General features: G+C 44.1%; 2 protein-coding genes, 1 non-coding gene and 1 pseudogene across 3 annotated transcripts; 1 reads left to right on the top strand and 3 right to left on the bottom strand.

Annotated features, from left to right (window-relative positions):
- Positions 1-23,890: 23,890 nt before the first annotated feature.
- Positions 23,891-85,822, bottom strand: LOC102998773 (multidrug and toxin extrusion protein 2-like). The gene is given in 18 exon segments (XM_057536165.1): positions 23,891-24,018; positions 25,087-25,141; positions 26,236-26,330; positions 39,791-39,923; positions 41,097-41,166; positions 49,977-50,052; positions 50,624-50,707; positions 50,710-50,728; positions 56,693-56,760; positions 57,656-57,769; positions 63,702-63,799; positions 65,943-66,040; positions 68,853-68,897; positions 69,917-69,959; positions 70,709-70,857; positions 80,305-80,373; positions 85,302-85,403; positions 85,625-85,822. Coding segments are annotated over 18 exon segments (1,575 nt in total). The 3' UTR covers positions 23,891-23,959.
- A 1,912-nt stretch (positions 85,823-87,734) lies between these two features.
- LOC102999065 (multidrug and toxin extrusion protein 1) lies at positions 87,735-92,749 on the bottom strand. The gene is given in 4 exon segments (XM_057536164.1): positions 87,735-88,247; positions 89,325-89,403; positions 90,259-90,353; positions 92,695-92,749. Coding segments are annotated over 4 exon segments (456 nt in total). The 3' UTR covers positions 87,735-88,020.
- A 6,216-nt stretch (positions 92,750-98,965) lies between these two features.
- On the top strand, positions 98,966-99,580 carry LOC103002080 (receptor-binding cancer antigen expressed on SiSo cells-like; annotated as a pseudogene).
- Positions 99,581-102,060: 2,480 nt separating this feature from the next.
- TRNAW-CCA (transfer RNA tryptophan (anticodon CCA)) lies at positions 102,061-102,132 on the bottom strand. The gene has a single exon. It is a non-coding gene; the product is annotated as a tRNA-Trp (tRNA).
- Between the last annotated feature and the right edge of the window lie 21,403 nt (positions 102,133-123,535).

The following is a 123,535-nucleotide window of genomic DNA, read 5'->3' as shown; positions in this document are numbered from 1 at the left end:
GGACTACTCTTTGTTGCAGTGCGGGGACTACTCTTTGTTGCAGTGCGCGGACTTCTCATTGTCATGGCTTCTCTTGTTGCAAAGCACAGGCTCTAGGCGCATGGGCTTCAGTAGTTGTGGCATGCTGACTCAGTAGTTGTGGCTCACGGGCTCTAGAGCGCAGGCTCAGTAGTTGTGGCGCATGGGCTTAGTTGCTCCGCGGCATGTGGGATCTTCCCAGAACAGGGCTTGAACCTGTGTCCCCTGCATTGGCAGGAGGATTCTTAACCACTGTGCCACCAGGGAAGCCCTCATTCAAGTTTTTTTGCACATTTTTTAATCAGGTTGGTTTTGTTTTTTTTTGTTGTTGTTGAGTTTTTGGAGTTCTTCATATATTCTGGACGTTAGTACCTTATCAGATAAATGATTTATAAATATTTTCTCCCATTCTGTGAGTTGCCTTTTTATTCTTTGATATTGTCTTTTAATTTTTTAATATATATATTTATTTTATTTATTTATTTTTGGCTGCGTTGGGTCTTTGTTGCTGCACGCAGGCTTTCTCTAGTTGTGGCGAGCGGGGGCTACTCTTCATTGCAGTGTGCGGGCTTCTCATTGTGGTAGCTTCTCTTGTTGTGGAGCACGAGCTCTAGGCGCGTGGGCTTCAGTGGTTGTGGCACACGGGCTCAGTTGTTGTGGTGCATAGGCTTAGTTGCTCCATGGCATGTGAGATCTTCCCGTACCAGGATCCGAACCTGTGTCCCTGCACTGGCAGGCGGATTCTTAACCACTGCGCCACCCGGGAAGCCCTGATATTGTCTTTTGATAAACAAATTTTTAATTTTCATGGTCTAATTTGTCTATTTCTTCTTTTATTGCGTGTACCTTTGGTGTCATATCCAAGCAATCATTCCCAAATCCAGTGCTGTGGAGATTTTGCCTTATGTTTTTTTCTGAGAGTTTTATAGTTTTAGGTCTTACATTTAAGCTTAATCCACTTTGAGTTAGTTTTTTTGTTTTTTGTTTTTTTAAAATATTTATTTATTTGGTTGCACCGGGTCTTAGTTGCGGCAAGCGGGCTCCTTAGTTGCAGCTCACAGGCTCCTTAGTTGCAGCAGGTGGGCTTCTTAGTTGCAGCTCCAGGGCTCCTTAGTTGTGGCATGCAAACTCTTAGTTGCGGCATGCATGTAGGATCTAGTTTCCTGACCAGGGATCGAACCCAGGCCCCCAGCATTGGGAGCACAGAGTCTTAGCCACTGCGCCACCAGGGGAGTCCCTGAGTTAATTTTTGTATGTGGTGTTAGGTAAGGATCTGACTTCATTCTTTTGCATGTGGATATCCAGTTTTCCCAGAAACATTTGTTAGAAAGACTGTCCTTTCCCCACTGAATGATCTTAGCATCCTTATCAAAAATCATTTGACCATATATGCAAGGGTTTATTTATTCAAGGGCCCTCTGTTCTATTCCATTGGTCTACATGTCTGTCTTTATGCCAGTACCACACCATTTTGATTACTGTAGCTTTGCAGTAAGTTTTAAGCCCAGAAAGTGTGGTTCTCCTGCTTTTTTCTTCTTTCTCAAGATTTTTTTGGCTATTCCCGGTCCCTTGAGATTCCATGTGAATTGTAAGATGGATTTTTCTATTTCTGCAAATAATGGCATTAAGATTTTTATAGGGATTGGCATTGAATCTGTGGACTGGTTTAGGTAATATTGCCATCTTAACAATAAAAAGGCATCCAATCCTTGAACATGAGCTGTAATTCCATTTATTTATGTCTTCTTTAATTTATTTCTGCAATATTTTGAAATTTCCATTGTACTAGTTTTTTACCTCCTTGGTTAAGTTAATTTTTAAGTTATTTTATTCCTTTTGATGCTGTTGTAAATGGGATTGTTTCATAATTTCCTTTTCAGATTGTTCATTGTTAGTGTGTAGAACAGAAATACAACTGTGTCTTGTCTGTGTTGACATTGTATTCTGTGACAGTACTGAATTCATTTATTAGCTCTAACAGTTTCTTTGTGGAATTGTTAGGGTTTTCTATACATAAGATCATATTATCTTTGAACAGAGATAATTCTTCCTTTCCAATTTGTATACCTTTCATTCCTTTTTCTTCCCTAATTGCTCTGGCTAGAATTTCCAGTACTTATGTTGAATAGAAGTGGCAAAAGTGGGCATCCTTGCCTTGTTCCTGAACTTAGAGGAAAAGCTTTCAGTCTTTCACCGTTGAGTATTATGTTTGCTGTGGGTTTTTCATATATGGCTTTCATTACATTGAGGTACTTTCCTTCTATTCCTATTTTGTTAAGTGTTTTTATCATGAAAGGGTGTTGCGTTTTTGTCAAATGCTGTTTTTGCATCAATTGAGATGATCCTGAGGTTTTTTCCCTTCATTTTGTAATGTGTTTTATATTAATCCATTTTCCTATGTTGAATCATCCAGCAATAAATCCCACTTGGTCATGATATATAAGCCTTTTATATGCTGCTGAATTTGATTTGCTAGTATATTGGAGATTTTGTCATCAGTGTTCACAGGGGATATTGGTCTGTAGTTTTCTTCTCTATAGTGTCTTTGTTTGGCTTTGGTATCAGGGTAATGCTGGTTTCATAGAATGAATTAGGAAATCTTCCTTCCTCACTTTTGGGGAAAAGTCTGTAAATATTGGTTCCTCTTTAAATGTTTGGTAGAATTCACCAGTGAAGCCATTAAGTTCAGGACTGTTCTTTGTCAGGAGATTTTTTATTACAGATTCAGTCTTCTTACTAGTTATAGATCTATTCAGAATTTCTGTTTCTTCATGATTTAGTCTTGATAGGTTTTGTGTTTCTAGGAATTTGTCCATTTCTAATAGGTTATAGACTTTATTACCATACAGTTGTTCATAGTATTCTCTTATAATCTGTTTTAGTTCTGTAAAATTGGTAGTAATGCCCCCATTTTCATTTCTGCTTTCAGTTATGTGAGTCTCTGTTTTTTCTTAGTCCATCTGACTAAAAATTTGTCAATTTTGTGGCTCTTTGCAAAGAACCAATTTTGGTTTTATTAATTTTCTCTGTTTTATTTTATTATATTTTTACTTATTTAATTCTTTTAGTTTATTTAATTCATTGTTTTACTATATTTTATTATAGCCATTCTAGTGGGTGTGAAATGTGGTTTTAATTTGTACCTTTACTTCATGTAAATTAATCTTGAGCATATTTTCATAAGTTTGTTGGCTATCTGTATACCTTTTTTTGTCTGTTCAAGTCCTTTATCCATTTTGTAATTGAGTCGTTTCTCTTTTTGCTGTTGAGTTGTGAAAGTTTTTAATATATTCTGGACTCTTATTAGATGTATGGTTTGCAAATATTTTCTTCCATCCTGTAGATTGTCTTTTCACTTTTTGATAGTGCCCTCTGTTGCACAAACTTCTAAAAAATTTAGATAAAACTGACATGTAAAATTATATTAGTTTCAGGTGTACAACATGATGATTCGATGTTTGTATATGTTGTGAAATGATCACCACAATGTCTAGTAACATACATCACCATACATAGTTACAAGAATTTTTTTCTTGTGATGAAAACTTTTTAAGATTTTCTCTCTTAGCACGTTTCCAATAGACGGCACAGTGTTCTTAACTCTAGTTTCCATGCTGTGCATCACATCCCCATGACTTGTTTATTTCTTTGCTATTGAGTTGTTGCACAAAAGTTTTTAATTTTGATGAAATCCACCTTATCTATTTTTGTTGTTGCTGTTGTGCTTTTGGTCCATTTCCAAACTGTCAAAAAAATTTAAGTGGTGTTGGAATATAGAAATATTATGGAAGAAATAAAAAACAAAGTAGAAGACTTTGTTTTCAGTCTGACATGTAAATAGCCCAGAAATCATCATACATGTAGGTGAGGCAAAATTTTACCTTTCCCCTCTTAGGGTTTTTCAGCTGGACCTGAGAATTAAACTGACATTAAGACAGATTCCCAGGAGAAAAGCATACACATTTATGTAAGTTTTATGTGACACAGGAGCCCTTGTAAGGAAGTGAAGATGCAAAAATGTGGCAGAATCTACACGCTTTTATAGTGGCCTGTAGCATGTAAAGAGTGGCAGCTGTGGGAGAGTAACTGAGCCATGTGCAGAGGCTAAAGGAAGGTAAGAATTATTTTAACAAGGTCTGTTTGTGTAGAATTCTCTCAGCTCTGACTCCCCAGCAAAGAATGTTTCTCTTCTCCTGATACAGGGATGATGGCACCTTTCACATGGGAGTTTTTATGTTCTCTTTTCAAAAAGAGAAGCAGAGATTAAAATGCTCTTCTAACCGCCTTTCTAACAACAACAACAAAAATCTGCCGTTTTTTCAAGTGCCTTTAGTTCAAAATAATTCTTACGCTAAAGTGGCATATTTGGGGGTGGCATATTCTGCCACCCTTCATTCCTCTCCACTCCCACTTAGAAAATTCCACAAGAAGTCTCACAGCCCAGAAGCTAAAGTACCTTGTTTCATAGCTCACCGAACTAGTGTCTTAGTCTTGAGAATAAGTCAGTGCAGTTAAACTCTTCTGTCTGTTTCGAGAGGCAGTGGTGCGGGGGGGGGGGGCTGTCCGTGTCCATCTAAGTTAGGTCTCTATGTGGTGTGAGCAGTCAGGCATTTATGAGAGGAGTTTCTGAGGAAACAAAAGAAAAACAAAGATTCATAGTTGGAAACCTAGTTTCTGAGTCCAGAGGGCATCCAGTCAAGAAGATTTCTGGATTTGAGCTCAAAGTATCTTCAGATGGTGGAATGAGGATGGCAGTTGTAATTTGGTGAATTTCCTGGTTTGCAGTTTGAATGTCTCTGTTTATGGAATTGAGTGTTCCCATGAATTCTCTTAGTGGCCTGCAGAACAGCAGGCATGAAGGTTGTCCATACGTGATCTGTTGTGGTGGTTTCTCTGAAGTTTATATCGTGTCATCCAGCTTTAGCTTATAGTGTTTCAGGAAAAGGATAGTTTTAATTCTTAGTGATTCCAAGTTAGAACGGTGGGACAAAACTTGCTATTGTTAGTTTGAGCAGTTGTAACTAGATATTGGAGGAAAGTAGAATAATTCAGGATCCAGTCCAGCTTACAGGTAGATAACAAAACCTCAAAGAAAACGAATAGGGCCATATCTAATAACCACAGGGGTGTGTGATAGTTTTCCATTGAAACATAATTTTCTCTTTATTGTTACCCTATTTTTCTCAAATGCCATTATAGTAAGACGATTTGTTTGTAAAATAAGTTTAGTCTTATCCTGGCCTGATTATTTGTATAAACACAGCAACAACAGTGGTTTATCATATAGGTCCTTTTCAAGTCACCTTTGTTGGAACTTTTAATAAGGAATTCTAGAGTGGACCTTTAAAAGTCTTTCAAGTCTAGGAAGCCAAGCCAAGAATTTGCCATCAGACTTCCCCTGCGGTACCTATAGATTTGGGTGAATTCCACTCTTCTTGAGGTCCCCAGTGTATCTTAAGGTTCCCGGACCAGCTGGAAAATGACCATCCTTACTCAAGTGTAAGTAAGGTACCAGGCCAGTGTTTCAAGGGACTTCATAAGCATTGGCTCCATAAAGTCAACATCAGTTCCTTAAATCTGTCTGATCACATCTGATTCTATGTACGTGTAGGTCAAATAGGATGATCCAGACAAAGCCTCAATAATAAACCAGTGTTTCCAATTTTGTGCTGTTGTAGGGAGAACAGATTCTGATCGAACCTATGCAAATAAGTATTTTGCCATGAAAATGAGAAACTAAGAGTATCTGAATTCTGCAAGGATCAGGTAGAGAGAAAAGATACATGTTTTAATTTTTATTTTAAAAAGTATAATCTATTAAATTGTGGTAAGTTATAGATAGCTTAAGAGAAAGGGAAAAGGTTTCCTTAAATCTGGAAAACAAAACATTAAAGAACCAAGAATGCTTCAAACAAAAAGTGCAAAAATTATAATCATCTGCATCAGTTCATTTCAGTCACATGTAATTAAGTCTTGTTTTGCTATATCTTGGGTTAGCAGTTTTATGAATCAATTTCTTCATTAGAGTTCTAAAAATTCTTACCCAGTTCAGTAGTATGATCTTAAAGTTGTCAAAAACCTGTATTCTGGAGTACTTGTCAGGGTCCTTTCCATGAATCTCCTTGAAGATGAAGCATTTTTTCCCTGTAATTGATTGTAAATGCTTTCAGAGAAGAATCAAAGGTAAAATAATAACTGTGAAGGATAAAAGACGTAAAAATAGCCACGGTGAAAGATTTGGTGAGATTTGATGATTAAAAGAAAAGATGCAGTTGACAAGGAAATTTGATTATTTCTGTGACATAGAGAATTTTAAAATAATAATTGGAATTATGACTGATTATATGGACAGTAAGGACATTGTCAAATTGATAGTTGAACTTCATTAAAGTTTTAAATTTCTGCTCTGCAAAAAACACCGTTAATAGAATGAAAAGATAAGATAGGGACTAGGAAAAAATCTCTAAAAAACATATCTGAAAACGGACTGGTATCCAAAATGTACAATAGAAAGAACACTTTATTTTTTTTTCCTGTATTAAATCTTCTTTTTTTTTTTTAATAGATCTTCATTGGAGTATAATTACTTCACAGTACTGTGTTAGTTTCTGTTGCACAACAAAGCGAATCAGCCATATGCATACACATGTCCCCATGTCCCCTCCCTCTTGAGCCTCCCTCCCACCCTCCCTATCCCACCCCTCTAGGTCATCGCAAAGCACAGAGCTGATCTCCCTGTGCTGTGCTGCTGCTTCTCACCAGCTATCTGTTTTACATTCGGTAGCGTATGTATATCGATGCTACTCTCACTTTGCCCCAGCTTCACCCTCCTACCCCATGACCTCAAGTCTATTTTCTATGTCTGTCTCTTTATTCCTGCCCTGCTACTAGGTCCATCAGTACCTTTTTTTTTTTTTCTTAGATTCCATATGTATGTGCTAGCATTTGTTTTTCTCTTTCTGACTTACTTCACTCTGTATGACATACTCCAGGTCCCTCCACCTCACTACAAATAACTCAATTTCATTTCTTTTTATGGCTGAGTAATATTCCATTCTATATATGTGCCACGTCTTCTTTATCCATTCATCTGTCGATGGACATTTAGGTTGGTTCCATGTCCTAGCTATTGTAAATAGTGCTGCAGTGAACATTGTGGTACGTGACTCTTTTTGAATTACAGTTTTCTCAGGGTATATGCCCAGTAGTGGGATTGCTGGGTCATATGGTAGTTCTATTTTTAGTTTTTTAAGGAACCTCCATACTGTTTTCCATAGTGGTTTTATCAATTTACATCCCACCAACAGTGCAGGAGGGTTCCCTTTTCACCACACCCTAGAATTCCAGCTCTTATTGTTTCTATATTTTTTGATAATGGCCATTCTGACTGGTGTGAGGTGATACCTCATTGTAGTTTTGATTTGCATTTCTCTAATAATTAGTGATGTTGAGCATCTTTTCATGTGCCTCTTGGCCATCTGTATGTCTTCCTTGGTGAAATGTCTATTTAGGTCTTCCACCCATTTTTTAACTGGATTGTTTGGTTTTTTTGATATTGAGCTCCATAAGCTGTTTGTATATTTTAGAGATTAATCCTTTGTTATTTCATTTGCAAATATTTTCACCCATTCTGAGGGTTGTCTTTTTGTATTGTTTATGGTTTCCTTTGCTGTGCAAAAGCTTTGAAGTTTAAGTCCCATTTGTTTATTTTTTTTTATTTTATTTTTTAAAAATTAATTTATTTATTTATTTTTAGCTATGTTGGGTCTTTGCTTCTCTGCGAGGGCTTTCTCTAGTTGTGGCAAGTGGGGGCCACTCTTCATCACGGTGCGCGGGCCTCTCACTATCATGGCCTCTCTTGTTGCGGAGCACAGGCTCCAGACGCGCAGGCTCAGTAGTTGTGGCTCACGGGCCCAGTCGCTCCACGGCATGTGGGATCTTCCCAGACCAGGGCTTGAACCTGTGTCCCCTGCATTGGCAGGCAGACTCTCAACCACTGCGCCACCAAGGAAGCCCCCATTTGTTTATTTTTGTTTTTATTTCTGTTACTCTAGGAGGTGGGTCAAAAAAGATCTTGCTGTGGTTTATGTCAAAGAGTGTTTTTCCTATGTTTTCCTCTAAGAGTTTTATAGTGTCTGGTCTTACATTTAAGTCTTTAATCCATTTGGAGTTTATTTTTGTGTATGGTGTTAGGGAGTGTTCTAATTTCATTCTTTTACATGTAGCTGTCCAGTTTTCCCAGCACCACTTATTGAAGAGGCTGTCTTTTCTCCATTGTATGTTCTTGCCTCCTTTGTCGTAAATTAGGTGCCCATATGTGCGTGGTTTTATCTCTGGGCACTGTATCTTGTACCATTGATCTATATTTCTGATTTTGTGCCAGTACCATACTGTCTTGATTACTGTAGCTTTGTGGTATAGTTTGAAGTCGGGGAGCCTGATTCCTCCAACTCCGTTTTTCTTTCTCAAGATTGCCTTGGCTATTCGTGGTGTTTTGTGTTTCCATACGAATTGTAAAATTTTTTGTTCTAAATCTCTGAAGAATGCCATTGGTAGTTTGATAGGGATTGCGTTGAATCTGTAGATTGCTTTGGGTAGTATAGTCATTTTCACAATATTGATTCTTCCAATCCAAGAACATGGTATATTTCTCCATCTGTTTATGTCATCTTTTATTTCTATCATCAGTGTTTTATAGTTTTCTGAGTACAAGTCTTTCACCTCCTTAAGCAGGTTTATTCCTAGGTATTTTATTCTTTTTGTTGCAGTGGTAAGTGGGAGTGTTCCCTTAATTTCTCTTTCTGATTTTTCGTTGTTGGTGTATAGAAATGCCAGAGATTTCTGTGAATTAATTTTGTATCCTGAAACCTTACCAAATTCATTGATTAGTTCTAGTAGTTTTCTTGTGGCATCTTTAGGATTTTCTATATATAGTATCATGTCATCAGCAAACAGTGACAGTTATACTTCTTCTTTTCCAATTTGTATTCCTTTTATTTCTTTTTCTTCCCTGATTGCCGTGGCTAGGACTTCCAAAACTATGTTGAATAAGAGTGGCGAGAGTGGACATCCTTGTCTTGTTCCTGATCTTAGTGGAAATGCTTTCAGTTTTTCACCATTGAGTGTGATCCTTGCTGTAGGTTTGTCATATATGGCCTTTATTATGTTGAGGTAGGTTCCCTCCATGCCCATTTTCTAGAGAGTTTTTATCATAAATGGGTGTTGAATTTGGCAAAAGCTTTTTCTGCATCTATTGAGATGATCATATGGTTTTTATTCCTTAATTTGTTAATGTGTATCACATTGATTGATTTGCATATATTGAAGATTTCTTGCATCCCTGGGATAAATCCCACTTGATCATGGTGTATGATCCTTTTAATGTGCTGTTGGATTCTGTTTGCTAGTATTTTGTTCAGGATTTTTGCATCTGTGTTCATCAGTGATATTGGTCTGTAATTTTCTTTTTTTGTGATATCTTTTTCTGGTTTTGGTATCAGGGTGATGGTGGCTTCGTAGAATGAGTTTGGGAATGTTTCTCCCTCTGCAATGTTTTGGAAGAGTTTGAGAAGGATAGGTGTTAGCTCTTCTCTAAATGTTTGCTAGAATTCGCCTGTGAAGCCATCTGGTTCTGGACTTTTGGTTGTTGGAAGATTTTTAATTACAGTTTCAATTTCATTATTTGTGATAGGTCTGTTTATATTTTCTAGTTCTTCCTGGTTCAATCTTGGAAAATTGTACCTTTCCAAGAATTTGTCCATTTCTTCGTGGTTGTCTATTTTATTGGCATATAGTTGTTTGTAGTAGTCTCTTATAATCCTTTGTATTTCTGCAGTGTCAGTTGTGATATCTCCTTTTGCATTTCTAATTTTATTGATTTGCATCCTCTCCCTTTTTTTCTTGATGAGTCTGGCTAAGGGTTTATCAATTTTGTTTATCTTCTCAAAGAACCAGCTTTTAGTTTTATTGATCTTTGCTATTGTTTTCTTAGTTTCTACTTCATTTATTTCTGCTCTGATCTTTATGATTTCTTTCCTTCTACTGACTTTGGGTTTTCTTTGTTCTTGTTTCTTTAGTTGTTTTAAGTGTAGGGTTAGACTGTTTATTTGAGATTGTTCTTGTTTCTTTTTTTTTTTTTTAAAGAATTATTTATTTATTTATTTATTTATGGCGTGTTGGGTCTTCGTTTCTGTGCGAGGGCTTTCTCTAGTTGTGGCAAGCGGGGGCCACTCTTCATCGCGGTGCGCGGGCCTCTCATTCTCGCGGCCTCTCTTGTTGCGGAGCACAGGCTCCAGACGCGCAGGCTCAGTAGTTGTGGCTCACGGGCCCAGTTGCTCCGCAGCATGTGGGATCTTCCCAGACCAGGGCTCGAACCCGTGTCCCCTGCATTGGCAGGCAGATTCTCAACCACTGCGCCGCCAGGAAAGCCCTGTTCTTGTTTCTTGACGTGAGATTGTATTGCTATAAACTTCCCTCTTAGAACTGTTTTTGCTGCGTCCCATAGGGTTTGGGTCGTCGTGTTTTCGTTGTTTCTATGTATTTTTTTATTTCTTCTTTGATTTCTTCAGTGATCTCTTGGTTATTTAGTAGCGCACTGTTTAACCTCCATGTATTTGTGTTTTTTACAGTTTTTTTCCTCTAATTGATTTCCAGTCTCATAGCATCGTGGTCAGAAAAGATACTTGATACGATTTCAATTTTCTTAAATTTTCTGAGGCTTGATTTGTGACTCAAGATGTGATCTATCCTGGAGAATGTTCCATGTGCACTTGAGAAGAAAGTGTATTCTGCCACTTTTGGGTGGAATGTTCTATAAATATCAATTAGGTCTATCTGGTCTATTGTATCATTTAAAGCTTGTGTTTCCTTATTTATTTTCTGTTTGGATGATCTGTCCATTGGTGTAAGTGGGGTGTTAAAGTCCCCTACTTTTTTGTGTTACTGTCAATTTCTCCTTTCATGGTTGTTAGCACTTGCCTTATGTATTGAGGTGCTCCTATGTTGGGTGCATAAACATTTGCAACTGTTATATCTTCTTCTTGGATTGATCCTTTGATCATTCTGTAGTGTCCCTCCTTATCTTTTGTAACAGTCTTTATTTTAAAGTCTATTTTTTCTGATCCGAGTATTGCTACTTCAGCTTTCTTTTGATTTCCATTTGCATGGAATATCTTTTTCCATCCCTTCACTTTCAGTCTGTATGTGTCCCTAGGTCTGAAGTGAGTCTCTTGTAGACAGCATATATATGGGTCTTGTTTTTGTATCCATTCAGCCAGTCTGTGTCTTTTGGTTGGGGCATTTAATCCATGTACATTCAAAGTTATTAATGATATGTATGTTCCTATTACCATTTTCTTAATTGTTTTGGGTTTGTTTTTGTGGGTCTTTTTCTTGTCTTGTTTCCTGCTTAGAGAAGTTTCTTTAGCATTTGTTGTAAAGCTGGTTTGGTGGTGCTGAATTCTCTTAGCCTTTGCTTGTCTGAAAAGCTTTTGACTTCTCCATCGAATCTGAATGAGATCCTTGCAGGGTAGAGTAATCTTGGTTGTAGGTTTTTCTCTTTCATCACTTTAAGTATGTCCTGCCATTCCCTTCTGGCCTGCAGAGTTTCCGCTGAAAAATCAGCTGATAACCTTATGGGGATTCCTTTGTATGTTATTTTTTGTTTTTCCCTCGCTGCTTTTAATATTTTTTCTTTGAATTTCATTTTTGTTAGTTTGATTAATATGTGTCTTGGTGTGTTTTTCCTAGGGTTTATCCTGTATGGGACTCTCTGTGCTTCCTGGAGTTGAGTGACTGTTTCCTTTCCCATGTTAGGGAAGTTTTCAACTATAATCTCTTCAAATATTTTTTCAGACCCTTTCTTTTTCTCTTCTTCTTCTGAGACCCCTGTACTTCGAACGTTGGTGCATTTATTGTCGTCCCAGAGGTCTCTGAGATTGTCTTCAATTCTTTTCATTCTTTTTTCTTTATTCTGTTCCTTGGCAGGTATTTCCACCATTTTGTCTTCCAGCTCACTTATTCATTCTTCTGCCTCATTCTGTTATTGATTCCTTCTAGTGTATTTTTCATTTTGAGTTATTATGTTGTTCATCTCTGTTTGTTTGTTCTTTAGTTCTTCTAGATCTTTGTTAAACATTTCTTGTATTTTCTCAATCCATGCCTCCATTCTATTTCCGAGATACTGGATCATCTTTACTATCATTACTCTGAATTCTTTTTCAGGGAGATTGCCTATTTCCTCTTCATTTATTTGGTTTTGTAGGTTTTTACTTTGCTCCTTCATCTATGACATACTTTTTTGCCACCTCATTTTTTCCTTTTTTTTAAGAGTGGAATTGTTTTCCTGTCTTACTGATTGTTTGGCCTGAGGTTTCCAACTCTGGGGTTTGTAGTCTAGTGGGTAGAGCTGGGTCTTGGTGCTGAGATGAGGAACTCCATGAGACCTCACTCCGAAGAATATTCCCTGGGGTCTGAGGTTCTCTGTTAGTCCAGTGGTTTGGACTCGGAGCTCCTGCCGCAGGAGCTTCGGCCCCACCCCAGGCTTGTGAACCAAAATCCTGCAAGCCGCCTGGGGCGGCAAAAAAAAAAAAACAATAACAAAGTAAAAAATAAAATTAGGGGCTTCCCTGGTGGCGCAGTGGTTGAGAGTCTGCCTGCCAATGCAGGGGACACGGGTTCGAGCCCTGGTCTGGGAAGATCCCACATGCCACGGAGCGGCTGGGCCCGTGAGCCACAACTACTGAGCCTGTGAGTCTGGAGCCTGTGCTCCGCAACAGGAAAGGCCACGATAGTGAGAGGCCCGCGCACCGCGATGAGGAGTGGCCCCCGCTTGCCGCAACTAGAGAAAGCCCTCGCACAGAAACGAAGACCCAACACAGCCATAAATAAATAAATAAATAAATAAATAAATAAATTTATTTTTAAAAAAATTAAAAAAAAATAAAATAAAATTAGACTAGGAAACTAACAGATATGTTAGGGAGAATATAAAAGTAAAAATATAGATGAGTCAACAACCAGGAGGTACAACAGTACCGCAATAGTAAAAAAAAAAGAGGAGAAGGGAAAAAAAAGAGGGGGGGGAAAGGCCTTGGCTATGGAGAGCGGGGCCTAAGCAAGGGTGTAGTTTGGGCAGTGGGCGGGGCCAATGCTCAGGACCCACAGGGCTGGAAAAGGCCCTGGGGGCTGTGGGGAGTGGGGCTCAGGCTCAAGGAACAGAAGAGGCCCAGGCGTTCCCTGCACCCCTGGTCTCAGAGGTCAGGGGACCTCACCTGGGAGCCCAGCAGGCTTCCTGGGCTCGAGTGGGTGGGGCAGACGCCCTTCTTTCCTCTCCTGCTCCTCCGGTCTGGGAGGGCCCCTCCCGCCTGCCTCTCCTGATCTCACTGGCCTCAGGGGCACCGATCCTGTCTGGCCTCCGCTTCTCCTCCCCCCTCAGTCCCGCTACGTCCTACCAGCTCACCTTGGGGTTCCTCTGTCTCCTTGGCGGTCAGAGTCCCCCACCAGCAGCTGGCAGGTGCCCTAGATGTGGGGAGACGCTAACTCTGCATCTTCCCACACCGCTATCTTGACTCCGCCCAGAAAGAACACTTTAGATTCAATAATATGAAAACAACCCAATTAAAAAATGGGCAAAAGATCAGACTAGTCACCTTATCAAAGAGTATAGATGGCAAATAAGCATATGAAAAGATGCTCAACACTGTAAGTCATCAGGGAATTGCAGATTAAAACAACGAGATACCACTCTATACCTAGTAGAATCTAATCTACCTGTTGCCAAAATCTGGAACGCTGACAACACCCAATGCTTGCAGAGATGTGGAACAACAGGAACGCTCATACATTGTTGTTAGGAGCCCAGAATGGTACAGCCACTTCGGGAGAGTTTGACAGTGTCTTACAAAGCTAAGCATAGGCTTACAATATTGTCCAGTGTTCATGGTGCACTTATTTACCCAAATGAGTTGAAAACTTACATTTACACGTAAACCTTGGACACAAATGTTAATAGCAGCTTTATTATTTCTTTTTTTGTTTTTTTAATTTATTTTTGGCTGTGCTCAGTCCCAGTTGCGGCACACGGGATCTTAGTTGCAGCATGTGGACTTCTTGGTTGTAGCATGCAGACTTCCTAGTTGCAGCACGCGAACTCTTAGTTATGGCGTGCATGCGGGATCTAGTTCCCTGACCAGGGATTGAACCTGGGCCCCCTGCACTGGGAGTGCGGAGTCTTACCCACTGGACCACCAGGGAAGTCCCTAGCAACTTTATTCTTTTTTTTTTTTTTTTTTTTAAGTATTACTGGACAGTTCTCCAGCTGAGGCAACGTATTTTATTTATTTATTTATTTATTTTTATGGCTGTGTTGGGTCTTCATTTCTGTGCGAGGGCTTTCTCTAGTTGTGGCAAGCAGGGGCCACTCTTCATCGTGGTGCGCGGGCCTCTCATCATCGCGGCGTCTCTCGTTGCGGAGCACAGGCTCCAGATTTATTCTTTTTTAAAAATATTTATTTTTGGCTGCATTGGGTTTTCGTTGCTGCGCACGGGCTTTCTCTAGCTGCAGCGAGTGGGGGCTACTCTTCGTTGCAGTGCACAGGCTTCTCATTACAGTGTCTTCTCTTATGCAGAGCACGGGCTCTAGGCACACGGGCTCAGTAGTTGTGGCTCGCGGGCTCTAGAGCACAGGCTCAGTAGTTGTGGCGCACGGGCTTAGTTGCTCCACGGCACGTGGGATCTTCCCAGACCAGGGCTCGAACCCATGTGCCCTGCATTGGCAGGCAGATTCTCAACCACTGCGCCACCAGGGAAGCCCAGCAGCTTTATCCTTAATTGCCCAAACTTGGAAGCAACCAGATGTGCTTCAATCAGTGACTAGATAATCAAACTGTACTACATCCATACAAAGGAATTTTACTCAGTGGTCAAAAGAAAAGAGCTCTCAAGCCGTGAAAAGACCTGAAGGATCCCTAAGTGAGAGCAGCCAGTCTGAAGAGGCCCCATATCCTGTGATTCCAGCTGTATGACATGCTGGGGTTGGCAAAACCATAATAAAGATCGGTGGCTGCCAGGGGGTTGGGTGTGGGGAGAGAGTAGTCCATGAGCAAAAGGCATTTTCAGGGCACTGAAGCTAACTCTGTATGATACTGTCATGGTAGGTACATGAAATACACTTGTCTAAAGAACCCATGGAACTAGATGATACCAAGAGTCAACCCCAGTGTAAACTATGGACTTTAGTTAATAATAATGTAGCAAAGTTCATTCATCAATTGTAACAAATTTATTACTCTAATGCACAATGTTAATAAGAGAATCTGTGCATGGGTCTGTGAGGGGCAGCATTTGTGGGAACTACGTACTTCTGTGAAATTTTTCTGTAAACCCGAAACTGCTTTAAAAATTAAGTCTGTTTTTAAAATGGGCAAAGGGTCTGCATTGGCATTTCTCCAAGGGTAATATAAAAATGGACAATACAAAGTGGATAATATAAAAATGGACAGTAAGCACCTGAGAATGCTCAATATATTAGCCATTAGACTCATACAAATGAACACACAAGGAGACACCACATACACTTGGTGGCAGTAATGACCACAAGTGTTGGCCTAGATTTGGAGAAATAGCGCAGCCACTGTGGAAAACAATTTCACAGTTCCTCAAAAAGTGAAACATAGAGTTACCGTATGACCCAGCAGTTGTACTCCTGGGTATATACCCAAGAGAATGGAAAACGCATGTCCACACAGAAACTTCTACATGAATGTTCCCAGAAGCACTATTCAGAATAGCCAAAAACTCTTTAAGGAAATTTCTGTGAAATCACTAGGTGACCACTAAGGTAATGGAACAGAGACTCAGTGGCCATACACAATAAAGAATACTGTTCTAACAAAAATAGTTTTAAAAAGTAAAAAAAAAAAAAAAAAAGTAATCTTTATCAAGCAGTGGGAGTGGAAAGTATCTGACTCCAGAATTGCCAGATTGTAATAGTCAAAATTCCCAATTTTTAATATAAAATTACTAGGCATGCAAAAAATCAGAAATGTATGGCCGCTTCACAGGAAGAAAAGATTAATAGACATTGTACCTGAAGAAGCCAGACAGTGAACTTTTCTGAGAAATAGTTTGTCTTTTTTTTTTTTTTTTAATATTTATCTATTTATTTAGTTGGTTGCACCGGGTCTTAGTTGTGCCTCCTTTAGTTGTGCCTCACAGGCTCCTTAGTTGCAGCACGCAGGCTCCTTTGTTGTGGCATGTGACCTCTTAGTTGCAGCATGCATGTGGGATCTAGTTCCCTGGCCAGGGATTGAACCCGGGCCCCCTGCATTGGGAGTGCGGAGTCTTAACCACTGCGCCACCAGGGAAGTCCCTAAATTAACAGTCTTAAAATGCTCAAAGAGCTAAAGGAAACCAAGAGCATGATGTCTCAACAAATAGAGAATTCCAACAAAGAAACAGGAAGTATAGGAACCAAATAGAAATCCTGAATAATACTGTATCTGAAATGAAAATCTTACTTGGTGGTTTTAGGAGCAAATTGGAATAGGTAGAAGAAAGAATCAATGAACTTGAATATAGGACTCTGCTGACACCAGCTGTGTGTCTACAACTCAGTTCAATTCAGTTCTGAACTCAAGTTAGTAGCATCAGATGCCACAAGCTGAAGGGCAGTGTCCTCAGCAGACTGCACTCCCTTCAGGTACCAGCCACAAGTGGGATGCCAGGATACCCACACTTCTGCCTGGCTGACTAGACTATAAATTCAGCATTTCCCACAGCTTCTTCCATTCTGTACTTGGCTAGAGTGTGTCACAGAACACACTGAAAATGCTATACTTATGATTATGAATTTTATAAAAGAAACAACCGAGGAACACCAGATGTAGTAAGTAAGGCAAGGTCTGGGGGCCAGAGATGATGCAGAGCTTCCAGGCCCTCTCCTCTCGGGGTCTGAGCCCATCACCCTCCCAGTATATCAAGTGTTCACCAAGCAGGAAGCTCCCCTGGGTTTTATAGCCCAGAATTTTTATATGGAGTTTTATTACTGATACATAGATATGATTGATTACACCATTGGTGTGATTGAACTCACTCTCTAGCCTTTCGGGGAGATCAGGGAGGTGAGGCTGAAATTTCCAACCCTCTACATGTGTGGTTGGTTTTTTAGTGACCAGCCCCCATCCTGCAGCTATCTAAGGGCCCCTGCATGTGTCACCTCATGCTACAAACACTCCTATCACTCAGGAAAGTCCAAGCATTTTTTTTTTTTTTAATTATTTATTTATTTATGGCTGTGTTGGGTCTTCGTTTCTGTGTGAGGGCTTTCTCTAGTTGTGGCAAGCGGGGGCCACTCTTCATTGCGGTGCGCGGGCCTCTCACTATCGCGGCCTCTCTTGTGTGGAGCACAGGCTCCAGACGCGCAGGCTCAGTAGTTGTGGCTCACGGGCCTAGTTGCTCCGCGGCATGTGGGATCTTCCCAGACCAGGGCACGAACCCGTGTCCCCTGCATTGGCAGGCAGATTCTCAACCACTGCGCCACCAGGGAAGCCCTGTCCAAGCATTTTTAAAGCTTTGTGCCAGGAACTGGGGGTCAGAATCCAGATATACTCATTATATCAGAATAGGTCACTTGAGATTATCCAGCATGAGGAGCAGAAAGGAATAAAAAGGATTGAAGAAAAATAAGCAGAGCCTAAAGACCTATAAGACACCATCCAGTGTAGCAACATATTCATAATGGGAGTGCCAGAAGAGGATAAAAGGAGCAGAAGGAATATTTGAAGAAAGGTCAGAAACTTCCCCAAGTCGATGAAATACATGGATCTACAAATCCAGTGACCTCAATTAGCTCAAAGCAAGATAAATTCAAAGAGACCCACACTGAGACGTATTATAATCACGTTGTACAAAGACAAAGGGAGAATTTTGAAAGCAGGAAAGAAGTGACTTATCATGCAGAAGGGAATCCTCAGTAAGACTGACAGCCACTTTCCCATCAAATACCATGTAGGCCAGAAGATGGGGGGATGACAGATTTAAAGTGCTGGGAGAAAAAACTGTCAACCAGGAATCCTTTATTTGGCAGAACTATCCAGAGGACAGGAATATTAAAACACTCTCAGATAAACAAGAGCTGAGAAAATGTGTCACTAGTAGGCCTGCACTATAAGAAATGCAAAGGGGAGTCTTTTAGGTTGAAATGAAGGGGCCTTAGGTAATAATACAAAGCAATGTGAAGAAATGAAAATCACTGATAAAAGTAACTACATAGTCAAATATAGAAGCCAATATTATTATTATTTTATTTTTATAAACTTATTTATTTTTGGCTGTGTTGGGTCTTTGTTGCTGCGCGTGGGCTTTCTCTAGTTGCGGCGAGCAGGGGCTACTTTCGTTGCGGTGCGCGGCCTTCTCGTTGAGGTGGCTTCTTTTGTTGCGGAGCATGGGCTCTAGGTGTGCGGTCTTCAGTAGTTGTGACACGTGGGCTCAGTAGTTGTGTCTCGTGAGCTCTAGAGTGCAGGCTCAGTAGTTGTGGTGCATGGGCTTAGTTGCTCCGAGGCACGTGGGATCTTCCCAGACCAGGGCTCAAACCCGTGTCCCCTGCATTGGCAGGCAGATTCTTAACCACTGCGCCACCAGGGAAGCCCTAAAAAAATTTTTTTTTAATTTTTTAAAAACCAGAGTGGTTCTACAAGTTAACAGTCTCGCTAGTAGTGTATACGAGTTCCTGTTATTTCACATCCTTGATGACACTTGATATGGCCTTTTTTTTTTTGAGTACAGTTGATTTACAGTGTTGTGTTAGTTTCAGATGTATAGCGAAGTGATTCAGTTTTATATATACATATGTATATTATAACTGATAATTTTCATTATAGGTCATTACAATATATTGAGTATAGGTCCCTGTGCTATACAGTAGGTCCTTGTTGATTATCTACTTTATGTATAGTAGTGTGTATCTGTTAATCCCAAATTCGTAATTTATCCCTGCCCCCCTTTCCCCTTTGGTAACCGTTTGTTTTCTATGTCTGTGAGTCTATTTGTTTTGTAAATAAGTTCATTTGTTATCATTTTTTTTAGATTCCACATATGAGTGATATCACATGGTATTTGTCTTTCTCTTTCTAACATCACTTAGTATGATAATCTCTAGGTCCATCCACGTTGCTGCAAATGGCATTATTTCATTCTTTTTTATGGCTGATATTCCATTGTATATACGTACCACATTCTCTTTATCCATTCATCTGTCGATGGACATTTAGGTTGCTTCCATGTCTTGGCTATTGTGAATAGTGCCATTATGAACATTGGGGTGCATGTGTCTTTTCAAATTAGTGTTTTCGTCTTTTCCGGATATATGCCCAGGAGTGGGATTGCTGGGTCATAAGGAACTCTTGATATTGCTTTAATTTTTAATGTTTGGGAATCTGGTGGCTGCCTAATTGTCTGCTTTTCCTGATTGTAGAAGTAATGCATAATTTTTTTCCAGTAAATACAGAGCAGTATAGACAAGTAAAAACTATGTGTAATACCATCACTCCGAAGTATCCTCTGCTAATGTGCTGTATACTTTCAGACTTTTTTCTTATATGTACTCAGGGTTTGGTTCCCAAACTCTGGGCCAAAGTGCTATGGGGATAGCAGTGAATCCACAGGCACATTTCAGAGTATTTTAAAATTTGAAGGGAAACAGAATGCCTGTTATACACCACGCAAGCTATCAGCTGAAGGCATTTTACAGCTCTAACGTTAGAACGCATCATGTATTTTTTTTAATGATGTCGTTGTATCTTTGCAAAACTTATCTCAGCAGTTGCTGTGATAAAACGTTGTGTGAAAGTCAGTGTGAAAAAGGCAATGAGGGTAGCAGCGTCCAACCTGACCTCAGGGCCTGAGAAGTTGTTCAGTGCCCAGCAGGTGCAGGCGTCCACTTAAGAATGAGACAAAAAAAGACTATTATTTTTTTCCATTTATGTGTATTATTTTTTAAATAGCTACTAAATTGTTAGGCTATGAGTAATTATCAACTTAACTAATTAACGAACAGGTACTTCTTTTGGCCCCAGGGTGCCATGAAGAACGTGCTGCTAAGGCACTAACGAACGCTGCCATTAACCAGGGAAGTTTGGGGACCTCTCTGTCATGCACACTTTTAGAAAAAGGAATCTGAGATCACACTGTGACAGTCTGGCTTTCAGGGTGTCCAGGGACCTTCTCCAGGCTGCGGGCCCCTGCTGGGGGTCAGCGGAGGTAGAGGTGTCTGGTGGGGTCCTTGTCTCTGCTGCCCTGACAAGTTCTTGAATACTTCATGGCCTTAGTGCGTGAAGGGGCCAGTTCTTTGTAAAGAAATAACTTACTGTTGTTTTGTAAAAATGACATTAGGCATTAGTTTTAAAAATTTAAGTAATATGGAATTATACAAAGCGAAGAGGAATAAAATAATTCCAGATTCCTCCTCTCAGAAATAACACTACTTACTGGGGACATTTGGTGGATGTCATTCCAGATCTCTCTCATACATACACGTGAGGATAGAAAGTAAATAAGCTGATAACAATGGGATTATCTGTAGTAATATTTTTTAATGCAATTAAATTTACTCTTAAATTCAATGAAAGACTAAAGTGAAACTGAATTGCTGAATTTCAAGTGAGGTTTAATAATGAGACAGTATTTAATTAAAATAGCTCTTAGTGTAAAAAAGAGTTATTTAAAAAAAGAAGTTAAAGCTTGTTTAGACCCCAGCTTTCAACCTTCCATAGGATTTACTGATATGAAAACATAAAAATTAGAGAATTTATGCTTTATCCCACCTCCGCATTCCCTACCTCCTGATTTTTAAAAAACATTATTTTTACATTTACGTTCTGTTCTATGATCACAACTCACATTGTTCTTAAGCCTTACTTTCTTATTTCCATATTGCCGGTCCTTCTACCAGAGTCCAATTCCTGAATTATTTTGATTGCAAGCAGTATTTTGTTTTTTTTTAATAGCCAGGGGTGCTATAGCTGCTGAGTTGTTACATGCTTGAGGATATTTATGTGTTTGTTGGCTTTATTCAGCATCTGAGGGACACATGGTCCTGGGTCACATTTTCCTTGCTTCTAGCGGACATTGCTGTAGTGTCCGCTAGAAATTAATGCAGCTATATAGAAGAAATTGCGAAACCACCTGATTTTTTTTTCTGCTTTGTAGGTGATTTGCTCTTTCTTCCTAAAGATCTAGACATTACTTGTCATCAGAGAACAGAATTGTCATCAGGCTCTATCTTAGTATTGATTTTTGTTTGTTTTTTAGGTACAGAGTACCCATTAAAGTGTCAGAGTTCATGCTATTACTTGTTTGAATACTTCTTCTATTCTGTTCCTTTTTCCAAGAACAGCAGTACATATTGATATAGTAGCATTAATTTTTCTGCCTTTCATCCTTTCTGTTGTACTACAATATATATAGCATAAAAGTTGTCATTTTCTTAATTTTTAAGTGTAGATTTCATTGGCATTAAGTACATTCAAAATGCTGTTGTCACCACTGTCCATTTCCAGATCTTTTTCATCATCCCAAACAGAAACCCTGTACCCATTAAATAATAACTCCCCATTTCCCCCTCCCCCAATCCCTGGTAACTCTTATTCTGTCTCTCTGAATTTCCCTACTCTAGGTACCTCATGTAAGTGGAATCCTACTATTTCTGTCCTCTTGTATCTGGCTTATTTCACTTAGCATAATGTTCTCAAGATTCATCCATGTTGTAACATGTGTCAGAAATTCATTCTTTTTATGGCTGAATAATATTCCTTTGTATACACATAAATCCATTCATTTGTGAGGGACACGTGGGTTGTTTCCGTCACCTATCGTGAGTAATGCCGTGGTGAATACTGGTGTACAAGTATCTGTTCGAGTCCCTGCTTTTAATTCTTTTGGGTATAACCTAGTAGTGGAACTGCTGGATAATACGGTATTTCTATGTTTAAGTTTTTGAGGAACCGCCAAACTTTTTCACAGTAGCTTGCATCACTTTACATTGTTACCAGCAATGCACAAGAGTTCCAGATTTCTCCACATCCTTACCAACACTTATTTAAAAATATTTTACTTTGTGATTATAGGCATCATAATAGGGGTGAGGTGCTATCTCATTGTGGTTTTAATGTGCATTTCCTAAATGGCTAATGATGTTGGGCATCTTTTCTTGTGCTTATTGGCTATTTGTGGCTGGCCTGGGGACCCCACTTGTGGCTGGCATCTGAAGGGCAGTCGTTTTGGAGATGTGGTCCTTTAACTTGTGGGATCTGGTGTTGACCCCAGTTAGTGTCAGATTTGAGCTGAGCTGTAAACACCCAGTTGGTGTCAGATCAGTCCTTCCTTCAAGTTCCCCGGCTTCCTTCTGCCTGCTCCAATCTGCCGCAGAACCCCTGCAGTGACATTTTCATTTCAGGTTTCGTATTATTCAGCTCCAGGATTTATGTTTGGTTCCTGTACTTTATTTCTTTGTTGGCATTCTCTCTTTGTTGAGAGATCATGCTCCTAGTTCCCTTTACTTCTTTGTCCCTTGTCTGGGCATATTTATTTGGGGATAGTCTCTATTAATCTTTTCTTCCTGGTAAATGGCCATACATTCTTGATTCTTTGCATGCATAGTAATTTTGTATTGAAAACTGGGCATTTTGAATATTATAATTTCATTGAACAGTTTTTGGCTGTCTTGAATAATGCTGCTAGGAACACTCATGTAGAAGTTTCTCTGTGGACATGTTTTCAGTTCTTTGGCTATATACCCAGGAGTACAGTTGCTGAGTCACATGGTAACTCTGTTTCACTTTTTGCGGAGCTGTGAAATTGTTTTCCATAGTGGCAGCACCATCTTACATTCCTACCAGTAATGTATGAGGGTTCCAGTTTCTCCCCATCTACGCCAGTGCTGTATCTGTGTTTATTACAGCCACTTAGTGCATGTGTAGTGGTATCTCCTTGGGGTTTTCTTTTGCATTTGTCTAATGGCTAAGATGTTAAGCATCTTTTCATGTGTTTATTGGCAATTTGTACATCATCTTTGGAGAAATGTCAATGCAGATCATGTGCCCATTTTAAGAACAGACTGTTTTGTAGAGAAGTTTCAGGTTTAGGGTTTAACGCTAATAACGTGACTCATGGGGGGCACCTGCGTAACTTCAGGAGGGCAGTTGGTCATCAGAAAGACCACCTGAGCACCCGTCACCTCTGTACTTTACTCTGTGCATCTCTTCCATGTGGCTCTTCCTGAGTTGTATCCTTTATAACAAATCAGTAATCCTATGTGACATGTTTTCCTGAGTCCCTGTAAGCTGTTATTTAGTTTTAAATTTCTTCTATTTTCATATTCCAACAGTACTTAATTTTTTTTCTGACAATGAATGTGGCAGTGGATTTTTAGATATGACAACAAAAATGAAAGCAACAGGAAAAAATAGATAAATTTGGCTTCATCAAAATTAATAACTTTTTGTTCAAAGAGCAGACACTATTGAGAAAGTGAAAATATGGGCTACAGAATTGGGGGTGGAGAATACTGCAAACCACACCCATCTGATAAGGACCCAGCATCCAGAGTGTATTAAAAACTCGTACAACTAACTCAGCAACAAACAACTCAATGTAAACATGGGCACATTTCTCCAGAAAAGATAGATACACAGATGGCCAGTAAACCTATGCAATGATGATCGACGTCATTAGTAATGTGCATTAGAACTGCAAACTAAAATGACAGGGAGACACTTCACACCAAGATGGTATAATAGTTTTTAAAAAAATTAAATTATTTTAATTTAATAATTAAATTATTAATTTAATAGTGTTCCAGGGGAACACTGCTCTCCAGGTCATCGGGTGGGCTTTGTGTTGGGGAAGCTCCAATGTCCGTCAGTCATTTTTTTTGGTCAAATTCCCTTTAAAAGGCTCTAAAAATCTCCATCGAGAGGTGCAGCCATACCTGCTGGCATCTGGGAGCTGAGCAGCAGGAGAGAACACAGGTTTATTTTTTAATTAATACAAAAGTTTAACAAAAACTTCTTAAAAGGCAATGAGCTACAAGTTATGATTTAGGTAGAAACAGTCCGAGCACACATTTTAAAGTGTTTATTTTATAAAAGCTCACACGGCACTACCTGGGACCGGACTAGACAGCACTTCGTACAAACCCACCGACAAGACTGAACACGTAACAGAGAAACACAAAGACAGCGTGACCAGCGGTTAATGTTAGAGGACCTGCTTTCCTGGAAGACGAAAGATATTAACTATACGACGGCATAAAGAACACTTACAGCCGGGAAAACCAGATTTGCAGATTTAAAAACCATGACAGAGTTAATGTTTGGGAGAAAAGTTCACTTAAAATTATAACTCTTTTCTTGATCTTCAGTAAGCAGTAAGATCGTGCAAACTCTCAGAATAACTAAGCACACATCTCAACTAAGTGGTATCCTTTCCATATTTAGTTGAGAGTGTAACCACTGTCCCGGTGACCAGGTCACTTCCCACGCTTCCCATGTGGCATGTCGTTGTCACTGCTAGTTTGTGGGCTGGGGTGATTCTGTTTCAGCCACGGTCAGTGAAAACTCTTACTACAATTCCTGCTACCAGGACAGCGAAAGCTAAAACTACAGCCGCCCCGCGATACAAAATCAGCTGGGTCCCCGTCAAGACCTCCCCGATGGTGGCCACCCCACATGAGCTGTTCTCCTCTACCAGCTGCATGGCCTGGCTTGGATGACATCAGGTAGAATCACCCCATCGGCTACCTCTTTCTCTAGCATGGACAGATCTGTTTGCAGAACAGTGAGGTGCTAGTCTGAGTAAAGGGCATTCCTGAAGGTGACACGAGCCTGTGTTGTAAATGGTTCGTTACATGTGGGGTTATTAAGCACGTTCCAGAGGGGAACCCAGAGTTGGCCTCCCAGTGAGAAAGGCAGAGACAAGCTACTGCGCAAGGGAGCAGGAGCTCATGCACCGAGTTCCAGGCGTGAGAACCAGAAATAAAGGACATTGGAGAATGTCCCCCGTAAACTCACTTACCTATTGCAGTGGGCACGGCCTCTTTCACCCCTCTCAGCCCGGCTCGAACCTGTGCCTAAACAAAGCGTCACAGAGGTAAAGCAAGTGCAGTCAAGCGAGGCCAGTTCACTGCTGTTAAACTGTGGTTAAGCTCCCTCGGAAACTGCGCTAGAGGTGACAGCATCGAGCGCGGTCTTGCTTGGTCCTGAAAATGCCAGTGACAGTAGAACACGACACTAGAAACCACTATTCTTCGCCCCAGTATCAGCTCACAAAAATGAGCTGATAAGTGCAACTTATTAATATTGGGAGCTGATAAGTGCAACTGTTTGCACTTGTTGCCATAGTTGCAAACATAACATATTTTTTGCACTGTGGCCTTTACTGCTCCTAAATCCCGATAAAAGGAATAAAGTCTAAAGATAAATGGTACAGTCACCTAAGGGATAGTTTACGGTCCAACTGAACGTCCTGTACACTTCATTCCCTCCAGCAATCACACTGAAGGGAGGAAGGACATGATACGTCACCGTAAGGAAAGGCAGAAGGGCTGCGAACCCTCGAGGGTGGTCCAGACGCAGACAGTGGCGGTCTGCACACCTCAGCTCCTCCTCACGGCTCTTTGTCCAGGACACCTCCCCTCAGCCGGCCTCCCACCCATCTCCTCTCAAACCCTGACGCAGTCAGCAGGGCTCACACTTCAACACAGAGATGCCCAGAGGGTCAGGATCCCGGTCCTCAACCCGCAGGACAGGTTCTGCCCCCAAGAACTTCCCTGATCACAGGCACTTAGCATTTTGCATTTCTTAGGAAACCATGGACCAAAAGATCCTTTTTAAGACACCGAAAACGAGACAACAGATCAGGAAAAACAGGAAACACTACTGCTTTTCTAAGACTACCACACCAAAACAGCAAATTAGTTTCTAAGGTAATTCTCTTTTCTTCTGGCTGAGCCCTGCTTAGTAGATACTACATTAACTCCACATTAAGAGGAAAACGTGCTGACACAGGATTTCCTTTTGCCCCCAGCTCTCACGTTGGATGCATTTCACTAATCAAAGTGCATCATGCTGCCAATGGATTTCTTACCATTTTCACCTTGAAAGATTCCTTACCTGCCCTGGGATCAACAGGGCCCCATCTCTAAGAGGACCCGCCATCTGTTACCTGCTCTGCCACTCTGTTCCAGTTTATCCTCCAGATGTACACCAAGTAGAAGAGGGTTTGAAAGAAGACACAGACCATCAATCCGGACCAGAGACCTGTGGGTGGGAAACAAGTATCCCATTCAGATTTTCTGCAATGCCCCCTCCCGGCATCATTAACATTCTCCCGTAACTACCGTATCCACAGCGTAAACTGCAGCTTACGCTAAAATTTTAGATAATTATGGACCAGGATCAGACTCAAGCTTACCACTGACCAGGTTTGATGCCAACTCTAGTGGGAGCGCACTGGAAGGCTTTAGGTGGGTGTGTGCATGTACCTGTGAGGCCTGATGTTTCTAGAAGCCCACTTTGAGAACCATCTCTCCAATTGCTGTGTACAAGAGATGACTGAGAAATATTATAAACAATGCCTATCTCCTTATGAGAAGAAACTATTTAAACCACTTAAATATCATTGCATAACAAAGTGGATATAAAATACCCATTCACATATGAATAACTGCACTACAAAGCCAGCTGTCTAGGCTTGAGTTGGAACCCAGTATAAACTGGGAATTAGTCTGCTAACCTGTTCACATGTCTGGGGCCCCACGTTGGCAAGGGGTCACTGAGGCTGGGCCTCCCGTGGACTCCTGGCCATTTCACCGGAATAACCTCTCGAGTTGAGAAGCAGATGGATGGACACTTTATACCCTTTGATGGACTGATTCCATTCCTAGGAATCCATCCTAAGGAGACTCAGGAATGTCGTTAATAATTCATATACCTGGGATGCTCGTCACAGTGTTATTTAAAAGAGGAGCAACTTACAACATCGCTAATGATTAGAGAAATGCAAATCAAAACTACAATGAGGTACCACCTCACACTGGTAAGAATGGCCATCATTAAAACATCTACAAATAACAAATGCTGGAGAAGGTGTGGAGAAAAGGGAACCCTCCTATGCTGTTTGTGGGAATGTAAGTTGGTGCAGCTACTATGGAAAACAGTAAGGAGATGCCTCAAAAAACTAAAAATAGAGTTGCTACATGATGCAGCAATCCCACTCCTGGGCATATACCCAGACAAAACTATAATTCAAAAAGATCCATGCACCCCAATGTTCATAGCAGCATATTCACAACAGCCAAGACATGGAAACAACCTAAATGTCCATCAGCAGAGGAACGGATAAAGATGGGGTACATATACACAACAGAATACTACTCAGCCATAAGAAAGAATGAAATAATGCCATTTGCAGCTACATAGGTGGACCTAGAGATTATCATACTAAGTGAAGTCAGTCAGAAAGAGAAAGACAAATACCACGTGACATCACTTATATGTGGAATCTAAAATATGACACAAATGAACTTATCTATGAAATAGAAATAGACTCATAGACACAGAGAACAGATTTGTGGTTGCCGGGGCAGGGGAGGGACGGACTGGGAGTTTGGGGTTAGTAGATGCAAACTATTACACATAGAATGGATAAACAACAAGGTCCTACTGTAGAGCACAGGGAACTGTATTCAATATCCTAGAATAAACCATAATGGAAGAGAACATAAAAAAGAATGTATATATGTATGTAACTGAGTCACTTTGCTCTACAGCAGAAATTAACACAACATTGTAAATCAGCAATACTTCAATTTAAAAAATAAAAGGGGAGCAATTCAAATGTCCACTATTAGGGAAGCATTAAATAAACGATACAAGGAAATACTAGAGAATTAATAAAAACCATGTCTTTAACATGGGACCAGGGAAAATTACATATTCAGTATAACCCCACTTTTGTGAATAACAGAATAAATACTGGGAGAAAAATAATTTTAAAAGGCTGGGATAAAATACATTGAAATACCTCAGGTTTTATATTTGAGGAGTGAACTAGAGGTAATTTTAATTTTTATCATTATATTTTGTTACATATTTTCACAAGATTTCCATATTGTTAATGTATAATTAATAGTTTAAAAGTATTATTTAACAAATCTGAGCACCTGCTAAATAAGTCCAATAGCAAGAAGCACTTTTATGGACAAAGAGGGAAATCGGACGTGTTCTTATTCTAAAGAGCTTAGCGTCTACTAGAGTAGAGGTGTTTATGTTTTTTGCTTTTTTAAAGTAAAGCTGAATTGTGAAACCCCAGCAGCTCATAAGGCAGAGGCTCTGGCTATTTGGTTAAATGGTATTTCCCTGGTGTCGACGACAGTGCTTGGTAGGGATGAGACCGTAATAAATACTTGGCAGTTCTGTGTCCCAAACAGAAGGACAAAATCCTGCTTGACCCTGATCAAATACCCCCCAGGCTCCCAGCCTGAACTGGTCATCAAAAGAGACATGACCTTGAGGACAGTTACTCATTAAGCCATCACATGACAACATTTCCAAAAAGTCAGGATAAGAAACTAAGCACCTCTGTTTGTGTGGACACAGAAGGCTCTCACGACAGCTGCAGGATTAAAATTTCACAGAGCAATGGGAACAGATTCAAAATTGTTTACACGGTCAAAATGTACTGGTTGACACAGAACAAAAGGAGCTACTTGAATACATACTACAGCATTCGGTCAGTCCTCGAATCAGACTATTTTCTGCAGAAAATACAACTCATCGTTACTGAGGAAATCCAGAGAAACTGCAGATGTGGATATAGATGCAGAACACACATACAACAACTTACCCCAAAAGCACATGACAGGTTGTTTTGCACAATTCTATACATTTAGAATCATGATAAAATGGATAGATTTCTGAAAATATGTATAATTTGCCAAAGTTGACCCCCCTCCAAAAAGATATAAAGTCTAAACAAACTGATTTTCAGAGAAGAAATTGTGAAAGCTGTAACAAAGTCCTCCAAAATGCCCGGCATGACAGTTTCATAGAATTTAGCCAAACCTTTATAATAATAATATTCCTATACTATGTAAATTGTTCCAAGGAATACAAAAAGGGAACATTTTACATTTTCCTTATGTAGTAAGTGTATATTAATACTGTTAATGTCATAACTTTACAAAGATTACACAAAGAAATGAAACTACTGACCAATCTTATAACTATCATTGCAAAATTCTTAAATACAATATTAGTAGAATCCAGCAGCTCACTAAAAGAGTAGCACATACTAATCAGGACTGTTCAATATGAAGAAAGCAAATAATATGATTTATCATCATAAGAGATCTAAGGAGAAAATTTATAGGATCATCTCCCCAGGCACTAAAAACTTAATTTTTAATTAAAAGTATTAATGGGATTGTTTCTGTATACTAACAACTGTATTGCACTTCTGTATACTAACAATGAACTATCAGCAAGAGAAATTAAGGCAACAATCCCATTTACCATTGCATCAAAGAGAATAAAATACCTAGGAATAAACCTACAGGTAAAAGACCTGTACTCGGAAAACTGTAAGACACTGATGAAAGAAGCTGAAGACAACACAAATAGATGGAAAGATATACTGTGTTCTTGGACTGGAATAATTAATATTGTTAAATGACCATCTTACCCAACACAATATATAGATTCAATGCAATCCCTGTCAAAATACCAGTGGTATTTTTCACAGAACTAGAACAAATAACTTTAAAATATGTATGGAAACACAAAAGAATAGCCAAAACGATCTTGAGAAAGAAGAACAGAGCTGGAGGAATCATATTCCCTGACTTCAAACTATACTGCAAAGCTACAGTAATCAAAACAGTGCCATACTGGCACAAAAACAGACACATAGATCAGTGGAAGAGAACAGAGAGCCCAGAAGTAAACCCACACACTTACTGTCAATTCATCTACGACAAAGAGGCAAGAATATACAATGGAGAAGAGACAGTCTCTTCAATAAATGGTGCTGGGAGAACTGGACAGCTACATGTAAAAGAATGAAATTAGAACATTGTCTAACGTCATATACAAAAATAAACTCAAGGGGCTTCCTTGGTGGCGCAGTGGTTGAGAATCTGCCTGCCAATGCAGGGGACACGGGTTTGAGCCCTGGTCTGGGAAGATCCCACATGACGCGGAGCAACTAGGCCCGTGAGCCACAACTACTGAGCCTGCGCGTCTGGAGCCTGTGCTCCGCAACAAGACAGGCCACAACAGTGAGAGGCCCGTGCACCGCGATGAAGAGTGGCCCCCGCTTGCCGCAACTAGAGAAAGCCCTCACAGAAACGAAGACCCAACACAGCCAAAAATAAATAAATTTAAAAAAAATAAAAAATAAAAAAAATAAACTCAAAATGGATTAAAGACCTAAATGTAAGACCAGATATCATGAAACTCCTAGAGGAAAACATAGGCAGAACACTGACATAAATCGTAGCAATGTTTTTTGATCCATCTCCTAAAACAAAGGAAATAAAAGCAAAAATAAACAAATGGCGCCTAATAAAACAAAATCTTTTGCACAGCAAAGGAAAATCTTTTGCACATCAACAAAAAGTAAAGAAAACCTACTGAATGGGAGAAAATATTTGTATATGATCAATACAGGGTTAACATCCAACATATATAAATAGCTCATACAACTCAACATCAAAAACACAACCTGATTAAAAAATGGGCAGAACTGAATAGAAATTTTTCCAAAGAGGACATGCAGATGGCCAATAGGCACATGAAAATATGCTCAATATCACTAATAATCAGTGAAATAGAAATCAAAACCACAACGGATATCATCTCACACCTGTCAGAATAGCCATCACCAAAAAGAAGACAAATAACAAGTGTTGGCGAGGATGTGGAGAAAAGGGAACACTTGTACACTGTTGGTGGGAATGTAAATCAGTGCAGCCACTATGGAGAACAGTATGGAGGTTCCTCAGAAAACTAAAAATAGAACTATCATATGATCCAGTAGTTCCACTCATGGGTATATATTCAAAAAAAAAGAAACACATTATTTCGATAAGATACATGCACCCCCAATGTTCATAGCAGCATTATTTACAGTTGCCAAGATATGGAAGCACCTAAGTGTTTATCAACAGATGAATGGATAAAGAAGATTATGGTACATAAGTATTCCATCAGAGATCAGCCATAAAAAAGAATGAAACTTTTGCAGCTTCCCTGGTGGCGCAGTGGTTGAGAATCTGCCTGCTAATGCAGGGGACACGGGTTCGAGCCCTGGTCTGGGAAGATCCCACACGCCACGGAGCAACTAGGCCCGTGAGCCACAACTACTGAGCCTGCGCGTCTGGAGCCTGTGCTCCGCAACAAGAGAGGCCGTGATAGTGAGAGGCCCGCGCACTGCGATGAAGAGTGGCCCCCGCTTGCCGCAACTGGAGAAAGCCCTTGCACAGAAACGAAGACCCAACACAACCAAAAATAAATAAATAAATAAATAAATAAATTATTAAAAAAAAAATTTTTCCATCTGCAGCAACATGGATAGACTTGCGTATTATGCTAAGTGAAATAAGTCAGAGAAAGACAAATACTGTATGATCTCACTTATATGTGGAATCTAAAAAAAATACAACTAGTGAATACAACAAAAAAGAAGCAGACTCACAGATACAGAGAACAAACTAGTGGTTACCAGTGGGGAGAGAGAAGTAGGGAGGGGCAAGATAGAGGTACAAACTATTTTGTATAAATTAAGCCACAAGGATATATTGTACAACACAGGCAATATAGCAAATATTTTATAATAACTATAAATGGAGTATAATCTTTAAAAATTGTGAATCACTATATTGTACACCTGTAACATATAATATTATACATCAACTATACCTCAGGTAAAAAATTTTAAATTAAAAAATAAAAATTTAGGACTTCCCTGGTGGCACAGTGGTTAAGAATCCACCTGCCAATGCAGGGGACACGGGTTCAAGCCCTGGTCCAGGAAGATCCCACATGCCACAGAACAACTAAGCCCGTGCACCACAACTACTGAGCCTGCGCTCTAGAGCCTGTGAGCCACAACTACTGAGCCCATGTGCTGCAGCTACTGAAGCCCGTGCAGCCTAGAGCCCGTGCTCTGCAACAAGAGTAGCCCCCGCTCTCCGCAACTAGAGAAAGCCCGCGTGCAGCAACGAAGAGCCAACACAGCCAAAAATTTAAAAATAAGTTTAAAAAAAAAGAAAAATTTAAAAAGTACTAGAGAAGAATAAAGAAAAAATGTTAAAATCTTATTGTAGCAGTTCTTGCCATAACAACAAGAAAAAGGCAAAAACACTAGAAAGGAAGGAGTAGAACTATTTCTATTTACATGACATGCAATTACATTTGACAAAATGCTCAACCATTTTTGTTGGGAACTTCCAGTAAAGCAGACTCCATGGATACTTCCTGAACGTGATTTAAGAAGAAATGCACAGGGGCTTCCCTGGTGGCGCAGTGGTTAAGAATCCGCCTCCCAATGCAGGGGACGTGAGTTCGAGCCCTGGTCCGGGAAGAGCCCACATGCCGTGGAGCAACTAAGCCCATGCACCACAACTACTGAGCCTGTGCTCTACAGCCCGCCTGCCGTAACTACTGAGCCTGCGTGCCACAACTACTGAAGCCCACGCACCTAGAGCCCGTGCTCTGCAATGAGAGACACCAAAATGAGAAGCCCGCGCACTGCAATGAGAGTAGCCCCCGCTCGCCACAACTAGAGAAAGCCTGCACACAGCAACAAAGACCCAACTCAGCCAAAAATAATTTTTTTAAAAAGACATGCACACACGTTTGTTAATGTATGTGTGTTTTTGTGATTAAAAATCTTCTAACAAACAAAAGTCCAGGACCCGATGCCTTCACAGGTGAATTCTATCAAACATTTAGAGAAGAGCTAACACCTATCCTTCTCAAAGTCTTCCAAAAAATTGCAGAGGAAGGAACACTCCCAAACTCATTCTATGAGGCCACCATCACCCGGATACCAAAACCAGACAAAGACACTACAAAAAAAGAAAATTACAGACCAATATCACTAATGAATATAGATGCAAACATCCTCAACAAAATACTAGCAAACAGAATCCAACAACACATTAAAAGGATCATACACCACGATCAAGTGGGATTTATCCCAAGGATGCAAGGATTGTTCAATATACGCAAATCAGTGTGATACACCATATTAACAAATTGAAGAATAAAAACCATATGATCATCTCAATAGATGCAGAAAAAGCTTTTGACAAAATTCAACACCCATTTGTGATAAAAACTCTCCAGAAAGTGGGCATAGAGGGAACCTACCTCAACATAATCAAGGCCATATATGACAAACCCACAGCAAACATCATTCTCAATGGTGAAAAACTGAAAGCATTTCTTCTAAGATCAGGAATGAGACAAGGATGTCCACTGTCACCACTATTATTAAACATAGTTCTGGAAGTCCTAGCCACAGCAATCAGAGAAGAAAAAGAAATAAAAGGAATACAAATTGGAAAAGAAGAAGTAAAACTGTCACTGTTTGCAGGTGACATGATACTATACATAGAGAATCCTAAAACTGCCACCAGAAAACTGCTAGAGCTAATTAATGAAGTTGGTAAAGTTGCAGGATACAAAATTAATGCACAGAAATCTCTTGCATTCCTATACACTAATGATGAAAAATCTGAAAGAGAAATTATGGAAACACTCCCATTTAACACTGCAACAAAAAGAATAAAATACCTAGGAATAAACCTACCTAGGGAGACAAAAGACCTGAATGCAGAAAACTATAAGACACTGATGAAAGAAATTAAAGATGATACCAACAGATGGAGAGATATACCATGTTCTTGGATTGGAAGAATCAACATTGTGAAAATGACTATACTACCCAAAGCAATCTACAGATTCAATGCAATCCCTACCAAATTACCAATGGCATTTTTTACGGAACTAGAACAAATCATCTTAAAATTTGTATGGAGACACAAAAGACCCCGAATAGCCAAAGCAATCTTGAGGGAAAAAAACAGAGCTGGAGGAATCAGACTCCCTGACTTCAGACTATACTAACAAAGCTACAGTAATCAAGACAATATGGTACTGGCACAAAAACAGAAACATAGATCAATGGAACAAGATAGAAAGCCCAGAGATAAACCCACGCACCTATGGTCAACTAATCTATGACAAAGGAGACAAAGATATACAATGGGGAAAAGACAGTCTCTTCAATAAGTGGTGCTGGGAAAACTGGGCAGCTACATGTAAAAGAATGAAATTAGAACACTCCCTAACACCATACACAAAAATAAACTCCAAATGGATTAGAGACCTAAATGTAAGACTGGACACTATAAAACTCTTAGAGGAAAACATAGGAAGAACACTCTTTGACATAAATCACAGCAAGATCTTTTTTGATCCACCTCCTAGAGTAATGGAAATAAAAACAAAAATAAACAAATGGGACCTAATGAAACTTCAAAGCTTTTGCACAGCAAAGGAAACCATAAACAAGACGAAAAGACAACCCTCAGAATGGGAGAAAATATTTGCAAACCAATCAACGGACAAAGGATTAATCTCCAAAATATATAAACAGCTCATTCAGCTCAATATTAAAGAAACAAACACCCCAATCCAAAAATGGGCAGAAGACCTAAATAGACATTTCTCCAAAGAAGACATACAGACGGCCACGAAGCACATGAAAAGATGCTCAACATCACTAATTATTAGAGAAATGCAAATCAAAACTACAATGAGGTAGCACCTCACACCAGTTAGAATGGGCATCATCAGAAAATCTACAAACAACAAATGCTGGAGAGGGTGTGGAGAAAAGGGAACCCTCTTGCACTGTTGGTGGGAATGTAAATTGATACAGCCACTATGGAGAACAATATGGAGGTTCCTTAAAAAACTAAAAATAGAATTACCATATGACCCAGCAATCCCACTACTGGGCATATACCCAGAGAAAACCGTAATTCAAAAAGACACATGCACCCCAATGTTCATTGCAGCCCTATTTACAATAGCCAGGTCATGGAAGCAACCTAAATGCCCATTGACAGACGAATGGATAAAGAAGTTGTGGTACATATATACAATGGAATATTACTCAGCCATAAAAAGGAACGAAATTGAGTCATTTGTTGAGACGTGGATGGATCTAGAGACTGTCATACAGAGTGAAGTAAGTCAGAAAGAGAAAAACAAATATCGTATATTAACGCATGTATGTGGAACCTAGAAAAATGGTACACATGAACCGGGTTGCAGGGCAGAAGTTGAGACACAGATGTAGAGAACAAACGTATGGACACCAAGGGGGGAAAACTGCAGTGGGGTGGGGATGGTGGTGTGCTGAATTGGGCGATTGGGATTGACATGTATAAAGTGATGTGTATAAAATTGATGACTGATTAAAAAAAATGTATGTGTGTTTACATTGTGTGTATATGTGTATGTCAGCCCCAAATCCAGCAGGCTATTTAGTAGAGAAACATCAGAAGCACAATCTCTGAAGTCCTGAACAAGACAAGCATTTCCACTATCACCACAACAATTTATTATTCTATTAGAGGCTTTAGGCAGGAAAAAGAAATCAGTGGTGTAACATCTGATAAGGAGAATATAAAACTATTTGTACACGATATGATTGTATGCCTAGAAATCCTGTGAGAATCAACTGAATACTACTCAAATAAGAGGAATTCAGAATTTTAACAAGCTACAAAATTCACAGACAGTAATTAACAGCCCTCAAATATACAAGCAACAACCACTTAGATTACAGGATGGAAGGGAAGGCCTTGTCTACAATGGCCACAAAAGGATAAAATGGGGATAACCTTAACAAGAAATGGGCAAAAGCTTTACAAGGGGGGCTTCCCTGGTGGCGCAGTGGTTAAGAATCCGCCTGCCAATGCAGGGGACACGGGTTCATGCCCCGGTCCGGGAAAATCCCACATGCCACGGAGCAACTGGGCCCGTGAGCCACAACTACTGAGCCTGCGCGTCTAGAGCCTGTGCTCCACAACTAGAGAGGCTGCAACAGTGAGAGGCCCGCGCACCGCGATGAAGAGTGGCCGCCGCTCGCCGCAACTGGAGAAAGCCCTTGCACAGAAACGAAGACCCAACACAACCAAAAATAAATTAATTAATTAAAAAAAAAGTTTTACAAGGAAATTGATAAAAACTATACTGAGCAGAGGCTAACATTTCCAAAATGTTCGTCCAGTATTTGAACATAAAAGCTGAGGGTGGGACTCCCCTGGTGGTCCAGGGGTTAAGACTCCACGCTCCCAATGTAGGGGGCCTGGGTTCGATCCCTGGTCAGGGAACTAGATCCCACACGCCACAGCTAAGGAGCCCGCATGCCGCCAAGAAGACACAGTGCAACCAAATAAATAATAAATATCTATTTTTTAAAAAGCTGAGGGTGTCAGAGGAGCACCCATTTTATAAGAACACAGATGGCCTCCAGGCCGTAGACCACCGGGCAGGTGGATTTCAGAGTTGGCTCCCGAGTCTTTTGGCAACAGTGCATTTATTCTCTGCAGACAGAGGTCTACTGGTCCTATCTTGAGATGCAACCCAGGAGGGAAGAATTTCCCTGAGGAAGAAACAAGGTGTCTGGAAAACAGAATCTGCCTCAAATACGTCCCCTCACTGCCCCCCAGCAACAGGAAACTGGATGCTGAGCCGGACCCCCTTAATGAGCATAACAGAGAGCACCTGAGTGGGTGCAGAGTTTGCTGGAGATGATGAACGCTCAGATAAACGCCACAGCCATCACACACTCTCAACTCCTCTCCCCTGAAAGTGCGATAAACCCCACTTTCTACAAGATGAGAGAGGTTACAGAGGCGGAGCTGGTGAGACTTGGTAGCGTGACTGGGGCCGGGCTCTTGACCAGGGGATTGAACCAGGAAGGGGGAAGGAACCAGAGGCGATGGTGTGACCGCCCAGGAACACCTGGGCAGCCAGGCGCTCAGGCTCCAAGTCAGGCCCCGAGGTGACAGCTGAGAGCCCTGGGCCTTCCAGGGAGGAGAGTGGGGACAGGTCAGCAAGAGGACCCTCAGGCAAGGCCTACATCCCAAGAGCATAAGACGGAAAGGGTGCCAAGGGACAGAGAGGAATAAAACCCCGGAGCCTGGGGTGAGCTCACAGCAAACAGGGATCTGGCCTGTTGATCTTTACATCCCCGGGTTCCAGCACCACCCAGGGCCAGCACATACAGGTGCTCCGTGAATCTTCAGGATCAATGAGGGAATCATAAACCTCAGAGAGACAGGCATCGCAGTAAAAGAGAGGCTCTGGGGGCATCTGGGTTCAAATCCTGTCTCATCACCTACCGTCTGTGGGACACATTACTTCACCTGTTCAGGCTTTAGCTTCTCCAAGTGTAAAACGGAGCTAACAGGAGATCACATCTGATGTCCTCATAAATTTGAGCGACATAATTTACATAAACGGTTAGCATATTTCTGCAAAAGCCCTTCATGAAAATTCTCTCACATCCTGTAAACTATAGCTTTACATTGTTTTTTTTTTGTTTTTTGTTTTTTAATTATTTATTTATTTTGGCTGTGTTGGTACTTCGTTTCTATGCGAGGGCTTTCTCTAGTTGTGGCAAGCGGGGGCCACTCTTCATCGCCGTGCGCGGGCCTCTCACTATCGCGGCCTCTCTTGTTGCGGAGCACAGGCTCCAGACGCGCAGGCTCAGCAATTGTGGCTCACGGGCCCAGCTGCTCCACGGCATGTGGGATCTTCCCAGACCAGGACTCGAACCCGTGTCCCCTGCATTGGCAGGCAGACTCTCAACCACTGCGCCACCAGGGAAGCCCTACATTGTTTTTTAATTAAAAATAAAACTGCTCTGTAATGACCTATATGGGAATAGTGGATATATGTATATGTATAACTGATTCACTTTGCTGTACACCTGAAACCAACACAACATTGTAAATCAAATATACTCCAATAAAAACTAATTTAAAAAAATAAATAAAAATAAAAGTACTGCAGGAGAATATAGAAAAATGTTAAAACCCTATTGTAGAACAATAAGGCAAGAAAAAGAACTAAAAGGCATTAAAATTGGAAAAGGAGTAAAACTATTTCTATTTATATATGATGTGACCCTATATATAGAAAATTGTAAAGAATTCATACACACAAAAATACTAGTGCTAATCAATGAATTCAGCAAACTTACAAGATCAACACACAGAAATCAGCTGTGTTTTAATACACCAGCAAAGACCAATCTGAAAAGGAAATTAAGAAAATAATTCCATTTACAATAGCATCCAAGAGAATCAAATATCTAGGAATAAATTTAACCAAGGAAGTCAAAGACCTGTACGAAAACTACAAAACACTGATGCAAGAAATTAAAGACCCAAATAAATGGAAAGACTTTCTGTGTTCATGGGTTGGAAGACTTAATATTTTTAAGATGGCAGTATTCTCTCCAAAGCAGTCTAACAGATTCAATGCCATCCTGATAAAAAATTCCAATGGCCTTTTTTACAAAAATGGAAAAGCTAATCCTCATAATCATATGGAACTGGAAGGGGCCCTAAATGGGCAAAACGAAAAAACTGGAAAAGAACAAACTTGGAACACTTCACTTTCTAATTTCAGAACTTACTGCACAGGAATCTAAAATACACAAAGGAACAAAATGAACATCATCTACGAAACAGAAACAGACTCGCAGACATAGGGAACAGACTTGTGGTTCCCAGGGTGCGGGGGGGAGGGGGAATTGGGAGTTTGGGGTTAGCAGATGTAAGCTTTTATATATAGGATGGATAAAAAAGGCCCTACTGTAGAGCACAGGGAACTGTATTCAGTATCCTGTGATAAACCATAATGGAAAAGAATATGAAAAAGAATGTCTATATGTGTATAACTGAGTCACTGCTGCACAGCAGGAATTAACACAACATTGTAAATCAACTATACTTCAATAAAAATTTTAAAAAACTTGTATAAAATAGATAACTAATAAGAACCTGCTGTATAAAAAAATAAATAAAATTTAAAAAACAAACAAAAACTTACCGCACAGCTACAGTAATCCAAACAGTGCGGTACTGGTGTGAGCTGGACATAGAGACCAATGATGCAGAACAGAGTCCAGAAATAAACCCACACGTCTCTGGTCCACTGATTTTCGACAAGGGTGCCAAGACCATTCAACAGAGAAAGAATCGTTTTTCAACAAATTGTGGTCACCTCGTCTAGGTGATTCTAGTCACATCTCAGGACTAAGCTAATGCATTACGACCTCAGGGAGCTGTTCCAAGCCATCATAGGAGATCACAGCTTTCACAGTACTTAACCCTAATGGAATAATTGTGTAATTACTTAATCTTGGTCTCATCCTGAGGGCAGGGTCATGTTTATTTCCTTCAAGTCGACATTTCCAGTGTTTTTGTATACTGAATACACAAATTGTTTTCATATACCAAATATACAAATTGTATTTTCTATATACAAAATAACTCTGTAGGGAGAAAATCATTTTTCCTATTCCACAGGGATCACTTTCCAGACAACTGCTTTGTATCTCAAGCAGCTTATCTTAATAGGACAAGTGAGATTTGAGGTAAGTCACCGAGGAATCAGACACATACCTATTATCCCATGATTAGCAGCAAACATCAGAGATGCTCCAAGGGGAAAACCAAAAACGTAATAACCAATGGCATTCAGGAAAGCACCCATCTTCTGTTTTCCTGCACCTCTCAGGACTCCACCAGAGGTGCCCTAAAGAGAGGAAAACCAAAACCAGTGTTGCCGTCACTCAGGTGTCATCATCACATCCGGTCACAACACAACCTGGTATTTCACAGCTCTGAATACAGTCACTTACCCTATCTCAAGACAGGGACCACACCTTATGTAAGAGATAAAGGAGAACACTTGCTTCTAAAGTTATGTTAAGGGACTTCCCTGGTGGCGCAGCGGATACGACTCTGCGCTCCCAATGCAGGGGGCCTGGGTTCGATCCCTGGTCATGGAACTAGATCCCACATGCATGCCGCAACTGAGACTTCTTATTCCGCATCTAAGGAGCCCACATGCCGCAACTAAGGAGCCCGCGGGCCACAACTAAGGAGCCTGCGAGCTGCAACTAAGACCCCACACAACCAAATAAATAATTTTTTTTAAAGTTACGTTAACAACAACTACAGCAGCTTTCATCCAGAAACCCACCAAGTAACAGCATTTAAATCTCTATTTAAAAATAGTTCATAAAAGCATAGTTTTAAATAATGTAGAGGTTTCATTGATGGACGTCTCAGCAGAAACTAGTCTGATATCATGGCTGAAAAATATTAATCCAGTTAGGCTTCAAAAATGCCCAGAGCCAGAGGGGTGATGACCGTCTTGCTCTCTGTCACATTCTTGCCACGGCCAGTGTCCAGTCATGGGCACCACATCTTCAGAGTGAGTGTGACACAGCAGAAGGAATCCCTTGGGAAGAAAAGCAGGATGGCAAATGGACCCAGAAATCATGTCACGAGGACTAATTGTTGAAACCAGGAAGAAGCCTCAAGGGATGATTCCAGGGTTTAGCAGAAGGGTCTTCAAGTACCTGTAAACCTAGAGAAGGTCAGCCGGGAGAAGGACCTTCTAGAGGTCAGAGTGGACTCCGAGGTAGCACGGCCCGCCTTGGAGGTGTCGCCACGTGGCCAGGAGTCACACAGAGCATCCGGCCCCAGGTGAGGTAGGGGAGGCTGGCTAACTCAGGCCCCTCCCACCTGAGATGCTACGCTCTCAATCAACCTGTCTGTCCCGCAGGTGGCTCTGACTGCTCGAAGCAAGAGCTCCCTCTTTTCAGAAATGTAACCACGGGCATTCAACTCAAAACAAGACACACAAAACAAAACCGTGCTGCATATGGTACACAGAGGTAAGATCACTGCAAATACTCACCACAAGTGCATCAAACAGATGAAAGGGAGCAGAAATGGGCATCACTTGGCTCCCAAGGGACACGATATCTCTGTTGGAGGAAAAGAAAGAGTCAGTGACCCAAAACTCACAGTTCAGTGTAGCACTAATCACCTGCTGGCCGGACGAACCTGCCAGAGGGACCAACCAGTAAACTCAGTCCACATACTACTTTCCTATTTGATAAAATGAGGACACGATAAGACCTCACTAACTTCAATGTCACCAGTTAGAATTTAGGTCGAAAGGGACGTGGGCTAGGCTGCCACGACACAGCGTAATTCTTAAAGTTTTGTTGATGAGTATAAAAATGTGAGGGTTGGTTACAGATGAATTGGTTTGCAGGGCAGAAATAGACACAGATGTAGAGAACAAACGTATGGACACCAAGGGGGGAAAGTGGCGGGGTGGGGGGTGGTGTGATGAACTGGGAGTTTGGGATTGACATGTATACACTGATATGTATAAAACAGATAACTAATAAGAACCTGCTGTGTAAACAATAAAACAAAATTCAAAAAAAAAAGTGAGGGTTGGGAAGAAAAAGCAGCAGATTTCAGCCTGTGAAGGGTAATCTTCCCCTGTGGCTGGGAGTCTTCCTCAAAAATGCAGCTGGAGGCCAGTGTTCAAGGCAGAGAAAACATCTGCCTCCTCGGGGATGCACCGAGCTCTGGCAGCTGTGCTGGGAGGTCTGTCTGGCGAGGGCCTCGTGTGAGGCTCGGGGGCCCTGGAGAACGACTCAGCAGAGTGGCGGTGACCGCAGGCCTACACCATGGAGCCAGTGTGGATGCAAAACACACAACAGACGGCGGTGCTCCCCCCAGAGCTCCGGCCTCCCTCCCCTCAGCCTGTGGGGAAGACCGTTAGCCAGCAGGTGCCACCAACTCAGGCAGAGCCCGCAGGCAACCTGCTCACCAGAGCAGCGGCCTCCTCCGCGGAGCAGACCCAGGACGGCAGCGTCAGCCAACCCTGCACCGTCTCTACTAGTCAAAGTGACAATGTGGTCCTTCCTTCCCAAGTATCAACGTTAAACCAACATGCAGCAAACACTGAAGAAAATCAACAGCACAAAAAAAAAGACCAAACTGAGCAGGCAGAAGAGCTGACGCAAAAGGAAACAAAGAATGCAAAGAGCAAGAGAGAAACTTTTAAAAATTATAATTCCTATTCTTAGAAATATTCATAAACAGTAGGCATTTAAGGAAAAAGAGCAACTGGGAAAAGTAACTGGAAATGAAAAATATGAACACTAAAATACAGCATTCCACTTAAAGACTGGATAATGAAATGGACATGGCTAGAGACTAATGGTAAATCTGAGGAAATATCCGAAAACACAGACAGATAACCACAGAAAAGACACATGTCAAATTAATCCATAAATTCTGTCATTTATCTAAATTTCCTAGAGCTAAAGAAAAATCCACTGCTTGACACTGAAAGCCTACAAAGTGCCAGGCAAAATAAAAGATTCACCTGCACCTAAGCATGGCCAAGGACAAAAAGAATATCTGAAAGGGACTTCCCTGATGGCACAGTGGTTGAGAGTCCACCTGCCAATGCAGGGGACACGGGTTTGAGCCCTGGTCCAGGAAGACCCCACATGCTGCAGAGCAACTGGACCCGTGCGCCACAACTACTGAGCCTGCAACTACAACTACTGAGCCCATGTGCCACAACTACTGAAGCCCGCGTGCCTAGAGCCCATGCTCCGCAACGAGAAGCCACCGCAATGAGAAGCCCCCGCACTGCAACGAAGAGTAGCCCCCACTCACCACAGCTAGAGAAAGCCCACGCACAGCAACAAAGACCCAACGTAGCCAAAAATAAATTTATAGGAAAAAAAAAAGATTTCCAGAAAAATAAAATTTCTGGGACTGACGGAGAGGCAGGCCCATTGTCTTAACCCCTCTGGGCTGAAGTGCCTTCCCAGGCAGTGCCTGCTGAGTAATTTAAGGAGACATAAACTTTTAAGAAACTCTTCTGCGGGAATTCCCCCGGGGTCCAGTGGTTAGGACTTGGTGCTTTCACTGCTGTGGCCCAGATTCAATCGCTGGTTGGGGAACTAAGATCTGCAAGCTGTGTGGCCAAAAAAAAAAAAAGAAGAAGAAGAAGAAAGGAAAAAAAAAAAAAAACTCTGTTGGGCCATTGGCTGACTGCGGAGATAGCAGACACCACACATGACAAGGAACACAGTCTCTGTAAAAACTGGTTTAGAAAAGTCACCAAACGAATGGGAGAACTGCAGACCAGCAATGACAAAAAGCAAGAACAAGCAAGAACAGCACTGCCTGGGGAGGGAGGAGAGCCTGGTTTCCAGAGTTATCACAGTACAATATTAAAGACGTCCAGTTCTTAACAAAAATTTACAAAGCATACAGAGAAACAGGAAAATAGGGAAAAGGAGATTGTCACAACTGGCAAATATTGTCCGAGCTGACTTTTTCAGAACTATGGAAATTAACCAAAGGCTTGCGGTTACTTGGGGAGCCCACATTCATGAAAAGTGGCTGAATCTTGGTAATGATAGCTCTGTGGTGTCATCCCCTGCTCCCAGCTCAGCAGCAACCTTAAAGTAACAGCCCACACGTACTTCCAAGGCTGGAGGAGGAAGAGTGGGTCGAACTCTTTTTAAGTTTCATTCCTAAATTATAGTTACTAAGTCACAAAAGGCCACCTGTCTGGTGGCTCCTTAGAAGACCCCGCCGAAAGGCCGTCTTTATTTCATCTGGCTCCAACTGCCCAGTGCTAAAGTTGACCCTTAGGAGACTGTTTGTCAAAAATGTTTACAGGCGGGACTTCCCCGGTGGCGCAGTGGTTAAGAATCCGCCTGCCAATGCAGGGGACACGGGCTCGAGCCCTGGTCCGGGAGGATCCCACATGCCGTGGAGCAACTAGGCCCGTGAGCCACAACTACTGAGCCTGCGCTCTAGAGCCCGCGAGCCGCACCTACTGAGCCTGCATGCCTGGAGCCCATGCTCTGCAACAAGAGAAGCCACCGCAGTGAGAAGCCCGCGCACCACAACAAAGACCCAACACAGCCAAAAATAAATAAATAAATAAATTTATTTTTTAAAAAAATTTACAGGCAAATGTTCTAGTTGCTGCTTCCTGAGGCAGTGGAAACAGGGCAAACAACAGACTAACCAACCAGCTTGGTAGGAAAGGCTGGGGATGAGGGGTGTATCAGGGCGCGCTCTGAAAGCTCTGACATGCTACTGGGGATCTAGAAGGCCACGTGCCTGCCTAGGGCTGCACAGAGGCTCAAGAAAGACCAGGAAGGGCCTAAGCTCTCACCTGGGGCTGAACTTGAGACTGCATGAACAAGAAGTGAAAGTTAAGGCCAAGCTGTAAACTGCCTGGCTGGGTGTTGAAGGTGAACCTGACGCATGTAGAGAGCCCGTCAGCAAAGACTGGGAGATGTTTGGGATGCAGACTGTCCAATCATTAGCTGACCTCTAAGCTAATGCAGCAGAGACTTCAGTGGCCACACTCAACAAAGAATACAGACCTTTACCGAAATAGTTCCTAGAAGTCACTAAGCAAACGAGAGCATCGACAACAAGAACCCAGGGGAGGGGGTGAATATGATTTCCAGAATTGCCACATTATAATATTTTAAAATGTCTAGTTTTCACATAGAGAACAGACATGTGGTGGCCGTGGGGGAGGGGTGGAGTGGGAGTGTGGGTTTCGCAGAGGCAAACTAGTATATATAGGATGGATAAAAAACAAGGTCCTGCTGTAGAGCACAGGGGCCTATAGTCAAATTTTGTAATAACCTATAAGGAAAAAGAATCTGAAAAAGAATATATATATATATATGTATGTATAACTGAACCATTTTGCTGTACAGCAGAAATTAACACAACATTGTAAATCAACTAGACTTCCATTAAAAAAAACCCAAAATATCAAAAAATGTCTAGTTTTCAACAAAAGTTGAGTCATGTAAAGAAACAACAAAGTATGGTCCATATACAGGGTGAAAAAATGAATAAATAAAAATTGTCCCTGAGGAAGCACAGACTTTGGACTCGCTAAAATAGACTTTTTTTTTTTTTTTAAAGGATTTTCTTATTTATTTATTTATTTATTTTTGGCTGTGTTGGGTCTTCGGTTCGTGCGAGGGCTTTCTCCAGTTGCGGCAAGCGGGGGCCACTCTTCATCGCGGTGCGGGGACCGCTCTTCATCGCGGTGCGTGGGCCTTTCTCTATCGCGGCCCCTCCCGTCGCGGGGCACAGGCTCCAGACGCGCAGGCTCAGCAATTGTGGCTCACGGGCCCAGCTGCTCCGTGGCATGTGGGATCTTCCCAGACCAGGGCTCGAACCCGTGTCCCCTGCATTAGCAGGCAGATTCTCAACCACTGCGCCACCAGGGAAGCCCTAAAATAGACTTTTAAATCATCTATTTCAAATATATTCAAAGAGTTAAGGAAGACTATGTCTAAAGAACTAAAGGAAAGTATGAGAATGATGCCTCACCAAATAGATACTATCAATAAAGAGACAGAAATTATAAAAAATAAAAACGATGGAGTTGAAAAATCCAAAAAATAAAATGAGAAATTCACTAGAGGGCCTCAACAGTAGATTTGAGCTGGCAGAAGGAAGAATCAGTGAACTTTAAGGTAAACAAATTGAGATTATTTAGACTAAGTAACAGAAAGAAAAAGGAATGAAGAAAAAGGAATGAAGAAAAATGAAGACCTGTTGGAACACCATCAAATATACCAACACACACATAATGAGAGTGCCAGAGGTGAGAGAGAGAGACAGAAAAAATATTTGAAGAAAGAATGGCTGAAAACTTCCCAAATTTGATAAAAGACATGAATCCAAGAGACTCAACAAACTCCAAACAGGATAAACTCAAGGGGGAGGCAAGTCATTTGCTGAGAGTGATGGCTGAGGGTGGTACAGAGGGGTCAGTGGTTTGAGGAGAATGGAGAAGGTCTAATATGGACTGCAGTGATGGACAGTGAGATGGCCAAAGAAAAGCAAGATGGACAATGCTGAGGGTCTAACTGTGGTCATAAATTTCTAGTGGAACCAACATGCCCGCTTCCGTGACTCTTCCAAAAGTGATGCGCTACTGACACAGTGTGCGTCTGGGTTCCTCCAGGCTGGGGTTCTGCCACACAGGAGGGCCAGAGGGACTCAGGAGTTCCTCAAACAATGAGCCATGGCACCTACGCTACATGAGGGAAGGCGTAAAGGCAGGAATGTCATGATGGATTGAGAAAGAGTGCAGGACCAGAGGAGTCAACAGACTGGAGAGCCCAAGCAGCTGAAGAATCCTCTTACGTAGACATGGCTGTTGGAAGCGTTGGAGTTGTGGCCAGCTGAGGACTGGAGCTGGAACAGTTGCATAATGACAAAGCCCCAAGCATGACCACGGGAGAGTGTGCCTGTGGAGAGCAGAGGTTACCGGGGTGAGGACTGGGGCACTGGACAGCTCATCCATGTGGATACTGAGTTCAGCCGGGATGCTGCTAGGGTCTGGGGGGCGAGAACACTATAATGAAGATGCCAGAGTGTTAGGCAAAAGAGGAGGAAATGGAGATATACAAGCATGTATCCCATGTACAGATGCCAGAAGCTGAAAAGGGTAGGAAATACTGTCACTGACAGAATTAGGAACCCAAAATATCAAGATGAGTCAAAAAATAAGAAAATAAAGATGAATGGGTACAAAAGTAGGATCTGCATTTGGGCTCAAGACGATAACCAGAGGAGGGCAGAATGTGGATGCTAGGGCTGGTCGGGGGCACACTGGCAATCAGCTCCACAGACATAGTGTGCTGCAGCCACCAAAAACCTAATACTTCACCAGAAGGCCATCAGGTAGAATGAGGTACAGTGGACGTAGTTCTGCTCTAAGTGGAGCTAAGAGCACTGCCTTCAGGTTTGTATGAATTCAAGACAGTGGAGACTCAAAATCACATTCCATGGGAAATGTGTGAAGGAATCTCAGACGGTTACCATGGAGAAGAGAGCATGAGAGATGCCTTCAAATATCTGCAGGCTGTAACTCAGGAATGGATCTAGATTCCTACAAGCACAAGAACCAGAATAAGTGGGTGAAAATTATGGGTACATTTCAGCTCAAAATAAGGAAGGTGTCCTGGGACTTCCCTGGTGGCGCAGTGGTTAAGAAACCACCTGCTAATGCAGGGGACACGGGTTCGAGCCCTGGTCCAGGAAGATCCCACATGCTGTGGAGCAACTAAGCCCATGTGCCACAACTACTGAACCCACACTCTAGAGCCCACGAGCCGCAACTACTGAGCCTGTGAGCCACAACTACTGAGCCCGTGAGCCACAACTACTGAGCCCGCGAGCCACAACTACTGAAGCCCTCGCACCTAGAGCCCGTGCTCTGCAACAAGAGAAGCCACTGCAATGAGAAGCCCATGCACTGCAACAAAGAGTAGCCCCCGCTTGCCACAACTAGAAAACGCCCGCGCACAGTAACAAAAGACCCAACACAGTCAAAAATAAATAAATAAATTAATTAATTAAAAAAAAAAAAAAAAAGGAAGGTGTCCTGAGAATGAAAGCTGCCTTCAGAGGTAGCAAGATCCTCACCACTGAGGTTATGAAAGTGTAAGTTGGACAACCTGGCAAGGATGTTTTGGAGGAATGCTGATGTAAGATGAGTGATTACATCAAATAGCCTTTTAGATCTCTTTAATTCTAAGATCTTATCAAATTTAGAAAGATTTGCCATTATTTCTTCAAGTTTTTTTTCCTGTCCCCTCTCCTCTCTCTGTTTTGAGAACTCTAGTTACAGCCTTTTTAGGCCAATCACAGCTCACTGATGTTCATATTTTTCCAGTCTTTTTTCTCACTGCATTTCATTTAGGATATGTACTATTGCTCTACCTTCAAGTTCATTAACCTTTTCTTCTACACTATCTAATCTGCTGTTACTCTCATCCAATATATTTTCATTTCAGACATTTTCTTTCAGCTCTATAAGTTCAATTTGTTTTTTAAAAAATCTTTGATGTCTTACCTTAGCATGCTCATGTTTTCCTCATCTTCTTGAAAATACAAAACATAGTTATTAAAATTTTTAATACCTGTGTGTACTAATTCTATCATATGTTTCATTTCTGGGTTGGTTTCAACTGATTGATGCTTCTATGGATTTTAATTTCTTGCTCCTTTGTATGCCTGGTAATTTTTAATTAGATGCAGACATTGTGAATTTTAGTTTGTCGAATACTGCATGTTCTTGTAATAATTTAAGTACTCTTGAGCTGTAATACAGTTAAATTTCTTGCAAACAGTGTGATCCTTTCAAAGTCTGCTTTTAAGCTTTGTTAGGTGGAACCAGAGCAGCCTTCATTCTAGGGCTAATTTTCCTTCTACTGAGGCAAGGTCCTTCTGAGAACTCCACCAGCCATCCCATGCATTACGAGGTTTTGTTCATTCCGCGTGGTGGGAACACAAACTCTTCCCGACCCTTTATGAACTTCAAGAATTGTTCTGCCTGCTCCTTTCAGGTGTTCCTTCCTGCCCCTCACCCCACTCCCCTGGCCTCAGGTAGGACCCTTACAGGCACAGTCGGCTCAGTGGTCAGCTGAAGACTTGAGGGAGAGCTTCCATAGATCTCCAAAGCGCTCTCTGGGCGCTCTCCCTGCTCTGGGACTCTGCCTGGGAACTCGCCACACAGCCTACCCACTCCCAACTCCATTTCCCCAACCCAAGGAGATGGGGGGCTTTGCCAGGGCCCCCGTCTGCACTTTGTCCTGGAAACTCCCTCACAGTAAGCTGGGGCAATCACGGGGTTCTCCTCAGGGATTTATCTGGGCTGCCTGTGGTCCAATGTCTGAAAGCCATTTTTTAAAATACAGATTTTGTCTGTTTTTTTAGTTGTTTAAGGCAGAAGGGTAAATCTAGTTCCTGTGCCTCCATCTGACCACCTCCCTAGCCCTAAGATTTTACAAGAATATATTTAAGCACTGGTCTAAAACCAGTGGGGTTGGGTGAAACTAGAAGAGCACACTTAAAAGTAATAAAACCGAATTTCTGGGGCTTCCCTGGTGGCGCAGTGGTTAAGAGTCTGCCTGCCAATGCAGGGGACGCGGGTTTGAGCCCTGGTCTGGGAAGATCCCACATGCCGCGGAGCAACTGGGCCCGTGAGCCACAGCTACTGAGCCTGCGCGTCTGGAGCCTGTGCTCCACAACAAGAGAGACCACGGCAGTGAGAGGCCCGCGCACCGCGATGGAGAGTGGCCCCCGCTTGCCGCAACTAGAGAAAGCCCTAGCACAGAAACGAAGACCCAACACAGCCAAAAATACAAATAAATAAATTAATTAAAATCTTAAAAAAAAAAAAAAAAAAACCGAATTTCTCCGTAAGCATAATCTGAGGCAACTGGTGCAAATTACTGAAGCTTTTTCATAAGGATTTGGTTTATTCAAGACACTTTATTGCATCTAAATAATTACGCAAACACATCATTACAGAAAATGCAGTAAAATTCAACCAAAGATTGGGTCAGTGGTTTATGCAAACACTGCCCAGATGATTCAGGCATGCTTGCTGCCAGCGTGCCCTGGAGGTGCCTTTCTGGGGATGAGGTTTTTCCATGTGCTTTTTCTGTGTATCTCTGAGCAAAAACACTGAGCACAAGAGAAAGCCCACTTGCGTTTGATAAATGAACTGGGTATTGGAGGGGTGGAGGGGGTTTCCATGGGCTTCCTTCATTCAAACCTGTTCAAATTCACTCCCAGCTGCACTACAGATTTTCCTATGGAGTAAAATGCTACTCACCTCTCAGAGTCAGAAAAGTATAGTAAAGAAAGAAAGCATAAAACTAAAAATGTTCTCCTAGAAGATGGTACATACTTGTCACTGGTAAATGCACAGGCAACCACGTCCTTTAAAGCAGCAAGTAAGATACCCGTTACAAGTGCGCAAACACCTGGAAAATACAGACGCAACAACAGGAAATGAAAATCCTCCCGAGTGTGATAAATCCTCATACTGACTTCTCATAAGATATCTGTGTCAATGATTTAAGAAATGTAATAATTTAAAGTGTTTCTTCTTACTGTCTAGGAAAAGAGCACCTAAGGTCAGATGATTCTAACTTCTTTTTCTAAGGGAGACTCATAGAAGAGATGTTCGATAAGATGACAACCCAATCAGAATCTTCTCTAACTGCTCAGATTCCAGAACATTCATACTGCCCAAGGGTCAGTGATCCAGGAACCTGGAGAGCTGGGCACACAGATTCTGGTCAGAAATAAGCCTGCACATGGTAACAACTGCCTTTGAAATGATTCCTGTTAGTACCAAGTGGAACAGTATTTAGTTGGTACCTAATAACAGAAAATCATATTTCGGAGATTTAACTGAGTAAACAGGAGTCAGCATAAAGAAGAAAGATTTCAGTTGAGTTTACACATGTAAGTCAGTTCCTAGAGAAATTATGATATATATTTCTAAACTTAGACACAGCTGCGGCCAGCGAGCAGCAGTGCCACACTCACCTGCACACAGGAGGACAGTGGCACAGGAGTGTCGTGCCTGCTGGGCATCCCCTGCCCCCAGGGCACTGCCCACCCGGACGCTGCCACGCCAAGGCCTAGAGGCACCTAGAAATGAATGATCACAAAATCACGAGGAGGAGTCAGAGGGTCTGAAAATCAGAGTATCAGTGCACTAGAGTCTACCTGCACGGAAACCCGGGACAGAGTCAGAGCTCCGGGTTCTAGACCCGGTTCCAGTACGTCCTTGCCGTGTGACTGGAAACAAGTGGCTTGGCCTCGCCCACTGTTACAGATGTGTAACAGCTGCCCTGACCGCTGCCCCCATCAGAGGCATCAGAGTAGAACCTCTTACAGATGCTGGATTTGAGGGCAAAGCACCTCCCTTATTAGCTAAACATACACTATCAAGAGTCAATTCACCTTTGCTACATTCTACAAGATTTAATGAACTATAAATATATAAATCAGTCGTAAAAGTGAAATGAATCATGTGAAAAAAGCACTTAGAACAAAGCCTGGCACACTGTAGGAATTCCGCAAAAGCTGATGAAATCTGACTCCACCATACGTTATGTGTCCAACATTCCTACGTCTAATTACCCATTAAATCGAACTATGGCCCTTCATAGTAGATGCCCAAACTTTATTTTAATTACTGGTTATGGAAATCTGAAGCTGTAAGCTTGCTTGCTTCTTAAAGAGACCATTGTTCAACCTGCGGGGTCACGTCGGTTGTTCTCCTGTGATGACGGTGCTGCCCTTGGAGGCTGTTTGTGAATCACGGGTTGTGTAGTAACCCGACTTCAGTTCTCAGGTCTGCCTTCAGTAATTTACGTGTCAGCTTTAACTTCTTATTCCTACTAGAAGCAGCATCCTCCGGAGAGCCGTCTAATTTGTTGCTGTTTGAGAACCAGCCTAAGTGAAGTTGATAAAAAATATGTATTAAAAATTGTTAAGATTAAGAACTTGAAAAACAATGGACCTGACTATATAAAAATTTACAAGACTTGTGGGCTCAAAGTATACATGTTGGCTTCAGCTCAAGATGAATGGCCAGCTCACATGCTTAACCCCCTTCCTTCCCCAAATGCCACTAAAATGTCAGTAAAGATGCTTAACAGAGAAGAAACTCATTAACAACTCTGAGACTAAGTGAGCTGATGAGCTTCTGGAAGAGGGAAAGGAAAACAGGAAGCCGAAGTCCAGATGAGGAAGAGGAAAAGGCTACATCCCAATCGCTCCTCCCATGGGGGCCCCAGGAGGCAATGATGAGCAGTCCTGGGGACTCACGACAGGGTCACCGACAGCACGGCCAGACCCCACTGCCCACCGGCCCTCCCTCTCAGACTCACTGCGCAGCAACTGGTGGCGTGAGTGCCTCAGAGCCAAGCCCTTCTCGTCTTGGGGGATGGGAGGTGGGGTGGGGCAGTGGGGGAGGTCAGGACTGTGCTCCCTGCTCCCCACCCATAAGCCCTTAAGTGAAGATGTCATGTGACAGATCCCACCTCTGTACTGAGCCGCCTGTTGATCCTTCCCACGAAGGGGAGACGTCTGCTGGAGAAAAATCCACAAACAACAGGACAGGAAAGCCATGTCAGCCATTTAGTTTATAAATCAATGCATTTTCCTTTTCTTGCCTAATTGCACAGGCTCGAATCTCCAATAAAATGTTCATTATAATTGTTGAATATTCAGATTCGTGTCTTACTTCAGTTATCTAATGGTCTCTGTCTCTCATCAAAGGTCTCTGAATACGGCATCCCCGCCAGTCTCTATCCTCTCCCTGTGGAATTCCTACTAGATATAAGATATATAATGGGTCTACATCTTTCACATGTTCCAGTTCTACTTTTTCTCACTTGTGTTTACTGTGGCAAAATACACGCAACGTGAAATTTACCATGTTAGCCATTTCTTCCCTTCTTATTCCAGTAATTACTATGTGGTGTATTTTTTTAACCGTTATAACCATTTTAAAGTACGCACTTCAATGGTATTAAATACGTTCATAATGCTGTGCAACCATCACCACCATCATCTCCAGAACTCTTTTCATCTCCTAAAGCTGAAACCCTGGGCCCATTAAACAATAAATCCTCACTCCCCCCTCCCCCAGACCCTGGCAACCACCCTTCTACTCTGTCTCTATTATTTTGACTAGTCTAAGTACCACATGAGTGGACTTGTACCATATTTGTCTTTTTATGTATGGCTTATTTCATTTAGCATAATGTCCTCAAGGTTCATCCACACTGTTCCATGTGTCAGAATCTCCTTCCTTTTTTTAAAATAATGATAACCCCATTGTATGTATATATCACATTTTGTTTAACCATTCATCTGTGGAAGGACATTCGGGTTGCTTCCACCTTTTGGCTGTTGTGAATAAGGCTGCTGTGAACATGAGTGTGAAAATATCTCTTTGAGATCCTCCTTTCAACTCTTTTGCGTATACATCCAAAAGTAGAATTGCCGGGTCATGTGGTGATTCTATTTTTAATTTTTTAGGAACTACCATTTTTCTATTTTCCCATGGCAGCTGCATCATTTTACATTCCAACCAACGCTGCATAAGGGTTCCAATATTTCCACACCCTCGCCAACACTTATTTTGTTTCTTTTCTTTTTTCTATTTTTTTTTTCTCGAGAGTAGCCATTCTAATGGGTGTGAGGAGGTATCTCAATGTAGTTTTGATTTGCATTTCCTAATGATCAGTGATACTGAGCATTTTTTCATGTGCTTATTGGCCATTTGTATATCTTCCTTGGAGATAATATCTATTCAAGAACATCAGGATGTTTTGGTTTTCATTATTGAGTTTTCAGAGTTGTCTATATATTCTGATTAGTAATCTTTATCACATAGGTGATTTGCAAATATTTTCTCCCATTCTGTGGGTTGCCTTTTTACTGTTGATACTGTCTTTTGATGCACAAAATTATAAAATTTTTATAAAGTCCAACTGTCTTTTTTCTTTTGTTGCCTGTGCCTTTGCTGTCATATCCAAGAAATCATTGCCAAATCCAATGTTGTGAAGCTTTTGCCTTATGTATATACTTCTAAGAGTTTTATTGTTTTAAGTCTTAGATCCACTTTGAGTTGATTTTTGCACATGGTGTTAGGTAAGGTCCAACTTCATTCTTCTGCATGTGGATATCCAGTTTTCCCAGGAACATTTGTTTTTGTCAAAAATCACTTGACAATATATGTAAGGGTTTACTTCTGGGCTCTCTATTTCATTGGTCTGAGTATCTAATTCCATCTATTTACATGCCTTTGTTTTATTATGGGAATTTCCACAGATCTATCTTCAAGTTCATTATTTGATTTTTCAGTTTTAACTAATCTATGAAGTATTAAATTTCTGTGGCTATAGTTTCAAGTTTTTGAAATCCTACTTGGTTCTTTTCCAAATATCGTTCTTCGGGTTTCAATTTCTTCTTTTATGTTGAATGATTTTGAACATACGACTTTTCTATTCTCTGATTATTATACCATCATCTCAAATTCCAAACTCTAACTTTCCTGTTTACTGTATCTGTTAACTCTTGCTCTCGGTGGATTATTTCTCTGTATTTTATCATTTTTATTGTAAGTTCACCATTAAGGGGACTTGGTTTTTTTCCATAAAAATAATGAACACTTATTGCTTCACAGTCTCTTAACAAAGGGAAGCCTGGGACAAGAAACAGAAACTAGAATGGTGGTTGCCAGAGGCTGAGGGCAGGAGGAACGGGAATTATTCAATGGGCAGAGTTTCAGTTTTGCAGGAGGAAGAAGTTCTGGAGATTGGTTGTACAACAATCAAAATATGCTTAACACTACTGAATTGGGCAGTTAAAATGGTAGTTAAGATGGTAGACTTTACATTATGTGTATTTTACCACAATTAAAAATAAAAATTAATAAAAAAATGAAGCCTGTGATAGAACAGGTAGAAAAACAGAAGATCTGAAGATAAGGTAGAATTGGCAGATAGCTTCGGTTTACTGCACACCTATAAACAAGCTCCACGGGACTTCCCTGGTGGCCCAGTGGTTAAGAATCCGCCTTCCGATGCGGGGGAGTTGGGTTTGATCCCTGGTTGGGAACTAAGATCCCAAATGCTGCGGGGCAACTAAGCCCGCTTGCCGCAACTACAGAGCCCACGTGCTCTGGGGCCCGCATGCCACAACTAGAGAGCCCACATGCAACTACTGAGCCCACGCGCTCTAGAGCCTGCACACCACAACTAGAGAGAAGCCCACGTGCCGCAGTGAAGAGCCCGCATGCTGCAGTTAAGACCCAACACAGCCAAATAAATAAAAACATTAAAAACAAACAAACTCCAGGGCCACCATTTAAAAACAGAAGCAAGGACTTCCCTGGTGGCACAGTGGTTAAGAATCTGCCTGCCAATGCAGGGACACGGGTTCGAGCCCTGGTCCGGGAAGATCCCACATGCCACGGAGCAACTAAGCCTGTGCGCCACAACTACTGAGCCTGCACTCTAGAGCCCGTGCTCTGCAACAAGAGAAGCCACCACAATGAGAAGCCCGCACACCAAAACGAAGACCCAGTGCAGCCAAAGATAAATAAACTAATTTTTAAAAATTAAAAAATAAAAAAAATTAAAAACAGAAGCAAAACCAAACCGTGCCTTGATGGAATCTTTCCCCTGTCAACAGCCAATCCTCTAGACAGAACTGACTGCCTCTGCCTCTGCTTCTTCACCCCCGAGAAGGTCAGTGCCCACATCTGGCTCCTGCTCTTCATCACTCCAAAACGTCTCCAATGACCCTACATCCAAGGGACCCTTCCCACCCTCTACCCGGCTCCTTCCACGACCTGTTCTCGGCGTCGCCCCCCTTCCACACCTGCCCGGGCCTGGCTCTTGGTGGGGGTCTCCTGCTGCTGCTGACTTCTGTGTCTTGGGGTTTTCCCTTAGACACCCTCCCTGCTCACTCCTACACAACCACATCAATCCCCACTAAGTCCTTCTTTCACTTCTAAGACTAAAAAAAATATGTAAACGGAAACAACAATGGCCCCTCATCCTACTGCCCAGATGGCATCTGTTTTTCAAAAACAAGGAACAAAGGGCCTATATGTGCAGAACTGGAATATTCAGAAAGCCTCAGAAGGTAAAAGGCATGACCCCACGCATTTGTTCAAGCCCAAAACCCTGGAGGCATTTGTGATTCTTCCCGTGCGTTGCCGAGCCTCCCACATCCAAACCCTGGTCCTGTCACTTCAGCTCTGTCCGACGGCATCACTAACTCAGCCTCTCTGCCCCTCCTCCACCACCAGCCGCCATCCACTTGCTCCCCTCGACGATTCCAACAGCCTCCTTCACACCTCCCATCCCACACCTGTCCTCCAAGCCAGCTTCCACACAGCGGCAAGAAGCTTCTGTCCTTGCGAACCCCTCAACCGGGCTCGTGTCAGGTCCCTGAACATGCAAGGGCTCTCCTGCATCCCTGCATCTCAGGGTCTGTGTGGTCAGCCCTGACCGTGGGCTTCCCGGGCTGGCCCCTTCTCACCCTTCAAGTCTCTGCTTACACAGCCACTCAGGAGGACCATTCCTAACCACCTATCTAAAAAGGTGTCTGTCTCTGTTTTCATACATCTTAGATTTTTTTTGTTGTTTGCTTCTTTTATGGTGCATATTATATGTCTATGTGATGCTCTTATTCATCTGTTTGCTTGCTTATCTCCACACCAGCCCACCAGCCACGAGACAGGGACTGTCTGCACCTTATGCCCCACCGTATCCCAGCACCAAATTATTTGCAGTAAACTCTGTTATTTCCAATAGACATGCCAGGCACTGTGCTAAGTATTTTATAGAAGCTTTGTCTTAATTTTCACCTGCCAAGTAGGTATTATTTTTTTCCCACTGTGTATATGAGGAAAGTAAAGCTCAGAAAGGTTACGTAATGAGCCCAGCATCACAGAGCTGGGAAGCAGCACGGCCAGGACCCACACCCAGCAGTGTGTCTGGCTCCAAAATCCACGCTTGCTTCTCCAGCTGCGTTCCCCCCTCGTACCGTCTAACTCTCTGAGTGGACAGCACGGCACCGCCTTACCATGTAGGCTGCAGAAGCCAGTACGTAAACAACGGCCTGGGCTCCAAGCTCTGTCACGCTCATCAATCCTGCAATGTTCAAAAAGTGGAGTAAAGTGAACATTTTCCTTATGAAGCTAGAACCTAATGTAATATAAGAGAAGTCAAGATTGCCCCCAGAAGCATAATCCAATGGCAGAATTCACTTTCTGTGCCAAGGAGAACCCCATTCAGGAAGCATCCAAGAACTTCAGCAGCTAAGATGGGATACAGGCTCATTCCAGAAGCCCCCATTTCACCAGGGAACAAAACACGGGGCTTAAGTAGAAAACCATGCGGTGCACTGGGGTGCAGGTCATCCTTCAGGGAGACGGGGGGGGGGGGCCACAGTGTGGAGGGAAGGACAGAGGGCAGTGGAACTCCATGAGAAGTGATGGGACTATTAACGCATTCCAGTGTCCACAGAAACTTTCAGATCAAGTGTTATTACCCTCTGTCTCTGCTGTTTTCTCTATTCCTTCACTAGCAGTGGATGGCTAAGGTGAATGCCCGTGACCAAAATTGTTCTAGGTCGGAAAGAAACACAGAGTGAGGCTAAAACAGAGCAAAATCAGTCACTCTGTAAATGCCCTAGGATCTTGGCACAATGCTTAGCAAAAGTCGGCTGAGCCACAGGATGGCCAAAGAGTCCTGAGACCTAGACTCAGGCTTTGTTCTCCTGCTCCATGACCTTGGCAGGTCGCTCCGTGACCTTAGCAAACGCCCCTTTCAGAGCTACAAAATGAAAGGCAGTGGGGTAGCACAAAGCCTCACCCAACTTGAATAGTGTACTTATGGTTGGATGAGGAGTGAAACCTGTACTGAAATCTTCCATGAGGGCCTGATGAAACCAAGAGGAAGGAGAAGCAAACTTGGGTCTCCTGAAAAGCTCTGTAGACATGATTAACTAGGCTGTTGACAGGTTTCCACTGAACTGCTGACCAACCTGCAAGGAAGGTTCCGACTTCAAAGGTCCACCACTCAATGCACACCATGAACATGCTGGGGATGGCCAGCTGGGTGAAGGAGCCCCACTCCTGGAAACAGTCCCTGGTCCAACCTGGAGGACAGGGAAGAACACAGCATTTACTTTTCCACAGTCTGATACCAACAATTCTATCTCACACACGTGCCTCCACCAAAAGCTCAGAGATCAGGAGGAACCAGTGTTCACCGGAAAAATAATATATTTTAAAGAGGTCAACAAGCCCAGAGTTTGAGATGGTGGGAACAGAGCTGACAAAATGTAGTGAAACTGAAGTCTGTATATGCCCTATGACCCACACGTTTCACTCCCGTTATACACAGCAGAGAAACCTGTGCAGAGTCCCATAAGAAACCACGTAGGTATCCCTGTGGCCGGTGCGCTTGTGGGATGATGGGGGCATCAAGGATACAATCACTAGAGAGCTAGAAAAGTAAAATATGATGGATGGATATTATAGGGAAAAGCGGAACACTGGGCGTACACATGGCAGTATGATTAGATCTGAACTCCACTGTGCTCACAAGCAACTAAGGTAAAACTAGATAAACTGAACTACATCAAAATTGAAAATTTCTGGGCATTAAAGGACACAATCAACAGAGTGAAAAGGCAACACACAGAACAGGAGAAAATACTAGTAAATATTCTATCTGAAAAGGATATCTGGATATCATAATATCCAGAATATAGAAAGAATTCCTACAGTTCAACAGCAACAACAATTTAAAAATGGGCAAAGGCTGGTGGCGCAGTGGTTAAGAATCCACCTGCCAATGCAGGGGACACAGCTTCCAGCCCTGGTCCGGGAAGATCCCACATGCCGCAGAGCAACTAAGCCTGTGTGCCACAACTAATGAGCCTGCGCTCTACAGCCCGTGAGCCACAACTACTGAGCCCACATGCTACAACTACTGAGCCTGTGCACTTAGAGCCCACACTCCGCAACAAGAGAAACCACCACAATGAGAAGCCCGCGCACCGCAACGAAGAGTAGCCCCCGCTCTCCGCAACTAGAGACAGCCCACGCACAGCAACGAAGACCCAACACAGCCAAAAAATAAATAAATTAAAAAACAAACAAAAAACAAAACAAACAAACAAAAATGGGCAAAGGACTTGAGCAGACATTTCTCCAAAGAGGATACACAAATAGCCAACTGGCACATTTTTTAAAAATGCTCAGCATCGCTGATCATTAGGAAAATGCAAATAAAAAAAAACACAATAAGATATCACCTCACACCCATCAGTTGGCTGCTTTAAAACAACAAACAAATAGAAAAGAACAAGTGTTGGTGAGGATGTGGATAAACTGGAAGCCTTGTGCACTGTTGGTGGGAATGTAAAATGATGCAGCCACTATGGGAAAACAGTATGGTGGTTCCTCAAAAAATTAAAAATAGAACTACCATATGGTCCAGCAAAATCATTTCTGGATATATATATGTATAAAAGAATTGATAGCAGGATCTCAAAGAGATATTTGTATACCCACGTTCATAGCAGTATTATTCACAATAGCCAAAAGGTAGAAGCAACCCAAATGTCCATTCACAGATGAATAAATAAGCAAAATGTGGTCTATACATACAATGGAATATTATCCAAACTTAAAAAAAGAAGGAAATTCTAACACATGCTACAAAATGGATGAACCTTGAGGTCATTATGCTAACACATAAGACAAAAAGGCACAAAAGACAAATACTGTATAATTTTACTTATGTGAGATATCAAGAGTAGTCAAACTCACAGAATCAGAAAGGAAGACAGTGGTTGCCAGGGGCTGGGGGAAGGGAGCATGGAGAATTGTTAAATGGATACTGACATATAGGGAGAAACTGACAATAATACAATAGTAGTAGTAACACCCCACTTACATCAATGGACAGAAAATCAATGTGGTCTTAAATGACACAATACACCAGTTGGACTTAACAGATATCTACAGGACATTACAACCAAAAACAGCAGAATACACATTCTTTTCAAGTGCACATGGGACATTCTGCAGGATAGATCACATGCTGAGCCACAAAACAAGTCTCAACGAATGTAAGAGGACAGAAATTGTATCAAGCATTTTTTTCCAACCACAATAGTATGAAACTAGAAAACAACTTAGAAAGAAAAATGGGAAAAGAACAAACACATGGAGACTGAAAAACATGCTACTAAAAAACCAATGGGTCAATTAAGAAATCAAAGAGGAAATCAGAAAATAACTTGATACAAATGAAAATGGAAACACAACACTGCAAAAATCTATGGTATACAGCACAGGCAAAGGGAAGTTTATAGCCATACAGGTCTTCCTCAAGAAACAAGAAAAATCTCGAATAAACAACCTAACCTCCCACCTAAAAGAATTAGAAAAAGAAAAAGAAAGCCCAAAGTCAGCAGAAGAAAGGAAATAAAGATCAGAGTGGAAATAAATGAAAGAGAGATTTAAAAAAAACCAAACACAATAGAAAAGGTCAATGAAACCCAGAGCTGGTTTTTTGAAAAGATAAACAAAACTGATAAACCTTTAGCCAGGCTCACCAAGAAGAAAAGAGAGAGGACCCAAATAAACAAAATAAGATATTTGCAAACCATATATATGATAAGGGATTAATATCCAAAATATACAAAGAACTCATACAACTCAACATCAAAAAACAAACAATCCTGGGACTTCCCTGGTGGTGCAGTAGTTAAGAATCCGCCTGCCAACACAGGGGACACGGGTTCGAGCCATGGTCCAGGAAGATCCCACATGCCGTGGAGCAACTAAGCCCATGCGCCACAACTACTGAACCTACGCTCCGGAGCCCACGAGCCACAACTACTGAGCCCGCGTGCCTAGAGCCTGTGCTCCGCAACAAGAGAAGCCACTGCAATGAGAAGCCCATGCACCACAACGAAGAGTAGCCCCCACTCACCGCAAATAGAGAAAGCTCATGCACAGCAATGAAGACCCAGCGCAGCCAAAAATAAATAATAAATTTTTTTAATTAAAAAAAAATCCGATTTAAAAATAGGCAGAAGACTTGAATAGACATTTTTCCAAAGACATACAGATGGCCAACAGGCACATGAAAAGATGCTCAACATCACTAATCATCAAGAGAAATGCAGATTAAAACTGCAATGAGATATCACCTCACATAGGTCAGAATGGCCATCATCAAAAAAGACCACAGATAACAAATGTTGGCAAGGATGTGGAGAAAAGGGAACCCTCTTGCACTGTTGGTGAAAATGTAAATTGGTGCAGCCACTACGGAGAACAGTATGGAAGTTCCTCAAAATACTGAAAATAGAACTACCATATGATCCAGCAATCCCACTCCTGGGTATATATCCAAAAAATAAGGGAAAGACTAATTCAAAAAGATATATGCACCCCAATGTTCAAAGCAGCACTATTCACAATAGCCAAGACATGGAAACAACCAAAACGTCCATCGGCAGAGGAATGGATAAAGAAAATGTGATACGTATGTACAATGGAATATTACTTGGCCATAAAAAATGAAATAATGCCATTTGCAGCAACATGGATGGACCTGGAGGGTATTATGCTTACTGAAATAAGTGAGACAGAGAAAGACAAATACTGTATGGTATCACTTATATGTCTCAAAAATAAAACAAACTAGTGAATATAATGAAACAGAAATAGACTCATAGATACAGAGAACAAACTAGGGGTTATCAGTAGGGAGAGGGAAGGGGAAGGGGAAAAATAAAGGTAGGGGATTAAGGGTACAAACTATTGTGTATAAAATAAATAAGCTACGAGGATATATTATACAGCACAGGGAATATAGCCAATATTTTATAATAACTATAAATGGAGTATAATCTATAAAATTTTTCTATCACTATATTGTACACCCGAAACTAATGTAATATCAAAAATTCACGGGGCTTCCCTGGTGGCGCAGTGGTTGAGAATCTGCCTGCCAATGCAGGGTACACGGGTTCGAGCCCTGGTCTGGGAAAATCCCACATGCTGCAGAGCAACTAGGCCCGTGAGCCACAACTACTGAGCCTGTGCATCTGGAGCCTGTGCTCCGCAACAAGAGAGGCCGCGACAGTGAGAGGCCCACGCACCGCGACGAAGAGTGGCCCCTGCTTGCCACAACTAGAGAAAGCCCTCGCACAGAAATGAAGACCCAACACAGCCAAAAATTAATTAATTAATTAAAAAAAATCACTATACCTAAATTTTAAAGAATAATGAAAAGAATTTTACTTGTTCCTTTCCATCAAGAGTAGAAAGGAGGGGTTTCCCTGGTGGCACAGTGGTTAAGAATCCGCCTGCCAATGCAGGGGACACGGGTTTGATCCCTGGTCCAGGAAGATCCCACATGCCGCGGAGCAACTAAGCCCATGTGCCACAACTACTGAGCCTGCACTCTAGAGCCCATGAGCCACAACTGCTGAGCCCGTGTGCTGCAACTACTGAAGCCTGCGTGCCTAGAGCCCATGCTCCGCAACAAGAGAAGCCACCGCAATGAGAAGCCCATGCACTGCAACGAAGAGTAGCCCCCGCTCGCCGCAACTAGAGAAAGCCCGCGTGCAGCAACAAAAACCCAATGCAGCCAAAAATAAAATAAATAAAATAAATCAATTAAAAAAAACACACACACACACAAAAAAGAATTCTTTAAAAAAAAAAAAAGGGCTTTCCTGGTAGCACAGTGGTTGAGAATCTGCCTGCCAATGCAGGGGACACGGGTTCGAGCCCTGGTCCGGGAAGATCCCACATGCCGCGGAGCAACTAGGCCCATGAGCCACAACTACTGAGCCTGCGCGTCCGGAGCCTGTGCTCTGCAATGAGAGGCCACGACAGTGAAAGGCCCGCGTACCACGATGAAGAGTGGCCCCCGCTTGCCGCAACTAGAGAAAGCCCTCGCACAGAAACGAAGACCCAGCACAGCCAAAAATAAATTAAAAAAAAAAAAAAGACTGGACAGGAACAAGTAAAATTCTCTCTTCACACATGACACCATCCTATACCTACCCAAAGAATCCTCAAGAAAGCTCCTAGAAAGAACAGATCACTTCAGCAAAGTGTCAGGTACAAGATCAACAGAAAGGGACAGAAAGTAGATTAGAGGTTACCCAGGGCTAGGCAGAGGGAAAATGGGAAGTTACTGCTTAATGGGTAGAGTTTCTATTTGGAGAGATAAAAATGTTTTAGAAATGGATAGTGGTGATGGTTGCATAACATTGTGAACGTACTAAAGGGCACTAAATTGTACATTTAAAGATGGTTAAAATGTCAAATTTTACATTACATATATTATATTTTACCACAATTCAAAAAATAGAAAACAAAAACAGATCTATTTTACTAAATTTACAAATGGATGTCAGGATACTTAAGGGAATTTAGCTAAGTTGAAAGTGGTGCTGATTGTTTAAGAGTTCCATCTGTTCATGTGATTTGATAAGACATTAATCAAACTTCACTTTAACAGAGCAGAGTGATTTGCAAGAAACAGCTACTAGGATTTTGTATTTGCAATTTTAACTCATTTAATATTAATTCTTACAAACTAGTAGGTTTCTATGAACAAAAGCTGCCTTCATAGATGTAAAAAAAAAAAATTCTCATGTTGAACCTGTAACTTTTATATTTTCAGTAACTTAAGTATTTTATAGAATTTTTAAATTTCCCAAAAGATAAAAACAAAAAAACTCTGAGGAAAAAAAAAAATTCAGAGACCAGAATCACATCTTTCTGAACAATAAATAACATAAGAAATCGGCTGGAAAGGCGGCCGCCCCCTCGCCCGTCACGCATCACACGTTCGTGGGGAACCTGGTGCTAAACCATTCATAGACAACCTCCTTCTGGGTTGGGGTTTCGTACGTAGCAGAGCAGCTCCCTCGCTGCGATCTATTGAAAGTCAGCCCTCGACACAAGGGTTTGAAAAAAATAATAAAAGAAGATAATAAAAAAATAAAAAGAAAAGAAAAAAATGAAAGAAATCAATGTCCTCATTACCTCCCCAGGTGTTGACGTGGATTTTTTTCCACCACACGTACAGGAAGAGAAGAGCAGACAGGCAGAACTGGGAAGTGGTGTTCACCCAGGCAGATCCTCTGAAGGAGAAAAAGCTATCATCACCCGGAGTACATTCCTCCCAAATAATAAGCTTTCGCTCTCACAGTCATTAGATGAGCCCAGAGCTCCTGGACTATCTTCTTTTTAAACACTGGATCCACTTATAATAGATTTGTTTTCTTTTCATCAAGATTGAATTTTTGTGGAAGAACCCAATGCTACTAGAAAAGCAAAAGGACCTAAAGACTTATCACCCTTCCTTGTTCTGATAGCCTTAAATAAACCATCAAATAAATTCTTAAACATACTCAGTTCAAAGGCTATGGCAGGGACTTCCCTGGTGGTCCAGTGGGTAAGAATCTGCACTCCCAATGCATGGGGGCCTGGGTTCGATCCCTGGTCGGGGAACATGCATGCCGCAACTAAGACCGGGCGCAGATTTAAAAAAAAAAAAAAAAAAAGGCTATGGCAAACAGCTACTGTGTTCAACGACTGGTCTAAGGTCATAGTAGTTTTATTTCCCAGGATTATAATAAATTTGTTTTGTCTTGGGAAATAACCTGAGAGCATCATCAATGGATGACATTTTATCCCCACAAATAGAATGTACCCTGTTCTGGCACAGAGACCCAGGAACTCTGCATTCTCTTCTATTTTTTCATTTCACTCTCCTGACCAGTTCTCACATTTTATCATTTCTTAATCCATTCCTGTGTTTTTCTCCTCTTACCCACCTATTCCCAAACTGCCCTCTGTATATCTGTTTAAAAAAACCTTCTAGGGCTTCCCTGGTGGCGCAGTGGTTGAGAATCTGCCTGCCAATGCAGGGGACACGGGTTCGAGCCCTGGTCTGGGAAGATCCCACATGCCACGGAGCAACTGGGCCCGTGAGCCACAATTACTGAGCCTGTGCGTCTGGAGCCTGTGCTCCGCAACAATAGAGGCCGCGATGGTGAGAGGCCCGCGCACCGCGATGAAGAGTGGTCCCCACTTGCCGCAACTGGAGAAAGCCCTCGCACAGAAACGAAGACTCAACAGTCATAAATAAATAAATAAATAAATAAAAGAACGTGAATTTCAAAAAAAAAAAAAAAAGAAGTGGTTACTTAAGAACCATTCCATTAAAAAAAAAAAAAACCTTCTAAAAGACAGTCTCTGAGGTTCACCTTCAGAGAAGCCTGCTGAGATGCTTATGTGGGTCAATGTCACCGCTTCTCAAACTTGGCCCCTGACTCTTCACTCCCCCACGGCCAAAGCCTCTTTCGGTTTTCTGGAAGGTGTTACAAATGTTTTTTCATTGATTGGTCTGTGTTCCAACTCTGCACAATCCTTCAATTAACGGCTTTTGTATATATTTTTTACTGCAACCGACAGTAAGAATTAAATTTCCGTCACTATCCAGTACCCACATGCCATAGAAGCAAATGTCTCATGAAAAACACCCCCAGGCCACGTTCTATTTCCTATTCTATTTCATCTTATTTCATTCACAATATATTTAATTTTTCAAAGTGCTGGTCATGACCCACGAAACCAGTTTTCATTTATAAAGGAACACACTGCCCTAGGGAATTCCCTGGCGGTCCAGTGGTTAGGACTCTGCACTTTCACTGCAGCGGCCAAGGTTCAGTCCCTGGTGGAGGAACTAAGATCCCGCAAGCTGCGCAGCACAGCCGAAAAAAAGAAAGAACACACTGCCCTAAAGCACCTCAGAACTGCCGGGGCCGGGTCCACGAGTGCTGGTGAGATCACGCCAGCCACACGGAGGAAGCAGGCTCCGGGGGCCTCAAGCGAGGGGGGGACCAGCACATTGCACCCGCCCAGGGAGGTCTTACTCTGTGTGACCCCCGCCTGCTCGAGCTTCTTTGAGACGGAATCTGGCTCCATTCCTTACAATCCAGGGACAACAGGAAAATCCCTACAGGCCTCTCTGCCCACCTCCTGCCTTTGCTGGGGTCACCCCTCCCTGTCTGCCCAGGCTCGGGGTCACCCTCCTCCAGGCAGGTGTCAGCTCCCCGCTCTCCCCAGACTGAGCCCCACCGTTCCTCCCTCCCGGGTTCCAGGGCACCCGCCGCCCATGGACACAGCTTGGCATTCCCCACTGGGCTGCCCCCTCCCCTGCCTCCCAGCCAGCACACAGCAGGCACTCAGTACCCGGGGGGTGGAGGGGTCACTGCTCACACGACTCCGAAGGGCAGGGCGTACAGCAGGAGGGCATTCGTGCCCACGTTGGGGACGTTCACTGCGATGCCGGTAACCACTGGAGGCGTGATGATGCCCTAGGAGCCCCAAGCAAACAGGGAACGTGAGCACTTCTAACAGCCAGTCAGTTGGGTGGTGAGAGAGAGCAGGAGACATATACATCGGTCTCTGCCCCCGGGTCCCAGCACGGAGCTCCTAAGACCCTTGCCGCCCCCGCGGTGCTGAGCGCACCAGCAGCATCTCCTATTCTAATATCTGGTCTTTGACCCCGCCTCTGACACAGAGCTCCTGGCGCCTGATGAGTTCCTTAGTTACAAGAGCACCAGGAGTATCTTTGGTTCTAATGAGGCGACCCAGGATGGGCTCCTGATGGGGGCCGGTCACCGCGATTTTCAGGCTCCCCACCCCCACTCTCCAGAGAGGGGGGACGGGCTGGAAATGGAGCTAATGAATGACCGTGCCCTTGTCAGGACGCCTCCATAAAGTCCCAACAGCGCGGGCTTCGGGGAGCTTCCAGGCGGGTGAACACGGGCACAAGCCCCTCCCCATACCCTGCCCCACGCGCCGCTTCCACCCGGATGTCCACCTGGATCCTTTATCATGTCGTTTTACAATAAACCGGTGAACAGTAAGAGACAGTGTTCCCGAGTTCTGTGAGGAGTTCCAGCAAATTAATCGAACCCAAGAGGAGGTCGTGGGAACCTCTGATTTATAGCCAACTGGTCAGCACAGGTGACAACCTGGACTTGCAGTGAGCGTCTGGGGGGGTCAGGGGAGCAGGCACGTGGGACTGAGCCTTAACCCGTGGGACCTGACGCCATCTCCAGGTACAGCGTCAGAGTGAAAGTGTACGACAGCCAGCTGGTGTCCTGGATTGCTTGGTGGGGACAACCCCACGTCTGATGTCACTTCTGAGCGTGGTAGTCGTGTGAGAGTGAAGGGCAAACGCAGGAGGAAGACTGAAGTCTTCCTCAACAGGTGATGAAACGAACATTCAGAGTTAAACAGGCGACAATTTTAAATGACAGCAAAGTAACCCAAGACCAACAACGGCAGGAGTCGGGACCACGGGGCGTCTCCCCCACTGGTGCCGCCTGAGCCAGACCCGCCCGGTGGGTAACTGCCTCTGCGTGACGACAGCATCACAGAGAGAAAAGAGAGGGGACAACCACGCCAAGAGCCAGCCGGTCCCGGCGTGAGGTCTATAAGGAAAGACCACCTGCGAGGCGCCAGGACCGAGGCTGGGGGCACACGAGGTCACCTCATCCAGGGTACCCAGCAATGGCTGTGGCAGAGCAGGGCTGCGGCGAACGCTCATCCCTTTGTTCTCACTTTACTCACTTCGTTTGTATCTGCTGCCCACGCGACACTGGTACTTTCTTTAAGTAAGACTTCTGCATTTTCCCCCTGCATTTAAACGGCTGACCACTGTCAAAGTGCAATGGCTTCGTGGACAAACGGTGACACGCAGGCATTGGGGGCTGAGTTTGGTGGGCCGGGGCGCCTCTCCACTCTGCCCGCACCCACCCTGCCCTGTGCTGCACGAGGCCCCGGGGGGCCCTGCACACGGCTGCAGTGGTGGCCGTGGGACACTGGGTCCTCCTCCCCTAAAACAGGCGCCAGAGTCAGTCTGAGGCCGGTGCAAAGCCAGAAACCAGGTGGCCTCGAGGATGTGACGGGCCGGGCATCTCTCTAGGGCGGGGGACATCCATCCACAAGACTCCACCCAGCCAGAGCTCGGGCTAGAACCTCAGGAAAAACTGTCCATTACTTTTATGGAAAATTCCCTAAGACATTTACCGGGGGCTCGGGGTGGGTGGGCGGCGGCCCGGTTGGCAGCGTGGCGCTCTGGCCGGTCCCGCGGGGCCAGAAAGCGGGCTGTGGACACGCAGGTGGTGACAGTGCTCAGCCTGGAGCTTGGCCCGAAGCCCGCTCCCCTGGGGGCCTCAGCGCAACAAGGCCCCTGCTGGAGGCTCAGTGCGTCTCTGTCTAAGCGCAGTCAGGGTCGGGGCGCAGAGCAAGGACGGGGCGGGTGTTAAGGATGGGCGAGATGGACACACGACGGTGGGGCTGCAGGTGCGGCCCGGATGGAGAGGGTGCAACCCGGTGGGGGACGGGTCCCAGGTGGCCCCCACGACGAGGAGCCGCACGTTTGGTTCAGTCTGGCTTCCGAGTCTCACTGAGCCTGGGGGAAGGGGCGGTGTGAGCTGGGATGGCCCAGGGTCCAGAGCCTCCGACCCCCAGCCCCATTCCACCTTGCAGCCCACCTTCCACCGTAACCCTCAGGCCCAGCCCAGCACTGGGCTGTCATGTTGGAAAGAGAAATACTCGAAGCAGATCCTTAAGGCAGAATAGTTTGTAGAAAAAAATCTAGCTCTGAATCCCAACTCAGAACCTACCCTCTTCAGCCCTAACTCTCCTCTTCTGTAAAGCTGGGTAAAATAATTACTTTCTTGCAAGATTGCGAGAAATGACTCTCAGCACGCTGTTGGGTGTGTCTGCCTAAAACCAAAACTGGGGAAAGCTAGGGAAAAGCCCGCCCCAGAAATACAGGCTTTTAAATATTGAAAACTTTAGATCAGACTTTGGAGCCAGACTGAGTTCAAATCCCAGCTCCTTGGCTTACAATCTATATGACCTTGGGCAAGTCACATCATCTACATACCTTAGTTTTCTTATCTAAAAATGGAAAAGATAGAGCCTACTCACATTGTTATTAGAATTAAGTTAATATATTTATAAGGCATTTAGAACAGTATCTGGCACAGAGTAAACAGACAAATTATTGTTAATAAATAAACAGAACAGAAATACCATGTTGAGTTAGGGAAAAAAATATTTACTATACATTTCCAGTATTATGGAGTAAAAATATTAAAAAATCTGTACCTGACTTTGTAAATATTTTGCCTGCAGCTGGAACAGGAATGTGGCCTGTAAGATAAAATAGAAAAACAGCTCTCGCTGATTAAAAAAATAGTCTCATTCCCACAGTTTACGTCGGTTCTGGTTTTTAGTAAGATATTTAATCTTGTTATGTGACCTCAAATTCAGAGACTCAGACCCACACTAACCAAATGCTAGGATAATCAAATGCTAACTTTTTGGATCTTCCCAGAGCGGACTCCGTGAGGACAAAAGCGAATTCTAACCAGCTCAAGAGAAGCCACTCACTGCCTTGACATCTGAATGGCTCTAAGGGTGACAGCTGGCAGTCCTTCCCCAAATCCAGGCGGAACCCAGGAAGCATCCTGATTAATTTGGAATCAAAAGTAACCCTAACCTAGAGACCGTCACACAGAGTGAAGTCAGTCAGAAAGAGAAAAACAAATACCATATATTAACGCGTATATGTGGAATCTAGAAAAATGGTACAGATGATCTTATTTGCAAAACAGAAATAGAGACACAGATGTAGAGAACAAACATATGGACACCAAGAGGGGAAAGTGGAGGAGGGGGTGGGATGAATTGGGAAGTTGGGATTGTCATATATACACTGTTGATATAAAATAGTGTATGAAATAGATAACTAATGAGAACCTACTGTATAGCTCAGGGAACTCTACTCAGTGCTTTTTGGTGACCTAAACGGGAAGGAAATCCAAAAAAGAGGGGACATATGTATACATATGGCTGATTCGCTTTGCTGTACAGTAGAAACTAACACAACATTGTAAAGCAACTATACTCCAATAAAAATTAATTTTAAAAAAAGTAACCCTAGAATAAGGAAGGAAGTGTCTTCCCCTTCTCAGTGTTTAATTTAAGCTCTTGGACATCAAAGTGGCACAAGCTCTGAGGATCAGTGGGGTGGGGAGGACAGGTCCAAGAAATTTTCAACTTTTGCATGAATAGCACTTTGATAAAATAAACAAACAAAAGGAGGGGAGGCCTTCGTCCACGAGCTGCTTCGTGTACCGAAACGCACGGATGTTGTTGTTGACACTCACCGGAAGAGAAGGGATTAAAATCATCACATAGATCTGGGCTATCCTAAAACAGACAACAAAAGAGCCTCCAGTTAATATTAAAACAATTGCTGCTCATGCTGTCTTCAAGCTGAATCCACAGAGTATTTTCTAAAAATTAAAACTAAAAATAATTTATATGGGAGAAAGTTAATAACACTTGTAAGTGACTGTTTCCTTGCAACGTAAGTCGACATCACATCAGGCTAAATGTCTGCTTACTCAGGGGAGCTGGACTTGACATTTTTCAGGTCATCCCAGGCAGAAAAGCTGGAAGGAACACAGCCAAGTGAACTGAAAGTTGGGCAAAATTCGGAAGCCTCTTGGAAGAGCCAGGACTGCAGCTGTACCTCACGAGGAAGCACGACCAACAGTCTCCAGAAAGGACAGCCCCCCTGCATCTGGCATCCCCGACATCACTGGGGAGCCTGCTAGAACAGAGGGTTAACAATCCCGACTCTAAAAACAAGTGTCAGGTGACCGCGTTGCCCTCTGTTCTACCACGTTGGGGAAAGACACTCTGTGCGTGTGCAAAATGCCAAACGGAGAAACTCCACGAAGGACAGGCGGGGCCATGTCTCCCGGAGGGCAGGGTCCCCCTGCATCCGCGTTGGGGGGTCCCCACCAGCCCAGGGTCCCGCAGGCCAGAGTCACAGCTTCCACCTTCCACAGGGTTCAAGTCCAGGTGACTGACCGAAAACGTCAGCACAGGCGAGATAACCAGCCAGCCACTGACCGCGACCCTGGGGTTGTGACGCTAGAGATAGGGCTGACCTGGAGACGTCGGGGTCTTGCTTCAGCAGCAGGAGGAGGCGCTCAGTGTTGAGGAAGAGGGCCCAGCGTGGGAAGCAGCACAGCATCGGGATGAGGATGGCTCTCTGAAGGACGAGCCCCACATGTTTCAGGTTCTTGGCTCCGAAGGACTCGGGAACACAAATACAGTGACGGAGAATGCAGCGCCTGGGCCGCCTGCCCCGCGAACAGACCCCCACCGGAAGCGCCCTGCCCGCCGCCAGCAGCCCTGCCGGGTGCTTCCTGCCATATGCTCCCACCCCAGCCGCTGAGCTGGTTGCCCGGGACGGCTGGTCCCCTGCTCCAGGGAACCGGGCAGGAAAGAGCTGAGCTTAAATGGTGTGAGAAGAACTGGGCGCATGTTAGAGCCTTCCGGATTCATTCAGCGGATACTTCTAGAACACCTACTATGTGCCAGACAGCCGTGAGGCCTGGGAACTAACTCAGCAGGGAGCAAAGTCCCTGCTCTCATAGAAAAAAATCAATCCGGGAAGGGGAAGAGGATGGAGTGTTGGGAGCGGTGGTGAGCACGGCTCTTGACCTGGTGATGGGGGGCCTCACCCAGGGGCTGATCAGAAGAGAGTGAGCGGGAGCGGCCTGGGGGTGCTGCAGGGCTGGAACAGAGTGGGAGAGGAAAAGAGGGGGAGGGGAGAGGGAGGGGAGGGGAGGGGGAGAGGGTGGGGAGGGGAAGGGAGGGGTCACTGGGCAGCTCCAAGCAGGGGAACCCCACGAGTGGCAGAGGGGCAGGTGGGGGGCCGGGGCACAGAGAGCAGGCAGGTGGACAGGCCACTCCCCAGTGCCCCGGCCCAGGCCTCCTCTCTCTGCAAGTAATGGAATGACTGTGTCTTTCTTCAACCAAAAGTGTCATTAAGAGAGACAATGGGACTAAATTAAACACTCGGTAACAGAAGAATGGAAATACCAGTGACATATTACAGAATAGTATGCAAATATTAAAAGGGAAAGTATACACCGACTTCACTGAAACAGAACATTCTCCAAACACTGTTGAAGGGGAGGGAAAAAAAAACCATATGTAAATTCTAGAATTGTGTGGGTGCATAAATGTACACAGATTGAAATATTTGTAGGATATTCACCAAAAAGTTAATAGAGGTAACTGGGGGATGGGCGGGGGTAAATTTTAGTGATTTTTTTCAACTTTTTAAAATACTTTGCTAGATAACCTAAATTTTCTGTATGTGTTTGGCCTTTATAATCTTTTTAAAAAGCTATTTAAAATTTGGGATTAACCAAGATGGCGGAGTAGAAGGACGTGCTCTCACTCCCTCTTGCGAGAGCACCAGAATCACAACTGGCTGCTGGACAATCATCGACAGGAAGACGCTGGACTTCACCAAGGAGAATACCCCACGTCCAAGGACAGAGGAGAAGCCACAGTGAGATGGTAGGAGGGGCGCAATCACAATAAAATCAAATCCCATAACTGCTGGGTGGGTGACTCACAGACTAGCAAACACTTATTCCACAGAAGTCCACCCACTGGAGTGAAGGTTCTGAGCCCCACGTCAGGCTTCCCAACCTTGGGGTCCGGCAATGGGAGGAGGAATTCATAGAGAATCAGACTTTGAAGGCTAGTGGGAATTGATTGCAGGACTTCGACAGGACTGGGGGAAACAGAGACCCCACTCCTGGAGGGCGCACACAAAATAGTGTGTGCATTGGGACCCAGGGGAAGGAGCAGTGACCCTGGGGGAGACTGAACCAGACCTACCTGCTAGTGTTGGAAGGTCTCCTGCAGAGGCGGGCTGTGGCTCTGTTTCACTGTGGGGACAAGGACACTGGCAGCAGAAGTTCTGGGAAGTACTCCTTGGCATGAGCCCTCCCAGAGTCTGTCATTAGCCCCACCAAAGAGCCCAGGTAGGCTCCAGTGTTGGGTTGCCTCAGGCAAAACAACCAACAGGGAGGGAACCCAGCCCCACCCATCAACAGTCAAGTGGATTAAAATTTTACTGAGCTCTGACCACCACAGCAACAGTCAGCTCTACCAATCACCAGAGCCTCCCATTGAGCCTCTTAGATAGCCTCAAACACCAGAGGGCACACAGCAGAAGCAAGAAAAACTACAATACTGCAGCCCATGGAACAAAAACCACATTCACAGAAAAATAGACAAGATGAAAAGGCAGAGGGCTATATACCAGATGAAGGAACAAGATAAAACCCCAGAAAAACAACTAAATGAAGTGGAGATAGGCAAACTTCCAGAAAAATAATTCAGAATAATGATAGTGAAGATGATCCAGGACCTCAGAAAAAGAATGGAGGCAAAGATCGAGAAGATGCAAGAAATGTTTAACAAAGACCTAGAAGAATTAAAGAACAAACAAACAGAGATGAACAATACAATAACTGAAATGAAAACTACACTAGAAGGAATCAATAGCAGAATAACTGAGGCAGAAGAACGGATAAGTGACCTGGAAGACAGAATGGTGGAATTCACTGCTGCGGAACAGAATAAAGAAAAAAGAATGAAAAGAAATGAAGACAGCCTAAGAGACCTCTGGGACAACATTACACGCAACAACATTCGCATTATAGGGGTCCCAGAAGGAGAAGACAGAGAGAAAGGACCAGAGAAAATATTTGAAGAGATTATAGTCGAAAACTTGCCTAACATGGGAAAGGAAATAGCCACCCAAGTCCAGGAAGCACAGCGAGTCCCATACAGGATAAACCCAAGGAGAAACACACTGAGACACCTAGTAATCAAATCGGCAAAAATTAAAGACAAAGAAAAATTATTGAAAGCAGCAAGGGAAAAACGACAAATAACATACAAGGGAACTCCCATAAGGTTAACAGCTGATTTCTCAGCAGAAACTCTACAAGCCAGAAGGGAGTGGCATGATATACTTAAAGTGATGAAAGGGAAGAACCTACAACCAAGATTACTCTACCCAGCAAGGATCTCATTTAGATTTGAAGGAGAAATCAAAAGCTTTACAGACAAGCAAAAGCTAAGAGAATTCGGCTCCACCAAACCAGCTCTACAACAAATGCTAAAGGAACTTCTCTAACTGGGAAACACAAGAGAAGAAAAGGACCTACAAAAACAAACCCAAAACAATTAAGAAAATGGTCATAGGAACATACATATCGATAATTACCTTAAACGTGAATGGATTAAATGCTCCAACCAAAAGACACAGGCTTGCTGAATGGATACAAAAACAAGACCCATATATATGCTGTCTACAAAAGACCCACTTCAGACCTAGGGACACACATAGACTGAAAGTGAGGGGATGGAAAAAGATATTCCATACAAATGGAAATCAAAAGAAAGCTGGAGTAGCAATACTCATATCAGATAAAATAGACTTTAAAATAAAGAATGTTACAAGAGACAAGGAAGGACACTACATAGTGATCAAGGGATCAATCCAAGAAGAAGATATAACAATTATAAATATATATGCACCCAACATAGGAGCACCTCAATATATAAGGCAACTGCTAACAGCTATAAAAGAGGAAATCGACCTAGTAGGGCATAACTTACAGAGATATTTCCCAACCCATCCCCTATAGCCCAATAAAAATAAAAACAAATTCACGAGTCATGTCAAAAAATAAATAAATAAATAAATAAAAATAAAAAAAAAAAGAGGAAATCGACAGTAACACAATAATAGTGGGGGACTTTTAACACCTCACTTACACCAACGGACAGATCATCCAAAATGAAAATAAATAAGGAAACGGAAGCTTTAAATGACACAATAGACCAGATAGATTTAATTGATATTTATAGGACATTCCATCCAAAAACAGCAGATTACACTTTCTTCTCAAGTGCGCATGGAACATTCTCCAGGACAGATCACATCTTGGATCACGAATCAAGCCTCAGTAAATTTAAGAAAATTGAAATCATATCAAGCATCTTTTCTGACCACAACGCTATGAGATTAGAAATCAATTACAGGGAAAAAAACATAAAAAAGACAAACACATGGAGGCTAAACAATACGTTACTAAATAACCAAGAGATCACTGAAGAAATCAAAGAGGAAATCAAAAAATACCTAGAGACAAATGACAATGAAAACACGACAATCCAAAACCTATGGGATGCAGGAAAAGCAGTTCTAAGAGGGAAGTTTATAGCTATACAAGCCTACCTCAAGAAACAAGAAAAATCTCAAGTAAACAATCTAACCTTACACCTAAAGAAACTAAAGAAGAACAAACAAAACCCAAAGTTAGCAGAAGGAAAGAAATCATAAAGATCAGAGCAGAAATAAATGAAATAGAAACAAAGAAAACAATAGCAAAGATCAATAAAACTAAAAGCTGGTTCTTTGAGAAGATAAACAAAATTGATAAGCCATTAGCCAGACTCATCAAGAAAAAGAGGGAGAGGACTCAAATCAATAAACTTAGAAATGAAAAAGGAGAAGTTAAGACAGACACCACAGAAATACAAAGCATCCTAAGAGACTACTACAAGCAACTCTATGCCAATAAAATGGACAACCTGGAAGAAATGGACAAATTCTTAGAAAGGTATAACCTTCCAAGACTCAACCAGGAAGAAACAGAAAATATGAACAGACCAATCACAAGTAATGAAATTGAAACTGTGATTAAAAATCTTCGAACAAAAGTCCAGGACCAGATGGCTTCATAGGTGAATTCTATCAAACATTTAGAGAAGAGCTAACACCCATCCTTTTCAAACTCTTCCAAAAAATTACAGAGGAAGGAACACTCCCAAACTCATTCTATGAGGCCACCATCACCCTGATACCAAAACCAGACAAAGATACTACAAAAAAAGAAAATTACAGACCAATATCACTGATGAATATAGATGCAAAAATCCTCAACAAAATACTAGCAAACAGAATCCAACAACACATTAAAAGGATCATACACCACGATCAAGTGGGATTTATCCCAGGGATGCAAGGACTCTTCAATATACGCAAATCAATCAATGTGATACACCATATTAACAAATTGAAGAATAAAAACCATATGATCATCTCAATAGATGCAGAAAAAGCTTTTGACAAAATTCAACACCCATTTATGATAAAAACTCTCCAGAAAGTGGGCATAGAGGGAACCTACCTCAACGTAATAAAGGCCATATATGACAAACCCACAGCAAACATCATTCTCAATGGTGAAAAACTACATTTCCTCTAAGATCAGGAACAAGACAAGGATGTCCACTCTCACCACTATTATTCAACATAGTTTTGGAAGTCCTAGCCATGGTAATCAGAGAAGAAAAAGAAATAAAAGGAATACAAATTGGAAACGAAGAAGTAAAACTGTCACTGTTTGCAGATGACATGATACTATACATAGAGAATCCTAAAAATGCCACCAGAAAACTACTAGAGCTAATCAATGAATTCAGTAAAGCTGCAGGATACAAAATTAATGCACAGAAATCTCTTGCATTCCTATATACTAATGATGAAAAATATGAAAGAGAAATTATGGAAACACTCCCATTTACCATTGCAACAAAAAGAATAAAATACCTAGGAATAAACCTACTTAGGGAGACAAAAGACCTGTATGCAGAAAACTATAAGACACTGATGAAAGAAATTAAAGATGATACCAACAGATGGAGAGATATACCATGTTATTGGATTGGAAGAATCAACATTGTGAAAATGACTATACTACCCAAAGCAATCTACAGATTCAATGCAATCCCTATCAAATTACCAGTGGCATTTTTTATGGAGCTAGAACAAATCATCTTAAAATTTGTATGGAGACACAAAAGACCCCGAATAGCCAAAGCAGTCTTGAAGGAAAAAAACGGAGCTGGAGGAATCAGACTCCCTGACTTCAGACTATACTACAAAGCTACAGTAATCAAGACAATATGGTACTGGCACAAAAACAGAAACACAGATCAATGGAACAAGATAGAAAGCCCACAGATAAACCCACACACCTATGGTCAACTAATCTATGACAAAGGAGGCAAAGATATACAATGGAGAAAAGACAGTCTCTTCAATAAGTGGTGCTGGGAAAACTGGACAGCTACATGTAAAAGAATGAAATTAGGGCTTCCCTGGTGGCACAGCAGTTAAGAATCTGCCAGCCAATGCAAGGGACACAGGTTCATGCCCTGGCCCGGGAAGATCCCACGTGCCGCGGAGCAACTAAGCCCGTGCGCCACAACTACTGAGCCTGAGCTCTAGAGCCCGCAAGCCACAACTACTGAAGCCTACGTGCCTAGAGCCTGTGCTCTGCAGCAAGAGAAGCCACGACAATGAGAAGCCCGCGCACTGCAACAAAGAGTAGCCCCCGCTCACCCCAACTAGAGAAAGCCTGCACACAGCAACGAAGACCCAACGCAGCCCAAAAATAAATAAATAAATTTATTTTTAAAAAAAGAATGAAATTAGAACACTCCCTAACACCATACACAAAAATAAACTCCAAATAGATTAGAGACCTAAATGTAAGACTGGACACTATAAAACTCTTAGAGGAAAACATAGGAAGAACACTCTTTGACATAAATCACAGCAAGATCTTTTTTGATCCACCTCCTAGAGTAATGGAAATAAAAACAAAAATAAACAAATGGGACCTAATGAAACTTCAAAGCTTTTGCACAGCAAAGGAAACCATAAACAAGACGAAAAGACAACCCTCAGAATGGAAGAAAATATTTGCAAACCAATCAATGGACAAAGGATTAATCTCCAAAATATATAAACAGCTCATTCAGCTCAATATTAAAGAAACAATCAACCCAATCCAAAAATGGGCAGAAGACCTAAATAGACATTTCTCCAAAGAAGACATACAGATGGCCAAGAAGCACATGAAAAGCTGCTCAACATCACTAATTATTAGAGAAATGCAAATCAAAACTACAATGAGGTATCACCTCACACCAGTTAGAATGGGCATCATCAAAAAATCTACAAACAACAAATGCTGGAGAGGGTGTGGAGAAAAGGGAACCCTTTTGCACTGTTGGTGGGAATGTAAATTGATACAGCCACTATGGAGAACAATATGGAGGTTCCTTAAAAAACGAAAAATAGATTTACCATATGATCCAGCAATCCCACTACTGGGTGTATACCCAGAGAAAACCATAATTCAAAAAGACACATGCACCCCAATGTTCACTGCAGTCCTATTTACAATAGCCAGGTCATGGAAGCAACCTAAATGCCCATCAACAGACGAATGGATAAAGAAGTTGTGGTACATATATACAATGGAATATTACTCAGCCATAAAAAGGAACGAAATTGAGTCATTTGTTGAGACGTGGATGGATCTAGAGACTGTCATACAGAGTGCAGTAAGTAAGAAAGAGAAAAACAAATATTGTATATTAACGCATATATGTGGAACCTAGAAAAATGGTACAGATGAGCTGGTTTGCAGGGCAGAAGTTGAGACACAGACGTAGAGAACAGACATATGGACACCAAGGGGGGGAAACTGTGGTGGGGTGGGGATGGTGGTGTGCTGAATTGGGCGATTGGGATTGACATGTATACACTGATGTATATAAAACTGATGACTAATAAGAACCTGCAGTATAAAAAAACAAAACAACTAATACTAAAGTTTCATTGGGTTATTTGTATGGAAATATGTTAATATAAATGTTTCAGACATTACATGAAATTTCTAAAATCTTATATGTTCTGGTATAATGTTATAAGTCATAATTCTAGTTTTTACTTTAAAATGTATACCTCAGAAATAAAATAAATAAATAAAAATAAAATTTGGGAAACAATGTGCCACTATGGAAGTACATTTAATAATACAGAAAGATGTCCATTATATATTGATAAGTGGGGATATAAATTAAGATACAGCCTTTTTGTTAAAAAAAATATATATATATGAATAAAAATGACTGAAATGTTGAAATGGTGCAAAAAAAAAAAATGGGACCCAAAAAACTCTTTTGAAATAAAATTTCATATCCTATATCACGCCAATCCAGAGTTAGCTTTGGCCTAAATTACATTAAGTCCTTCAGAGCTATGTTCAACTTAGTCTGGAAAAACGATCTCAGGAAACCCTCATGCATTACCTGATGGGAGCCGAGGGCAACAGCTCAGGAGATACTACATTCGCCCAGCACTGCTCCTTCCTTGGCATGTAACCCTGTCCTCACTCTCCCAGGCTTTGGGTTTAAAGGTAGGACTCATCCATCATATACCACCCCGCCCCAGCCATTCATTCATCCATCCGACCATCCACCCACCCACCCATTCATCCACTGATGCATCATATACCCACCCACCCATTCATCCATCCATCCATCATCCATCCACCCTCCTATCCACAATCCATCCATCCATCCATCATACACCCAACCCATTCATTCATCTACACACTCATTCATCATACAGCCACTCATCCATCCATCCATCCATCCACCCATCTCTGCCTCCTTCTCTCTCTCCTTCTCACCCATTCAACAAATTTCCAAGGTACCTGCTATATAGCAAGCACAATGCTGAACCATAGGGCTTCAGAGACTGAAAGGGACACAGCCTTTCTCCCTAAGGAGCTCAGAGTCTAGAAGGAAAACCACTATGGTTATAGATCAGGTGGGTGAGGTAAGAGACAGAGCCAGGAGTAAAAGGCCTTGACTGGCATCTGTCTCTGCGCTGGTGATGCCTGCACACCAGCCCAGAGCTCGCAATCCCGAGACAGGCAGTAAGGATGGAGAGAAACGAGCAAAGTCAAGAAACACTACGAGTCAAAGTCAACAGCAATCAACAGCTCTGCTAAGGTGTGGAGCTGGGGGAGGAAGCAGACGGCTTCTGGCTTGAGTAGCGGGTGGTGTATTCCTGAGAGAGGGAACTCTGCAGGGGAACACGGGTGAGCTTAATCCTGGATGAGCTGGGTCTGAGGACAGAATGGAGCTTGGCCCTCCGGGAAGAGATGTGGGCAGGAGATGGCGACGTGAGTCTTCACCACCGCTGGCGGCGGGGGAGACAGCAGCCGGGGGGGGATGTACCGCAGTGGGAGGCAGGTGAGGGCAGGGGCTCCAAGGGGCAGGAGGAGGAAGAGCAGACACTACAGACTGAGGAGGAGCCGCCGGAGAGGTGGCCGGACCACTGGCAGGATCCGTAACCGTGGCAACCAGGGAGTGGTGGAGAGCGGCGGTGGCTGAGCGGGTTGAGGACCAGGATCGGGGTCCGGGCGGGGGGGGATGCGCAGGAACGGAATCAGTGATGGGTGCCAAGTCCAGGGCGGTGTCCAGACAGGGACCACAAGGGACACCTTCAAGCAGCTTGGTTTGAAGGAGAGGAGAGACAGAGGGGCAGTGGATGAAGGAGGACGGTTTTAGGGTGGGAGGGATCAGCCAGGACAGAAAAAGGAAAACACGGCCCTGAGCAGATGTATGCAGAGGACAGGATTAGTGAAGCCAGCTCCACTTCATTCATAGCCATCAGCAGCGGGGTATCTGACAAACAAAAGGCCGCAAAACCACAGCCTGTCCTCAGTCCCCTAGATTGGTTCTAAAATGAAAGATAATTGACAAAGAAAGGTCTGTGGGGCAGGGTGGTCCTCACCTGAGACATGAGAGTGTCACAAGCGGAGGCCAAGCCAGTTCCAATGGAAATCCCGGCGACATTCACAACCTGCAAGGAACAGCAGACCAGGTGTGGCAAGCATCCGGGGACCAGGCGGGAGCAGCTGGTGATCTGTGTCTCAGATCACATGGTGTCCACATCTGTCCTTGTCGACTGTCACACAGAACGTACAGTCTAACTAAAGGATCACAGTCACCTGCTTCAACCAGGGGCGCCAACAACCTAGTTTTTCCTAAACCCACGGCGCATTACAACTTCTGTATTTAATAAAAGCAATGTTGTGGTTAACACCTGATGGTGATACCCCTGACCTACGGTGTGCATTTAATGATAATAACGGCGAACCTGGACTGAGCACGTGCTACGTGCAGGGCCGTCCCAAGCCCTTCACACACACAATGCTACGACCACTACTCCCATTTAATGGGTCATCTGAGTCACAGCAAGTTTACATCGCTCAGATGGTGACCTGCAGCTGGGCAGCCTGGCCCCAGGCTCTGGTCCTCCAGTGAGGAACGGCACTACTTTTGTGTCAGCCTCTCGCCCAGACCCCACCCAGTGCCCCCGACAACCAAGGGCACAAGCAGTAACCTGCAGGTAAGGGTCAGAGCCCAGCAGAGTTGGGTGGGGGGAGCTGAAGACCCTCGTTTCCATCCTGGGCTCACATTTAGCAGTGACGGCAGCCCCAGGATGACCTTCTCAGCTGAGCAAGACCACCGACTCCAGCCCCCAGGAGGCGGTGACAGGCCACCCTCAGAGCAGGAGGGGGCGTCCACCCAGGACAGCGTCAGGGCAAAAGCCCCAGAACACCTCGGCGTTCCAGGAAGAGAGAAGGATGAAGCATGCCAATTTCTCAAGAGTTTTGTATTGAAAAACAATGTCACACGTGAGCCATTTTTGGGTAAATGGATGCACTTTGGTGTCATTCTTCCTCTACAACTTCAAGTCCATCTGGGTCAAGTTACTATTCAGAGACGGCTTTGCTTAAAGTCAACGAGCTTTTACCAACCCAGCCCTGATGTCACACTTTCCCCTCCCAGCAGCCAGTGTGATAAAAGATGCACAGGAACTGCTACTGTATCTCTCAGAGCACATTATCCGGGACACGGGCTTCCACATCAGGGTGTCCACTTTATGAAACTCTACAAGAGAAACTCCCTATGACTCAGCATCAAGAAAAGCTGCTCTTCCCTGAGAGATGGCTCAGGAACACTTGGGGGAACCACATGGGTGGGGAGTTCAGAGCAGATCTGCAGCCCCTCAGATGCCAGTCACCACCACCCCACCTTGCGTCTTCTTCCATCCGCGTGTCTTGGACCCGACTCTATCTGCCTTGAAAGTATTTTTATAAACCAACTCAAATGCTTTGTGGAACAAGGTGGGTATATGGAAATGTTCTTTTCTTTTAAAACCAAACACTTTTGTAAACCCTCTCATACTATATCCAGAGTTTTTTCACAAGGTAAAAAAATTTCTAACTGGGCCTGGCTTTCATAAATAGAGTTTTCTTGAAATGAGTCTATTGTCTCTCTAGCAATTTGTTACAATTTAACAGCTGATTAAAAGGAAAAGTCTGGCCACCCACTGCCCCCCGTAAGACAGGCACAGACCCCCTTATCTAAGACCTTATCCACACAAACGCCTGACTGGAACATACCCACCTTCCCACATGCCCTTTTCAAGCCTGTCTGTATAATTTTAGGTTTGTATTTACTGTATTATTTTTTTTCTTGTTAGTCACACACCAAATCTTTGTTTTTATTGAAATATAGTTGATTTACAATGTTGTGTTGGTTTCAGGTGTACAGCAAAGTGATTCCGTTTTATATATGTGTATATGTATCCTTTTTTAGATTCTGTTCCATTATGGTTTATCACAGGATATTGAGTATAGTCTCCTGTGCTGTACAGTAGGTCCTTGCTGGGTGTATTCCTATTTTATTTTTACTTCAAAAACTAGAAACTCTTTCGTTACCCTCTTATCATTGAGTGCTTCAGGGGAAAAACAGAAAGAGGGAAAGAATCACCAAAAAACACATATAAAATCTTAATTCCCCTCCCAAGATAGGTTTCAAAATAGTTTTGGTGAAATAAATGAAAAAACAGGCACCGTGGGATTCTACATGCATACACAATCATCATGCTTTAAACCGTCACCATGTTACAGATGGGAAAACATAAAGGCATAGAGCTGAGAAGAAAAACATACATTCAGGGGACGCCTGGGTGAGAGCCGGCTTGCTCGGGTCTCCGAAGTTACGCATTTCTGAGATGTCTGCTGGGGCCGCATTTCTGCTGGTACCAGGCTCAGCAAAAGTTAACAGGAGCTGGCCGATCACAAGAAAGCAGGCAGAGACAGACCAGCACAGCGCGGAGGAGGGGGCTCTGGGCTGCCCGGGAGTCCTCAGGGACAGTTTTGTGCAGGTGACCCTGCCCTGTCTAGGCAGACACACCCGGACCTCACACGCAGGTAACAGAAAGCAGTGGGCACCACAAGCAGGGGGCTGAGATGCCCGGAGGTCAGAAGCCGGGAGGGGCGCGACTCCGGCTGCAGAATGGGGGAGGGCAGGATGCAGTCAGGGCGGGAGGAGGAGAGGCCGTGCGGCTGGCAGGAGGGATGAAGGCCGAGCTGGGAGAGTGTAGCAGGAAACAGAAAAAAAGTGATTTTAAGAAATGTGGGAAATTCAGGCAGCAGGGCTTGCTGACTGATGCAGACGGGGGGCCGTGTACGGTGCTCCCAGGGCAGGATGGTCACCAACAAACAGAGGAGGAGGGGGAAGAGGATACGCAGCACAACTACCGGAAGGGGAACCAGGGAGGACTGACAGGTGCGAAGAGTTCCCAGGAGGGAGGTGGGGGAAGGCGGCCAGGTGAGGGCAAGTTCTCTGGAGATTGGGGGCGGGGCGGGGGGGGGGTCACTGGCAACTTTCGGAAGAGTAGGTTAAATGGAACAGTGGGGAAATAGAGGCCAGTTTGCAATGGGGAGAAAAGGAAAATGAAGACGCAGTGTAGACTTTCTGGCAAAGAGCATAAGCGGATAGAGGCCAGAGAGGGGGCTGCACAAGGAGAGACTTGGATACTTTATCGTAATTCAGTAGCACTAGTGAAAGGGAAGGGGCTGGAGGAGAAAGGATAGTTCTGAGCCCAGGTAGAAGGCTGGTCTCAAAGAAAAGAGTGATGAGAGACTTCCCTGGTGGCACAGTGGTTAAGAATCCGCCTGCCAATGCAGGGGACACGGGTTCGAGCCCTGGTCCAGGAAGATCCCACATGCCGCAGAACAGCTAAGCCCATGAGCCGCAACTACTGAGCCTGTGTGCCACAACTACTGAACCCGTGCGCCTAGAGCCCATGCTCCGCGAGAAGCCCGCGCACTGCAACGAAGAGTAGCCCCCGCTCACCGCAACTAGAGAAGGCCTGCGCGCAGCAACGAAGACCCAATCAATGCAGTCAAAAATAAATAAATAAATTTATTTATTTTTTTAAAAAAAGAGAGAGAAAAGTGATGGGGATCCAGGTGGCAGGGCTCAAGGAAGCAGGGGCGGTGGGGGGGGGGGGGGGCGGGTGTCAGGCACTGACTGGCCCTGGATTCTGGGAGGGGACCAAGCGGGGGCTGCAGAGCGAGGACGGAGGGATCCCACCATGGAAAACCCCCTTGAGGGCAGAGGGCAGAGGCCAGACAGCACAGGTGTGAGGCCTTGACAGGGCTCCAGGGATAAAGGGTGGTGAGCGGAAGTGTAAAGTTTAAAGCTTCTGCTGTGGGTGCACACAGAGGGGTGGAAATGTGCAGGGCGTGGGGCCCGATGTGCATTCGGGGGTCCTGGAAGCCAGCGAGATGGAGGGAGGTGGACCCACACACCCAAGGAGACAAGCACTCAGGTCCTGAGGTTGTCAGTGAACACAGAAGAGGCCACGTACAGATCAACAAGGAAAAGTCCAGGATGGTGTACCAGATAGGTTGTCCAAAACTGGGCGCTGGGAAAGGAGAGTCTGCATGCACAAGAATGAAACTGGACCCCTATCTCACACCATACACAAAATCAACTCAAAACGGGTGAAAGACTTGAACATAAGACCTGAAACCATGAAACTCCTTAAAGAAAACTTAGGCGGTAAGCTCCTTTAACAAGTCTTGGGCATGATTTTTTGGATCTGACACCAAAATTAAAGGCAAGAAAAGCAAAAATAAATGGGACTACATGAAACTGAAAAGCTTCTGCACAGCAAAGGAAACCGTCAACAAAATGAAAAGGCAACCTACCAAACGGGTTCACCCAATAATAGACCTGTAAATAAAATGTCTGATTCCACATACCAAAGTAGTCTCAACCATAAGGAAAACTTCTGTGGCCCTGCCATGATCTTAGGGCTCTACCCACCTGGGTGGGAACAGGAGGGGCATTTTCTGAGACTGGGAAAGAACATCTGCCATTACCAGCAGAAGCTTTTCACCTTCTTTGAAAGCATGGATGAAACGCAGGAGAGAGGCAGCTTTCCACTACATCACCAACGAAAATGCAGGGACTTCAAAGGGGGTGTAATTTCAATCCATGGTGGAAGGGAGACACTTTATTACAAGGCTGAAATAGCACCACCTTAATGAACTGGGTAATTCAAACTAACAGCAGTCAACCTAGTTCTAGATAAGTTATCTGGTTTAACTTAATAATAGAAAAAAAAAAAAGCAGTTCTTTTAGTTCTGCCAGCAGAATTTGCCTCATTGCTACGAATTCTTTGCAGTACCTGGTCCCCAGACCAATTAGAGGTCGGTCACCATGGGATGGTTTGAGTACACAGAACACCTTTTCTAAGTAGTTGACACAATCTCCTTCCAAATCTAACGATAGGGTAATGGAACCCCCGGGTCAAGCTCGGACCCTGTGAAGGTGCAGGTGTCAGGCATCACACAATTCAAATTCCAGGCTTTTCCAAGTCGTCAGCGCCCCCCCCCCAAAAAAGAAAGGAATGTAAAAACCTACCGAGACAGCAAGCGTAACCGCATCCACCTCGACCTTGCCCAGGTGTCCGCAGAATACGGAGCTGACGAGGCTGATGAGAAAGGTCAGCAGCTGTGCGAGGAACTGGGGGGAGGAAAGCGGAGGACAGCGCGTTACACCGAGACGGCGCGGGACGGCCCTGGTCCACCGGCCGGACCGCGGGGGACGGGGGGAACCGCGGGGAGAGGGACCGCGGGGAGAGGGACCACGGGATGAGGGACCGCGGGGGACGGGGGGGGGAGCGCGGGGAGAGGGACCGCGGGGAGAGGGACCGCGGGGCGGGCGGCGCGGGGCCGCGCACTCACCACTGGGCCCGCGAGCGCCGCCAGCTCCGCCGTCTCACGCCCCACGTCGGGCGGCGGCGCGCCCCGCAGAGGCCGCAGGCGTTCGCGCCAGCCGGGGGTCCCGGGCCGCTGGGCGCCGTCGCGGGCGGACGAGGGGCTCTCGGCGGCGGGCGGCGCAGAGGCGGCGGGGGTCTCCGTGGCGTCGCGGGAGGACCTCATCGGCGGGCGCGCCCGCTCCGGGAGTGCGCGGGAGGCGGCGAGGGCGGTGGGCCAGATAGGGTGGGGGTGGGTGGGCGGGGCGGCGGGCGGTGGCGGGATTGGGGGTGGGGAGGCCCCGCCCCGCCCCCGGCCCCGCCTTCCGTGGCCCGCGGGGCTCGGGGGAGGGGCGGCGTTGGTGGGGGGCGCGGAGGGGGCAGGTGGGAACAGTGCAGGGGGGCCCGAGTTAGCCTTCGCTGGTTTCCGGGTGATGTCTCCCCCGACGCTGGGGCAAAGAATTTACTCCCCGAGGGGTTGCGCTCCCTGCCGCCCGCAATTTGCAGCGGGTACGACGAGCCCGCGTGCCCGGTGGGGAGGTGACGAAGAACTCGGGGTGCCCGGTGGGGAGGGAACGAAAAGCCGGGACGGGGGCTTTGCTGGGGCCCCACCGCGAGGGCCACCTTGGGTGCAGCCTTCGTCTTGGTCCCTGGAAGGTGACCCTCCACTTAACTGAGCCAAGAGGAATGAAGCGCTGAGGGTGGAGATGCCTTAAGGGAGTACCTCCACCTCCCCCCGCCGAAATCTGCCCTGGCGTGTTTTTCACTCGAAGGAGCTACCTTTTCTCATTTTGTCCGTTATCTGTTGTTTCAGGGCAAAGGCCACGCCTCGCAGTTTTTATCCACCCCAGAACGCAGCGTACTTAGCAGGGAGTGAGGCTTGCTAAGCTAACGGCGCGGAGCTAGCCCGGCAAGGCGGCATCCAAGAATGACCCCTTAATCCAAGGCCGCTGTTGACTCGCCCTCCCACCGGCTAAGAGGAGTTAGCAATGATTGGATTTTCACAGCTCCAAAGACTTTCCCAGTGATTGCCAAGGCCAAGGAGAAGGGCGCATTCATTCAAACCTCATCTTTTTGAGATGGGGCCGCACAAAACCTTCCGGATATACCGCGTCTCTGCCACTAAAAGCCTGCGCCTTTTTTAAGACGAGGACAGGCCCAAACAAGACGAATAGGGCCTGCCCAGGACCCCATCCTCCCCTCTCCTAGAACACTCTTTTCATTTTTGCTGCCTTCCAACTTTATCAACTCTTCCTTCTATCAGAATAGGAAAGGGTCTGATTTTTCCCTCCAGTTTGCCTGGATTAGCTCTTCGAAGCCTGTATTTCTCTCTGTGGGATGCCCACCACTCAGAAACAAAGTGCTGGTCCTTTATCCCTCCCTGCGCCTGCCAACATGTCAATCCAAACCCGTGTTAAGCCAGGCCCTTGACAGGAAGCATGCTAATTGATGCCACCTGACTCCTTTCTTCTTCCTAATCTGTCTTCTCCCCTTTTAAGTTTCTTAAGCATGTCTACCACCCTTGGTACCAAATGAATATTAACAAATGTCGTTTCCCACTGAATAATAATCTAAGGGAAGATATATTGTAAATACATGAGGGAAGATATATTGTAAAATGTATTTTAAATAATTCACATAGTAAGAATCCTTGGGGCTTCCCTGGTGGCGCAGTGGTTGAGAATCTGCCTGCCAATGCGGGGGATACGGGTTCGAGCCCTGGTCTGGGAGGATCCCACATGCTGCGGAGCAACTGGGCCCGTGAGCCACAATTGCTGAGCCTGCGCGTCTGGAGCCTGTGCTCTGCAACGAGAGAGGCCGCGATAGTGAGAGGCCCGTGCACCGCGATGAAGAGGGGCCCCCGCTTGCCACAGCTGGAGAAAGCCCTGGCACAGAAACGAAGACCCAACACAGCCATAAATAAAATAAATAAATAAATAAAAACCTTAAAAAAAAAAAAAGTAGTAAAAGATCAAGTAATTAGAACCTAATCTTAAAAAAAAAAAAAAAAAAAGAATCCTTAAGTCCTTGGTATATGGGTTTGTGTCTAAAAAAAAAAAAACAGTAAGCAGAAGAAATATACAAAGCCATACCTCGATGCATCCGGTACACAGTGGTCTTCGGTTGAAATGATGGTGGATGTAATCTTCCAGACGTTGTTTTGGACTAGCACGTACTTTTTACCTTCGTTCCTTTTCTTCATCAGAAAATATATCTTGGAACTCTGTTCTTGACCTCCATGGGCACAGCTGAATAACGTTAACTGAAAACGAACTGCCACCTTTGGGCCAATGAATTTTTGTTGGTAAGGTCAGAAGCATCCCTTGGCCTACTCTCTCTCTCCCTTTCCCTCTCCCTCTCCCTCTCTCTCTCTGTCTCGCCACATCACTGAATTCTGACATAGACTCTCACTAAAATCCCCACCAGCAAGATGACAATGACCCCGAAGAGCAGCAGCCCTCGCCGCAGCGCCAGCTATCTCCCAGATAATTTCCACGCGGCCCTTGGATGAACCTCAAAACACTCTACCTGGCATGTCTGCTGATCCGACTGAATCTCCTCTGTTTTTTCAACCTCTCTTATCCACATTCCTCCATGGTTTTCAGGGCCTGCTGGAGATGAAAAGGAACTCAGTGCCTTAAAAGGGTGTTTTTCTTCTGTATAAAAGGAGATGCATGTATGCATTACTAGCTGGGAGAATGGTAATTCCAGAAGCAGTTGCTACCGTGGAGAATAAAGGAAATCCTATGTCAGGTGCTGTCCACTCACCCACAGACACGGACTGGATCCCGCTGCAGTCAGCTGGGGTCCTCAGGGGCTCTGCCCCACCAAGTAACGCAACAAATAAGGTAGCTCTTTAGGTTAAGAGGCTTCGGGGAAATGTTCAAGGGGCCAGCACTCATCGAATTAGCATCTCAGAAAGAGAATAAGGCCAGTGGAGGAGAAAGATGACCTAAGAGATGATTCAAGGCCGTTCACAGCACTGGGGAGAGATGCGAGTCTTCCCATCAGAGGGCCTGCTAAGTACCAGGCAGGATAGTGACCCAAACCTAGATTTAGTCTCAGGATGCCTCAGAAGAGTAACAATAAGGAAAATACCCTAAATGCTTGCATCAGTACTGAATTGATCACCTGCAGCTTTTAATGATCTGTAGCAGTGTGTCTCTGTCTGCAATTAAAGCAAACAAACTTCGGGGACTTCCCTGGTGGCGCAGTGGTTGGGAATCCGCCTGCCAGTGCAGGGGACACGGGTTCAAGCCCTGGCCCAGGAAGATCCCACATGTGGCGGAGCAACTAAGCCCGTGAGCCACAACTACTGAGCCTGGGCTCTAGAGCTCGTGTGCCACACTACTGAGCCCGCATGTCACACTACTGAAGCCCATGCGCCTAGAGCCCGTGCTCCACAAGAGAAGCCACCGCAATGAGAAGCCCGCACACCGCAACGAAGAGTAGCCCCCACTCGCCGCAACTAGAGAAAGCCCACACACAGCAACAAAGACCTAACGCGGTCAAAAATAAAAACTAAAAAAAAAAGCAAACAGACTTCAACTGTTTACCTGAAATTGGGTGTTCCTTATCATTTGTTTCTGAGACATTATTGCCCTATTTAAGTGGGAGCTCAGCGCAGCAAATCTCGTTGTGAACACCTAGACGGGCCCGTCCCAAGAGCGGGGGCAGCTGTGTCATACCTGGGCAAAGTGGGTCCTGGGAGAGAGCCGCAGTCCTGTCCTGGGCCATGTTTCGTTTCAAATTGGCAGGTACCTGAGCCTAGAAAACGAGACAAAGTCAATCCACAGGCTTCACCACAGTGCTAATCAAACACTTGCTTAACTCCCCAGTGGAGCCATTTTCTTTAACTGACGTGTAACATGGGAGCCTCTCTAGTGGGGTCAGTGGGTGGGGAAGGTTGGATGGAAAAAAGATGAGGGCAAGTCGGGGACCGGGATCCTGTAGGATTCTCCCTTCCTCGTCCTTCACCTCTTTTCTCCATCCCCTATTTAACACCCTACACTGACCCTAGGAAGTTTACAGACAAAGATGCCCACGGGTATCTTAATGAAACACTGGGAGATCATAAAAACAGGATAAATATCAGGATAAATTTGATGGCATTCCACCTTTCTCTCCAGTTCTAAAGCTTGTCCTGAAATCGGCTTTTCAGGAACAGAGGCGGAAGTTTAGCATAGGACCCAGGGAAGAAGAGAGCCCCTGTTTTTCTATCTGATGAATAAACAAAGGGGAAAAGATAAAGCCAGGGTCACCAGCCCTTCACATCTGAATTAAGTCCAGTTAAAACAATGACACATAGTCAATATTTTGTATAAGGGAAAAGAATCTGAAAAAGAATATACACACACACACACACCCATATATATATATATATATATGGGTGTGTGTGTGTGTGTGTGTGTGTGTGTATATATATGTATAACTAAATCACTGTGCTGTACACCTGAAACTAACACAGCACTGTAAATCAACTCTAATAAAATAAAATAAAACAACAATGACAAAGAAGTAGCATTTATAATAAAACAGAAAAGAACCTTCCAAAATAAGGGAGAGAGAGGTAAAACTGGGTGTGTGTGTTTTCCAGGAGAGGACAGCAATGAGTATAGTTACCTGCTGACAGGCCTTTTTCCAATTTAGCCGGGCAATAAAGCTTAGAAAACACACAGCCTGAGAGACAGCACAGATGATTATCCCTAACCACAGACCTGGACGTGGAAATATTTAATAGAGGTTAATTCAGTGGAACACCAGCCGCCCTGGGGTGTATGTTTCTCCCAAGTACTGCTGAGAATCTGCTTTCATGGCTGAGGTGGAGCCCACGGTGAGCCAGAAACCTCCACCCTGCTCTCCCTGTTAGTTTCCAGAAGGTTCCAGGAAGCCCAGAAACCCCTCAGGCCACCTTCCAGGTTTCTGGATCTCAGAACAAACATTCAGAGGCTATTTTTGGCCATAACATTTGGCTTTAAGAAAACTGCCAATTATGAGGATATACTCAAGGACAAACTACTGATACTTGCTAACAGTACTTCCAAACTACTATGCTCCGTTCTCCTCGCCAAAGGGGAATGCAGATGTTGGGAGTTCCCTGGCGGTCCAGGGGACTCGGCAGTCTTCCACTGCCGAGGGCCTGGGTTCAAACCCTGATCAGGGAACTAAGGTCCCACGAGCCTCATGGCGTGTCCCCCCACCCCCCAAAAATGTACGTGTCGCCAGCCCTGTAAAGGACTGATGCTCCCTGGCTCGGAGCTTTGTGCAAGACCTGACTTGCTCTGACTTCAGTAGCTCCCAGGGCAGGATTATCCCCAGAGAGGCGACTACACAGAAGGAGTGGCTGAGTGGGAGTGGAGGGTGGGAGAAGCCTCGCCGACCGTACAAACTCTGCCCCATTGACCCACACAGGACCCAGAGGGAGACCCCAGGTGGCGAGAGTTCTTTTGGCTAAGAGTGAACCCACAGCAGAATCCGAAACTCCAAGCTGGGAGAGCCTGAATATGCACGTGGACCGTGGCCACGGTGCTCAGACTATGTACAAATACAGAACTCTGACCCTCAATCTAAAGCAACCTGCCCAGAAAGCCAACCCTTTGTCTGTAATAAACAACCCAGAAGCCAGCCTATGTCAGACTCGGGAGAGGCCAGATCCCTATCTCTAGGGATAATCCAAGAAGCTAAAGAATAACTTTTGCAATAATTGACCCAAAATGTCCAAGCCTCCATCAGTAACTGACAGCTTCCCTAATTTCTGTCCCTGTTTCCAACTCAGGACCAGCCAGAGAAAGGCAGACATGGCCCCTGACCAAGCACACAGGATACCCCACTTCCGGTCAGCTGGCCTCCAGCCCCCCCAGCCCAGCAGCCTCCAGCAGGGCAGCCCTGAGCCTCCCCTCTGTCCCGCCGTGAATCCTTCCCTCTCCTCAACCCGCCTTGGAGTCTCTGCCAGATTCCAGTGCTGGTGGTTAACACCCACCCCCCACACACACACATACAGCTGGGCATGAAGAGCCTTTGCTGGTCCCCTTTGGTTGGTCTGCATTTACGTTCACACCTTCTAGTTCCTTCCTCCACACCAGCCAAACTCAGTTGGAAGCCAAAGGGCAAGGGTCACAGTGACCGGTGCACAGAGGTGTCACATGGGAGGGTCATACACTGGGTCAGACACAGAGGGGGCTGTAAACGTCCACGTCACAAATGGGAGACCCAGGAGAGATGTCACATTAGGACCGGGTCAGGGACAATGGGTCACACCTGTGACATATGGAAGTCACCCACGGGGTCACGCAGGGGCCTCCAGAGGAACCCTCATCTGCTCCACCTGTCCCCACACAAGCCACCGCCAGGGGCCTCCCATCCCAGAGCCTAGACACGGATGTCAGAGGTTTTGTTCTAGAAACGTCTTCTCTGCCTGTGCCCCTCAGGTGCCCGGGTCCCTTAGTCCCAGAGGCTTTTTACTTACTGTCTGCACTTCCCGCCTGCCCAACACCCTGTCATTAAAAACTGCCCACGTCGGGGCTTCCCCTGGTGGTGCAGTGGTTGAGAATCTGCCTGCCAATGCAGGGGACACGGGTTCGAGCCCTGGTCTGGGAAGATCCCACATGCCGTGGAGCAGCTGGGCCCGTGAGCCACAATTACTGAGCCTGCGCGTCTGGAGCCTGTGCTCCGCAACGGGAGAGGCTGCGATAGTGAGAGGCCCGCGCACCGCGATGAAGAGTGGCCCCCGCTTGCCACAACTAGAGAAAGCCCTCGTACAGAAACGAAGACCCGACACAGCCATAAATAAATAAATAAATAAAACAAATACTTAAAAAAAAAAAAAAAAAAACTGTCCACGTCCAAGTGTCCTTGGGAAGGTCTTCCTGTGTCCTACAGCATCCACCCGCGTGAATAACTTTTTTTGGATGAGATAATATATTCACTTTGTGGCAAAAAATCAAAACATCATAAAAATGCGTGTGAAGCATTTGGTTCCCACCTTTGCCCTCTCTGACCTTATTCCTTCTAACTAGTTGCTGGTGTCTTTTATAAAAACTATCAGTTTCCGTACATTACTTTCGTATTTCACCATCTCACTGATGTCTTTTGCTTTCAGTAATTTTTCAGCCATTTTAGGTCCTTCAGTTATGCAATCACATCTTCTGTAAATGACAGTAGTTTCATCTGCTCCTTTGCAATGTTTATACTTTGTTTTTTAAACTGTCTAAGTGTACGCTTTTGTCTTTCACCTAGGAAGTAACTTAGAACTGTTTTCTTTTTTCTTTTTTTTTTTTTCTGGCTGAGCCATGCTGCCTGTGGAATCTTAGTTCCCCGAACCAGGGGCCACTGGCAGTGACAGTACTGAGTCCTAACTACTGGACCACCGGGGAGCTCCCAGAAGTGTTTTCAAATATCCTAATTTTGGTAAGCTTTTTCTGACTGATTTCTAGCTTAATCGTAATTTGCTCAGAGAAAGCGACCTGAGTAATACATATGCTTTGAAATTTGTTGAGATTTAGTTTATATTCTAGAAGGTGATCATATTTTTATAAAATGTTCCATGTGACTCAAGAACGTTGCTAATTATTGTATGCAGAGTTCTCTCTGTGTCCATTTTATCAACATTGTTAATTTTATTATTCAAATCTTTATATTTTTTTTGAATTTTTGAATTTTATTTTATTTATTTTTTTATACAGCACGTTCTTATTGGTTATCTATTTTATACATATTAGTGTATAGATGTCAATCCCAATCTCCCAATTCATCCCACCACCACCACATCACCCCCGCCACTTTCCCCGCTTGGTGTCCATACGTTTGTTCTCTACACCTGTGTCTATATTTCTGCCCTGCAAACAGGTTCATCTGTACCATTTTTCTAGGTTCCACATTTATGCATTAATATACGATATTTGTTTTTCTCTTTCTGACTTTCTTCACTCTGTATGACAGTCTCTGTATGACAGAATTCAGCTGTGAAGCCATCTGGTCCTGGACTTTTATTTGTTGGAAGATTTTTAATCACAGCTTCAATTTCCTTACTTGTGATTGGTCTGTTCATATTTTCTATTTCTTCCTGGTTCAGTCTTGGAAGGTTATACCTTTCTAAAATTTGTCCATTTCTTCCAGGTTGTCCATTTTATTGGCATAGAGTTGCTTGTAGTAGTCCCTTAGGATGCTTTGTATTTCTGCGGTATCTGAGGTAACTTCTCCTTTTTCATTTCCAATTTTATTGATTTGCGTCCTCTCCCTCTTTTTCTTGATGAGACTGGCTAAAGGTTTATCAACTTTGTTTATCTTCTCAAAGAACCAGCTTTTAGTTTTATTGATCTTTGCTACTGTTTTCTGCTCTGATCTTTATGATTTCTTTCCTTCTGCTAACTTTCGGTTTTGTTTGTTCTTCTTTTTCTAGTTCCTTTAGGTGTAAGGTTAGATTGTTTATTTGAGATGTTTCTTGTTTCATGAGGTAGGCTTGTATTGCTATAAACTTCCCTCTTAGAACTGCATCCCATAGGTTTTGGATCGTCGTGTTTTCATTGTAATTTGTCTCTAGGTATTTTTTGATTTCCTCTTTGATTTCTTCAGTGATCTCTTGGTTATTTAGTAATGAATGGTTTAGCCTCCATGTGTTTGTGTTTTTTACGGTTTTTTCCCTGTAATTGATTTCTAATCTCATAGCATTGTGGTCGGAAAAAATGCTTGATATGATTTCAATTTTCTTAAATTTACCGAGGCTTGATTTGTGACTCAAGATGTGATCTGTCCTGGAGAATGTTCCACGTGCACTTGAGAAGAAAGTGTAATCTGCTGGTTTTGGATGGAATGTCCTATAAATATCAATTAAATCTATCTGGTCTATGGTGTCATTTAAAGCTTGTGTTTCCTTATTAATTTTCTGTCTGGATGATCTGTCCATTGGTGTAAGTGAGGTGTTAAAGTCCCCCACTATTATTGTGTTACTGTCGATTTCCTCTTTTATAGCTGTTAGCAGTTGCCTTATGTATTGAGCTGCTCCTATGTTGGGTGCATATATATTTATAATTGTTGTATCTTCTTCTTGGATTGATCCCTTGATCATTATGTAGTGTCCTTCCTTGTCTCTTGTAACATTTATTTTAAAGTCTATTTTATCTGATATGAGTATTGCTACTCCAGCTTTCTTTTGATTTCCATTTGCATGCAATATCTTTTTCCATCTTCTCACTTTGTCTGTATGTGTCCTAGGTCTGAAGTGGGTCTCTTGCAGACAGCATATATATGGGTCTTGTTTTTGTATCCATTCAGCAAGCCTGTGTCTTTTGGTTGGAGCATTTAATCCATTCACGTTTAAGGTAATTATCAATATGTATGTTTCTATTACCATTTTCTTAATTGTTATGGGTTTGTTTTTGTAGGTCCTTTTCTTCCCTTGTGTTTCTCACTTAGAGAAGTTCCTTTAGCATTTATTGTAGAGCTGGTTTGGTGGTGCTGAATTCTCTTAGCTTTTGCTTGTCTGTAAAGCTTTTGATTTCTCCTTCAAATCTAAATGAGATCCTTGCCAGGTAGAGTAATCTTGGTTGTAGGTTCTTCCCTTTCATCACTTTAAATATATCATGGCACTCCCTTCTGGCTTGTAGAGTTTCTGCTGAGAAATCAGCTGTTAACCTTATGGGAGTTCCTTTGTATATTATTTGTTGTTTTTCCCTTTTTGCTTTCAATAATTTTTCTTTGTCTTTAATTTTTGTCAATTTGATTAATATGTGTCTTGGCATGTTTCTCCTTGGGTTTATCCTGCCTGGGACTCTCTGCACTTCCTGGACTTGGGTGGCTATTTCCTTTCCCATATTAGGGAAGTTTTCGACTATAATCTCTTCAGATATTTTCTCGGGTCTTTTCTCTCTCTCTTCTCTTTCTGGGACCCCTATAATGCGAATGTTGTTGCGTTTAATGTTGTCCCAGAGGTCTCTTAGGCTGTCTTCATTTCTTTTCATTCTTTTTTCTTTATTCTGTTCAGCGGCAGTGAATTCCATCATTCTGTCTTCCAGGTCACTTATCCGTTCTTCTGCCTCAGTTATTCTGCTATTGATTCCTTCTAGTGTAGTTTTCATTTCAGTTATTGTATTGTTCATCTCTGTTTGTTTGTTAATTCTTCTAGGTGTTTGTTCTTTAATTCTTCTAGGACTTTGTTAAACTTTTCTTGCATCTTCTTGATCTTTGCCTCCATTCTTTTTCTGAGGTCCTGGATCATCTTCACCATCATTATTCTGAATTCTTTTTCTGCAAGGTCGCCTATCTCCACTTCATTTAGTTGTTTTTCTGGGGTTTTATCTTGTTCCTTCATCTGGTACAAAGTCCTCTGCCTTTTCATTTTGTCTATCTGTGAATGTGGTTTTCCTTCCACAGGCTGCAGAATTGCAGTTCTTCTTGCTTCTGCTGTCTGCCCTTTGGTGGATGAGGCTATCTAAGAGGCTTGTGCCAGCTTCCTGATGGGAGGGACTGGTGGTGGGTAGAGCTGGGTGTTGCTCTGGTGGGCAGAGCTCAGTAAAACTTTAATCTGCTTGTCTGCTGATGGGTGGGGCTGGGTTCCCTCCCTGTTGGTTGTTTGGCCTGAGGCAACCCAGCACTGGAGTCTACCTGGCTCTTTGGTGGGGCTAATGGCGGACTCTGGGAGGGCTCAAGGAGTACTTCCCAGAACTTCTGCTGCCAGGAAGTACTTGCCAGAACTTCCCTGTCCTCATGGTGAGGCACAGTCACCCCCCGTCTCTGCAGGAGACCCTCCAACACTAGCAGGTAGGTCTGGTTCAGTCTCCTATGGGGTCACTGCTCCTTCCCCCTGGGTCCTAATGCACACACTACTTCGTGTGTGCCCTCCAAGATTGGATTCTCTGTTTCCCCCAGTCCTGTCAAAGTCCTGCAGTCAAATACCGCTAGCCTTCAAAGTCTGATTCTCTAGGAGTTCCTCCTCCCGTTGCCAGACCGTCAGGTTGGGAAGCCTTACGTGGGGCTCAGAACCTTCACTCCAGTGGGTGGACTTCTGTGGTATAAGTGTCCTCCAGTTTGTGAGTCACCCACCCAGCAGTTATGGGATTTGATTTTATTGTGATTGTGCCCCTCCTACCGTCTCATTGTGGCTTCTCCTTTGTCTTTGGATGTGGGGTATCTTTCTTGGTGAGTTCCAGTGTCTTCCTGTTGATGATTGTTCAGCAGTTAGTTGTGATTCCGGTGCTCTCGCAAGAGGGAGTGAGAGCGCGTCCTTCTACTCTGCCATCTTGAACCAATCTCCCCAAATCTTTATATCTTTAACTAACATTTTGTCTGTGCCAGCAGGGAAGCCCCGCTATTGTTTCTTTATGGTCTCGGTTTTTAGCTCTACCCAGTGTTTTTCATTTTCTTTGCTCCTAGTCCTTGCCTCCCAGACCTTTGTCTTGGGTCATTTTCCTTCTTCCTGAAGTACATCCTTCACATAGTCCTTCACGGAGGGATGCTGGTGGTTTCATTTACTTGAAAATCTCTCTGTTCTTGAAAGATAATTTCCCAAGTATATAATTGTAGGTTGGCGGTTACTTTCTTTCAGTAGTTTGGAATTATTAGTGCACTTTTCCTGGCTTCCATTGTCGCTGCTGAGAACTCTGCTTCAGTCTAAGTGTTAGTTATTTTTTTTTAAATAATCTTTTTTTTCCCTCTCTGGTTGTTCTTAAAATCCTTACTTTCTCTATTGTGCATTTCTTTATGCGGTATATAGGTACTCTCTCTTGATTTATTTTCTTTTAAAATATATTATGAGGGCTTCCCTGGTGGCGCAGTGGTTAAGAATCGGCCTGCCAATGCAGGAGACACGGGTTCGAGCCCTGGGAAGATCCCACATGCCGCGGAGCAACTAAGCCCATGCACCACAACTACTGAGCCTGCACTCTAGAGCCCATGAGCCACAACTACTGAAGCCCGCACACCTAGAGCCCGTGCTCCACAACAAGAGAAGCCACCGCAATGAGAAGCCCGTGCACCACAACGAAGAGTAGCCCCCATTCGCCGCAACTAGAGAAAAGCCTGCGCGCAGCAACGAAGACCCAACGCAGCCAAAAATAAATAAAAATAATAATAATTTTAAAAAAAGAAAGCCTAGGTTTGAAAAAATAAAGTAAAATATATTATGAGCGCATTTTGCCTGGGACTTTATATGCTAAAACTAGATGGACTGTTCTTTTTGTTTTTTAAATTGGAGTATAGTTTCTGTACAATGTTGTGTTAGTTTCTACTGTAGAGCATAGTGAATCAGCTAGACAGATACATATATTCCTTCTTTTTTGGATTTCCTTCCCATTTAGGTCACTGCAGAGCACTGAGTAGAGTTCCCTGCACTATACAGTAGTTTCTCATTAGTTATCTATTTTATACATAGTATCATTAGTGTATATATGTTGGAACTTCCCTGGTGGCGCACTGGTTAAGAATCCATCTGCAAATGCAGGGGACAAGGGTTCGAGCCCTGGTCCGGGAAGATCCCACATGCCGTGGAGCAACTGGGCCCGTGTACCACAACTACTGAGCCCACATGCCTAGAGCCCACGCACCACAACGAAGAATAGCCCCCGCTCACCACAACTGGAGAAAGCCCGCATGAAGCAAGGAAGACAAAACCCAGCCAAAAATAAAGAAATTAAATTAAATTAATTGAAAAACAATATTGGTATATATGTCAATCCCCATCTCCCAATTCGTCCCTCACCCCCCAGAAGGCCTGTTTTGAGGATGTATTTTTTTCAGAGAGAATTTACTTCTGCCAGCATGCTGGGGGTCCTACTGACTGGGGAATTATCCATTAACTTCTTGACTTGGAGATTTTGGACTATGCCTATAGAGTGAACACCGACCTGAAACTCATGTTTCATAAAGTTAGATCTCGTGAACTTCTAACCAGATTTAATAAATATTAATGTCTTGGCTACTTTCATTAAAAAATTTTTTTAGAGTAGAATCTGCTTCCGTCCCCTCTTCCTCCTCATTCCCTGGATGGGAACCACCCTCCCAGAGCTGGTGTGTATAATTCCGATCCACAGTCCGACATGGATACATATTAAGCATGTATCCATTAACATGTACAGTATGTGTTCACATTCTTTGTGTGTTTAAAGTTTTTGTGCAGAGGGGGAGGGGCAGGCCTTGCTCCTTCCCAGGCAGATTTTTCCAAAATCCAAATCCCAGCCCACTAGGCATCCACTTGGAGCAACTGAGAGCGTTTCACCAAACGCCGTGCATATGGCATCAGATTGTGTAACCTGAAAAACGCTCCTGTCATTTTTCCCATCTGTACAGTGGGTATGATTTTTTTTTTCTCATCAGTCAATTTCAGGTTTTGATTCCCACCATGGCCATCACACGGTTTCGGTTATTTAAAGTTTGTACCTGCCTAGCAACAGTATTCTCATTCCTAAAGAGATTAATATGCAGATCTGGCAGAGGACAGAAATTAAGTGGAGACCAAATAACTTTCCCAGCTACAGTTGATTATTCATCAGTTGCTAAACAGACAGACGTTGAAGAGTGGACTTCTTGAGATGCAGATGCACCCACAAGTGTAAAGATTAAAGGAGGGAATAGGAATGTGGCAACACAACAAAATGCTTTAGAAAAACTGGCACCTGACTATTTTAAGGACATGACACCAACTATAAGAACTCAGAAAGTCATTATTAAGAAGAGAGAACCATTAAATTTTGGCATTCCAGATGGTAGCACAGGTTTCTCTAATACACTAGCAGCTACACAAGATATGCCTTTTATTCACCAATCTCCTGAATTAGGTGACATGGATACCTGGCAGGAAAATACCAATGCATAGGAGGAAGACGATGCGGCAAGCCCAATAAGTTCTGAGGCAGCAGAAGATAGCAGACAGAGAAAAGAGAGCAGCAGAACAACAAAGGAAGCACAGCGGCTAATGAAGAAGGAACAAAACGAAACTGGTGTGAAACTTTCATAACAAATGTTCTTCAGATGTCATGGTGCCAGTGGGAGAAATATGAGCTCCACAACCCAAGCAACATTCGCATGGAGCTAAGAGTATTTTCAGAATACAGATACACTGCTTGACTTTAGTGCATTCATCAGGCCATCCAGGACACCAGGAATCTCTCAAAGTCCCTTGAACTCTTAGTGACTGAGATCCAAAGAACAAAAAAGACTTATAAGACAATATTTCCTTCAACATGTTCCAACTGTAAGACAATTGTTTGCTGTAGAGAAATTATTACAAATGGCATATATCAGTACCTTTTCAAGCTGGTGTTTCTAGCTTAATAAATGGGTGTAAATAATTTTATGGTGGGAAACAACTCTCCTGTCTATAATGCTTTCCTTCAATGTGCATAATGATAAAATGAATTCTTTTAAATATTCTTTTGTTTCCATGATTACCTGACCTAAATCAGACAAACCTGCAGGGCTTTAACTTCTCATTTTTGTTGTCAGAAGCTGGTGTTGGCATACATTTCCTCTAACTTGAACTGGCATTGTTCATGTTTGATACAACATTAAGGAATTTGGTAATTTTGGTTTTCAAGAAAATGACATTAAATGCAATAATTTTATTTATCACAAAAAAATAAAGTTTTTGTGTAACTTGCTTTTTTTCCAGAGAAAAAATAATTTATTTTATTTAGTACTTCGTTTTCTGCTGTTTTTAATTTATGAGAATTTTAAAAGAAAATAAATACAATAGTGCTGCATACATTTGATATTCTATTAAAATTTTTAAAATCATGTTAATTTTTTGTTTCATGCACAGCTCATGTACTCAAACCTGATGGTAATAACATACAGAAATTTCACTGACAATACGCAATAAAAATTATTCAAAGTGGCATAGCAAATCATTTTTGAGAATCACCTTCACCGTATTTTCTAGCAACCTCTGTAAGATTAGCTCCTGTAACCAGATCATTCTGTGTCTATCTTTCCGTGTTCCTTTCTCTTCTGAAGGCAAGGGGAATTGAACAACTGTGGGGGAAGAGTGGATCCTGGGGGTTTTACTCTTTTTGCAGGAACCCAGAAGAGTCTTTTTACACCGTTATTCACAAAACTAGCGGCTGCTCCCTTTGGACCTAATCCCTCAATTCTTCCAACCAGATGTACGTGCTCACCCCGGACTCCCATGCTCCCTGCACCCTCACCGTCTCCTTCAAGGAACCCCTTGACATGTTTTTCCTTTCCACGTGTGACTTCTCTGAACGCACAGGTGTGCTCATGGCCTGTGCTTGCCCAGCTTCAAGACAGAAGAGCGAGCCCGGAGTCAGCAAGAGAGACATCCATGGTTCAGTGGCTAGGGGAGCTTACACGTCTGAAGCAAGGCCCTGGAGCGACACCCCACGGTGGGCTGCAAACTGCAGGCAGGACACGGTGGTAGCCTTCACTCCCAAGGGGAAGGGGAGCGGGCCCTTTATAGGGGGAATTTCATCAGGTTGCCTCATTAGTTACCAGGGAAACCAGAGGAGGGGCAGGCCCCTCACCGCCCCTATGGTAAGCTATCACCAGCTGGGTCCTGGGCATAGGGGTAGGTGAAGCAGGCCCTGGCCGGGCAGGGGAACGTGCAGACAGCAAGAGAACACCCATCTTGCGTGGCCTGGCCATACAGCTCCCGAGACCCCTGGTTCTCTGCAGGCCCCCTCAGCAGATCCGCTCCTAGTCTGCAGCCACAGATACTAACACCGGAGGCTTAAGGGTTTCCTGTCATTTAAGATTCCAAACGCTTTCTTCTTCTTGGCTGGCTCTTCTGCCCACATAGGAACAGGGCCGGTCCTGGTCTCCGGGGACAGCCGCGCAAGACCGCGCAGGAGCGGGCTCGCCGCCCGAGTGGGTGCGACCACCGTCAGGGGCGAGGACGTGGAGCGCCTGCGGGGAAGCCCGGCTCTCCCCTCCCGGGGCGTCTCGGGGCCGCGGGGCTGCGCAGAGCTCGGCCGTCGCTCCCAGGCCCCCGGAGGCTGCTGTCCCCGCGGCGGGTGTGGACGCCCGGGGGAGCACGAGCAGCCCCCGCCGCCGTCCAGCCCCCCGTGCGGGTTCCACCTGCGGCCAGACCTGCGGACGCCAACGTGAAGCCACATCCACGTGCGCCCGAGCCCGCGGGGCGGTCAGATGAGGGCCACCTGCGGGGTCACGTGCAGAAGGCGCGCCGCCTCCCGGGGCGGGGGGTCCACCTCCCGCCGGGACACCCTCCGGGGGCGAGGTCACCCGGGGCTGCGGGGTGGGGGACGGGAGACGGGCGGGGCGGGAGGGGTGGGGGGCGGGGAGGGGTCGCTCCGAGGCCCGACGCACCGCCCCCTGCCGGTCCCGGGAGGAGCTGCTCTATGTTCCCGCTGGGAAGAAAAAGAGTGTGTTTTCCAAGCAGCTGGGAGGATAATTCACCTCCGTGGGGCCGCCACTCCGCTCCTCACGCGCCCCTGCACTTGGGAGGAAAAAAAGCCGACTTGACCCCGACGTGACTTGAACACGCAACCTTCTGATCTGGAGTCAGACGCGCTACCATTGCGCCACGAGGTCACAATAAGCATGAGCGTCCGCGTCATTAAAGGCCTCGCTGAGGCGGCGCCATCGCGCGGCCCCGGAGACGCAGGCGCTTTCCCCGCGCCGCCCGCCCCCACTCGGAGGAGGAGCCGGCCGCCACGCGCCTGCGCGACCGGGGGAGGGGCGCCGCGAGCGAGTGCGGGGCGTGGCCGAGGCCGGGGCCCCGGCGCCTTCCAGAGACCCCCAAAAAAGAAAGGGGGGTGGGCATCTCCCATCGCCGGAAAGCTAAGGACTTAATAAACGAGCTTGATAAACGCAAGGACTTTACTATTTTTTTTCACTTTGCAAATCAGCTCATTGCATTTGTCAATTTTTAAAAACTGAAGTATAGTTGATTTACAATTATTATATTTAAACTATAAAAATAAACATTGTCTTTGAGGAAAGCCAGAACAGCGCCTGGAAGAAAATTACAATCTTTGACCATCCACCATCCAGACATAACCACTGCTAATACTTCCATGTGCGGTATTTCTTTTTGCAGATTTTTACCGGCTACATCCACATCCCAAATATGTTACTGGACTGTCAGCTGACAGCACACATCCGGAAAAGAAGCCATGAATTTTCACAAAGTGCCAATACTTGTGTATCCGGCGCCCAAATCGAGAAAGACATTAGCACCCGCCCCTTCCAGTCGCTTCAAATCCTATTTTGAGATGAGATTATATTGTACCTAACATTTTGTTAATATTCTCACTTGTCACTGTATTGTCCGCATATTTTAGTTGATATGTTTTCTAGCATAATGTTAAAGGGCTCATTGTCTACCTCATGGGAGTCCTAAGACCCTGCTTTTGGACAGTACTTTTTCCTTTTTTATTAAATAAGAAAGATAAAACTATTAAATAAGGAAGTAAATATGCTTTTAAGTAAAAAAGCTACTAAGTAAGAAAGAGCGCTATCCTGGTCTGCTTAAGAACAAGAAGCCGTCAATTAATTCAATAAATACAACACCCGCAGGGCCTGGTGTTCTTTAGAACACTTGAGAGATGGAGCCGCCCCGCCTTTGCCGAGGAAGGGAAACCGTCTGATGCTCGCCGTGAACTTGGGGTTGGGGGCAGCTGAGACCGCCAGAGCATCTACTGTCTAACAGGAAAGGAGGCGCGTCTGTTTGTGTTTGTGGCCACGTGTGACACTAGAGGCATTTGGGATTGACCCCAGGGCTGTTAGAGAAGCAGAGGCCAGGAGGCTCTATCCCTGTGCTCCTAAGGGAAGAGCCAGCCAGCTCACGGCATGATTGCTGATGCCGTGTTCGGATTCCACGTAGCCAGAGACCAGAGTCACCTCCTTATTGCTTTTGGTGGCCCAGGGGTGACGTGGACCCTGACGGGGGGAGGAATGGGGGGACCAAGGGAGTGGAGGCAGTGAATGAGGTGCTGGAGTCCCCAGGTTTGGATTCACCTTCAGGCTGATCACACACTCCTTTCCCTTCTCCCCCCCAAGCCCTCCAGCCTTGGCCGCACAGCAAAGTCACTGTGAGGAAGAGCCAGTGCCCTTCCCACGGAGGCCAAGGGCCCAGAATCTACTGGAAGGAATGCCTCACCCACAAGGAAAGACCAGAGGCGCTCTTGAAATCCTGCTCAGAATTTTGGATACACACGTCCCGGCCCCTCTTCCCCTGGGATGTAGAAGCAAAACCTATGTTTAATCGTGCCGTGGCTGCACCCCTACAGGACAGTGTGGTGACGCAAATGGACAAAGGGATTAAAGAGGTTGGTGCAGGGACCCCTCTGAAAAGTGAGAGCCCTGCCTGCCAGGACAGACCAGAGTGCAGCAGTGCAGTGGTCGTGCAGTTGTGCAGGGTCACGTCGTCTTTTTTTTTTTTTTTTTTTTTTGCTTTTTGGTTTCTTTTTTGGCCGCGCAGCATCGAACCCGTGTCCCGGGCATTGGGGGCATGGAGTCTTAACCACTGGCCCGCCAGGGAAGCCCCAATTTTTGTTTTTCAAAATACTGCATTTTAAAAATTTATCCTAACTGCTGAGGTTTTTGGTGTCCCTACCCCCCGGAGAATGCCTCACTCGCCTCACCCCAGTTCCGGCCTTGCTGCTCACCAAAATTCTGCTGATGCCCAGAAATCGCAAAGAACTGCTTCCTTATTTTAGGACTAAACTCTATTACACCAAAAAACAAAAACAAAACAAAACAACCCCCCCCCAAAAAAACCCCCACAAACAAAAAAAAACACCTTCTGTAAAATATGGAAATTTTTTTTAAAATAAATTTATTTACTTTACGTATTTATGTTTGTCTGCATTGGGTCTTCGTTGCTGTGCGCGGGCTTTCTCTAGTTGCGGCGAGCGGGGGCTACTCTTCGTTGTGGTGCACGGGCTTCTCATTGTGGTGGCTTTTCTTGCTGCCTAGAGCATGGGCTCTAGGCACGTGGGCTTCTGTAGTTGTGGCTCGCGGGCTCTAGAGCACAGGCTCAGGAGTTGTGGCGCACGGGCTTAGTTGCTCCGCGGCACGTGGGATCTTCCTGGACCAGGGATCGAACCCGTGTCCCCTGCAGTGGCAGGCGGATTCTTAACCACTGTGCCACCAGGGAAGTCCCATAAATCACTTTTATGACCAAACAGTCAATGTCCAGTTAATACAAAAAAAGGATGAGTGCCAACACTGGCAAAGAGTGTGGGGAAATAGATATTCTCACTCAGGACTGGAAAAGAATATAAACTGGAACTAGCTGTTTGGATCGTAATACGGCAAATGTTTTAAAAATGCTTCTGTCCAAGCATTTCCTCTTCTAGAGAATAGGTACTAAAACAGTTAAGGCTAGAGGCAAAGATGTACCTTCAAGACTGTTCGCATCAAAGCTGTGCTTGTAACAGTGAAGCCCAGGAGCCCACTGGACTGTTCCATTTTACAAGCTCAGTCTGGATTTCCAAGCGAGTGAGCAGGGGAGCTGGCCTTGGCAAGTGCTTGCATTGATGAGCTACCCGAATAAAGGGATGTCGCACTCAGACTCTAGGAGTAATTGCTGTGGAGCAAGGATGCAGGGATGCAACATTTAAATTTTTCATTACAAATACTGGGAGCCAACGTTGCATAACCCGGAGCCCCAGGCTGAGGACAGGACTTCTCCAAGCTGTGGCCTCCTGATTAATTGACAAGAAAGGCCGGTCACAGCCCGTGACGGGAGATGGAAGCCCCTGGCCGCCGCACAGAGGAAAAAAACTGCGGATTTGGGGAGAATGGAAGAAGTTTTCACATATTGAGGTGGGGGGGAAGTCATTCTGGTTATACATGAGCTAACTCGAATTATATGCTAACCAAACAGCCTGTGTGTGCTGTCCAACATATACTGCCCATCTGCTGTAAAGAAAAGGGTGCACTGACCAGAAGTAAAGAATGTCCCTGTTAAAAATAAAGATGAAATGCCTCCCTTTCTGGGACGCCAGTGCTGGTTTCTCCTTTGATGGTAAGACTTCCTTCATAGGTGCCAAGGCCACCCTGACTCGCTTTGTATTTGCTGGTCCGTTTTTTTTGAAGCCTTGAAGGAATGTGTCCCTGACTTGTTTGATGTTGTTCGTTCTGACAAGATATAAAACTGCACTGAAAACCATGCTTCTCTGTAGCAGATCCTCAGAGCTACCGAGAGCCTGTCTTCCGGGATACAGTCCTCAGTTTGGCTCAAATAAAACTTTTCCATTCCCATTATAGTTTGGTTATTGATTATTTGTGTCAACAGGGAGTCCGTGAACTACAGGCATTTAGATTTTCGGTTTTTGGGGGGTTTTAAATTTTTTTTAAATTTATTTGGCTGCACTGGGTCTTAGCTGCGGCATGTGGGATCTAGTTCCCTGACCAGGGATCAAACCTGGACCCCCTGCATTGGGAGCGCGGAGTCTTAGCCACTGAACCACCAGGGAAGTCCCGATGATTTTGTTTTATGCCAGGTTTTCCTCCTTTACTATCTGCCTCGAAAACCTTGATTAGGAAAGAAACCCTCCCTTAAGATGGGAAAATCCAAGAGGATTACAGTTAGAAAGTCTGCACCTCCCTGCCTGTCCTTCCCCTTTTAAAGTTTCTGTGACCCTATTAGGTTTTGGTTTTGCTGAGGACATAGTTCAGTATAAACCCGAGTAAGTTTGGCTGGGCTTGAATGTCTTCAATGATCTAATGAAAAGGTTGCCACACTTGTTCGTGGTCAGAAGAGACTGGCGCAGCGTGGATGCCCTTTACCTTGGAGAAATGCAGAGCCAGAAGCGGAAAGTTCTGTCTGCAGGGTATCGGCTGTGGGTGTAGCTAGCGGGAGACAAGGGTCCTGTCTAGCTAGTCCCCATGTGACAATAAATGTGACTTTCTCAACTTTGCCCCATGTGACAATGTTGGCCAAACTCATCTCTGGAGATGTTTTTCAGCCTAGAGATCTTGACTCGGCATTTTACTAAACCCAAAAGCCCTGCTTACTGTCACCCGCCGGATGCCGCTGATGGCAACTGGGGGCTATGCACAGAGAGGCCTTGATGGCAGACAGGACCCTGTAATTCCATCAACAGTCAGAGGAAGACAATGCCATCTTTTGGGGACTAAAACAGCTGTCTTCCAACATGGAAGAACTATAAAAGGGAGAGCCTTGTTCCTATTCATCAGAATTTAAATATGGGCTTAAACTGCCTTAGACAAGAAAGGATTACTGTGGAAGATTCCCTCTACCAAGCAGGTGGCAAGCATACCAGCCCCTCCTCGCCGCCTACTAACTGTGTGTCACTGGACAGGTCACCTGACGTTTCTTTGCCCTAGAGTCCTCAATTCTAACTGTGATATAACCGATCTCAAAGGGCTGTTGGGGGCTTCCCTGGCGGCGCGGTGGTTGGGAGTCTGCCTGCCAATGCAGGGGACTCGGGTTCGAGCCCTGGTCTGGGAGGATCCCACATGCCGCGGAACAACTAGGCCCGTGAGCCACAACTACTGAGCCTGCGCGTCTGGAGCCTGTGCTCCGCAACAAGAGAGGCCGCGATAGTGAGAGGCCCGCGCAACGCGATGAAGGGTGGCCCCCGCTTGCCGCAACTAGAGAAAGCCCTCGCACAGAAACGAAGACCCAACACAGCCAAAAATTAATTAATTAATTAATTTTAAAAAAATCTTAAAAAAAAAAAGGGCTGTTGGGAAGGATAAGCCAGGGAATGCTCTGGAAATGGGTTCCAGAGAACACAATGTTTCGTTTCCTAATTCTTAGCATGTCTACTGGGCTTCCGCGGACATGTCAGAATTTAGGACTTAGGAGTTGTCAGGGCTGCCCAGGACTGTGGGGCAAGATGTGATTTAACCTAATTCTAGGCTCTCTCTAAGCGCGAGTAGTAACTAAGCCTGCTGTCAATACTCACAGCGGAGTCACATAAGCCAGAAGATGGCTATGCCACAGCACCCTCTTCCACTTTACCTTCTTCTGTTGTTTCCCCCTCTCCTCTCTCTCGAATATGTATTGTTCTTCTCTGATTAGGCTTTAATGGAGTCCAACCAAATCACCCTAATTGCATCCCCAGAATAGCCAGTGTGATCTTGTACTATCTGATGGATGTGTAAATTGGGGAATCATCACCACAAAATGACTCATAAACCTACAGGTGGCCTGGAAACTCAGATCTTTGCCATTTTATCACTTTTATGAGGACCTACTATGCCCCTGGCACCGTGGTAGGTATCTTATGTGTTACTTCATTTAATCTTCACAACCAATACGCTCTTGAATTCTTCATTGAACTTTGCCTTCTCTGATGGTTGAATGGTCAGGCTCCATAAATGGCTGCTCTCCTGCTCTCTGTACGTCCCCTGCCCGGCCCGGCCCTGCCTCACCCCGACCTTATGCGCGTGATTGCCTCCCCATCTTAATCTGAAAGTTTAATCAGTAACTATCCGCGTGATCAGCCTGACCCCCAGCTAGTGATTGTTCTAGCCCTCGGACTGGAGCAGCTCCAGTGTGTTCAGTCATCACCAGGAAACATCGACCCTCATGATGGTTCCTAACCCAGAGCTGTGCGGGACCTGTTCCTTCAAGCAGTTCCCCCACTGACCAAGGGGTGCTTCTGACCTCATGCTCCCTAAAACTGAGAGCTCTCCCTCCCCACAGTGAAGACTGCTGCCGTGTCCTGCCTGCCCTGTGCCGTACACGGTGGGGCGTCACCCCAGGACCTTTGCCTCTGCCGTGTAAGATTCCCCGTCCAATAAACGGATGCCTCTGTGGCTGTCTCCTGACTCTTTCTTCCGTCTTCGCCGCTGGGCAGTTACAAGGACTGCAGGACTGAGGTGTGCAGCCCAACAACGGTCTTTATTCATTTTTCTCCATTCCTTCTCACGTGAAAGAACTCCCTTGGAAGAGCCTTGTGCTATTTTTTAACTTTCCCAAAGAGATTTTTCTGCTTTGGGCTTCCATTCATATTTTGATAGTATAAGGACTCTGCCATTTTTACAGAGATATTTTCGAATGTTTAATCTGTTGTTCAGTCTGTTGATATCTTCTCTTCCTGAAGGGCAGTGTTCCTAAGAATAAATAGGAATTACTACAGGCTCCCAAACTCTTCTAGAAAGTCTGGCCGAGGACTGAGGTCCCCATCTCCCTCAGGACAACCACCAGCCAACCAATCCTGGGGTTCCTCGGGAAAGAACTGCACTCTCCACGCCTTTGAGAGCTGGGGGCTAAGCCCTAATTTGAGCTTCTGACATTTCTTATCCAGCAGGACATCCTGTCTGCACCTGTCAAAACTTTTAGACACTCCCAAGACCTAGTTCCTGGTTCTCTTCTTCAGTTTTCCTCTACAGGGCGGGACACTTCTTTTAATTCCTACACTCTCAACTCAAGTTTCTTTTATGGATGTTTCTAGAGGTTCAGTGAGGTCCAGACTAAATTTGTTCCAAGGCTCCAGAGCTGTCCCGCTATTCCGTTTGTGCCTACGCCCCCCGTCCTTCCCAGGGCAGTTCTCCAGGCCGCGCCCCCCGCCTGGCTCCCCGGACCCGCACGGACGGGGCCGGGAGGGAGGCAAGAGCAGGTAAGAAGGCAAGGGTGGGCCTGAGAGACTCGATGCCGGAGGCAGCGGCCCGGGCCTGGACGGGCGGTGGGCGAGGGCCGGCCTCAGCTCTGGGACCCGGGACACCTGGGCGCAGGTAGGACGCACCTGCGTGACAAGCACGGCCTCAGGTGCACGAGCTCGGCTTTTAGCCCCGCCCCACGCCCGGCCGACCAATCCCGCTGCGGCTCCACGTGCGTCACAGTGGGGCGTCAGTGACGTCATGCGGCCCCACGTGACTCATCTCGGAAGTCCTCCCAGCCTGCCCTGCGCCCTCCTTTCTGCATCCCGAGGACTCTCCACCTCTGTCCGGTCCGGTGATGTCACCAGTTTATTGTTAAACTTATCGTTGAGTTTATCGAGGCCTATTGCCCCTGAGGCCGCAGATGAGCTGACTTAGGAGGAAAGCTGCGAGGGGAATCTGAGAGCGCAGGAAATGAGGTGCTGTGCCTCAAGGTCCACTCTTACTTGCTGAGCGTGGATTTTGTGAGCTCTTGATCGTGGCTCATGTTGGCTCCTAGTGGGGAGTGAACACTGTCCCCACCGACTGAGCAATGAAGGCCGGATGAGAGTCGCAAATGTTGCCCCCGAAGGCCCTAACCCTCTCCGTGTTTCCAAAGCGAAGTCCACGAAGGGGTCTGTGTGAGGTGGGCAAGAGGTGCAAGTGGTCACGGAAACGTTTCCTGACGCCCCCCGACTGACCCGCCGCTCCTTGCCGCCACAATCCATCTAAAGGCACTGAGCTGGAGGACTTCCTGCCCACATCCGGAAAGCGTCATCGAGGGGCTTTGGAGCTGGGCTGCCTGGGCTGGAGTCCCCAGCTGTCACTGGCTCTCGTGGGTCGAGGGTGTGTCTTAAACTCCCTCGCTCTCACCGTCTGCATATAAAGAGGGGCCTCACTCAGGGCTACTGGGAGGTTAGCGTAAGAACCAGTAAAGCACTCCAAACATATCTGTGCTCTGTCAGCTTTTTTATGATCTACTGCAATATTTCAAACAACCCTGGGTTCACGACTTTGTGCCAAATGACAGCCCTTCCCCCTTGATTCATCTAGTCAACGTCTTCATTCAGAGGTGCCATTGGCGGGACTCGTTCACGTTTGCCCATCTTCCTCTTTTTAGAGGTGACAGGGCAGATGTAGTCACTCGAGCAGCTGCTGCTGAGAGCGGTGGGCTTTCACCCAGAGGACTTCCTGTGGGAAGCAGGCGAGTGAGAACAGATCTGGGAACTTGAAGATGAATGACAAAAACGTGCAGCTAGAGCAGAGGTTCATAGGAAGCAGGCGAGTGAGAACAGATCTGGGAACTTGAAGATGAATGACAAAAACGTGCAGCTAGAGTGGAGGTCATAGGAGTGTGAGGGCCAGTAACGCATGGTGGACGATTCAGAACCACCACTGCAGGCCTCCCTCGGTCCGTGTCCATCCACTCCTGGGTTTGGACCATGAACTCTAAGGCACCAAGATCATCTGTTGGCGTCCCGCTTTGACTGGGCCTCTCTCAATGAAGACAAAGTAAAATGCCTCTCTCCAAGTCTGTGATTTTCAAATGGTTTCCATTTAGAGGTCTTTCATAGGTTTGGGAAAGTAAGGGACTGGATCAACCGCTCAGGCTGGCCCCATTTTCTTAGATCCTCCATCGTTTCTGTTTGTTTGTTCTTCTGCCACGCTTCACGGCTTGTGCGATTTTTTAAAAATAAATTTATTTATTTTATTTATGGCTGCGTTGGGTCTTCGTTGCTGCGCGCGGGCTTTTCTCTAGTTGCGGCGAGCAGGGGCTACTCTTCATTGCGGTGCGCGGGCTTCTCATTGTGGTGGCTTCTCTTGTTGCGGAGCATGGGCTCTAGGTGCACAGGCTTTGGTAGTTGTGGCGCACGGGCTTAGCTGCTCTGCGGCACGTGGGATTTTCCATGACCAGGAATCAAACCCATGTCCCCTGCGTTGGCAGGCGGATTCTTAACCACTGCACCACCAGGGAAGCCCAGCTTGTGGGATCTTAATTCCCCAAACACGACCACGAGGGAAGTCTCAGTTTCCCTGTGGTTTTATATCTGCAGCCTAGGGGTGGAGGAGTTGAAGAAAGCCCTTTAAAGGAGAGAAACTGGAGGCTATATCACGAGCTCCAACTTTACAGGAAGGGGCTTGCAGCGTCATAATTTCTGCATTTGACTGAAGGGCTTGGTTCTGGTGGTTATGAAGACTTAGAAGCCCCAAGGCCTGCAGTCAGCAAGCTGGAGACCCAGGACAGCCAGTGGCATAGATCCAGTCTGAGTCCAAAGGCCTGAAACCCAGGAGAGCAATGGTGTAACTCCAGTCCGAGTTCCAGTCTGAGTGCTGGAGAAGACCAACGTCCCATCTCAAAGGCAGTCAGCAAGAGCATGTTCTCCCTCATTCCACCTTTGTGTTCTATTCAGGCCTCTAACAGATTGGGTGAGGCCCACACACAGTGGGGAGGGCAAGCTGCTTTACTCAGTTACCAATTCAAATTATAATCTCATCCAAAAACGCCCATGCAGACACACCCCAAATAGTATTTGACTAAGTATCTGGGCACCCCGTGGCCCAGGCAAATTGATACATAAAATTAAGCATCATAGGACTTCCCTGGTGGCGCAGTGGTTAAGAATCCGCCTGCCAGTGCAGGGGACACGGGTTCGAGCCCTGGTCCGGGAAGATCCCACATGCTGCGGAGCAACTAAGCCCGTGCGCCACAACTACTGAGCCTGCGCTCTAGAGCCCACGAGCCACAACTACTGAGCCCACGCACCTAGAGCCCATGCTCCGCAACAAGAGAAGCCACCGCAACGAGAAGACCGCACACCGCAACGAAGAGTAGCCCCTGCTTGCTGCAACTAGAGAAAGCCAGCACACAGCAACGAAGACCCAATGCAGCCAAAAAATAAACAAATAAAATAAATAAATTTATTAAAAAAAAAATAAAGAAGTTACACCTCTGAGAGGGAAGCTAGATCCTATATTAGATTCCTAGGGCTGCTGTAACAAAGAGCCACAAACTGGGTGTCTCAAAACACCAGAAATTTATTCTCTTCCAGTCCTGGAGGCCAGCAGTCCAAAGTCAAGGTGGCAGCAGGGTTGGTCCTCTCTGGAGGCGCTGATGGAGCATCTGTTCCATGCCTCTTTCCCGGCTTCCGGGGTTGCTAGCAATCCTTGCCTTATAGCCACATCCCTCCCATCTCTGCCTCCATCTTCATGAGACATCCTCAGTTCTGCATCTCTTTCTCGAATCTCCCCCTCCTTTCTCTTATGAGGACATCAGTCAATGGAATTATGACCTACCTTAAATCCAGGATGATCTCATTTGAGATCTTTAACTGGATTATGTCTGCAAAGATCCTATTATTTCCAAATAAGGTGACAACTGAGGTTCACGGTGGGCATGTCTTTTTGGGTGACACTATTCAACCCCTTACAGACCCATCTCTTGCTTGCAGATGGCCTGGGTCTCTGACTGCCATCCTGCTACAGACTAAGACTTCGACTTTGGGCGTATTCCGTAGCCTTCCTGATCTTTAGTTTCCTCACTAGTTAAAGGAGGTATGGTCTTTGTCTGGTCTGCCTCACTCATTCAGCCTTTCATTCAATGCATTTGTGTTGAGCACCTTTTAGACACTGGCCTCTATACGTCTTGACACCTCATGTGATCTTTTGGGTAAAGAACAGAGTAATCAAGGTGATGCCAGCAAGATAGCAGGATAGGAAGTCTCAGCCCTCATCCCCAACAGAGACATCAAAGTAACACTAGAAATACCACAAGATCTTTAGAACTCCAGAAACCAGCTAAGAGTTGCAGTACCCCAGGCAAATACAAAGCCAAGAACAGTCACATTGCAAAGTGTAAGAAGAGCCATTTCACTTTATCTGTGATTGCCACCCCCCCCCCCACACACACACGGCCAGCACAGCTTGTACCTGGGGTGTGGGGTGGGGTGTGGGGAAGAGAACATGAGATGTGCGTCATCATTCCAGCTTTCAGAGGGCTGCCCAAGGCACTGGTTTCTGTCTCTCCTGACTTGAGGGCTAACAGAACCAATGCAGTTTGGATGTCTGGAGGCTGCCAAAAGCAAGGAGGAGTGAGGGCAGCTTTCAGCAGCACCAGAGGGCCTGTGGTACTGCAGACAGAGGCCAGGGCAGCTTGGTGTGATCAGAAGATGCCCAACTTCGTAGCTTCTCCCCCAGGAGGGAGAGAGAAGGGCAGAGCATGTGTACAGCATTCTGGCTTTTTGGAGATGTGCCTGAGGACTGGTATCTATCTCGCCTGCTTTGGGGAGCTGACAGGCAGCTGGCATGCTTCAGATGCCTGGGGGCTGCTGAGAACAGAGGAGAGCCAGGGAACATGCAGTACCTTAGACAGGCACCAGAGGGATCAAGGGACTTCATGCTCCTTAAAAAGAACCAGGCAAACCTAATTGGGAAGTTACGTGCACAAGCCCAGAGAACTTGCACCTACCCCGCTCCCATCAAAAGATTTCAGAGGCCCCAGAATATCTAGCTGGGCTAATTGGTGAGGGTATTCCCCTGTATAAAGCCTGGGAGAGGTGACTTTTTTCAAAGCATAAAACTGAGCAAATAATCACAAGGCACGTGAACAAACAAGGAAAGATGTCCCAATCAAAGGAACAAAATTCATGTCCAGAAACCAAACCAAAAAAAAAAAAAAAAAAAAAAGGAGATCTCTGAATTACCTGTCAAATAAGTCAAATTAATTGTGTTAAAGAAGCTCAATGATCTACAAGAGACCACAGATAGACAACTAAACAAAATCAGGAAAATGATGCATGAACAAAATGAGAATATCAACAAAGGTAGAAACTATTAAAAAAAGAACCAAACTGAACTGAAGAATACAATAACTGAATTTAAAAATTCAGTAGAGGGGTTCAATAGCCAACTCGATCAAGCGAAGGAAAGAATCAGAAAACTCAGAGACAAGTCATTTGAAGTTACAAAACAAAGAAAGAATGAAGAAAAGTGAAGAAAGACTAAGGAACTTATAGGATACCTTCAAGGTGACAACATAGACATTATGGGAGTTCCAGAAGGAGAAGACAGAGAGAGAGAAAGGAACAGAAAGCTTACTTGAGGATACAATGGTCCAACTCTGAGGAAGGAAATGAACATCCAAATTTAAGATGTTCAAAGAACTCCAAACAAGATAAATGCAAAGAAGCCTATACTGAGACACATTTTAATCAAACTGTCAAAAGTAAGAGAGAATCTTGAAAGCAGCAAGAGAAAAGTGACCTGTCATATTCAAGGGAGCTCCCATTAGATTATCAGCAGATTTCTCAGCAGAAATATTACAGGCCAGAAGGGAGTGGATTGACATATTCACAGTAATGAGAGAAAAAAAACCCTGCCAACCAAGAATACTATAACTGACACAACTATCTCTCAAAAATGAAGGAGAGGGACTTCCCCGGTGGTCCAGTGGTAAAGAATCCACCTTCCAATGCAGGGGACGTGGGTTTGATCCCTGGTCAGGGAACTAAGATCCCACATGCCATGGGGCAACTAAGCCCGCATGCCACAACTACTGAGCTAGTGCGCCTCAACTAGAGAGAGAAAACCCTCACGCCACAACTACAGAGCCCATGTGCCCTGGAACTAGAGAGAGAAAACCAGCACACCACAACTAGAGAGAAGCCCGTGTGCCACAACAAAGAGCCCACACCACAACAAAAAATATCCCACATGCCTCAATGAAGATCCCACATGCTGCAACTAAGACCCAACACAGCCAAAAAATAAAGTTTTTTAAAAATGAAGGAGAAATAAGGACCTTCCTAGGTAAACAAAAGCTGAGGTTGTTCATCAGCCCTAGACCTACTGTATAAGAATTGCTAAAGGGAGTCCCTTAAGTTGAAATGAATGACGCTGGAGAGGAACACGAAAGCATACAAAAATATGAAGCTCTCTGGTAAAGGCAAATACATAGACAAATAAGGAATCCTGCACTACCGTAATGGTGATACATAAATCACTTTTTTTTTTAGATAAATAAATTTGTTTATGTATTTATTTTTGGCTGCATTGGGTCTTCATTGCTGTGCATGGGCTTTCTCTAGTTGTGGCGAGTGGGGGCTACTCTTCGTTGCGGTGCACGAGCTTCTTGTTGTGGTGGCTTCTCTTGTTGCAGAACACAGGCTCTAGGCGTGCGGGCTTCAGTAGTTGTGGCACACAGGCTCAGTAGTTGTGGCTTGCGGGCCCCAGAGCACAGGCTCAGTAGTTGTGGTGCACAGGCTTTGTTGCTCTGCAGCAGGTGGCATCTTCCCAGACCAGGGCTCGAACCCGTGTCCCCTGCATTGGCAGGCGGATTCTTAACCACTGCGCCACCAGGGAAGTCCCATAAATCACTTTAAATGCTGGTATAGGATTTTAAAAAGTATACAGATTATCAAGATTATGGTGATATCAGTAGGTCAAAAGGTAAGGAGGATGTAAGGCTAGGTACCTTCTTTTTTAGTTTGTTATTTAACTTTTTATTTTATTCTAGCCATCTTAGATCTGTTTTATGGCCCAGCATGTGGTCTACCCTGGGGAATGTTCCATGGGCATTTGAGAAGAATGTGTATTCTGCTGTTGTTTGGTGGTAGCTGTCTGTTGGGTCTACCTGGTTTATGGTGATGTTCATTTTAATCTCCAGTGATTAATATTGAATTGCCTGTTTCTCCCTTCATTTCTGTCAAAATTTGCAACACATTTTGATGCTGTTATTAAGTACAAGAATGTTTTAAATTGTTATGGCTTCTGATGGATTGACCCTTTTATCATTATAAAATGTCCCTTCATATCTCAAGTAACATTGTTTATTTTAAAGTTTATTTGGTCTGATATTATAATAGCCATTCAAGCCTATTTGTGGGTACTGTTTGCATGATACATCTTTTTCCACCTTTCTACTTTCAATCTCTTTGCATCTTTAAAGTGTATCTCCTGTAGACAGCATAGAGTTGGATCTTTTTTTTTTTTAATCCAGTGCAACAATCTTTGCCTAATTTTTGGATTGTTTAATCCATTTATATTTTATATTACTATTAACATACTTGGATTTTCCTCTGACATTTGCCTTTTGTTTGTATCTATGTGTCTTATGTCTTTTGTGTTCCTCTGTTTCTCCTTAATTGCTTTCTTTTGCATTACATGGATATTTTCTAATATAGTATTTTAATTTATTTAATGATTTTTTCACTATATATTTTTTAGTTATTTCCTTAGTGGTTACCATGTACATCCTTTTTCTTAAAAAAATATTTATTTATTCATTCATTCATTTGTTTATTTATTTTGGCTGCACTGGGTCTTAGTTGCAGCATGCAGACTTCTTAGTTGCAGCATGTAGACTCTTAGTTGTGGCTGCTTTCAAAACTGTTTCCCTGTCTTAGGCTTTCAACATTTTTACTACTATGTATCTGTACATAGTACAATCTCTATGGACCTTATCCTTAACTTAACAAATTCTTTCTTCTGCCAGTTAAAATCCACTGCCAAGCTCCCCTAATTTTTTATTTCAGCTATTGTCCTTTCAATTCCAGAATATCCATTTGATTCTTTTTTAAAGTCAATTCTATCTCTTTGTTTTTACTCTCTGTTGAATGCATCATGCCTTCCTTTACTCCTTGATGGTATTTATAATGGCTACTTTGAAGGCTTTGTCTGTTAAAAGCAACATCTGGTCTCATTCGCTGTCAGTTTCTGTGCCTGCTTTCCTTTTTTTTTTTTTTTCCTGGTGAATGGGTGATTCTTTCCAATTTATTTGCATGTCTCATAATTCTTCTACTGGACCCTGAACATTTTGGATGATACATGATAGCAACTCTGGGTACTGGTCCTCTTCCTGGGCTTGTTATTGTTATTAGCTCTTTTTGTTTCTTAACTGGCTGGATTATTTTAGTGGAGTCTATTTCCATCTCTGCGGTGTTGAGCCTGTAAGGTTTCTGGGGCACAGCCTTGGATATGCATGCTGTCGCCTTGGAATGACACTGTTTTTGTCAGGGCTCTCTTTGACTGTCTCTTTCCCTGAGTGCATCCAGCTGTTAAACCCCACTAATTGCGTGCTGATTCCTCTACTGTTTTCAAAAATACCCAGGGGGCATAACTTGCTCCATAGCCTGAACCCATCAAGCCCCCGCTCTTTTGAATGGATATTTGCAGAGGTCAGTGTTTGAGATCTGTTCTCATCCCAGGTGGTCTCCCTCCCAGCTGTCTCCCTTCCTGGTTTGGGGGTAAACCAGCCAGCCTACAGTTAGCTTATGTGTCCAGTAATCCCACCAGTCTCCTTCCAACTGCCTTTCACCACATCCTCCACTGCTGAGAGCCCTCTTAGGATTGAACTTCTCCACACTCTACTGCAGATGAAGTCAGTTCCTCTGGGAAGAGATGAGGGTTTATCTGCTTGATGATCTGACTCTCCCCCCAGGCAAAATCTCTGAGCCAGGGTCTGGAGCTGAGGGTGAGGACAATTGCCCACTTTTTCTGAGTGATATCACCCCAGGAGGAGCTGGGCACTCAGTAGAGGGGAAGGGCAGTTGACTCAGGTCTTCTTGGCTTGTCTCTCCAAATGTGGAAGTACCGCCTTCCCGACTCAGACAAGGGCAATCAGGGCCTCAGTGCTCTTGGTGGCACTGATCCCAAGGTAGAGCTCCTGTTCCACCAGTGGAACCTGGGGAAGAAGGGACCCCCACCTCTTGGCCACACTTGTGGAGAATGTAGCTTCCACAGCAGGGAGCTGAGGACAGGATGGAGAAATGCTGAAGCCCTTTCCTTGCTGGGAAGATAGACCTTCCGGTGGGAGCTGGGGTGGGAGGGAGCCCTGAGCTGAGAGCAGGGAGGAAGTGCATTCTGTTTCAAACACCACCAACTTCGGGACTTCCCTGGTGGCACAGTGGTTAAGACTCTGCACTCCCAATGCGGGGGCGGGGGGGGGGCGGGGGGCCAGGTTTGATCCCTGGTCAGGGAACTAGATCCCACATGCCACAACTAAGTAGCCTGTGTGCCGCAACTAAGGAGCCCGCCTGCCACAACTAAGACCCAGTGCAACCAAATAAATAAATAAATAAATATTTTTAAAAACCCCAAAAACCCACCACCAACTCCTGGCATGCTTGTTGAGCTCTAATAGATTTTCTTGAATATTTTTTAATTTTCTCTATGCCCCTAAACTATTCTAGAGACTTTATTATTATTATTATTATTATTATTACTACTACTACTACTATTGGCTGCACCACATGGCTTGCAGGATCTTAGTTCCCTGACCAGGGATTGAACCCAGGCCACAGCAGTGAAAGCGCCAAGTCCTAACCACTGGACCACCAGGGAATTCCCATCTAGAGACTTTAAATGGTTGTGCTTTTATAATTTTCACCAGTTTCACTGGCAAGTGGGTCCACATTGTCCCTCACACTGTCATATCTTTCACCTCACTCTTCTCGTACATTTTCTCCTTTTGGTGGGGAGGGAGGAAGGGATGATATTTTATACTGTGTACCTCTTGCTCTCATAACCCTGCACAAGTATCACTCCCGGGTATTTGTGACAGTTACCCACACACTGGCAGTAGGGACAATCTGAGCCCTGTGATCCTGGAAAACAGGGATCTGTATAAATTTTAGGGTCAGATTTTCCATTTTTGCACAACAATGCTGATGGGGTTTTGAGAGAGACTGTCTTGAATCAATAAGTCACCAGGGAAGAATGTCATCTTAACAATATTAAGCCTTCCGGTCCATGAACACAGGATGACTTTCCATTTATTTAGATCTTTAATTGCTCTCAGCAATGTTTGTACTTTTTAAAGTATGACTATTACACTTCCTTGGTTAAATTTACTCCCAAGCATTTCATTCTTTTGGATGCTATTTTAAGTACAATTGTCCTCTTAATTTCCCTTTTGGGTTACTCACTGTTATCGTATAGCAATATAACTAATTTTTGTGTGTTGATCTTGTACTGTGCACTTTGTTGTATGTTTTTAGTGTAGTGATATTGTTGAAACACCGATAAAAATAGAACTAGGTGCACTGTTACTGTGGTTATGCTATAGCTGTGAGATGCTGGGATGTGCAGGTAGTACTTTTTTAAAAAAATAAATTTATTTATTGTATTTATTTTTGGCTGTGTTGGGTCTTCATTGTTGCACGTGGGCTTTCTCTAGTTGCGGCAAGCAGGGGCTACTCTTTGTTGAGGTGTGTGGGCTTCTTATGGTGGTGGCTTCTCTTGTTGCTCTAGGCACGTGGGCTTCAGTAGCTGTGGAGCGCAGGCTCAGTAGTTGTGGCTCACGGCCTTCGTTGCTCCGTGGCATGTGGGGTCTTCCTGGACCAGGGATCAAGCCTGTGTCCCCTGCATTGGCAGGTGGATTCTTAACCACTGCGCCACCAGGGAAGTCCCGCAGGCAATACTTTGATTAGTGACCTTTGTAGAAAACTCTTTGACAGTGTGAGGGGCATGAAAGGCTCAGTAGAGTGATCTTTTGAAACCCTTTATCTGTGTACAGTGCATAAACTGCTTTCCTTCCTGATGTATGTCGTTAGGATATCTCTGAAGCGCTGTGGTCAGCAGGGCACAGTACATGTACTATTCGCTTAGTGTCAGATGTTGAAGCTTGTGTTTAACAGAGACATGAGTGTGAATGACTCTGCATGGTGGTATCTCTGAGAATTCCGTATTTATCAGCTGGTGGTGCAGTTACTCCTTCAGTGCAAGATGTGTCTGTGACACCCTGTGATTAGCAACATGTGCTGTGTGTACTGCTTTCCTTAGTGACGTGTGTTGAGACTCGTGTTTAACTGAACTGGGTGCGTGACTGATCCTGTAGAGCTGTCTCTGTCTATCACTGAGTCAGTCACTCTGTGGTGCAAACATTCTTTCCTGTAGTGACATGAGCTGAGACCGTGTCACCGAGTATGTGATTCAGGTAGCTCGTTATTCTGTGATCCAGATCCACGTTTGAACACTGTGTTTAACAAGCTGGTTGGTAAGTATATGACGATACTTGAGTAGAAGTGTGTGGTTCAAGTGCTTCATTCTTACGGGATACACGTTTGAACTATGATTGAATTGAGACAAGTGGATAAGTGAAGAAGTACGATGCTATGTGTGGAATGTTGTGTCATGGGTGTGGCTCACATGTTCCATTCTTCAGCGATATATATTTAATCACTGTGTTTAACAGAATGAAGCATGTGAGTGAATGAATATAGTGTTATGTCTTTGAAAATTTGTGTTTAGAAGTGTGTGGTTCACATATTTCATCTGATACATGCCTAGATTCCTTGTTAGCTGAACTAGGTGCCTTTGTAAATGAGCACAGCATTATCTCTGTGAAACATTGTGGGAAAGGGTGTAGTTCATTACTCCTAAGTGATACACATTAAAACACTGTTTTAAAGGCTTACATGTGTGAACAAAATGGCGGATTCAGAAGCTGCTAGCCCTAGCAATCCTCAGTGTGATTATCAGTCATTTCTCAGCAGTATTTTTGGAGGCCAGAAGGCAGTGAGATGACAAATTCCAAGTACTGGGGGAAAAAGCTGTCATCTGAGAATTCTATACCCAGCAAAACTGTCCTTCAAAAATGTGGGAGATTGCTTAACACTATTGAGCTGTATGCTTAGAATGGTTAAGACGGTAAATTTTACACCAACTGAAATTTTTAAAAATTAAAATTAAAAAAGTGAAGGAGAAATTAAAACATTCCCAGATAAACAAAAGCTGAAGCACTTCATTAGAACTAGACCTGCCCTACAAGAAATGGGAAAGGAAGCCCTTCAAGTTGAAATGAAGGGACACTCACAATAACTTGAAGCTGTACAAAAATATAAAGACCTGATTGCTGTATTGTTTTCCACAATGCTCTGAGGCATAAACTGTTCTACAAACAAATCCAATCAAACTTTGGCTCCATTGAAGGAATCATTTCTGATGTCAGTGTTTGACCCACATGCCAGGAAAAAGCAGGCAAGAAAAACTGCTTGTTAGAGTGACAAGATGTTAGATTTAACTGAAAAAGGCTTTAAAGTAGTCATTATAAATAAATTCACAGAATAAAGGAAACCATAATTAAAGAAATAAAGGAATGTATGATGAAAATGTTGCACCAAATAGGAAATATCAATAAAGAGATAGAAATTACTTTAAAACAACTAAATGGGAGATTCTACAACAACTGAAAAAAAATTCACTAGAGGAGCTCAACAATATATTCAAACTGGGATAAGAAAGAATTAGTGATTTTGAAGAGAAGTAAAGAGAAATTATGCAAGTCAAAAAACAGAGAGAAGGGCTTCCCTGGTGGCGCAGTGGTTGAGAATCTGCCTGCCAATGCAGGGCACACGGGTTCGAGTCCTGGTCTGGGAAGATCCCACATGCCACGGAGCAGCTGGGCCTGTGAGCCACAATTACTGAGCCTGCACGTCTGGAGCCTGTGCTCTGCAACAAGAGAGGCTGCGATAGTGAGAGGCCCGCGCACCACGATGAAGGGTGGCCCCCACTTGCCACAACTAGAGAAAGCCCTCGCACAGAAACGAAGACCCAACACAGCCATAAATAAAATAAATAAATAAAATTTGAAAAAAAAAGAAAATGCTATTAAAAAAAAAACAGAGAGAAAAAATAATGAAGAAAACTGAACAAAACCTCAAAGAATTTCAAAATAACATTAAATGCAATGGTAATACCAGAAGGAGAGTTGAGAGAGAAAGGAGCAGACAAAAATATTTGAAGAAATAGTGGCTGAAAACTTCCAAAATTTATTGAAAAACAATAAACTTTATATCCAGGAAGCTCAAAGAAGTAAAGGAAGATATGAAGACAGTGTCTCATAAAATAGAGAATAATAATAAAGACATAGAAAATATACATGGAAATGTAAAAAGTACAATGAAAAAAATAAAAATTTTGTTAAAGGGGCTTAACAGTAGATATGGACTGTCATAAGAAAGAATCAGCAAATTTGAAGACAGATCAATAGAGTTCATGCAACTGAAGAACAGAGAGAAAAGAGAGTGGATAAAAATGAACAGAGTTCCTGAAAAATATGGGATACACTTAAGTGTACCAACATAAATGTAGTAGAAGTGCCAGAGGAGAGGAGAAAGAGAAAGAAACAGAAAAAATAATGACTGAAAACTTCCCTAATTTGCTGAAAAACGTTAATCTACACATCCAGTAAGCTGAAAGAACTCCAAAGAGGATAAATACAATGAGATCCACACCCAGACATATCATAGTAAAAATACTGAAAGATCAAGAGAAAATCTTGAAAACAGCCAGAGAAAAATGACTCATCACATACAAGGGAACCCTAATATGACATTTCATCAGACACAGTGGAGGCCAGAGGCAGTGAGATGACAGTTTCAAAGTGTTGAAAGGAAGAAAATATTGTCAACCAAGAATCTTATTATCTAGCAAAAGTATCTTTCAAGAAAGAAGATAAAGGGCTTCCCTGGTGGCGCAGTGGTTAAGAATCCACCTCCCAGTACAGGGGACATGGGTTCGAGCCTGGTCCGGGAAGATCCCACATGCCACGGAGCAACTAAGCCTGTGCACCACAACTACTGAGCCTGTGCTCTAGACCCTGCGAGCCACAACTACTGAAGCCCAGGTGCCTAGAGCCCATGCTCCGCAACAAGAGAAGCCACCGCAATGAGAAGCCCACGCACTGCAACGAAAAGTAGCCCCCACTCACCGCAACTAGAGAAAGCCCATGCGCAGCAATGAAGACCCAACACAACCAATAAATAAATAAATTTTTTAAAAAAAGAAAGAAGATAAAGATATTCTCAGAAAAGTTAAAAATGAATCATTGCTAATAGACCCGCCTTTAAGACACCTTAAAGACACACTGGTTTTCAGGCTGAAAGCAACAAAACCCAGATAGAAATTCATACACACACACACACACACACACACACACAGAACACATACACACATAAACAGAAAGGAAGAGAGAGAAAATGTGTACAGATAGTTTGTAATTATAAAAATTGATATAAGTGCATATTTCATCTTCTTTCTTAACTGATTTACAAAGTAATTTTAAAATCAATGACCTAAATATAAGAGCCAAAATCATAAAACTCTTAGAAGAAAACACAGGGTAAATCTTCATGACATTGGATTTGGCAATGGGTTTTTATATATAACACCAAAAGCACAAACAACAAAAGAAAAATAGACAAATTGGACTCCATAAGAATTCAAAACTTCTGTGCATCAAAGGACATCATTAAGAAACTAAACGGACAACCTACAGATGAGAGAAAATATTTGCAAATCATATATCTGATAAAGGTCTAGTATCCAGAGTATATTAAGAACTCTGACAACTCAACAACAAAAATACAAATAATCAAAT

This window comes from Balaenoptera acutorostrata, chromosome 20 (assembly GCF_949987535.1).
Source record: "Balaenoptera acutorostrata chromosome 20, mBalAcu1.1, whole genome shotgun sequence".
NCBI classification, from domain to species: Eukaryota; Metazoa; Chordata; class Mammalia; order Artiodactyla; family Balaenopteridae; genus Balaenoptera; species Balaenoptera acutorostrata.
The sequence above is the reverse complement of the archived record's forward strand: the minus strand, read 5'-3'. Positions and strand labels throughout refer to the sequence as shown.